Source organism: Thamnophis sirtalis, unplaced genomic scaffold (genome assembly GCF_051295495.1).
Source record: "Thamnophis sirtalis isolate CommonGarterSnake01/CBP01778 unplaced genomic scaffold, rThaSir2_p1.2 scaffold_2, whole genome shotgun sequence".
NCBI classification, from domain to species: domain Eukaryota; kingdom Metazoa; phylum Chordata; class Lepidosauria; order Squamata; family Natricidae; genus Thamnophis; species Thamnophis sirtalis.
Window position 1 is genome coordinate 48,476,697 of NW_028261382.1, and position 142,153 is coordinate 48,618,849.

General features: G+C 47.1%; 3 protein-coding genes and 1 pseudogene across 4 annotated transcripts; 3 read left to right on the forward strand and 1 right to left on the reverse strand.

The window, feature by feature from the left end:
- The first annotated feature begins 375 nt into the window (after positions 1 to 375).
- Positions 376 to 51,182, forward strand: SMG5 (SMG5 nonsense mediated mRNA decay factor). Its single transcript, XM_087705363.1, has 22 exons — positions 376 to 683; positions 5,576 to 5,674; positions 7,622 to 7,745; positions 9,464 to 9,620; positions 15,829 to 15,918; positions 16,833 to 16,922; positions 19,099 to 19,177; positions 19,895 to 20,020; positions 22,676 to 22,744; positions 24,461 to 24,669; positions 28,470 to 28,607; positions 29,819 to 30,553; positions 32,390 to 32,559; positions 33,679 to 33,754; positions 36,532 to 36,707; positions 37,098 to 37,256; positions 41,066 to 41,125; positions 43,542 to 43,701; positions 43,956 to 44,046; positions 45,650 to 45,724; positions 46,980 to 47,118; positions 48,833 to 51,182. The coding sequence occupies exons 1-22, from the start codon at positions 613 to 615 to the stop codon at positions 48,914 to 48,916; spliced, it is 3,177 nt and encodes a 1,058-aa protein (XP_087561489.1). The 5' UTR covers positions 376 to 612; the 3' UTR covers positions 48,917 to 51,182.
- Positions 21,745 to 22,564, reverse strand: LOC106551876 (large ribosomal subunit protein eL27 pseudogene; annotated as a pseudogene).
- A 3,946-nt stretch (positions 51,183 to 55,128) lies between the features above and the next one.
- PAQR6 (progestin and adipoQ receptor family member 6) lies at positions 55,129 to 68,626 on the forward strand. 2 transcript variants are annotated; one of them, XM_087705364.1, is made up of 8 exons: positions 55,129 to 55,294; positions 58,346 to 58,599; positions 59,162 to 59,289; positions 60,364 to 60,569; positions 61,682 to 61,808; positions 63,000 to 63,096; positions 64,819 to 64,963; positions 67,205 to 68,626. In XM_087705364.1, exons 2-8 carry the CDS (start codon positions 58,549 to 58,551, stop codon positions 67,474 to 67,476), a joined length of 1,026 nt encoding a protein of 341 aa, XP_087561490.1. In that variant the 5' UTR covers positions 55,129 to 55,294; positions 58,346 to 58,548; the 3' UTR covers positions 67,477 to 68,626. The 2 variants fall into 2 exon arrangements, with proteins under 2 accessions (XP_087561490.1, XP_087561491.1); XM_087705365.1 differs by lacking the exon at positions 55,129 to 55,294 and adding an exon at positions 56,870 to 57,054.
- Positions 68,627 to 84,750: 16,124 nt separating this feature from the next.
- On the forward strand, positions 84,751 to 103,555 carry TMEM79 (transmembrane protein 79). Its single transcript, XM_087705366.1, has 4 exons — positions 84,751 to 84,980; positions 94,183 to 95,048; positions 96,559 to 96,772; positions 101,885 to 103,555. The coding sequence occupies exons 2-4, from the start codon at positions 94,346 to 94,348 to the stop codon at positions 102,096 to 102,098; spliced, it is 1,131 nt and encodes a 376-aa protein (XP_087561492.1). The 5' UTR covers positions 84,751 to 84,980; positions 94,183 to 94,345; the 3' UTR covers positions 102,099 to 103,555.
- The last annotated feature ends 38,598 nt before the right edge of the window (positions 103,556 to 142,153 follow it).

Sequence of the window (142,153 nt, forward strand, 5' to 3'; positions counted from 1 at the left end):
GCATCTCCAAGGGGGAAAAAAAAGAAGGGGGGAAAAGAAGGGAAAGAAAGAAGGGAGAAAAAAAACCAGGCAATGAAAAAGACCAGAATGTTGAAAAACCTCAGAATGAATTAATGTAAAACCGTGAACGCGACCCGCCCTCGCTGCTTCAACGCCTTCCTGAGGTCGCCCCTTCCCCCCACTCTACCCTCTGAATAGCTCTACCGGCCGACAGACCCAAACCTCGCGAGAGCCGAAGAGGCTCAGCGCCCGCGGGACTCCCTTCGCGCGGGGCCGAGATTCCCTGCCTGCCCCCTCCCCACAGCCTCGGCTGCGCAGCTGTCGCGAGACTTGGGCGCCGAGCGCTCGCGAGACCGGAGGGCGCGGTCTCGCGGGACTTGGCTGAGGGGGTAGCAGCGGCGGCGGCGGGCAGCCGGAGCGCGATGGCGGCCGAGCGGGGCCGCTGGCGGCAGGAGGACCAGGACGCTCCGGGGCAGCGGCGGAGACGGCGGCAGCAGCAGCAGCACCAGCAGCAGCGCTCCAGGGCCGGGCTGAGGCGGCGGCCGAGAGGGGCGGGCCGGACCTGGCGGGGCGGCAGGGGCTGCTGAGGGGGACTCAGGCCTGCCGGGCGCCATGAGCCAAGGCAGCGGGAGCGGCGGCGGTGAGCCGGAGGCCAAGGCTCTCCACACCAAGAGGCTCTACCGGTGAGCGAACGCAAGAGCCCATCGTCCGGGGCCGGCTGGCCGGGCGCGACTCCAGGTCCCATCATCCCCCGCAGGCCAGGAAAGCCGGGGCGCATGGAGTGGGGGGCGGGGAGGGGGCAGAGAAAGGCCTCATCGCCCCCTTCTCTGCCCGCGTGTCAACCATGCGGGGACTCCAGCACCCATTATCCCCCGCGGAGCGAGAGCACGTGGGTCCCTCCCAGCCGGCAGAGGAGGATGGGTCCCCACGGGGAAGTGTATATATTGGGTGGGGGGGTGTTTGCGACTGCGGGTAGTCCTCGACTTAGCAGCGGTCCGTTTAGTGACCGAATTGAAAACGGCATTGGGGAAAAGGGGCCGTTTTTTCACACTTAACGACCGCTGGTCGTCTCTCCCTCCCCAGCCATCACGTGATCAAAAGAGGGGTGCTCATACGTATGACGGTTGCAGAGTCCCCGATGGGATCCCCTTTGGAGACCTTGGAGAAGCCCATGGGGGAAAGATTCGCTTAACAACTGCCCTCCTGGCTTCAAAATTGCAGTGATTCGCTTAACATGGCCAGCCAGGATCTAAAATGGGGCAAAACTCAGTAACATCAGTTGGGGGGGGATGAGAGAGAGAGAGATGTCCTCGACTTACAACGGTCCTTTAGTGACCATTCTTTACAACGGCATTGAAAGAGGGCTGTTTTTCACACTTAACGGCCGTTGCAGATTCGTTCCCCCTCCTCGATCACGTGATCAAAATAGGGGTACTCATATTTACGACGGTTGGGGATGTCATGGGATCCCCTTTGGAGGCCTTGGAGAAGCCTATGGGGGAAAACCCAGATTCGCTTAACGACCCCATGCTCCTGGCTTCAGAATTGCGATGATTTGCTTAATGGCTGCAGCCGGTGAGGACCTAAAATGGGGCAAAACTCATTTAGCAACATCAATTTTGTGTCTCTCTGTGTGTGATGTGTTTGGTTGCTTTTGGTTGTAAGTCGAGGACTGCTACGGAGCCAGCCAAGGTTGAGCAGTGCTTTTTGGTCATTACAGGTCCTGCTCACAAATGCAGCCGTGGAGGGTTGCAGGGACTGTCCCACCAGCGAAACACAGACCCATTTGAAACCCCCTCCCCATTGGCCCCAGCTAGCCCCCCTCCCCATTTACTCCTTGCCTATCCCCTAAATCGGCAGCTAATTTTTGTCCCTTTTCGTCACAGCTTCTGTGAAGGGAAAGGGTAAATGGAGAGTCTTGGGAGGGGGTCCTGGGTGCTTTGTGGGCTTGGCTGATTTCTTGTAAACGTTTCATGACCCAGCTAGGGAACATCATCAGTGCTAGAAGGGAGTGGGGCTGTGTAGCGAGGAGGAGGAGAACTAAGGGGTCTTTGGTGACCTCTGAGCTGGGTGGTTTTCTTGCAGACGTTTCATGACCTAACTAGGTAACATTGTCAGTGCTAGAAGGGAAAGGTGTTTGCAGAGAGGAGGAGGAAAGAGCAGGGCTAGAAGGGAGTGGGATTTGTGGAGAGGAGGAGGAAGAAGAAGAAGATGATGATGATCAGGACTAGAAGGGAGTGGGATTTGTGGAGAGGAAAAGGAGAGGAGGAGGAGAATATTGTGGGGTCCTTGGTGACCTCTGAGCTTGGTTGTTTTTTGCAGACGTTTCGTGACCCAAGTAAGTAACATCATCAGTGTTAGAAGGCAAGGAGGTTGTGGAGAGGAGGAGGAAATCTGGGGTCCTTGGGGTTCTCTGAGGAGGAAGAGGAGAAGGAGGGGGGAGGAGGAGGAGGAGAATACTGTGGGATCCTTGGTGACCTCTGAGCTTGGTTGTTTTTTGCAGACGTTTCATGACCCAAGTAAATAACATCATCAGTGTTAGAAGGGAGTGGGGGTTGTGGGGGAGGAGGAGGCTGTGGGGTTCTTAGTTGTCTCTGAGCTTGGTTGTTTTCTTGCAGGCGTTTCATGACCCAAACTAGGGAACATCATCAATACACTGACGTCATGACTTAGTTGGGAATCAAATGTCGGCAAGAAAACAAGCAAGCTCAGAGAGCACCAAGGACTCCATAGTCTCCCCCCCCCTTACAAACTCCACTCTCTTCTAGCACTGATGATGTCGTCTAGTTGGGTAATGAAACATCTGCAAGAAAACAACCAAGCTCAGAAGCCCCTCATTTCAACCCTGATCTACAAACATTCTCCTTTACTCCCTCAGGATTCCCTTGTGATCTCTGTGTCCCATGTGATGCTTCTCTTTGACTTTCCCATCTTGGACACCTAAAGAGATTTCATTCTTTTTAAAAAATATTTTATTTTTATTAAACAAAAACACACACAAAAAAAGAATCATCTTTCGTTACATCTTGTAGAAAGCCTGTCAATTGGTTACAGATACATTTCCTGCGTTTCTTCCACAATCATTACATATACTTCATTCAAATTGAGTTGTACATAGAGATTTCATTATTATTCATAGGCAGTGATGGCAGTTGTCGCCAGACACTTTTAGAGGCCCTCTCGGTTGCGGGGGGTGGGGGAGTCTGGAGGGCATGTTACGCTGGGTTAGAGGGCAGGCAACCCACAGGCCAGCAATCCTCCTTTAAGCCCACGCCACGGTTTGCCGGTTTGCCATGCTACGGCCAGCAAGAGAAATGTGCCATGTGCTCAGTGGTAATCAAGCAACTGAGCATCCCCCCCACACCCCTTTGATTCCGTGGGGATTCCCCAGACACCCTTCGCAGTAGGTAGTTCCCAAGGACTTTACCCACTTCCCTCAACTTCTTCAAGTGAATTCCTGTTCTTCTGTGTCCTCCAGTGGCATTCTCAGTTTCGGTTGAGAGGCTATTGTGCTCCTACTTTCCAGAAGTCTTAAAGCTAGAAGTATCTCCCCCCCCCCTCCCAAAATAAAACATACCATGACATGAATGTCAAGTCAAAGTTTTGACCCTTGCCTTGTAAGGACGACTTTGCAAAGGTTGCTTTTGATGCCGGTGTTTGAACAGACTGGGTGGCACAGTCTGGGTGGCTTGAGATCTGTCAGTTCTGGAGCGCTTGGATGGTGGCCATAGAGCTTGGCAGCTGGTGCCACTGTGAGGTCTTTTAATAGACCATGGCACATGGCTTGCTGTCTGCAAAGGAGCAGACCCAGCCAGTCCCTTCACATCAAGCAGTGTCGGTGCAAATCAGCAGTGTTCCTTCTTTGGGAAGGCAGAGAGCTTAGGTCCGTGATGGCACATGTGCCGGAAGTGGCACACAGAGCCATCTCTCCGAACACACCAGCTGTCGTCCGTTGCTCTTCTGGGTTCCGGCACACAGCTGGTCTTTGCGCATACGTGTGCACCATAAACTGGAAGGCCGGGTGACCAGCACACATTTGCACACCGGAAATTGGAAAGTCAGCTTCCCAGGGTGCCCATGCGCGGGGGGGAACTGCTCTTCTGGTTTCCAGTTCTCCCGCGAGTGCATGCCAGGGAGTTGGTCTTCCGGTTTCCGGCACCTTGTTCGCCAACACTGGCTTAGATTGTGCCCCCCAAAGATGTTTTTCCAAAAGGTAACTGAACTTCCTTGGAGTTTTTCCTTAAAAATGTTTTGTTTCTCATCCAAGAAGCTTCCCCAGCACTAGTTGCCTTTCAATCAGAACGGAAGAGGCTTCTCGGTTGAGAAACGAAACATTTCCAAGGGGGAAAAAAAAATCCCAAGACAATCCAGTTGCCTTTTGGAAAAACAAGTTTGGGACAACCATGAGCTGGATGATTGAAAATCTCCATAGTCAGATTGGATTGTGGCTTTTTCTTTGTCAACTGGAGCCGTTGCGGGAGGAGGAGGCTGATTTTATACATCCCTCCAGCTATGCATTCCAGAAGGGTGGCTGTATTAGATTCTGACGGTAAAACCCACAACTGCACACTAAGCTATAATGGTATACAAATTGCTATGAGTGAGTTCATGTAACACGCTGAGTAATAAAGCAAATTTTATTTCTATTGCATTGTTCTTATCTGCCCAACTTCCTCAAAGAGGAAGGACCCTTAGGAAAGAGAAACCCTCGACTCCGTTTGGGCAAAGTGATGGGTTTTGCTAAAGGTTGCTGGTTGCAGTAAAATTGGGCTAGAACTAAGATTCCCCCCACAAAAGTTACCAATTCCCCCCCCCCCCTCATCCCAACCCTCTGTCCCATGACCAGTTTGTCTTCAGCCAATGGAGAGCCATGCATTGAATTTTTTGGCTTATAAGACGCACCTAAATTTGGAAGAGGAAAACAACAACAACAAAAAAAGGTTTTTGGCCTATGCGCACCACATTTTCAGCCCTTTTGGGGGGCTTTTTTCTACCCATTTTTGAGGCTTTTTTGGCCCATTTGTGAGGCTTTTTTCAACCCATTTTCAAGGGTTTTTTGGGCCCATTTTTTCAAAAGGGGCTGAAAAAAGACCCGAAAATGGGGCGTGCAGAGGCAAAAGTAATGACTGGCAGGTGGGCGGGGCTTCGGCAATATTCGGTCTATAAGACACACAGACATTTTCACCCCCTTTGGAAGACAAAAAAGTGCATCTTACGGCCCGAAAAATACGCTGGGTGTTTAGAGAATCGCTGAGATGTTTGGGAAAACCCAAATTCCAAATTTGGCCTTGAAGACTGGCACAAACTGATTCTATGCCTCTTCATCAGGCCATCATCCCCCTTCCCTATTTCACATCCTCATGCATGTTTATTGCTCATTTGTCCCTCCCCAAGCTTTTGGTGGCAGAATGCTGGCAAGGCGCCAAGCTGAAGATGGCAGAACTGACATGTTCTGGGGGGGGCAGAGGGACTCTTGGGGTGTGTGTGTGTTATATCACAGCTTCACGTTATGCCTGAGCCCAATTTCGAATGGCAGCTTCTTCCTAACCTTGAATGCCTCCTGTGCTTTTTGTAGAGCTGTGGTTGAAGCAGTGCATCGATTGGATCTCATTCTTGGAAACAAGGCAGCTTATCAAGAAGTATTTAAGCCAGAGAACATCAGCCTGAGAAACAAGTAAGAAAGTTGGGCCTTTCTTTATTTCATGTTTTTTACCAGATGAATAACCTTGAAAGGACAGGAGGCAGCAGTCTTCACTCGAACGGAATAAGTCTGGGCAAAATATTGCTGGGGGAAATTTAGTTCCATTGAAATACAGATTATCATAAAAATGTCATATTCCTGTGTGGCAAAACTAGCTTGCTGTTCATTCCATTCCTTCCTTCCTTCCTTCCTTCCTTCCTTCCTTCCTTCCTTCATTCATTCATTCATTCAGAGCAGAGGATTCTGTCTAAGGCTCATATTCCGGAGGCTCAGCCTCAATGTAATTTCTTTGCACAGAATATGGTTTGGAAGCAGCTTCCACGGACGAGCAATTTAGTAACCTCGGGTCTAGATCCTGCTGTGCAAATTGAGTGGCCTCGATGGATGGGGAAGATATCTCCTGACCTATTAGCAGAATGCAGTTATAATTGCAGCTATCCTGCAGAGACATTGTGGCACAGTGGTTAGAAAGCAGGATGGCAGGGTAACTCTGCCCACTGCCAGCAGTTCGATCCTGACTGGCTCATGGTTGAGAGGGCTCAGAGAGGGCTGTAATGGACTGTGAAGTGGTGTATAAGTAAGCGCTATTGCTATCTTCCTTCCTTCATCCATCCATCCATCCATGGTGTGCAGTGGTTAGAATGAAGGATTGCGGGCTAATTCTACCAACTGCCAGAAGGTCGATCCTGACTGGCTCAAGGTTGACTCAGCCTTCCATCCTTCCCAGGTCGGTTAAAAGAAGACCCAGATTATTGAGGGTGAAAGGCTGACTCTGTAGAACACCCAGAGGGGGCTGTGATGGACTGTGAAGCGTATATAAGTGCTATTGTTTTGCCATTCCTGTTCTATTCTAATTCTACTCTGTTCTATTCTGAATTCTATTCTGTTTTATTCTATTCTATTGCTGTGGTGGTGCAGTGATTAGAATGCATTATTGCAGGCTAACTCTGCCCACTGCCAGCAGTTTGATTCTGACCTGCTCAAGTTTGACTGTGAAGTGGTGTATAAACCTTAAGTGCTATTGCTAGCTATTGCTATACAAGGGGCTTGTGCTTATGTGCCAAGGGATCTTGAAGTCATCCCACTAGCAGCTCATTTGTCACAGCAAAATCTGAGGAGGTGAGGTCCTTTTGGCTCAGACATACATACATACATACATACATACATACATACATACATACATATATACATATATACATATATACATAGAATGTATGTATGAATCAAGATCACGTGAAGTGTTAATACCACTTTATAATGCCTTGGTAAGGCCACGCTTGGAATACTGCATTCAGTTTTGGTCACCACGGTGTAGAAAAGATGTGGAGACTCTAGAAAGAGTGCAGAGAAGAGCAAGAAAGTGGATTAGGGGACTGGAGGCTAAAACATATGAAGAATGGTTGCAGGAACTGGGTATTTTTAATTTAATGAAAAGAAGGACTAGGGGAGACATGATAGCAGCCTTCCAATATCTCAGTGGTTGCCACAAAGAAGAGAGACTCCAGCTGTTCTCCAAAGGACCTGAGGGCGGAACAAGAAGCAATGGGTGGAAACTAATCAAGGAGAGAAGCAACTTAGAACTAAGGAGAAATTTCCTGACAGTGAGAACAATTAATCAGTGGAACAGAAATTGCCTCCAGAAGTTGCGAATGCCCCAACACTGGAAGTCTTTAAGAAGATGTTGGATAGCCATCTGTCTGGAATGGTATAGGGTTTCCTGACTAGGCAGGGGGTTGGACTAGAAGACCTCCAAGGTCCCTTCCAACTCTGCTATTGTATTGTATTGTATCATGTATGTATGTATGTATATGTATATGCGTGTGTGTATGAATATATGAATATATGATTATGACTAAAAAAAAAGTGATTTTGGGACAAATTGTAAGCAGTTTCTCTCTTCGCTCTTCCTTCCTGCCCCAGGCTCCGCGAACTGTGTGTGAAGCTGATGTTCCTGCACCCTGTTGACTATGGGAGGAAAGCGGAGGAATTGCTGTGGCGGAAAGTTTACTATGAAGTCATTCAGCTGATCAAAACAAATAAAAAGGTAGGCGATACATTCAGTCTTTATGTTGACAACGTACTTCGCTTGTGACCACAGCAATACTTCCATCCCCGGCTGTCGGCCTTCGTGGTTTGCTGTGCCCAGTCGCCATGGTCCCAGGGTTTGCACGGCTGTTTCTTTGAATACCCCTTGTTTGCTGTAGAGCAGAGTCCCAAAGCTTTCCTGCTTTGCAGAGAGGGGAGCCTTCCACAGGAGTGGCCGGCAAGCGCACATGCGCAGCTCCATCTGCACTCACGCACGCACACCACTCGTGCAGATGGAGCAGGTGGGCACTCGCTCGTACAAGCAGGGGTGCGTGCACACGTTCTTGTCCACTATTTCCAGGGGACCCGTGGCTTAAAGAACTAAAACAAGTGAGTCTCCTCCTAACCTCTTACCTGCTATGTTGGAGGCACTATTGGTCTTTTGCTTTGGGGTGAAATCTTACTTGGATTCCTTTAGAACCAAATCCTTTAGTGGCCCCTCAGTGGCTATTTTTCAGTTGCGATCTTTCCCCACAATTCAGACGCTTGGCAACTGGTTCATATTGGTGACCGTTGCTGTGTCCCAAGATTGTGCGATCCGCTTTTCCAACCTTCTGACAAGCAGAATAGCACCACAATTTTGAGAGGAGCTTCCGGTGGGGGTGGGAGGAGGAGGAGACAAGCACAGTGCTCCAGGAGAAGACTCTATGGCAAGGGGAGGGTTTTCCAGTTGTCTCCACAATTGATATGGCTTTTGGTTAGGACAGGTAGAGCAAAAAGTACGCCGTGCTAGGAGGAGACTCTATAGTGGGGGAACTGAACTTCCGGTCAGCTCCAGAATTTAACGCGGGGCTTCCGGTTAGGACCTTTGTGGCTCCCGGTGGTTTCTTTTCTGTGGGAAATGGGTCCAAATGGTTCTTTGAGTGTTTAAGTTTGCCGACCCCTGGTGTAGGTCATCTACTCCGGCCCCCACACACACACCTGCCCAAGCCGGAGACCCTACACCAGTGATGACAAACCTTTTTCTCCTCGGGTGCCAAAAGCGTGTGCGTGTGTGCCTACCCCCATAATTTAATCCCCCATCCTGTGCCCCCTGTGCATGCTTGCATGCCCCCCCCCCCACTTGCTGCCCCGTGTATGCGTGCACGGCTTTCTTGGAGCCTGAGGAGGGTGAAAACTGCCTCCTCCACTCCTCCAGAGGCCTGTTTTCCAACTTCCAGTGGGCCCGGTCGGTCTGTTTTTCGCCCTCCCCAGGCTCCAGAAGCTTTCTAGGAGCCTGGGGAGGGTGAAAAACAGCCCAACAGGCAAACCGGAAGTTCGGGAACAGACTTCCAGTTTGAGTGTTGGTGGTTTTTCACTCTCCGGAGGCTTCAGGGATGCCTCCGGAGGGTGGAAAACGGCTGAAAATCAAGGCCGAAAATCAGCTGGCTCTTAGAAATGGCTCTGCGTGCCACCTGTGGTTGCCATCACAGCCCTACACCAGTTCTGAGGGACAACAGCCCAATTCTTGAAAGCGAGGCCAATAGGGAAGCCAGGTTCCCTTAAAAACCAGCTTACTAACTTTTCTCAACTGCAGTGATTCACTTACCAACTGTGGCAAGAAAGGTTGTAAAAGGGGGCGAACTCCGTTAACGAAGGGTCTCGCTTAACGACAGACGTTTTAGGGCTCCATTGTGGTCGTAAGACGAGGGAGCTACAGCTAGGCCCTAACTTGTTCTCTCTCTCCCCCACCCGCAGCACATTCATAGCCGGAGCAGCCTCGAGTGCGCTTACCGGACTCACCTGATTGCTGGCATCGGGTTTTACCAGCACCTGCTTCTCTACATTCAGTCTCACTATCAGCTGGAGTTGCAGTGCTGCATCGACTGGACTCACGTGACGGATCCCCTGATAGGTCAGTGCTTCTCACGATTTGACCCCTCTGCAAGAACATCTCTTTGACCCCCCCACCCCAGCCTATTTATGCTTCTGCGGCCAAGACTAACAGAGTTGCAAGGGACTTTGGAGGTCCTGCAGTCCAGCCCCCTCCTCAAGCATTCCTGTACCGTTTCAGGTCTTTTTTTTAAAAAAAAAAAACCTCCAGTGATGGATGGGGCAGCCACAACCTCTGAACGCCAGGCATTCCACCTGATTCTCCTCATTGTCAGGACATTTCCCCTTGGTTCTCTCCTCGATTGGTTTCCCCATCTGTTTCTTCAAAGAGAGAAGCAACCTGTAATTAAGGAGAATCTAGGGAAGATGGAAGAGAAAGAAAAGAAGGAAAGAAAAAGAAAGAGGGAGGGAGGGAAGGAGGAAAGGAAGGAAGGAAGAAAGGAAGGAGAAGCAATCTGGAATTCAGGAGAAACTTCCTAACAGTGAGGACAATTCACCAGTGGAACAGATGGCCACCAGAAGTTGTGGGGGCTCCATCACCGGAGGTTTTCAAGAAGAGACTGGACAGTCGCTTGTCTGAGATTGTATACCGTATTTTTTGGAGTATAGGATGCACCTTCCCTCCCCCCCAAATAGCGTGGAAATGTTGGTGTGTCTTATACACCGAATACAGCCATTTTTGGCCTCCTGAAGTCCCGCCTCCACATTCCATTTTTGTGAATGAGCCATTTTTTTGCCTCCCCTCAGGCCCCAGCAGCCCTCTTCAGGCTTCAGCAAGGCTGGGGGAAGGGGAAAACGGCGATTTTGCCTTTCCCCAGCCCCTAGAAGCACTCTGTAGGCTTCAGCAGAGCTGGAGAAAGGGGAAAATGCCCCCTTTTTAGTGAAAAATGGTGTTTTTGCCTCCCCCCAGCCCTGCTGAAGGCTGCAGAGTGCTCCTGGGGGCCGGGGAGGAGAAAAAAGTTTTTTCCTTACTTACCTCTTCGAAATCTTGGTGTGTCTTATAGTCCGAAAATACGGTAGGTTCTCCTGCCTGAGCAGGGGACTGGACTAGAAGACCTCCAAGGTCCCTCCCAGCTCCCTTTCTTTTCCTTTTCCTTTCCCCTTTTTCCTTTCCTTCTTTCCTTTCCCTGCCTCCTGGTGCTTCGGAAAGTAGGTTGACCCTCATCTTTGTGGCAGCCCCTCAAACACTGGAACATTGCTATCATGTCCCTTCCCTGGAGTGACAGGATAGCAGTGAGAAGCACGCTTGAATTGTTTTTCCTGAAGGAACATTTGTGTCAGATCTGCCACCTTCTCTATGCCCTACTAAGCTTGCTGGCACATCCTGTCATAAATGTGTGTGTTTGTGTGTGTGTTTGTGTGTGTGTGTGTGTGTAGGTCGAATAGTAAAAGGGGAAGATGTACAGAAAGACAGGAGATGAATGCATATGGGGGTGGGTGGGAATGGCGCTTACAGGAACCAGACGTATTAAACAAAACATCACACCGGCATGCTATTGGACAATTATAATACAATACATTAGCAGAGATGGAAAGGACCTTGGAGGTCTTCTAGTCCAACCCCCTGCCTAGGCAGGAAATCCTATACTGTTTCACACAAATGGCTATCCAACATCTTCTTAAAGACTTCCAGTGTTGGGGCATTCACAACTTGTGGAGGCAACTTCTGTTCCACTGATTAATTGTTCTCACTGTCAGGAAATTTCTCCTCAGTTCTAAGTTGCTTCTCTCCTTGATTAGTTTCCACCCATTGCTTCTTGTTCTACCCTCAGGTGCCTTAGAGAATAATTTGACTCCCTCTTCTTTGGGGCAGCCCCTGAGATATTGGAAGGCTGCTATCATGTCTCCCCTAGTCCTTCTTTTCATTAAATTAGAAATACCCAGTTCCTGCAACCGTTCTTCATATGTTTTAGTCTCCAGTCCCCTAATCCCCTTTGTTGCTCTTCTCTGAGCTCTTTCTAGAGTCTGCACATCTTTTCTACATCGTGGCGACCAAAACTGAATACAGTATGATGATGATCAAGGAGGGGAGGGCCACGAACAAGGGAAAACTTGGTAGCTGTCTTTGTGTGGGGAACAGCTTGCAACTACTAATCCTCAGTAAGACAACCTGCCAATTCAATCCCATAACAACCGTGTCACCAAGTTACCACTGCAGTGCTTCACTGAACAGCTGCGGAAAGAAAGGTCATAAAATTAATAGAGCCTCACTTAGCAAACCAGGCTTTTGGGCTCAGTTATGGTCATAAAGTCAAGGACTACTTGTACTTTGCAGTTATACTTTTTCCTTTTATTCCCTTGAGAAAAGAAATCATTTAAAAAACATTTTGCATAGTGGAAGTTCTTGCATAGTGAATAGGCCACAGTAGTGAGCCCAGTTGAAATATTGCTTCCAGTTCTAGTTGCCACGATACAAAAAAAATGCTGAAACCCTGGAAAGAATGCAGAAAGATGGCAAAAAAAATTCTGGAGGCTGAATCGTATGATGAACGCTTGAGGGAGCCAAGTATGGCTAACTTATTAAAGTGTATTGGCCCGCCAGCAGAGCTGGCAGCAGATTCGAACAGTGAGGAGGTTGGGGAGGAACCCTGGCCAGTCCTGGAGTCTGGGGAAGGCTCTAATGAGGGCTCTGTGTTGGAGGCAGAGCTGTATGCCAGTTATCAGCTGTGTTCCGAGTCAGACATCAGTGAGGCAGAAGAACAGCTGGAGCCTGTTCCCAGTGTGCACCTGCGCAGAGCGGCCAGACGAAGGGAACAGCTAAAGAACAGGGGTCGACTTGGGAGGAAGGCCACAGGTGGACGATGAATGGCCCCTCCCAGAGGGAATAAAAGAGGAGCAAAGGGGGAGTGGAGCTTGCAGGAGACCATTAGTTCATTCCTGCATTCTTGCATCTGAAAGATATCGGCCTGGCCACTCTCCAAGCCTGATAAAAGTCAGTAAGTGTGACCTATCTTGAAAGACTGTGGGAGAGGAGAGACTTTGCTGGAGAGAAATTCACCGTCAATTAAATAAAAGGGGTTTATCGGGACGAGGACTCGGCTTCGTTCTACTGGGGAAGCCTAGGTCAGAACACAAAGGGAAGAAGTAGAAGTGACACAGTACTGGTCTTCCAGTAGAGTGCCACAGAGAAGGGGGGGGGTCAATTTATTCTCCAGAGCCCCTGAGGGCAGAACAAGAAGCAGCAGGTGGAAGGCTGCTTTCTCAGAGAGAAAGATCTCACCTGGGACTAAGGAGCAATTTCCTGACGGTGAGAACTGTTGACCAGTGGAACCGTTTGCCTCCTGGCATTGTGGGCTGAAAAGATTGGACAGCTCTATTTCTCGGGATGCAGTCAGGTCTCCTCCCTTGTGCAGGGAGTTGGACTAGAACAGGGGTGTCCAACTCAATTTCATTAGGGCCGCATCAGGGTTATGTTTAACTTTGGGGGGGGCGGGGGTGAGCGTGACCAGCTTGATGTCACTCATGCCGGGGGTGCCTGGGGTGGACCGAGTGTTCTTGCCAGCGAAAATGGGCTCCCATTTTTGGCTGCGACGGCCTCCTGCAGCCATCTACCAGTGAAAACAGAGTTTGGGGGGACACACGTGGCCCTCGCAGGCTGTGTTTCCGGCTGCGATGGCCTCCTGCAATCCTCCGCCAGTGAAAATGTAGCTCAAGAGGGGCCACATGCAGCCCTCCCGTGCTCCGTTTTCGCTGGCAAAAGCACCACAGGCCGGCCCTTCACTATTTCCAGGGTGGTGCCAGGGTGCCTTGAGTTTGACCCCTCTGGACTAGCAGCTCCATTTCAGCTCTATGATTCTATGATGTATAATGAAACAGAGTTGAAATTTCAAGGTGGACAGTTGGTAACAGCAAAAATAAATCCATGTAAATTGTGAAATATACCGAAATTATTTTCACTTGTGGTTTGTGCGGGGGGGGCACTCGGTTTTCTGTTGGGTAGATATCTTTTTTTTGAAAGACGGCTACTATTTCAGATAATTTTGATGTCAGTATTAGAACGGCATGCAATTTGATCTGTTTGTTTAATTTTTAAACAGTTTTTAAAATTTAACTTTAACATGAAGGTTATGCAGACACGGCCCTTCTTGGGATTTAATGCATATTATCTTGCTCTTGGTTTCTAACAATTGCAGTTTGGTATTGGATTGTAAGGCCTTTGTTGGACAACAAAATAATAATAATAATAATTGACAGCTTAAGCCAGTGTTTCTCAACCTTGGCGACTTTCAGTCCTGTGGACTTCAACTCCCAGAATTCCCCCAGCCAGCTATGCTGGCTGGGGGATTCTGGGAGTTGAAGTCCAAAGGACTGAAAGTCGCCAAGGTTCAGAAACACTGGCTTAAAAGTTCTCCTAAATCAAATAATTGGGAGCTGGTAACCCAAAGAAATAATTTTGCATGACAATTCTAAGGATGGCTATTTAAGCTATCTCACCGTAGCTTCTAATTTAATTGGACAGTTGTTAGGTGCAGCTTTAAAGGTGGGAGGGAATGAATTTTATCATTATGTTTCTTAATCTCAGCTTTATTGCAACGGCCCGAGTTTCCTCGACAGTTTTAAGCAAGATAGACATTTCCAGATTAAAAATTGCCTCGGTTTCGTGATTAGGTAACTGCTAATCACATTTGCGCATTTTCAGCCCTCGGCTGGTGGGAATCTGTCAGACTGTCGCCTTGCTAGATGACAAGTGTCCTTGACAACCGTTGCTGTGAGCATCTCCCTGGCATTACTGTAGAGTTGACGGGGCGCGTTTAACAATTTTCAAGCCCACGCTCGACTTCTTCGCTTCTTTGTGTCCTGGTTACACCTTATAGGGACATGGTGGTCGATCAGAAAGTTCGGCAGTTTGGCGGTTCGAATCCCTAGCGCAGTGTAACAGAGTGAGCTCACGTTCCTTGTCCCAGCTTCTGCCAACCTAGCAGTTTGAAAGCACGTAAAAAATGCAAGTAGGAAAACAGGGACCACCTTTGGTGGGAAGGGAACAGCGTTCCGTGCGCCTCCGGCGTTGAGTCCTGCCGGCCACATGACCACGGAGACGTCTTCTGATAGCACTGGCTCTTCTGCTTTGAAACGGGGATGAGATGAAATGGAGGCGCCCCCTAGAATCAGGAACGACTAGCAGATATGTGCAAGGGGAACCTTTACTTTTTCCTTACACCTTAAAATCTCATCCACATCTCCGTAAAAGCCCTTGACTGCCCCGAAAGTGAGTTTTAATCTCCCAAAAATGTGACAACACACCTCAAAGGAGCCCATTTTAAGAAAACCTTCAGGCCAGCTTTTCCCAAGCTGATTCCCCCCGCCCCCCCCCCCCCAAGATGTGTAACTCATCAGGCAGCAAACTACAAAAATAAAAATGAGAATTCTCACTCTTCAAATGAGAACAAATGAAGGCTGCTGATTTTGTGGCGTGTTCACAGCCCTGGCAGTTAAATTTATGACACCGTTATCTTCGATTATAAATGATGTCATGCAAATTTATGAAGGGCACATTGACACAACTGGCTGAACTGAAACCGAGCCACAGTTTCATGGCTGAGACTTGTGCATGAGCCATTCCTGTGTGAGTCCCGCTCTGTTCCCTTGTGTTAAGGCTTCCTTTGAGTTTGCCCTCCCCTCCCCCCCTTTTTTCTGGGCTTAAGATGCTCCTAACCATTTTTAAATCGTACATTTTGCAGGTGGAAGGCACACATGACAATAAGTAGCCTCGCTAACCTTGCTTGCATCCTGCCATAAAAATGGAGGGAGGGTGGTTACAATAATTTTGGGAACGTGTGCAGGAGGCTGAAAGGGAGTGGGTGGGAGGGAATGGCACTGATGGGAACCAGAGGTGTTAAACCGCATTGATCCAGCCACCCAAGGATGCCTGGCCTGGGAAAGAATGTGAAGCTGTTTCAAGATGCAGCACTTTCGAAAGCATCGTACCGGGTTGCTATTGGACAACGACCATGTGGTCAAAGGGGAGAGGACCATGGAAGGGGAAAACCTGTGCGCAGGAATACTCAGTTCTAAGGATAAAAGCAGGAATATCGCTTCAATTCTTAGTAAAAGAACCCATCATGCCAATCAAATGGAGTCGAGGGTCTTTCTTTCCTAGGAGCCTAGCTTGGGCAGGTCTGACAGTGAGCCATAATAAGCAAAAGTCCTTTGTGAGGGTAACTGCTAATTGTTGGCTGTCTTGAATTTTCCAGCACTTTGCTTTTAACACTATTGCCACCCTTCTCCCACAGGTTGCAAGAAGCCAGTCTCTGCATCAGAGAAGGAGATGGACTGGGCTCAGATCGCCTGCCACCGATGTCTGGTCTACCTGGGGGATTTAGGTGAGAGAGCATTTTCCTGGGATAAAGTCCTGCGGCTTGGATTTATTTGAAATCAGGTGGGGTGGGGGGGAAGCCCTATCTAAGTAGCAGACCTACTCAGGTGGCTAAGACGCTGAGGTTGTCGATCAGAAATCTTGGCGGTTCCAGTGGTTCGAATACCTAGCACGGCGTTAAGGAGTGAGCTCCCGTTGCTTGTCCCAGCTTCTGCCACCCTAGCAGTTTGAAAAATACAAGTAGAAAAATAGGAACCACCTTTGGTGGGAAGGGAGCAGCGTTCCGTGCACCTTCGGTGTTGAGTCCTGCTGGCCACATGACCCCGGAGACATCTTCGGACAGCGCTGGCTCTTCGGCTTTGGAACAGAGATGAGCAGCGCCCCCTAGAGTCAGGAACGACCAGCACAGATGTGCGAGGGGAGCCTTTACCTTAAGTAGCAGACCATATAGGTTGTGATAACCAAAGTTTGAGATGAGCCCCTTGCGAGTTCGATTTTACTTTTCAAATGCGTTTTGAGGATTAGGAATTCCCAACTGTCTGAAGCATTTCCAGATACTCCGCTACCTAAAAAGGATTAGTATATTTTCCTTTCAGTTGGGTATCGTTCTCCCGTGCTAGTTAATGACTGCCATAAAGTAATTTATTTCCTTTCAGTCAGGTGGTCTAAAGCAGTGTTTCTCAACCTTGGCAACTTGAAGATGTCCGGACTTCAACTCCCAGAATTCCCCAGCCAGCAAATGCTGGCTGGGGAATTCTGGGAGTTGAAGTCCGGACATCTTCAAGTTGCTAAGGTTGAGAAACACTGGTCTAAAGCTCCCTTGTTCCATTCTTCCCCATAAAACCGAATCAAGCACCCTCGGTTGCGTATCCTCCTAATTGTCTTCCTGAAGGCTTCTGTGTATCTTTTGTCCCTTATCAGCTCGATATCAGAATGAATTGGCAGGCGTAGACACAGAATTGCTGGCTGAAAGGTTCTACTATCAAGCGCTCTCTGTCGCCCCACAAATTGGTGAGTATTTAGCCGTCCGACAAGCACACACGCACAGCTGTGGTGGGTTACAGCCAGCATGCCCCAGTACGGGCGTACCAGTGCCTGCTGGGAGCATCAGGTACCGTTCCGGTATGGTGCTTTGGAAGGCTCACCCGCCCGCCCACCTGTGTTCCTTACCTGTATTTGACCCGGCCCCATCACAGAGTACTGGTTGCGATGGGATCTGGAACCCACCACTGACGTACCATCAAACACGCACTTGTCTATTTTATAACTAAATAGAATAGGAGTCAGCAACTTATCTAAGCTTTTTTTTTTTTTGCAAATTTTTATTTTTAAACATAAAAACAAAAAAAAAATTCTCATCCATTACATACAGCATGTCGTTTGGTTACAAGTGTTTTTGCATCCATATTCTGAATTACATTTACAATCTCAGATCTTCCATCTAATATAACTAAATACCTCCCTTTCATTATACAACATATATTCAGTTACGATTAATTTTTTTTTTCTTTTCAATAATTCCCTTACATTCTTGATTGTCTGTTTAATAACAATATACCTTTATATAATCACTTATCCCATTCTGAATATTTTTACAATATAAAAAAGATTTACCAGCTATTTATATTTGTATATCACTGTTTTCAATTATGTATAATCCCACCAATCATCTATCGAGTATGATGCTTATGTTCATTATTGTCCTTGTACATCATACATTCAAACAAAGATGTTATTCCTTCATTTTTCAACAAGGTATTCCAAATAGTCACTTCATATATCAGATCGCACAGGGTAGGCCTCCTCCGAATTCCATCCGCCAGTCAGTGCCGACTGGCGACTACGCGGAGGAGAGCCTTCTCAGTTGCAGCTCCGACGCTATGGAACAATCTCCCCGTGGAGATCCGCACCCTCACCACCGCCCAGGCCTTCCGCACAGCCCTTAAGATCTGGCTATCCCGTCAGGCCTGGGGATAAAAAATCTTAGTTCGTCCCCTCCCGAATGATGAATGAATGTTGTGCTCTATTTTTAATATTATGTATTGTCTTATGTTTTTTTGTCTTTGTATCCCCTTTCCCGTGCTTTGTAAGCCGCCCTGAGTCCCCTCAGGGAAAAGGGCGGCCTATAAATTATAATAAACATTCTAAACATATATACACCAATTTTTAATTATGTCAAAAAGGAAAACCAGGACCAATGTAGTAAACAAACGATCTCTCCAAAATTCGGCTCTGCAGGTAGTCCTCGACTTACAACAGTTCATATAGCGGCCGTTTGAAGTTACAGCGGCACTGGAAAAAGTGACTCAGGGCCGTTTTTCACACTTAACGACCATGGCAGCATCCCCATGGTCACCTGATTTATATTCAGATACTTGGCAACTGACTCATATTAATGACGGCGCGGTGTCCCGTGTGTGTGTGTGTGTGTCACGAGATCCCGTTTGGCGAACGTCTGGCGAGCCAAGTCACTGGGGAAGCCTGATTCACTTAACGACCGGGCAGTTAAGTTATAAACTGCAGCGATTCACTTAGCAACCATGGCAAGAAAAGTCATACAATGGTGGCAAAGCTCACTTAACCAATGTCTCACTTAACAACAGAAAGTTTGGGCTCAATTGTGGTCGTACGTTGAGGACTACCTGTACTTAACGGCGGTTGTAGCATCCCGGGGGGGGAGGGGTGTCCCATCATCGGCATTTGCAACCTTCTGACAAGCAAATCCAATGGGGGAAGCTGGGTTTGATTAACGACCGCATGATTCACTTAACAACTGCAGTGATTTGCTTAATAACCATGCACAGTCAATGGGGGAAGCTGGGTTTGATTAACAACTATGTAACTCGCTTAAGAACCGCAGCGATTTGCTTCCCAACCGGGGCAAAAAAAAGGTCATAAAATCAGTTGTGTTTCACTTAACAACCACATTACTGAACAATGGAAATTCGGGTCCCAATTTTGGTTGTAAGTCGAGGACGATCTGTCCTGCTTTCGTGCCATAGTAGAACGTTAGCATTGAATTGGGCATTGGGTCCTATGCACATCCTTGGCCCAGGACGCTCTGCTTTAAACGCAGAACCTCTTGTGATTGTGAAGAATAACTTTGGAAACACGCACTAGATGTTTGTGTCTTTAGGTTGTGTCATAATGGATTGTGTTTGCTTTGTTTTCTGTCTTTGGGGGGCAGGGATGCCTTTTAACCAACTTGGGACCCTGGCTGGGAGTAAATACTACAATGTGGAAGCTACTTATTGCTACTTGCGCTGGTAAGTGTAATAATTTATAAAAGGCAACTGCCCTTATTTTATTAGTCTAAAAAGAAAGAAGAATAGGGGGGGGGGACATGATAGCAGTCTTCCAGTATTTGAGGGGTCAGGTGCAGAGATGCGAAGACAAAAGATGACCTTGGCTTTCTAGAAAGGAATGTTGTTATGGCTGCATAGCATCTCACTTCGTGAAATCCCACCTCCCATTTTCCCACCATAGGAAATGCATAGTAGAATAATAGAAAGTGCCAAAGATCCAAAAGAAAAGATGGCTGCAGCCTGACGGAGGGAGGGGAAGGGGGGAGGGGGAAGGAAGAGAGGAAAGGGAAAAGAAAGAGACAGGTTTGAGGAAGGAAGGGACGGAGGGAAGGAGTAGAGGAAGGAAAGGGAGGGAGAGAGAGGGAAAGAAGGAAGAAAAGGGAGGGAAGGAAGGAAGAAAGGGGAGGGAAGGAGAGAGGAAGGAAGGGGGGAGCAAGGAAAGGAGAAAGGGATAGAGAAAGGAAGAAGGAAAGAAGAGGACAAGAGGGAATGAAGTAAAGAAGGGAGGAAGAAGATGTCTTCCTTGAATAAATTGACCGCAGCAGCTGATTTATTCTGACCTTTAATTCTGTGTTAAACATCTTGCCAGGCACAAAGTCTTTAAAAAAGAATTAAATCTGTTCTTTTGAGAGTCCAATTGAGGCAATAATTCTGCTCCCGGGGCTCCCTTCTCTTTAGCATCCAGTCGGAAGTGTCCTTTGAAGGCGCCTATGGGAACCTCAAGCGCCTCTACGACAAGGCGGCCAAAATGTATCACCAGCTGAAGAAAAGCGAGAACCGGAAGTTGTCCTCAAGCAAAAAAAGGTGAGAAGGCAGCCCCCCCCCTCCCCGGAGGCCCTCAAGGATGACTCGCCATCCTGGCAGCGTTCAGAGGCGGACGCAAACTGGATATGGCCAGTCAGTAATCAGATGGGCAGCTCCCGCTGTAGTTGGGCCCTGAAGACGGTTGATCCAGCCCAAACCTATTTAAACCTGCCATTCTTTAACTCACTTCCATGGCTGAAGACATCGCTAGAGGGTGGTGGCGGTGGGGTGGAGGGGCTTTGCAGTGGTTTTCAAGCTTGACTACTCTTAAGATGGGTGGACTTCTATTATAAAAAAGAAGAAGTATATCAAGTGGTTACAACATGCTTTGGTGCTTCTCTTCCATGGGACCTCTGGGAGTTGAAGTCCACCCATCTTAAAGTTGCCACGGATGGACGAATATTGGTGTGGGGAGGGATGGAGGTTCTCCGCCATCCAGGTCCTGGTTGTCCCGAAGGTGCTTTTTTTTTCAAGAGGCAAATGGACTTTTCTTGTTTTTCTTTTGAAGATGTTTCACTTCTCATTCAAGAAGCTTCTTCAGCTCTGAGAAGTGAAATGTCTTCAAAGAAAAACCAGGAAAGTTTCATTCCCTCTTGAAAAAAGCATCTTTGGGGCTTGGGGGGGGGGGAAATCAAATTTGAAACACACTTGCTTTAGAGCTTAAAGTGAAACCCATCCAGCTTACCCACTTGGCTTGTGCTGACAATTTGCAGAAAATTCACCTGGCTCAATGATAGTGGGAAGTGAGGAGAAGGGCTCCTTTGAACCGACTTAAAATTGTTTCTGTTTTATATCCTTGTTCTGGCTAATGCTAAACCATAAATTTATACAAGGAAGCCCTGGAGGGGGCAGTGAGATTAGACTTGCTTCGGGCAGCCGAAGTTTCGCTCCAAGAAAACCAGCTTATTTGGCAGAAAACAGTCCTCGTATGTGCAGAGATGTACAGTTAGTCCTCATAGTTCATTTAGTTACCGTTCAAAGTTACCACAGAGACTTAAAATCATTTTTTCACCCTTAACGGCCGTTGCAGCATTCCCACAGTCACCAGATGAAAATTCAGACAACTTCACAACTGGTTCATATTTATGATTGTCCCCTTCGACGATCTTCTGACAAGCAAATTCAATAGGGAAGCCAGATTCATTTAACAACCCAACCACTATTTGCATAACTGCAGGGATTCACTTAACCACTGGGTCAAGAAAGGTCATAAAATGGGGCAAAACTCGCCAAGATTTCTCTCCAGTCATTTTTTTTCCTTGCCAGAAGCAATTAAACGAATGAAAAATTCACGCAGTTGGTTTGACTCGTATCAAAACCTACTAAATGCTACCCCCCCTTTTTTTTTCCTTCCCCACCCTCCAATTTGGCAGTTGCAAAGACATTTTTTAAATGCTTTATTTATTTTATTTATATAACATTCAATCTTCATCGAACTGTGTGTGACCTGGGTACTGTTATTTTTAAACAATCACAATCCTCACATTTGCTGCAATATTCATCACAGTAATATTGATAATATAATATAACAATAATACTTAATATCTTCTTTAACAACTCCACATTAATATTTTCTCTTTTTATATCTCCTCCTTTCTTCTGTTTTTATTGCCGTTGATAAAATACATTTCATATAAAAAAATATTCAGTTTCTTCTTTATCCTTAATCTGTCCATTTCCGCACATTCTAATATTTTCTTTTCTCACTGTGTAGTCTTATATCTATTCAACACATACCATAAACATATAAAACATTCTTTTAAAAAAAACATTTATTGGTTCAGTTGAAAACAAATCAGAATCTGAGCTTCTGGAAAAACCAGTTGTTTTTGCCTGTCTTGTATCTTTTTCCAAATTTCATTTTAGCCTCTCGCCGCGATCTCTAAATACCTCCTTGTTGACAATGGTTTTGTCCAGGGGAATATCAACAGAGTACCAACAGAGTACAACAAGTGGTTGTAATTGTAAACTTTAACAAAGGACTTGATTTTGGACCTTTTAGCAATCTTCTTCTTTGCCCATACTGGCTGTTACTTTGCGTGGGTAACAATTGAGATCTGCCACCAAGGCATGGCTGTATGTTCTTAACAATAACAGCTTTGCGTCCAGAATAGCATCCAGCCAAAACAAGAACGACCTTCCCAGGTTTCATAAACTTGCCCATCTCGAAGGTATTTCGCCTAAAAGATGAAAACATTCTTATAAAGGTGACAATAATTTTCCATTTAACCTCAATAGTAGAAGGCAAGGAGTTTTTTAAGCAATAAATGCAACAAAAAAAATAACTTTTACAATCTTAACCCATTTTGCCGGCTGGAGTCATAGAAATGCGTTGTCATTTGAATTGAATCAGACACACACACATCATATGTGCGTGCATTTTTTTTAAAGCCAGAAAACCCCAAAGCACAATGGATATGCTTCAATGTTGAAACTGAAGACAACAATCAAAAGGTCTTTATGGGAAAACACATTTTCCTTTAGCAAACATAGCATAGCTCCAAAAGCAATTGGCACAATACAGAAACACTTTAGAACCAGTCACATGTTAACATTATTATACATTTGGCTTAAATTATGACTAGTCCCACTATAAAAATAACTGGGGGACTCTCTTGTAAATAACTCACATGTTTTCTTAATTACATTCTCCAGGTGCAAAGACATTAAAAGGTTACTCGTCAGCTTCATGTATTTACAGAGCCTCTTTCAGCCAAAGAGTAGGTAAGTCTCTCCTGTGAAACCCCCTATTTAAGAAAAGTTTCAATGGTGGCCTTCCTTGGTGGGAACACTAGGGCTGGTCTGCTCCGGAGGAGGCTTCTATGCCCCTGCATGGCTAACAGCTGTCACCTTAATAGCAATAGCACTTAGACTTAAATACCGTTTCACAGTGCTTCACGGCTCTCTCTAAGCAGTTTACAGCCTCTTGCCCCCAACAATCTGAGTCCTCATTTGACCCACCTCGGAAGGACGGAGGGCTGAGTCAACCTCGAGCCGGTCAGGATCGACTCCTGACTGGGCAGAGTTTGCTTGCAATTCTGTGTTCTAACCGGAAGGAAGGCGGAGGGAGGGCAATAGCAGTAGCCCTTAGACTTATATCCCGCTACACAGTGCTTTCCAACCCTCTTTAAACGGTTTATAGAGTCAGCCTCTTGCCCCCAACCATCTGGGTTCTCATTTGACCCACCTCGGAAGGATGGACGGCTGAGTCAACCTTGAGTCTGGTGAGATTTGAACTGCCAAATTGCAGGCAGCCGGCAATCAGCAGAAGTAGCCCTGCAGTACTGCACTCTAACCACTACGCCACTCAATAAATTAGATGCCATATGCTATTAATGATATCTTGTGTCAGATCTGCCCCAGTCTGATCCCTTGGGAAGAAAAACTCTTGACTTCCATTTCGTTTTAGCGAAAAATACTTTTACTAACCAACCCAACGTCGCCGAGATGTTTTGAGAAACACTGAGTCTTTAGCCTGGTGGTCTTGCGGTTGTAGGGGGTTGTGTGGGTGGATGTTCTGACCAACCTTGTTTGCTGTGGGCTCTTTGTTCAAATGCTGTAGGCCCCGTTTCAAGATTGTCTCCTCTGACAGATTCTAGACATTGGCTTATTATGACTTTGCTGTGAGGGCCCTGGTCAGCTTCTCACACCTTCCCCTGATTCTTTCCCATGCTGAGTTTCCTGTCAGGGTTCCAAATAGCACCCAAACTTAATTCAGAATCCAAGGCAAAGTATTGCTCAAAGTTCCAATTTATTAAGAGAGCCATATTGGCACATCTGGGAAAACCCGAATCTGAAAGCTTCCCTGTTTTCCCCACCTAGTTGAAAAGTTCAAGATCTTGCCCCCCCCCCCCCCCAAGTCCATCACCTGGTCCAACCTCCCACTGCCACGTTGCCCATCCAGTTCTGGTCAGGTGCAGAAGTGCCAAGTCAAAGGATGGACCTTGGCTTTCTAGAAAGAATGTTGTTATGGCTACATATCATCTAACTCCATACAATCCCCCCTCCATTTTCCCACCATAGAAAAGAGCCGAGGTGGCGCGGTGGTTAGGGTGCAGTACTGCAGGCCACTTCAGCTGACTGTGATCTGCAGTTCAGCGGTTCAAATCTCACCGGCTCAAGGTCGACTCAGCCTTCCATCCTTCCGAGGTGGGTGAAATGAGGACCCAGACTGTGGGGGCAAGTTGCTGACTCAATTTGCTAAAAAAAATGTAAACCGCTTAGAGAGGGCTGAAAGCCCTATTAAGCGGTATAGAAGTCTAATTAATAAATAAATTAATAAATAAATAAAATGCATAGCAGAATAATAGAAAGTGTGGCAGGCCAAATATCCAGCAGAAAAGATAGCTGCAGGCCTGACATTTCCTACACAATTGTGGCTGCCTCTTGATTGCAACAAAACTTCCGCGCTTTGATCCTCTGCCTTTTCTCTCTCCTCAGTTCTGCCGACTCGGAGCTGACCTCTCTCTGCCAGTCGGTCCTGGAGGAATTGAACCTCTGCCTTTTCTACCTACCCTCTTCGCCCCACCCGAGCTCCACCACGGAGGAGGAGGAGGAGTGGGAGAACAGCTGCTCCTTCCTGCCAGACCTGCTCATCTTCCGCATGATTGTCATTTGCCTGATGAGCGTCCACAGCCTCAAGAGGGCAGGTAAGGGGCACAGCTGGCAGGTTCAGAGCCAGGAAGCCCTGGGTTCCAGATCACTATCCTCTGGGTTACTGCTGTGTTTCCCGAAAGCAAGACCCTGTCTTATTTTATTTTTTTTACCACCAAAAAAAAAGCACTGTCAGGATTCCAAATAGCATCCAAAATAAAATAAGGCTCCGAGGCAAGAGGTTCTTCAAAGTTCCAATTTATGAAGAGAGCCATGTTGGCACACATCTGAGGAAACCCGAATCTGAAAGCTTCCTGGTTTTCCCCACCCAGTTGAAAGTTCAAGATCTTGCCCCTCACACCCACAAATCCATCCCATGGTCCCATCTCCCACTGCCATGCTGGCATTTCCACCCAACCAGTTCCGGTCAGGTGCAGAGACAAAGGATGACCTTGGTTTTCTAGAAGGAATTTTGTTTTGGCTACACAGCATCTAACTCCATACAATCCCCCCCTCCCATTTTCCCACAACAGAAAAGGCATAGTAGAAAAATAGAAAGCGTGGCAGGCCAAAGATCCATAAAGAATATAGCTGCAGGCCTGACAGTGTCATTTCTTCAGTGTCCTCACATGAAAAGATAGACTTAAATATTTACAAAATGTGAGGGGGGTGTACTCACTTCTGTGATATCCTCTCTATATAAAACCACATGTTATTACAGAATAAGAGAAACAATATCTGTTAAATGTGTGTGTTTGTGTGAAAGCTTCCTGGTTTTCCCCACCCAGTTGAAAGTTCAAGATCTTGCCCCCACACCCACAAATCCATCTCATGGTCCCATCTCCCACTGCCATGCTGGCAGTTCCACCCAACCAGTTCCGGTCAGGTGCAGAGACAAAGGATGACCTTGACTTTCTAAGAAGAACGTCGTTATGGTTACACATCATCCAACTCTATATAATCCCCCCTCCCATTTTCCCACAGTAGAAAGTGTGGCCGGCCTGAAGTCCAAAAGGAAAAGATGGCTTGCAGGTCTTGACAGGCACCAGGTCTTATTTTCGGGGGAGGTTGTCCACTGGGTCACCTCACTTGCGAGCGTCTTTTCGTTGTCAAGAGGCCTTCAGGAACTTCTGCAACTGGCAAGGCTTTCCTGAAGGCCTCTGCAGCCGATAACAGAGCTCCAGATCAGTGGTGGGTTGCAGGCAGTACGCTCGGTATGGTGTACCGGAGTCTGGCTGGAGCACCGGATACCGTTCCGGTACGGTGCTCTGGAGGGCCCACCCACCCGCCCGTATGAGCTTCTTACCGGTCTTTTAAGGCTTTGCGCACGGCACATACAACGCCTGCGCAATGCTCCACTGAGCAGCTGGAGCGTCGTGAAGGTGGCGAAGACGCATGCGCGCGTTCATGTGGATGCCGCCAGGCCCGTCCCAACCGTACCGGTTGGAACAGGATCCGGAACCCACCACTGCTCCGGATCGATCCAGAGCTCTGTTACCGACTGCAGAGGCCTTTAGGAAGGCCTTGCTGGCTGCAGAAGAAATGGGCCAGCAAGGCAGGTGTCGTGGTGTGGGAGGCCTGGCTGCAACTGTCCCAAGATAAGTATTAAGGCAGCTCCAAACTCCCCCCCCCCCAAAAAAAAATTTTTTTCCCACCCTATCTTAATTTTTATCCGTGTATCCCGGAGTTGGTGGGGGTCTTAATTAGGGCTCATTTTGAGTGTAAAAGTCCCACTAGGACTTATTTTGGGGGTAGGTTATGACTGTTGTTGTTTTTACTCTGTCTGTCTTTTGTCCTATCTGTATCCCCCCTTCCTTTGGTTGTTAGCCGCCCCGAGTCCCTCGGGAGTGGGGCGGCATACAAATTAAATAAACATAACAACATAAACAACAGGTCGTATTTGCAGGGAAACACGATATAAGGAAAATTTTCCTTCCACCCGCTCGGGTATTGTCAGTTTCCCCGGAGGAAACCTGCTTGTGGTGGGCTCTCCTGACTCCTCTTCCACATTTACAGGTAGTTCTTGACTAACAAGAATCCACCCAGTGACCATTCAGAGTTTCAGCGGCTATGAAAAAAGGAACCGTTTTTTCACACTTATGCCCATTGCAGCCTCCCCGGGATTGTGTGATCAAAATTCAGAAGCTTGGCAACTGGCTCGTATTTATGATGGTCTTCTGACAAGCCAAGTCAGATTCACTTGGCCACTGGTCCATATTTATGATGTGGTTGGCGATCTTCTGACAAGCAAAATCAACGGGAGGGGGAGCCAGATTCACTTAACAACGGGGCTATTATCGTAACAACCGCAGCAACTCACTTAACAAGTGGGGCAAGAAAGGACATAAAATGGAGCAAAACTCATGTAACATGACTCTCTTAACAGCAAAAATTGGGGCCCAAATTGTGGTCGTAAATCAAGGACTGCCTGTATTGCTAAAAAGTGGTCAGTGCAGCACATAATACCTGTCTTAGGAGATGCTCCATCATCCAGGTGACAGGTGTCCCAAAGGTGCTTTTCCAAAACGTCAATGGACTTCCTTGGTTTTTTTTATTTCCTTGAAATATTTTGCTTTTCATCCCAGAAACTGCTTCAGTTCTGACTTCAGTTCTTCAGAACTGAAGAAGTTTCTTGGATGAGAAGCAAAACGTTTTCAAGGGAAAAGAAAAACACCCCAAAAACTCCAGAAAGAAAGAAAACTCATCAATATTCAGTCCTTAAACCAGTGTTTCTCAACCTTAGCAACTTGAAGATGTCCGGACTTCAACTCCCAGAATTCCCCAGCCAGCATTCGCTGGCTGGGGAATTCTAGGAGTTGAAGTCCGGACATCTTCAAGTTGCCAAGGTTGAGAAACACTGCCTTAAACTTATATCTAATCTATGTAGGAATCTGTTGCTCCATCTTCCCATTTTTTGAATATAAAGGCATTTCAAAACTTGGGAATGTAAGGAATTCCATACATTCATTCCTGCTGTGGTTTAGCTAACATGGGCAGCCAACCTGTTTGCACCGGCTGTGTTCTGACTGGAGCTTCCCAAGAGCCTGAAGCCAACTCCTCAACCCGACAAAAAACCCTTTTATTAATTGACTGTGAATTCTGCTCCTTCACATCCAGCAAAGTCTTTCGAGGGAGGATTTACGGTCACAGACCTTCTCTGGCTTGGAGAGCTGCCAGGCCAATCTCTGCAAAACTTGGCCAGGAGTCTCGGAGAGTCACGAACCAAATAAGCAAACTAATTGTCTCCTGCAAACTCCACTCCCCTTTTCTCCTGTTTTATTTCCTCTGGGAGGGGCCCTTCATCGTCCCCCTGTGGCCTTCCTCCCAAGTCGACCCCTGTTCTTTAGCTGTTCCCTTTGTCTGTTCATTCTGCGCACGCGCACACTGGGAACAGGCTCCAGCTGTTCTTCTGCCCCGCTGATGTCTGACTCTGAAGGCAGCTGATAACTGTCAGACGGCCCTGGCTCCCTCCCTGCCTCCGACACAGAGCCCTCCCCAGAGCCTTCCCCAGACTCCAGGGCTGGCCAGGTTCCTCCCCAACCTCCTCACTGTCTGAGTCTGCTGCCAGCTCCACTGGCCGGCCACAACAGGCTGCTTGATAATAATAGTATGTTAATTGGTTTTAATGTTTGTTCGTTTTTAGCTGTTTTTATTGTAGCTTGTATGTAACTATAAGCCACTCAAGAGTTACCCTGTGGAAGTATGGGTGGCCAAAACATTTTATATAAATGAATCAGTGTTAAAGCAGAACGTGGATTTTTATTTTTTTTAAGTTTGGGCCTCGGTCTTTCGAACTGAGTTGTTGCCTTTCCTGAGTCCAGCTTGTAACTGTGGCTGCTTCTCATTTCCTCTTCAGGCTCCAGGCAGTACAGTGCAGCCATTGCGTTCACCCTAGCGCTCTTTTCACACCTGATTAACCACGTCAACATCCGCCTCCAGGCCGAGCTGGAAGAAGGAGAGAACCCAGTGCCAGCCTTCCAGAACGACGGCACCGGTAAGGACACGGGTTCCCTGGAGAGCTGCCCTTTGGGCGGCTCATCTCTTGATCCTGGGGGCAAAGCAGGTGGGGGGGTCAGACAAGAGCCCTCCCCTCGGCCCAGCCCTTTAGGAGCCATGCACGGAGAAGTTATCAACACATTGCCTAGTTGACCAACAGGTTGTGTTTCTCGGTGCTAAAGGCAACCCATTGGTTTCTTTTCATTAGCTGCCACCTTTATTATAATTTTTATAAATCACTCAAGGCAGAGAATGCATCTACTATATTTTTCAGAGTACAAGATGCATCTCCCCCCCCCCAAAAAAAGAGGGTGAAAATTTGGATGCGTCTTATACACCTAATGTAGCCCCACCCCCACCACAGGCCAAAAACGCCAGGCATGGATGCAGCGATGGCCTGTGGCAACCTCTGCAGCCTAGAGCAGCTGATTGAGGGGTATTCGGGCAGTCCGATCCCCCCGCCAATCAGCTGTGCTGAATCAGGCTGCCGTAAGTGCTGAAGCTGACCTGTCTGGTCAGAGTTTGCAGCAGCAATCACATTCAGAAAGCAGAGTAACTGATTCAGCAGGATTCAAAATAATAATAATATACAATACATTACCAAAAGCAGGTTTTCCAAGGTAGCAGTAAATACAAGCAAAGCACAAGCAGTTTCACTTTCAGTTCTTGGCTAAGCCAGGCTCCTTCCTGTCTCCTTGTTGCTCACACAGCAAATTTCAGAGTCCAAATAGCCCTCATTGGCTGACTTAGTTGCTACGCCTATTCCTTGGTTGATCTTATTACCATGTCCTATTGCAGCCACTCTCCAATGGCTGATCTGTTGCCATGTCCTATTCCAATTCCTGAATATTCTGACAGAGCATTCACAACTTCTGGTGGCAACTTCTGTTCCACGGGTTAATTGTTCTCACTGCCAGGAAGTTTCTCCTCAGTTCTAAGGTTGCTTCTCTCCTTGATTAGTTTCCTTTTGGGAAGGCCAAGAGGGCAGGGTGGGCCTCACTCCGAGGGACGGGATGTTCCAGAGGGAGGACACCAGGGCAGAAAAAGCTCTTCTCCCTGGAGCCCTCGAGCCGGAGTCCTTGACCAACAGGGTCCGTAGCAGGTCCCTTCCGCCAGAATGATTGATGGCTCAGTTGGTGAGGGGAGGGGGGCAAGGTCCATTGTGTCTCTGGGGTTTTGAGCTGCAGCTGCCTTTGGCTCTCCTTGCAGAGGGCCCCGAGGCCCAGGAGACAGCAAACTCAGTCGAGAGAGAAACGGAGACCGACCCGTCCGGCCACCGGGCCCCGGGGGAGCCACGGCAGAACGACAGCCAAAAGGGCAAGAAATACTCCCGCCTCTCTTGCCTGCGCCGTCGCCGCCGGGCCCAGAAGCTGGACGAGAGCGACCTGAGCGAGGGCTTTGACTCAGATTCCAGCCCGGAGTCCACCAAAGCCAGTGGCGCCTCGGAGACGGGCTCCGAGAAGAGCGACGAGGAAGCCGAGGCGGCCTTTGACATGGAGACCGATTCCGACATGAACAGCCAGGAGTCCCGCTCGGATCTGGAGGACATGGAGGAGGAGGAGGCTGAGGCAGAGACCAAAGGGGGAGGCGGGGGCGGCCAGCCTCCAGGTGTCAAGAACGGGACCAGGGGAGTCCCGGAATTTGTGGCAAGCGAAGGGGGTCGGCCGCAGGACTTGAAGACTCCAGGCCTGCCCAAGATTGACCCTCCGGAGCCTGTGGCCAATGGGCCAGGCTCCTTGGGCGGCAGCGAGGCCAGCATCGCCAGCAACCTGCAGGCCATGTCCACACAGCTCTTCCAGACCAAGCGGTGCTTCCGGCTGGCCCCCACCTTCAGCAACGTCCTTCTCAAGCCGGGCTGTGGGCCGCCCGCCCCGAAGGAGGCGGCAGGAGATGGCAAGCCGTGCGTCAATGGGGACGTGGAGAGGTCCATTGCACCTGAACCAGGTGAGCTGCAAAAAGTTGGTTGGGGAAGAGAGAGCCGGCGAGGCAGGGAAAGAAAAGGGAAAGCTGGGTGTCCTCCCCCCCTTCCAGCTTTCGAATGTTTGCAGATTGTGTCTGCACAGGGAAGTCACCTGTTATCTGCTACATTTCTCCATCTTCGCTGATATTTTACACTGTCCCGGGTCAGGTTGGTGTCGGGAGTCAGCACCCGGCCCAGCACCCCAACTGCAGGGGTAGCTGGTGAAGCATTTTAAGGGACATTCGGGGTAATGTCAGGGTTCCCCATAACATCCAAAATTAAATTAGATTCCAAGGCAAAGGATTCCTCAAAGTTCCCATTTATCAAGAGAGCCACGTTGGCACATCTGGGAAAACCCGAATCTGAAAGCTTCCCGGTTGTCCCCACCCAGTTGAAAGTTCACGATCTTGCCCCCCCCCCCCCAAGTCCATCCCATGGTCCATGTTGGCAGTTACACACATGCATTTCCGGTCAGGTGCAGAGGTGCAGAGACAAAGGATGACCTTGGACTTCTAGAAAGAATGTTGTTATGGCTACATATCATCTAACTCCATACAATCCCCCCCTCCCGTTTTCCCACCCTAGAAAAGGCATAGTAGAATAATAGAAAGTGTGGCAGGCTAAAGACCCAAAAGTAAAGATGGCTGCAGGCCTGACCCTGGGTTTATCTGCCTCTCGGGCTGAAAATTCTCAGTATCGGCCCATTATAAAATTGGGCACAAATCTCTAAGACAGTGACGGCGAACCTTTTCAGCACCGGAAAACCGGAATCTGCGGTCATGCGCCTGCCAGCTGGTCTCCGCATCGCTGGAGCACCGGAAACCCGAAGAGTAGCTGGCTGGCGTGCGTATGCCTGTTTTTGCTGTTTTCTGGCCGTTTTGGGGGGGCGTTTTGGGGCCGTTTTCCGACTCTCCAGTGCCCACAAAGAGACCAGCTGGTGACAGTGCTCATACCCATAGAGAGGGCTCTGTGTCACCTCTGGCACCCGTGCCATAGTTTTGCCATCAGGTGTCTTAAGACATCTGTAGATGGATGGGTGTCTCTGACAGGAACTAGTCCTCGATTTACAACGCTTCGTTCAGTGACGACAGCGCTGAGAAAAGTGACTTGCTGTCGTTTTTCATCCTTACCACCTTTGCAGTCTCCCCATGGTCACCTGATCCAAATTCAAATGCCTGGGGACTGACTCACATATATGACTGTTGTTACATCCCAGGTCATGTGATTTTCCCTGTTGCGACTACCTGACAAGCAACGGGGAAACCAGATCCACTTCGTGTGGCTAACATAACTGCAGCGATTCACTTAACAACCATCGTAAAATGGGGCTAAACTCTGTTAACAAATGCCTCACTTATAGCAACAGAAATTTTGGGCTTGATAACGGCCGTAAATTGAGGGCTGCCTGCATTTGGCTTCTGATCCCATAATCCAGTGAGGGTGAACCTTTTCGGCACAGTCGCATGGAAACGTCCCGTGCGCATGTGCGCAGGGCCATGCTCCAGAAAAGCCAAACTTCCAGGTTTTAGCATGTAGTTTTCGGCACTGCCCTATGCGCGGAAAGGACAGCTAATCATCACGCGCTAGAAACCTAGAAGACAAAATGGCAAGGCTGCACGCTCCGGGAGACATGGCTTCATGCGCCACTTTGGGCACGCATTCCACAGGTTCGCCATCGCAGCCATGATCCCTTGGCTGCACACTCCCCGCCATGGAAGGGGGCTGTCCCGCTCTTTTCCAGTCCTGCCGTCCTTTGCCCCTTGCTGAGTTCTCCGACCTCTTGAGGGTTTTAACGATCGGTGGTCTTTCCCTGTTCTGAGACGATGTTTCCGAGTCGGAAGAGAGCATCTCCAGCAGCCGATCCTGCCGGAACGAGCGCTCGCTCCAAGAGAAGCTGGAAATTATAAGTGGCGAAGGGTTGCTGCCGACGGTCAAGGTGTTCCTGGACTGGCTGAGGACAAACACTGACCTCATCATCATGTGCGCGCAGGTGAGTGGCTCTCGGCTCCTGCAGAAGCCTCTCTTCCCCTCTCTTTGGCCGCCTTGGGTTCTAATGTCCCTAAGGTGATTTTTCTCAAGAGGCAACTGGACTTTCTGGTTTTTCTCTGAAGACGTTTCGCTTCTCATCCAAGAAGCTTCTTCAGCTCTGACTGGATGGTGGGGAAGGGAAGGATTGATTCTCCTTGCAGATAGCTGGTCATTTGCATCCTTTTAAAATTGTCATTGAGGCCACGGAGGTTTCTCTGTGTCCTCAGAGTTTCCTGAGTAGAGTAAATGGTTCCCATAGTCTGCAGTTTTTTTCATTTTTTAAAAACATAAATATCATCCTTGCACCATTTCTACATCGCATCCATTATACTCCTTTTATCCATACATATATGCCTTTATATATCAATATTTATACGTATATATCTATTTTTATACATTTTCATCTACATATAGTTATTTATACTTATATTTCTTTTATTCCTATTCTCTTTCCATGTACATATTTCTATACAATACATCTCATATCCTTCTATGTACATACATTTTTCTTATGCTTCTTATTCAGTACTATTTTATATACAATCTATCTTACATTTCCCTCCCCCCTCTTGTTAATTCTGCGGTTTTGTGATTATTTTCTAATTTCTTAATCTCCCCCCCCCCCCTATTGCTTTCTTATTCTTTGTATCTTTCCTCTAGCCATTTGTACCATAAATTCCATACTTTTCCATACTCTTTGCCTTTTATTTCTTTTGTGAATCTGTCCATTTCCTTTGGGCTTTCTCTCTTTCAGGAGCAGCTCTGGGTTAAAAGCCACATTATTGGGGGCCATGAAGGACCTCCCAATAATTCGATGCTCTGGCCCAGGGGTCCCCAAACTTGGCAACTTTAAGACTTTTAGACTTCAGCTTGGCTGGAGAATTCTGGGAGTTGAAGTTCACAAGTCTTAAAAGTTGCCATGTTTGAAGACCTCTGCTCTAGCATTCGGAAGAAACAAACCTCGCGGTTGAAGCAAAGACTTGGAACGCCTTGCTGAGACCTCTAAAGCCCCTGGAGGGGGGGGGGGTCCTCCAATATCTAAACTTCCCTGTTTTTTGTGTCCCACCTTCTCTCCTTGCAGAGTTCCCAGAGTTTATGGAATCGGCTTTCGGTCCTCCTGAACCTGCTTCCTTCAATGGCAGATCTGCAAGATTCAGGTAACCCTTGTGTGAAATTCTCTTTTTCTTCTTTCATTATTTCTCTCCCCCACCCTCCCCTCTGAATATGTATGTGAGAAAAATATCCCAGATATATTTTCTACATATCAAAAAAATGGCCAAGGAGACTATGATCAAAAAGCATCTAGTTTATTACACTTGCGCAAGTGGATTCCCACACAAATGAGAATAACTTACAAGGTACATAGGCGCACCTTATATGTTCTGACCCCCATCTTGTTCATTCAGAAACGACAGCCACACACAGCTTACAAAGGAATGTCTTTATCAATCCCGGCTCGAGCTGGCTGCGAGCCCAAAATAAACACAGATAAAAGGCTCTGGCAAAAAGTCTTCACTCAAACTGATATCAAACAGAATTACATAAATCAAGACACTTATCCAAATGCTTCTTCTCGATGATTGCAAACAAACAGACTTGACTAGAACAGGAATGGAACGGAATGGAACGAACGAACGTTGACTTCTGCCACCAGGGCGTGGCACCATCAGTCATTTTATCTGCAGGAGGAGATCCTAACAAGCCACAGCTGCTCTTTGCATGCATCCCGAAACCACTCACAGGAGGTTTCTGCTGAGTCACAACACTTATATATTCAAAACGATGTATCAAATGTCTCATAACCTGGATACAAAAATACAGTTGCGTGCAAAAAGTACAATGTGAAAAATACATGGAAATTCCCCAAATGTTCCGAAAAAGGTACAGGTAAATTCCAGTAACACAAGTGTTCAGAAAGGCCCAAAAGACCTCGCTTTCCCAGAACTAAACAGTAAGATCCTTACCGGCTTCCTGCAAAACATCTCTTGTTCCAACCCATCAGGCTATTTCCGGTCAGATCACTGTAATTTTCTGATTTTGCTCCAAGCGGTGATTTTCTAGAGTAACTTTCTGGCTAGTCAGATATTCAAGATGGAGTGTATCGGGTTCCTCAAATAACCTCAACCAATTTACCCAAATAACTAGGATTTCATCCCTATTCTCACAATGTATTTGCCTGTGTGTGTTGTGACCTGCCCTTCTCAGAAGCAAGAGACTTCCCCCACAAAGGGGGGAAAAAAACCCTCTTTATTCACACCTTGGGAATTAACGTATTTTTCGGACTATAAGACGCACCGTTGTATAAGACGCACCAAGATTTTGAAGAGGCACCCTGCAGGCTTCAGCAGGGCTGAGGGAAGGCAAAAAAGCCTCCGTCTTTGGGAAAAATGGTCCGTTTTTCCACAAAAATGGAATGCGGTGGCGGGGCTTCGGGAGGCCAAAAATGTCTCTATTTGGTGTATAAGACACACCAACATTTCCACGCTCTTTTAGGGGGGAAACATGCGTCATACTCCAAAAAATAGGGTAATTGCCTTCCCCAACATAGAGGCAAGAGTCCCGCATGACGTTAATTGAAGCAATAGTCTTTATCAGCTCGTTATGATCAATGCAAGGCTGTGAGCTCCCGCAAATGAAGTCAGTTCAAACAGAGAAATAGACAAACCTCAGTTCTGAAAGGGAATCTTTGTCGCACAAAACACACACACACACACACAGTACAGACTTTCCAGAAATGGTGACGTGGTTGTCTGTGACAACCACACCACTCCCCTTTCCTCCTATTTATTCCCCAGTCAGTGTCAGCGTCTGTTTTTGCTTCCCGAGCTGGCTCCTTGTCCTCCATTGTTCACCTCTCCTATCTGCTCTGCGCATACACGCATCTGCAACAGGTCCCAGCTGTTCCTCCTCACTCGCTTCTGACTCCAAAGTCAGCTGCCTCTTCTCTGGTGGCTGGGAAATGCCAGACGGCTCTGCCTCTCTGTGTCCGACGCAGAATGAATGAAACTATTAAAATTCAGAATTAAAAAGGGCCCCAGAAAGGCTTCAGGTTTTTCCTCCCTCTAGGCTCTGTGGTTGATGGACTCCCTTCATATAAAAAATGTGTCAACTCATAACGTTGCCATGGTGAGGAAAAAGGTGGGGGAGCTCATTCCACGCATACTTTCGGCTAGAGTCAGAGTAGTGCACCTCTTTGGAGAATGTGATTGATGACACAGATTGAGGGGAGGGAAGGAACGGGTGAAGTTCAGCTATAATTCAAATGAAGCTCAGATGTGACTGCAATAAGGTCTTGCCAAAACGGTGCTCCTAATAAATGATTGGTTTGCTTTTGAAACTTGGCTCGATGTTCAGGAATTAATGAGGGCATCTTTCGGAAACTTGACAGAATGATTGCAGGAACTGGGCCTGGCTAGTCTAGGCAAGAGAAGGACCAGGGGAGACAGGAGAGCATCTTCCAATAATTGAGGGGCTGCCACAGAGAGGAGGAAGGGGGTCAAGCTATTCGCCAAAGCACATGGAGGCAGGATGAGGAACAACGGATGGAAACTGATCAAGGAGAGATTCAACCTAGAAATGAAACATTTTTTGACAGTGAGAACAATCAACCAAAGGAACAGAAGTTGCCTTCGGAAGTTGTGGGAGCTTCATCCCTGGAGGCTTTCAAGAAGAGATTGGACTGCCCTCTGTCAGAAATGGTGTAGGGTCTCCTGCTTGGGCAGGGGGTTGCCTAGATCAGTGTTTTTCAACCTTGGCAACTTGAAGATGTCCGGACTTCAACTCCCAGAATCCCCCAGCCAGCATTCGCTGGCTGGGGAATTCTGGGAGTTGAAGTCCGGACATCTTCAAGTTGCCAAGGTTGAAAAACACTGGCCTAGATGACCTACAAGGTCCCTTCCAACTCTGTTAATCTGTTCCTCTATTCTTGTCGCAGGGTTGTTTCTCTCCAGCGAAGTGAAGAGCATGTTGTCGGGCTGCGAACTTCCCGACTTGAACACTTGCCTGCTCCTGCCAGAAGACGTGGCTCTCCGCAACCTGCCCCCCTTGAAGAGCGCGCACAAGAGGTTTAACTTCGAGCAGGACCGGCCTGTCCTTACCGAAGTGGAGGAGGTGATGGAGATTTCTTTTTTTTAAAGAAAAAACACCCAAAGAGTTGGATGTGGGTTGAGTTGAGGACTACAATAGCAATAGCGCTTAAGACTTATATACCCCTTTGCAGCCCTCTCTAAGCAGTTTACGGAGTCAGTCTCTTGGCCCCAACAATCCTCATTTTTCCCACCTCGGAAGGATGGAAGGCTGAGTCAGCCTTGAGCTGGTCAGGATCGAACTTCTGATTGTGGGCAGGGTTAGCCTGCAATTCTGTATTCTAACCACTGCACCACCACAGCTCTTGTGGTTACTTCCACTGCCTGTCCGTCCATCCTCTCCCTCCCAGCCCAGCTTCTTCTGCAGTCTTCTCCTTGGCTTGACTCCCCCCCTACCTTCTCCTCTTCCCCACAGTCCGTAGTTCGCATCTGTTGCATCCGAAGCTTCGGCCATTTCATCACCCGTCTGCAAGGCAGCATCCTGCAGTACAACTCCGAAGTGGGGATCTTCATCAGCATCGCGCAGTCGGAGCAGGACGGCTTGGTGCAGCAGGCCCAGGCACAGTTCCGCATGGTGAGGCCAAGGGGGGGGGGGGTTGGTAGAAACCAAGGCTGGGGGCGGATACTGGTGTGGGCAGAAGGACTAGCTGACCAGTGCTCCCATCTTCCCCGTAACTAGTCACAACCATTGGCGGCCTCCTCCTCCTCCTCCTGGTATCGAGGGAGACGGTCAGTTCAATTCCCTCATCCGTTGATTTTTAAAAGGAGGCATCTCTTTGGGGTTTGTGAAAAGATTGGAAACTATGGGGTATGTGGTGAAATTGAGAGGGGTGATAGCAATAGCAATACCACATAGACTTATATCCCGCTTCACAGTGCTTTACAGTCTCTCTTTAAGCGGTTTACAGAATCAGCTTCTTGTCCCCCTTGAGCCAGTCAGGATCGAACTGCTGACAGTGGGCAGTGTTAGCCTGCAATCCTTCATTCTAACAGGAAGAAAAGAAGGAAGGAAGGAAGGAAGGAATAGCCCTTAGACTTATATACCACTTTATAGTACTTTCCAGCCCCCTCTAAGCGGTTTACAGAGTCAGCCTCTTGCCCCCAACAATCTGGGTCCTCGTTTTACCCACCTCGGAAGGACGGAAGGCTGAGTCAACCATGAGCTGGTCAGGATCAAACTGCTGGCTGTAGGCAGAGTTAGCCTGCAATACTGCATTCTAACCACTGGGAGGGAGGGAGGGAAGGAAGGAAGGAAGGAAGGAAGGAAGGAAGGAAGGAAGGAAGGGCAATAGCAAAAGCACTTAGACTTATATCCTACTTCACAGTGCTTTACAGCCTCTCTCTCTAAGCAGTTTACAGAATCAACCTCTTGCCCCCAACAATCTGGGCCCTCATTTTACCCACCTCAGAAGGACAGAAGGCTGAGTCACCCTTGAGTCACTCAGGATTGAACTGCTGGCAGTGGACAGAGTTAGCCTGCAATACTTCATTCTAACAACTGTGAAAGGAAGGAAGGAAGGAAGATAGCAATAGCGCTTAGACTTATATCCTGCTTCTCAGTGCTTCACAGCTCCTCTAAGCCAGTGGTCCCCAACCTTTTTATCGCCGCGGACCAGTCAGCCTTTGATAATTTTACCGTGGCCCGCTGAGCGCGCGCAGGGGTGGGGGGGTGTTGTTCGCGACGACACATTGATTGTTTATATATCAGATTGTTTTGATTAAACAACTTTTATTTTATTGTATTTAAACATGCCTTACAAAATAAAATACAATTACATAAATATAAAGTGCTTTAATATGCCCCCCCCCCCACCCGGACAGACTTATGTTCCTCAAAGACCATCCTGAACCCTCAACCCGGACCAACCTTTCTGCCCGCCCTCCCCCTCCCCACCACATTCGGCGGGCAAAGAACAGAGCGCGCGCGCGCGAATGCCTTGGAGAGAGAGAAAATAAATATATATATAAATATATAACTGTTTGGGAGTAAAAGCGGGGAGGCGCACCCGGCGGGGGGGGGAGGAGGAGGAAGGAGGGTGGGAAGGAAGCTGGCAAGCGAAGAACAGAAAGTAATTAGCAAGGATTAAAATGACCTGCCGGAATAAGGAGAGGGGAAAAAAAAAACCCAGATCTGACGGCTAGTGCAGCCTCCACCGGAGTGGCTGTAGAAACACACACCGCCAGTCCTGTCCTTCCTTTCCAACCAGTCTCTCTCCGCGCGCGCATACACACACACACACACACACACACACCCCACACAAACACACACCCGCCGGCAGATATGCACGCACACACACTTTTTTTTTTTTTGCAATTGGCAGAACTACGGTTTTCTTTCTTTTAAAAAAAATAATTAAATGGAGGTGGGGGGTGTGTGGAGAGAAAGGGAGAGAAGCGGACACATAAAACCGAGCCGCACTCGCGAACCACAGCATGCATCTGGGTGACAAAATTGCAGGGAGAAAGCAGGAAAAGCCGAGGAGAGAGCAAAAAAAGAAAAGAGCCAGACCAAGCGCGGCAGGGCGGGAAGGAAGGCGATGATGATTGGGGGAGGTTTGAAAAAGCAGATCCAAGCGCAAAAGTTACTCAGTCATTTCAGCGGCGGCCGGAACAGTTTTCTTGACTCCCTCCCTCTCTCCCTCTCTCTCTCCTCTCTCACTCTCTCACTCTCTCTTTCCCTGGCGATGGATCGGTGCGGGAGTGGGGGAGAGAGAAGGGAGGAGACGGCGAGGGAGGGAGGGAGAGAGAGCCGAGGGTGGGACCAAAGGGGGGGGGAGAGAAATGCATTTAAGAGGAGCGGATTTAAAAGAGCGATCATGGCCCCTGGCCGCTGCGAGGCCCGGTGCCAGGTACTCCACGGCCCGGCACCGGTCCGTGGACCGGGGGTTGGGGACCACTGCTCTAAGCGGTTTACGGAGTCAGCCTATCACCCCCAATAGCCGTCAGTCAGCAAAAGTAGCCTGCAGTACTGCATTATTAACTTATGTGCATCTTGTTTCCGGCTTCTGCGCGTTGCATTTTTGGGCAGTTCCAGGCAGTGGGGATCCCCAAAAACGGGGTGTGCGGAGGGCAAAACGCGATGCGCGGAGGCGGCAATCGGCGGCCATGTGCTCTGGCGATCCCGCAGCCTTGAACTGGTCTGAAACGGAGCGTTCAGAGGCTGAAAAGGTGACGTGCAGAGGCCAAAAATGGCTGACGGGTGGGGGTGGGCGGGGCTACATTCGGTGTATAAGATGCACCAAAAGTTTTGCCCTGTTTTAAGGGGAACAAGTGCGTCTTATACTCTGAAAAATACAGTAACCGTCTCGCTTAGCAGGATAAATTTCAGGCTCAACAGTGGTCATGAGTTGAGGACCACCTGTATTTGCACACACAAGAGGGGTGCTTGCAGCTTCAACCTCATGAGTCCAGTTGCTGGAAATACCTAATAAGGGAAGCTGCCCTTAATTGGTGGGTAATGCCAGCACAGGATCGAGGATGTTGCCAGGCAGTTTGCAGAGTGCAATAACTCCCCCCCCCCCTTTGGAAAGCTCTTTAACTGATTGATGAGAATTAGATTGATCAAGTGCTGTGCCAGCAGAAACAAAGTCTTAGGTGCTGCAGATTGCCAGCGATTTCCTTCTCCAGCACATGGATAAACACCTGGAAACATCTGCCTACCTCCCTACTCCCTCTCTCTCCCTACCTACCTATTGTATTTCTCTCTCTATCCCTTTATCTACCTACCTAACTGTCTCTCTCCCTACCTACCTACTGTATTTCTCTCTCTTTCTCTCCCTCTCTTATCCCTCTACTTACCTACCTACTTTTTTAAAAAAATTGCCTCCTCAAAACCTTGGTGCGTCTTATACTCCGAAATGAAAACAGCGAACGTGAAGCAAGATCTGAAACGAAAAAGTGCGAACGAGTACATATCAAAAGTTTGCCTCCTCCCACTTAGGGAGGGCTTATTTTAGTGCATGTGCTCAAAAGCCCAATTGGGCTTTATTATCCGGGGAGGTCTTATTTTCAGGGGACCAGGGTAGGTGAATAATAGGGCTATAGCAGGATTCAACCCAACGTTGCTTCTTTCCGGATCTTAAAATTGGTTGGGTTGGGTTTTTTTGGAGGGGTGGGGGAATCTTTAAAACGTTGAAAAGTTTTCTGGGCCTTTCCAAAGTTTTGCGTGCCAATGTTGTGTGGTCAGTACGATTAAATAAAAAAAACAACTACGGCATCTGGCATCGGTCAGAGAATGAAGTGTTATGTGGATTCACTCTTTGCCATGGGAGTTTTGGGAAGCCGTATCCTAAAAAGTATCATCCTAGCGATGCATTTGGAAAACGGAGAGGTCATAGTTTAAGAAGCAGGCTAACTTGGTCTCCCTCCTTCCCTCCCTCCTAGGCTGCCGAGGAAGCCCGGCGGAATCGCCTGATGCGGGACATGGCCCAGCTTCGGCTGCAGGTACAGGGGCGGGGCTGACTGCCGTGTGTTTTTCTGAATTGGGACCTTGCTCCAATCAGAGCCATTCTCCTGGGCAGGAAAGGAATCTGCCTTGCCGAATCATTTATTTCATTCACTTGATTTGACTTGACTTATAAGACTGTCCGTCTTGGGAAGTAATTCTGCTGGGCAAATGCAATTAAATAGAAATAGCGCTTAGACTTATATACCACTTCACAGTGCTTTACAGCCCTCCCTTAAGTGGTCTGCAGGGTCAGCCTCTTGTCCCCCCTCCCCCAAAAATCTGGGTCCTCATTTTAATGACTTCGAAAGGAGGAAAGCTGAGTCAACCTTGAGCTAGTCAGATTCAAACCTTTGGCTGAGCAGAGTTAGCCTGCAGTACTGCATTCTAATCACTGTAAAGGAAAAAATAGCAATAGCCCTTAGACTTATATGCCGCTTCTTGGTGCTGTCCAGCCCTCTCTAAGCGGTTTACAGAGCCAGCATATTTGCCCCCAACAATCTGGGTCCTCATTTTACCCACCTCGGAAGGATGGAAGGCTGAGTCAACCTTTGGTCCGGTCAGGATTGAACTCCTGACTGTAGGCAGAGTTTAGCCTGCAAAACAGGTAATTCTCGAGTTACCACAATTCATTTAGTGATGGCGGCAATAAAAAAAGGGTGACTTATGGCCCTTTTTCACACTTACAACGGTTATAGCATCCTCATGGTCATGTGATCAAAATTCAGATGCTTGGCCGCTGACTCCTATTTGTAACGGTTGCAGTGTCCAGGCTTCCCATAATCCCCTTCCAACAAGCAAAGTCAATTGGGGGAAGCCAGATTTATTTTTAACAACAACTGTATTATTACTAACTTAATAGCTGCAGTGATTCAATTAACAAACTGTGGCAAGGAAGGTCATAAAATAGGGCGAAATTCACTTAACAACTGTGATTTTGGGCTCAATTGTGGTTCTAAGTCGAGGACTACCTGTACTGCACCACCAGGCCTCAGACATCAGTATAATAATCTTAGCCAGTTGGAGTCAGCAAACCACCAGAAAGCATTTTCGCTCGCACAGTGCCATGCGCTTCAGTTGGCCGTCCTGTACGGCAAGTATAAAAGGATGCCATTGGCTGAAAGACTCTGTCCCTGTGGCTCAGGAGAGGTGGAGACTGTGGGCCACACGCTCCTTTGATGTCAGAAAAACCATACCGTATTGTTCAGAGTATAAGATGCACCTCCCCCCCCCCCCCCCAAAAAAAAGAGGGTGAAAATCTGGGTGCGTCTTATATACCCTGAATGCAGCATTTGTTTGCTCGTTTTTGGCCCCCGGGAGCACTCTACAAGCCTCCTAAAACAGTGTTTCTCAACCTTGACAACTTGAAGATGTCCGGACTTCAACTCCCAGAATTCCCCAGCCAGCATTCGGTTGAGAAACACTGTCCTAAAGGCTATGCATGCCCTTATTTTGGCAAAATAAGGATTTTATCATTGATTTTGGTTTTATGATTTTATATTGAGAGTTTTCAGTTGTACATTTACGGAGTTGTTTTTATTTGTTCTGATCTCTGGCCTTATGACTGTAATAAACTGAATTGAATCGAAGTGTAATAATAAACACCAGGGAAAAATATTAAGCACATAAGTGAAGAAGAGATGCAAAAAATCCGCTTTGCACTGAATCAAATATCGCAATATTCCAACCTCCATTCATCGCAATCTGTCTGTATTTACTACAGTAGTGGCCAAAATTGTGGAAACCTTTTGGGAAAAGTGTATTCCCAGGCCATTCCAGCAATGGAATGTGATCATCGTCATAGTTTTGGCAGCGTGATTAGTATTATGGGATACACCCAGGAGAAATAACACAGCACACAGAGCCGTAAAACAATTAACAGTGGTTTATTTACAACTATATACAGGCAAACACATGCAAAAGATAAAATCCCTTACCATTCACTACAGACACAAGGAGAGAACCGAATACAAGCCGAGAAGAAGAAAAAACACCCTCTAATAGCCACCTATATATAGACTTGTCTGGACCTCCCATCAGAGTCTTAAAAGGGATGTACCATAGCTGCAATGAATCAATCTTGTTTCATTAGCCTTGCCTTCATCTTACAAATTACATCTTATAGTCTTGCATCAGTTGGCAGCTATTAAATCCTCAGGGCCTTAACAATTATCTTGAAGCTCCATCAAACCTCAAAAATACACTTTTCCCAAAAGGTTTCCACAATTTTGGCCGCTACTTTATATTAATTCGGAGAGAGAAGCTGGTGAGTTGTGTGTATTGGCATGGAATAACGTCCTGGCTTTGTCGCTTTCTTCTGAGTGGCAAGGAGCCAATCGAGACGGTGTCTTTTTTTCCTCCGAGCTTCTTCACTAAAGATTCTTGTTTCCATTTTCCCCCTCCTTCCCCAAACAGCTGGAGGTGTCCCAGCTGGAAGGCAGTCTCCAGCAGCCCAAGGCTCAGTGTGTGATGTCCCCATATCTGGTCCCGGACACCCAGGCCCTCTGCCAGCATCTCAGCCCCATCAGGCAGCTGGCCGCCAGCGGACGGTTCATTGTCATCATCCCACGGACAGGTAAGCAGAATGCAGGTAGAGCTGAAGCCGGCACATGCCTGGTAGATTTGGCCAAGGGAAATTTCTCTGTACCTCAAGACGGCTATCTGGAAGGCAAGAGGAAGGCGCCTGGGGCTGTTGGGCCAGGGGAGGCGTGGCTTTAAGGAAGATTTCCGAGCCCCCTTGGGACTCTGGAGGTTGCAGGGGGTGGGGGCCCCCATTGTTGTTAAAAGAGGAAGCAAGAGGAACGCTTGGCTCTCATTTTCTCCTTTTAGTCATCGATGGCTTGGATTTCCTGAAGAAGGAGAACGCAGGAGCTCGGGACAGCATCCGATACTTAGAAGCAGAATTTAAAAAGGGAAACAGGTAGGTTGTCCTGTCCCTCTCCTGCTTTTTTCCTCCACATATTGATCGGGGGGGGGGGGGGGGAAGCATTGCAGAATGTCAAATTACCTACATTAAACATTTTGAATGAACTACCGTATTTTTCGGATTATAAGACTTAGAAGAGGAAAACAACAACAAAAGGGGTTTTGGGCCTCCGTGTGTCCCATTTCTGGCCCTTTCCAGCCTTTTTTTCTACCGATTTTTGAGGCTTCTTTTGGTCCCTTTTCAAGGCTTTTTTTTTTTGCCTGTTTTGGGGCCTTTTTTGGACTTTTTGAGGCTTTATGGCTCATTTTTGAGGCTTTTTTGGCCCGTTTTTGAGAGTTTTGATGGCCCGTTTTGAGGGTTTTTGCAGCCTTGTTTGTTTTAGGGGGGAAAGGGCCCAAAAAAGCCTAGAAAACGGGCTGCACAAAACCCAAGAAAATGGGCCAAAAAGGCCGAAAACGGGGGTTGCGGAGACCAAACAGTGGGCGGTGAGTAGGCGGGGCTTTGGTAATATTCGGTCTATAAGACGCACAGAAATTTCCACCCCCTTTGGGAGACAAGAAAGTCTACCTTATAGTCCGAAAAATACGGTACATTCCAAAGAAGAAAACTCAAAAGGACATTTGAAAGAAACTGCTTGTTCCATTATTTTTTCATTGATCAGAAGGTAATTTTTCCAGTTCACCGACAAAAGGGCGACCGACAAAAGCGCGGTGACAAAACCATGAGTTCTGAACTGCGCCAACGAATGAGCACTGAATCGCGCCAACAACAGCGCGCCGACAGAAAGGCGCTGTAAACCTAACCCTAAACCTAACCCTTACCTTAACTTAAATCGCCCTTCTGTCAACGCGCTGTTGTCGGCGCGTTGATGACGTCACGGTTTTAGCGACGCAGTTTTGTCGGCGCGCTTTTGTCGGGTCACGAGTTTTTCCTCTTCTTGAAACTATACGTACTCCTCAAATTGCAACAATTCATTTAGTGACCGTTCAAAGTTACAACAGCACTGAAAATATGACAGTTTTTCACACAACCATTGCCCTATTTCCATCGTCACATGATCAAAAATTAGACGCTTGGCAACTGACTCATACTTATGACGTTTGCTTTGTCACACAATCCCCTTTTGCGACCTTCTGATGAGCAGAGTCAATGGGGAAGCCAGACTCACTTAACAACTGCAGTTATTCCCTTAACACCTCAAGCAAGAAAGCTCATAAAATGGGACAAAATGCACTTAACGTCTCTCGCTTAGCAACTGAAATTTTGGGCTCAATTGCAGTCATAAGCCGAGGACTCCCTATACAGGAGAGAATGGCCATGGGAATGAGTTTTTGAAGAAAAAACGAAACAAATTAAGCTGCATTCCAAAAGCTGGAAACAGCTGTTTTACTGATCATTATTAAAAATCTGTACAAAAAAAAATCCTTTGGGCTGATATTTCTCCACCGTAGAGACAGAAACTTTCTCCACTCTCAATTCTAAAGCCAGTTGCTACATCTGTCATGGCTACTTTGTCCTTCCTTATATTTAGAGAAGGGCCATCACTGCTTAGTAATATTAGTAATATTATGATTCTCTCCTGTGATTGCTTCTCCAGGTACATTCGCTGTCAGAAAGAAGTGGGGAAAAGTTTTGAGAGGCATAAGCTGAAGAGACAAGATTTAGATGCTTGGTAAGCATGCGGGCTTCGTCCCTTAACTCAGGGGTCTCCAACCCCAGGGCCGTGGCCTATTTGGAACTGGGTTATGCAAGTGACTGGCCAGCACACGCATGTACAGTGGTGGCCAAAATTGTGGAAACCTTTGGGGAAATGTATTTTTGAAGTTTGATGGCTAGGAACACTAATTTGAGGGGGGGGGAGTTTCACAATAATCATATTCCTGGTTGCCTGGGCGAAAATCTTTGGTTACATTGTGGAATTGGCTAAATGGGAAAGACTTTGGATACTTAATTGTTAATTAACAATGGCCACAGCTTATAAGGAAAATCTGTACCAGATGTTCTACAGAGGGCATCTTCCCCCAGCACGGCTCTCCAAAATGTTTAAAAATTGGGCCCCAAATTGTTGGAAGTGCGAAAAAACCCACCAGGCACTTTTTATCATACGTGGTGGACATGCAATGAGGCAAAAAGATATTGGAAAATGATCATGGTTGAAACAAATGGTGGGAGATCAAATTCTGTTCAAACCAGAAATTTTTTCTCCTCGGCATAATACCGGAGGGGTATAAGAAAAATGGGCTCTATCTAATTATACACATAGCAATAGCAGTTAGACTTATATACCGCTTCATAGGGCTTTCAGCCCTCTCTAAGCGGTTTACAGGGCCAGCATATCGCCCCCAACAACAATCCGGGTCCTCATTTTACCCACCTCGGAAGGATGGAAGGCTGAGTCAACCCTGAGCCGGTGAGATTTGAACTGCAGAACTGCAGTCAGCTGAAGTAGCCTGCAGTGCTGCATTTAACCACTGCTCCACCTCGGCTCATAAGTCCACATATTAATTGCGGCACGAATAACCTATGTGCAGTATTGGAAAAAAGAAAATGTCCCAAAATTTTGGCCTGTGCGGAAGCAAATAGAGTCACCCTCGAATTCAAAAATAAAGGGGAGTGGGAATATTACGAAGTTTGGAACAGATTTTATTTTTGGTATTAGACAAGGCAACAAGACTGGGACAAATTGTAAATAATGTGATTGGATAGAAGAATATATGTTGTGTTAAGTAGGCTGACAGCTAATGGAGAAGATTATCTGTATATATGGTGAACTCCCTTAAGCGTCTCACTTAGCAACATAAACGTTGGGTATGGTTGAGGTCATAACTCGAGGACTAGTTGTACCTGAGGTGCTTTTGCCAACAGGTTTTTCTCTCGCTCCTCCTGTCTTTCGTTTCAACTTGTGTCCTCCCTCCTTCCTTCCCCAGGAACCTCTATAAGATCTTGGACAGCTGTAAGCAGCTGACGGCCTCTCAGGGAGGCAGCGAAGATGACACAGCTGGCATGGTGACGGTCATCACCGGCTTCCAGCTGGAGGATCCCAGCAAACTTTCTGCTCCCATGCAGGTAGGTGTCCGGCGTAGAATAGAACAGTGTTTCTCAACCTTGGCAACTTGAAGATGTCTGGACTTCAACTCCCAGAATTCCCAGCATTCGCTGGCTGGGGAATTCTGGGAGTTGAAGTCCAGACATCTTCAAGTTGCCAAGGTTGAGAAACACTGGAATAGAATGACTGAGAGCTGGAAGGGACCTTGGAGGTCTTCTAGTCCACCCCCACGCTCTGGCAGGAAACCCTAGACCAGGGATATCAAACTCAATTTCACTGAGGGCTACATCGGAGGTTGTGTTTGACCTTGGGGGAGGGGCGCAGCTCTAAGTCACTCATGTCGGAGGAGGGCGGGGGAGGCTCACCTGTTATGACCAAGTGCTAAGGCAGGACTTTCCTCAGATTCTCCCTCTCATTCTAATCTTCCTTTCCTTTCCTTCTCTTTCCTTTCCTTCAATTTCCTTTCATTCTCTTTCCTTCAATTTCCTTTCATTCTCTTTCCTTTAATTCTTTCCTTTCATTCTCTTTTCTTTCATTCTCTTTTCTTTCCTTCAATTTCCTTTCATTCTCTTTTCTTTTCTTTCCTTCCCTTTCATTTCATTCTCTTTCCTTTCCTCTCCTTTGCTTTCCTTTCCTTCTCTTTCCTTGACTTCTCTTTCCTTTCTTTTTTTCTTCCTCTTCATTCACCTTTCTTCTTCCTTCCCCTTTTGACTTCCTTGCTCTCTTTCCTTCTTTTTCTTTGCCTTTCCCTCTCTTCTTTCCTCTCCCTTCTTGCATGCTCAAAAGGAACATTTCTCCTTTTGTTTTGGTTTTAGATTGTCTTTGATAGCCCCCTGCCAGCGGAAATTGAGGCTGGGGGAGGTCACGCAGGCCACCCCCTCCCCAGGCCCCGTTTTTGCAGGCAGAGGCACTGTAGGCCAGATCTAAGCACCCCGTGGACCATTTGACAGGAGTTTGACACCCCTGACCTAGCCTTTCCTTACTAGGATAGACAAATCCAAATGAACTTCTCAAAATAATGCTGCTCTTCCCCATTGCTACAACTGCTGCCCAAGAATGCCGCATGGGAAGACAAAAGATGAGCTTTATTTATTTAAGAAAACTTACATAACAGCCCGGCTCACTCTGTGAATGTAGATAGCTTACCAGGATAAAATCCCCATACAAAAAAAACCAACAATGTTATAAAAAAAAATTAAAAGCAATAACATCCTTCTAACTAAGAACACGGGGTGCAGTGGCTACAGGATGCGGTGACTTGGGCTAAGATGCTGAGCTCATCGATCAGAAAAGTTGGCAGTTTGGCGGTTCAAATCCCTAGCACCGTGTAACGGAGTGAGCTCCCGCTGCTTGTTCCACCTTCTACCAAATTAGCAGTTCGAAAGCATGTAAGAATGAAAGTAGAAAAATAGGAACCACCTTTGGTGGGAAGGGAAGAGCGTTCCGTGCGCCTTTGGTGTTGAGTCATGCCGGTCACATGACCACAGAGACGTCTTCGGACAGCACTGGCTCTTCTGCTTTGAAACGGAGGTGAGCACCGCCTCTAGAATTGGGAACATTTAGCATATATGTGAGAGGGGAACCTTTACTTTTTAGGAAGATTGACAATTTGCGCAGGATACAACAGCAATGGATTCCTGCAGGGGGATGGACTAGGTGAGCTCTGGGGTCTTGAGCTGCAAGGCTGGGACCTTTTCTGCCCGGTCACTGGAATCCTTTCTCTCCTCTCCTCAGTCTGCGATCCAAGCAGCGGCCAGCGCCAGCATTGAGATCCAGAACGTGGTGGAGTTTTACAAGCAGTGGAAGGAGATGGGCTGAGCCTCTTGGGACCACCGGGTTGGTTGAAGCTCCGTCTGCCCGTCTCTGGACGCACCGCATTGGAACGAAAGAACGTCAAACCACAGGCGCTAACTTGGACGCGACGCAACCGCGGCGGCAACCCACCAAAAGAAAACTTGAGCAACCGGGGTGTGTGCGCCAAACACATGGGCGCGCAGGGGGGCGCGCACACAACACGCACGCAACTGCCCCGCCATCACCTCCCCTCCCCGCAGAGGAGGTGGCGCGCGTGGGGACATCGCAGCCGCTCTTGGGGGAAGAGAGGCGCACCTTGGCCGCGCCCCGGAGAGACAGCGGCAGGAGGGAGGGAGGGGGCTCCATTCTCGACGCTCGCTCGGTTTTTCGTTGTCAGAAAGGCGCCGGCGGCTAGGCTCCCGCGCTTAAACAATGAAACAAAACGGAAAATTCCCTTGATTTTTTTTGCCGCTCCCCTGTCGCCTGACTGCAGGACGAAACCTCCCCAAGGGGGCCTGTGTGATCCTGGCGGGAATTGATCAGGATCGCTGGACGAGGCTCTCTTGGAAACCGGCGGTGGGGAAAGGGGCACGCGCTCGTCTTCGTTTTTAACTTAAATGTTCCTTTCCCCCCCCCTCCTTTTACCGTGTTTCTCGGACGAAAGTGACTCATTTTCGGGGCGCCGTTCAGACTTGGAAACCTTGGAAGGATGGCCAACTGTAGCCAGGGAAGTGGGAAGGTTTTTAGGACTGTTTAGGCTATTTATTCCTCCCCCCCCCCCCGCTTTTCTCTTTCTCCACCTTTTATCCTTTTAAAAAAAATATGATTCTTTCCCCCTTTTTTCTTCCTCCTCCGCAGCCCCGGAGCCCTTTGCATGCTGTCTTCTCTCGCTCTTTCCTGAATGCTGGGAGGGGACTGCGAATCCCTGCCAAGTGAAAAACCAGCCAGGCTGTTTGCGTCACTGCCTGCAGGACGGGAAAAAACCCCATGCCCATTAACCAACCAGGGACCGACCCAGATGAACCTTCCACCCTGGCCTACTCGCCCCGTTTCCCTTTAGAAAGTGTGATGCAGGACAGGACGAAGGAACGCTTCTTAAGATGTTGGGGATTGGCTTTGCCTCACTCGGTATATAAACCAAAGCAGCAGGTAACGGTCAGCAGTCCCCCAACTCTTCCTCCAACCTGGGGTAGCCGGACCGAGCGCCGTCTTCATTCTCTAATACCACAACGCTTTGTCCTTGTGTTGCGTGCGCTTAGCTTATTCCGACAAGTTGGGGAGAAGGGGGGCGTTTGCAGGCCTGGAAATCCCGTTGTTTTTTCCCTGCCCTGCCCTGCGAGGAAGCCCTCGAGGCCTGGCCCCTGCCTTGCCCAGGCGTGGAAAAGGAAGCGTGGGGCTTCCACCAGCCACGTAGACGTCGGGCGTCTCAAAACGGTGGTCCTTCCCGCTTTTGTTCATCGGCAGAGAAAAAAATGTCATTGCTTTGATCTCTTCCCGCCTGCATTGCAGGACTTGCCGCCGGTCACCGCGACCTTTGGCTGCTTTCTCTCTCCCTCTCTCTCTCTCTTTGCTGGCTTTTCCCCTCTGTTGCCTCCCCCCCTCCAAGGCCCCTCCCAGCTCCTTCCCTTTTGGAGTGGCGGGCAGATCAGGAGTTCCCTTGGCTCTGTATCTCCGGGAGGGCTCCCCCCCCCCTTCCCGACTTGCCGTCGCAGAAACGGTGCCCGGGAAAAGAAGCCGCCTGCGGATGGGTCCTGATTTTGAATCTTGGCAACAGAATTAGCCCTCCTGACACCCCCCTCCTCCCAGGAAGGGATCAATGGGAGAAGCCCCTAGTCTGCAGAGAGACTCGGGGCGTGGCCAGCCTGTGGGGTTTAGAGGGGGGTCTGAGCACCCTCGGCTTGTAAGACCCCTGCAAAGAGAGGGAACTCTGCAAACGTCGGCCTCCGTGGAGAAGATCAGCACAATTTTGGCATTGATTTCACTTGGGATTGTGTTGGGGTTTCTTTTTTTGGGGGGGGTGGGGGTGGGAGGAGGGTGGGATCGAAGCTCGTGCGGAAGGGACATTTTAAAAATCCGAGCGTTTAAGGGTCGCCGAGGCTGGCAGTCTGGTCGGGGGCTTCTCTTCAAGTGCTCTCGGGGGTGGGGGGGAGGGGGGTGGGGTGCATCGGTCTGAGCCACGGCTGGCCTGTCTGTTGACAATGTCAAGAGCATCTTTTTTTTTTAATTTTTATCGTTTTTTGGAGCAAGGGGAATTGCATTGCCATAATAATAAACATTTGTGAAATCAAAAGAGTCTGCGTGTTTACCTTGAGCGGGGAAGAACTGTGACGGGGTTGGGGGCGAGTGCGTTTCAAGAGGTTGGTTTCTTCGACACTCAACTGGACAGGTCGAAAGAACATCTGCTGGGCACCTCGGTCTCTGGAGAAGCTTCTTTTCAGAATAACCTGGGTGTGGAAGGCTGCCCCAAAGCAAACCGTGACCCACAGGGCTTTCAAACAACCCCTTTCATCCCCTTGGGGCAGTGGTGGGTTCTGGCTCCCGTCGCAACCGGTACACTGCGCATGGGGCTGGGCTCCTCATCGGGCATGCACGTTACGCACACTTGCACACCACCCACCGCCTTGCAAAACCCAGCGGCTCAGCGGAGGTTGCACAGGCGCTGCACGTTGTGTTTGCGTGCGCGATTGGCCTGGTTGCTTCAAAAACGGGCAAGGAATCCGGGCGGGCGGGTGGGCCAAATGAGTATGGTGGCTGTTGCTCATGCTTACTACCGGTAACAGCCATACCGCCGGGAACCCGCCACTACCTTGTGGGTTTAGGACATGCAAAATTGATACTAACCCACCTGTAGGGTCCTTGGGTCCCTTAAAGGTGGCTAAGACGCTGAGCTTGTGGATCAGAAAGGTGGGCAGTTTGGCGGTTCGAATCCCCAGCACCGCGTAATGGAGTGAGCTCCCGTGACGTGTCCCAGCTTCTGCCAACCGAGCAGTTCCAAGGCACGAAAGAATGCGAGTAGAAAAATAGGCACCACCTTTGGTGGGAAGGGAACAGCGCTTCGTGCCTCTTCGGCGTTGAGTCATGCCCGCCACATGACTCCGGAGACGTATTCAGACAGCACTGGCTCTTTGGCTTTGAAACGGAGATGAGCAGCGCCCCCTAGAGTCGGGAACGACGTACGTGGGGAACCTTTACCTTTAGGATCCTTGGTGCTCTCTGAGCTTGGTGGGTTTTCTCGCAGGCGTTTCATTAACAAACTATGCAACATCATCAGTGCTAGGGGTGGTGGTGATAGCACTGATGACGTTACCTATTTACGTCATTACCTCAGCCTCAATCAGATACACATGCCATTTTCTATCACAAGCCCATCTAATCAGCCAAACCCACAATCGTGTTTCCTTTTTTCCCCCCTACCACAAGCACAAAGCCCGAAAGCGGTTTCCAAATAGAAACAAAATTGTATTTTTTCTTCCAGCCGTTGACCAACTTCACATCAGCCTCATGCCAAGGCCAGGTGAGAACCGCTGGCCAGAGGTTTGCTCCGTCAGACTGCTGTCTCTGGCCTAATGCACCCCTGGGGCCCTCCGTTTCCAGCTGTGTCTTAATTTGGCAGCCTTGGAGTTATGCCATGGGTCCCACGCAGTCCTCGGCTGCATCAGCAGAGGGCGTTGTGGTCCACCGGCAGCCTGCAGAGCTGGCAGCAGTGTCGGACAGTGAGGAGGTTGGGGAGGAAGATGGGCCAGTCCTGGAGTCTGGGGAAGGCTCGGACAAGCGGTGTGCGTTGGAGGCAGAGAGGGGGCCAAGGCCATCTGGGAGTTATGTGCGGCCCCCGGAGCCTCCAGAGTCGGACACTAGCAAGGAAGAGGAACAGGGGGAGCCTGTTCCCAGTGCACGCATGCACAGAGCTGCCAGAAGGCAAGAACAGTTAAGACAAAAGGGACGACTTGCAAATAAGGCTCGGAGGTTATTGGCCCCTCCCATAGGACATAAAAAAGGAGCAAACGGACGTGAGCCTTTACAGGAAGTTCGTTGTGGTCGGTTTAAACTCTGAAGCTCCGTTTTGACACACTGCTCTCTGTGGCCTTGCCAAGCTGATTGCCAATTAGGTCTTTGGCAGCGTTTCAAGAGAGATCAAGGTGAGTGTTTATCAGCCTTATCCCGAAAGACTGGCAGACTTCTGTCGGACTCTTTACAAACTACTTGTGACTCATTACAGGCTGTGAATGAACATAATTCACAGCAGTTGAATTAAAAAAGAGGGTTTTGGGGACTAAGCGTGAGCTTTTTACAGTCTCAGGAAGCCTAGGTCAGAACGGGGATCAAACCAAGATCACATGAAGTGTTTAATATCACTTGATAAGGCCTTGTTAGGACCCCTACTGCATCCAGTTTTGGTCACTATGATTGTAAAAATGATGTTGAGACTTTGGAAAGAGAAGAGCAACAAAGACGACTGGACAAATGGACATAACGATTGCTGGAATTGGGTACGTCTAATTTAATGAAAAGGAGGACTAGTGGGGACAAGATAGGAGTCTTCCGGTATTTGAGGGGCCGCCACAAAGAAGAGGGAATCAAGCTGTTCTCCAAAGCACCTGAAGGCAAGATAAGAAACAATCGGTGGAAACTAACCATGCCGGGCTTTTGAAAACAGCCTCTCGGTGACCTCCATGACAGATGAAAAGCAGTTTGGGAAGAGGGAAGAGAGGCAGGTTTAAAGTCTTGCTCAACTGTCAAACCGAGGGGTCAGAATGGGTTTTTTTCGGCTGGACCTGTCCTAGTTTCCAGGAGGCCACCTTGTTGGCCGGAGCCTTCGTTTCCAAGAAAGCAATCGACGGGGTCCGTTGGCATCCGAGCGTTAAGTTGTCCCCTTACAAGGGTGTCTGACGCGGCTTTGGAGGGCAGGAGAAGAAGCTGGGAGAGCCTGGGTTGCTCTCTTAGGACTAGTTAAAAGGCCTAGCACCGGCCCCTTGATGAGGTCTCTCCCCTTTTTTCCCTTTGAAGCCCAGGGGAGGTTGGGGGCGAGAGGCAGAGGAAGCGCTTTGGCTTTTGCTGAAAGCTTTTGCCTTTCTCGGCTCTGCTACTCCAGCCGCCAAAAGGGCTCCGGTGTCCTCAAATCACCCCATCGCCCTCAAGTGCCTTGCCAGGCAATGAAGCCAACAGAAGAGTCCTTTCTTTCTTTCTTTCTTTCTTTCTTTCTTTCTTTCTTTCCTTCTTTGTCTCTCTCTCTTCTTCTCTCTATCTTTATTTCTCCCTCCTTTTCTCTCTCTCATTTTCTTTTTTCTGTCTTTCTCTTCCTTTCTCTCTCTCTCTCTCTTTCTTTCTTTCTTTCTGTATTTCTCTTATTTCTTCCTTTCTCTTTCTCTTTCTTTTCTTTCCATCTTTCTTTTCTTCTTCCTTGCTTTCTCTCTCTCCTTCATTCTTCCTTTCTCTTCTTTCTCTCTCTGTGTCTTTCTTTCTCTTCTTCCTCTTTTTTCTCTTTCTCTTCCTTTCTCTCTTTCTTTTTTCTGTCTTTCTCCGTTTCTCTCTCTTTCTGTCTTTCTCTTATTTCTTCCTTTTTCTTTTCTTTCCATCTTTCTTTTCTTCCTCCTTCCTTCTTTATCTCTCTCCTTCCTTCATTCTTCCTTCCTTCCTTTCTCTTCTTTCTCTCTCTCTGTCTCTTTCTTTCTCTTCTTCCTTCCTTTCTCTTTTCTCTTTCTCTTTCTTCCTTTCTCTCTCTTTCTTTTTTCTGTCTTTCTCCCTTTCTCTCTCTCTTTCTTTCTTTCTCTTATTTCTTCCTTTCTCTTTCTTTTCTTTCCATCTTTCTTTTCTTCTTCCTTTCTTCCTCTCTCTCCCTCCTTCCTTTATTCTTCCCTCCTTCCTTTCTTTCTCCCTCTTGTCTCCCTCTCAGGGTGACTGTTTGCACCTTTCCAATATGTGGTCCCACTTCCCCCCTCCCTCCCAGAAAGAGCCTTTGGAGAAACACACACACACACACAGCTGTGCCTGGACCTCACTCTGGCCTGTCTTAAACCTGCAACCACAAAGGCAGAATTTTGCTGTTGTTTTGCCAGTCTTTGGGGGGGGGGGAAGGGGGAGGAAGAAAGAAGCCGATGGACTTTCAATGCGTTTCTTTCTTGCCTCCTGGGTTTCGGGTTGTGGCTCCTGCGACAACAGGCCCCTTTTCATTCCCTCTGGCCAGCCGGGGAGGGCAGTCTTGGCAGGCGTCCATCATCAAGGCTGGCAAGGAAACCCAGTTGGAAGGAAGGAAGGGAGGAAGGAAGGAAGGAAGGAGGGGACCAACCCAGACAGTCAAGGAACTTGCAGCCATCCGGAAGGCCCCGGGGGCACCAATGAGAGGGAAGCGGTTTTGTTGGGGGGCTGGACGGTTCCCCCCAGTAAGCCCCCTCCTCTCCACAGAAGGTATGGCTTGGTTTTCTTCCACTCTTCCAAGGAGAGCTGGACTTCCTTCCTTCCTTCCTTCCTTCCTTCCTTCCTTCCTTCCTTCTCCTTTTCTTTCATTCAGTCCTTCCTTCCTTACCTCCCTCCCTCCCCCTCCTGTCCTCCTTCCTTCCTTCTCCTTTTTTTCCATTCAGTCTTTCCTTCTTTCCTCTTTCCTTCCTTCCCCTTTTCTTTCATTCAGTCTTTCCTTCCTTCCTCCTTCCTTCTGCTTTTCTTTCATTCACTTTCCTTCCTTCTGCTTTTCTTTCATTCAGTCCTTCCTTCCTCCTTTCTTCCTTCTCCTTTTTTCATTCAGTCCTTCCTCCTCCTTTTCTTTCATTCAGTCTTTCCTTCCTTCCTTCCTCCTTTCTTCCTTCTGCTTTTCTTTCATTCATTCAGTCTTTCCTTCCTTCCTCCTTATGCTTTTCTTTCATTCAGTCCTTCCTTTCTTCCTCCTTCCTTCCTTCTCCTTTTTTCATTCAGTCTTTCCTCCTCCTTTTCTTTCATTCAGTCTTTCCTTCCTTCCTCCTTTCTTCCTTCTGCTTTTCTTTCATTCATTCAGTCTTTCCTTCCTTCCTCCTTATGCTTTTCTTTCATTCAGTCCTTCCTTCCTCCTTCCTTCCTTCTGCTTTTCATTCAGTCCTTCCTTCCTTCTTTCCTTCTCTCTTTTTAAAAAAGAGTTTCTAGCTTTCCAAGTTGCTGTTCAAAGTTTTTCAGGAGATGGAGCGGGGGAGGGGGCAGCGTGCTGTTGGAAGAAATGTCCTTCTGGGTTCGGCTCCAAGTGGGGAAAAAGACACTGGAGACATGGAGGCTGCTTGGAAAGATAGTTTATTGTTGGACAGGGCCACATGGCTTGAGTCCTGAACAGAAAAGGTGATCACATGCTTCAATGTTGGTGGAGAAGAAGAGAAGGAAGGATTGAGATGCCGAGTCCCTGGTTTTATCCCCCTCTGGCCTTTAATCTTGATCTTGTATTCTGATTGGTTGTCAGACTCCCATGGGCCCATGCAGGGGCAACTCTCTAGGCTGCGTTTTGAATCCAGGTTTAGTTGAGCTCTCAGATGCCATGTGGGGAGTTGGGTAAAGGGCCAATATTATCATGCCTTAATCCCATCCCCCTGGAGCTGAAGGGGAGAGGTCTTTATTACGTAAAATGGCTAGCTTGGCTTTCTTAATGGCCCATTGACAAGGTGGGGATGGGCAGGAAGCTACAGGGAGCTATTCTGTCTTTTAATAGCAGTAGCAATAGCAGTAGACTTATATACCGCTTCATAGGGCTTTCAGCCCTCTCTAAGCAGTTTACAGAGAGTCAGCATCTTACCCCCAACAATCTGGGTCCTCATTTTACCCACCTCGGAAGGATGGAAGGCTGAGTCAACCCTGAGTCGGTGAGATTTGAACCGCTGAACTGCTGATCTAGCAGTAGCCTGCAGTGCTGCATTTAACCACTGCGCCACCTTGGCTTTTAAAAGACGTTTCTTCCTTTTCGCATCCATAGAAATATTCTGCCTTTTCAATATTTCCTAGGATATTTCGTTTTTCTGGGAGAGGGCTGGGTGATAACTTCCTACAGTGCTACGTTTCTCACCTTTATCAGATGCCTTCAGGGTTGGAGATCTGGACCTTCCCCGCAGCTTCAATTTTAGGTGTTGCAGCCCAGGGGAAAAAACCCCACAAAACAAAACAGAGGCTGCCTGTTGAAAGCCTCGGAATTTTGCATCGTTTCCTTCCACAAACGCCTTGTGAGTCCACCTCTCAAGTAAACGTTCAGGGTTTCTTTTTAGCATTGTGGGGTAGGGAGGTATTTGAGATCAGCTGGAGGCTCTGGATTGCTCCTGGCTGCTAAATCTTTGAAGTGTTTTTATTAGTTGGAAGTGGTGCCTGGTTCCATCACCTCATTTTGGGTTGTGAATGCAAACTTTTGGTTTTCTTAGAGAAGTGATGTTGAAAGTCGTGATTGTGGTTGTGATTGAAGAATGTCAAGCAATGGGGAGAGAGGGAGGGAGGGAGAGAGAGAAATAAGAAAGAGAGAAAGAGAGGGGGAGAAGTAGAAATAAGAAAGAGGAGAGAGAGAGGGAGAGAGGGGAGAGGGAGAGAGAGAAAGAAGGAAAAATAAGAAAGAGAGATGGAGAGAAGGAGAGGGAGGGAGAGAGAGAAGGAGAATTAAGAAAGAGAAGGAGAGGGAGGGAGAAATAAGAAAGAGAGCGGGGGGAGAGAGAAATAAGAAAGGAGAGAGAGAGAGTGGGAAAGAGAGAGAAATAAGAAAGAGGAGAGAAGTAGAGGGAGGGAGGGAGAGAAGGAGAATTAAGCAAGAGAAAAGGAGAGAGAGGGAGGGAGAAATAAGAAAGAGAGAATGGGAGAGAAATAAGAAAGAGAGGAGAGAAGGAGAGGATGGGAGGGCGAGAGAGAATGAGAATTAAGAAAGAGAGGAGAGAGAGGGAGAAATAAGAAAGGAGAGAGAGTGGGAGAGAGAGAAATAAGAAAGAGGAGAGAAGGAGAGGAAGAGAAGGAGAATTAAGAAAGAGAAGGAGAGGGAGTGAGGAAGAAATAAAGAAGGAGAGAGAGAGTGGGAGAGAGAAATAAAGAGGAGAGAAGGAGAGAAGGAGAAAGAAAGAGGGAGGGAGAAGGAGAAATAAAAAGAGAGGGAGGGAGAGAGAAAGAAGGAGAAATAAGAAAGAGGGAGATGGAGGGAGGGAGATATAAGAAAGAGAGAGACAATATGATTTAACTGCTTTTATTTTAGTCTAAGAGCTGTTTCTCAACCTTGGTGACTTTCAGGTGGGGGGACTTCAATTCCCAGAATTCCCCAATCCCGGCTGAGGAATTCTGGGAGTTGAAGTCCACCCGTCTTAAAATCAACAAGATGGAGAAACCCTGAATTAGAGAAAAGACACCCTGTAGACTTGTGAAAGCACACAATCAGGCTTTGCAAGGTGATTCTTTAATCCTTTTTTTGGTTTTGGATGATTCTCCGATGTGTTGGATTAGCAGTCAGTTCTGGACATATCAAAGAAGCTGTCATTTTTAATTCAGTGGCAGAATTGGCTTCCTGTGGTGGAACCGAACCAGACCACCAATGCTGAACCTATTGTGTCCTGTCCTGGCCAAGGTGGGGATCTTCATCACCAACAACCGAGGACCACCGAGCAGCATCTCCTGAGGACAGATTATTTTGGGGATACGACGTATATATGTCTATATACCTTTAAGAAGAATCCTGCCTCTCATCTCCAGAAATGCTAACCATCAGATTGCCTCAAATCTTCAGAATCCATCAAGTCCCTCGGGTGAGTCACTCAGAATACACAATAACAGAGTTGGAAGGGACCTTGGAGGTCTTCTAGTCCAACCCCTTGGCTCAAGCAGGAGAACCTATACCATTTCAGATAAATGACAGTCCAGTCTCTTCTTAAAAACCTTCAATGATGGAGTACCCACAACTTCTGGAGGGAAGTTGTTCCATCCATCCATCCATCCATCCATCCATCCATCCATCCATCCATCCATCCATCCATGTATCTTATCTATCTCAGAATGATATGGTTGGAAGGGATCTTGGAGGTCTTCTAGTCCCAACCCCCTGCTTGGAGGAGGAGGAGGAGGAGACATCAAAGTAGAAGACTTCCAAGGTCCCTCACAACTTATTATTTTTCAGAGGAGGAGAAGGGCTTTCTACTTTAGCAGGGGGTTGGACTAGAAGACCTCTAAGGTCCCTTCCAACTCTTCCGTTATTCTCTTAAATTTGAAGAGTGTTGAGCCTCAATGGAGACGACCACTCTCAGAATTCCCAGAAACATGGGGATTGCAATCCCAACATTTTTGGGGGATTCCTCACTTTTTATCTTGTAGATTTTCTGGGAAGAAGGTATCATATCGGGGTACCGACACCCCAAAAGTTCTGCGTTGGATTGCGTCCTCAGCTCCTTCCAACTGAACAACGAAACCGTCAACATTTGGACTCACTTCCTTCCAACTTGGTAAGTCTGTGGATTTTGGCCACAGTTATAGCAATACGAATAGCAGTTAGACTTATATACCGCTTCATAGGGCTTTCAGCCCTCTCTAAGCGGTTTACAGAGTCAGCATATCGCCCCCACAATCTGGGTCCTCATTTTACCCACCTCGGAAGGATGGAAGGCTGAGTCAACCCTGAGCCGGTGAGATTTGAACAGCCGAACTGCAGAACTGCAGTCAGCTGAAGTAGCCTGCAGTGCTGCATTTAACCACCTCGGCTCCGGGGGTTGGTTGGTACCTGCTCTTCCTCTCTTCTCCTCTTTCTCTCTTCTGCTCTTCCTCTCTTCCTCTCTCCTCCTCCTCCTCCTCCTCCTCCTCCTCCTCCTCCTCCTCCTCCTCCTTCTTTTTTCTCTTTGTCCAATTGCACCACGGCCCTGCTGGTTGTCTCCCTGGAGGAATTACGGCTAATCCTCAACTTACAACATTCATTTAGTGCAGGGGTGGGTTCCTACCAGCGTTGGCACCAGTTCGCTCTGTGCGTGCTTTGCTCATTGCTCGCGCATGCGCAGTTCACTATTAATTGTTCTGCGCATGCAGAACATGGAGCCTGTTCCCGATGTGCACATGGGCAGAGCTGCCAGACGAAGGGAACAGCCAAGGAACAAGGGTCGACTCAGGAGTAAAGCCACAGGTGGACAGTGAATGGCCCCTCCCAGAGGAAATGAAAGAGGAGGAAAAGGGGAATGGAGTTTGCAGGAGAGCATTAGTTCCATTCATTCGGGTGAAGATCGGCTTCTGATTTCTTGCCAAGTAATTGTTGCTACAGCGTGGAGTTTGCAAGATATCGGCCTGGCAGCTCTCCAACTCCGATAAAGGCCTGTAGTTGTGAAATCTCTTGAAAGACTCTTGGCCGGGACTTTGCTGGAGACGAATTCTCTTTCACCTAAATAAAAGAGGTTTTATCGGGACGAGGAGTCGGCTTCATGATCTTGGGAAGCCTAGGTCAGAAATGTCTGGATACATTTCCAACATTGAGCAGACATGCTTTTAAACGCCTTTGCTAGTGCCACCTATAAAACACATTTTATACCTTCCAGGTATTTCTTATGGCGGTTTGTGATGCTCTCTTATCGCCTGGACCTATGGGCCGACACCTACAGCTGGCCATTCCTGGCCTACATGTCTCTGGTCTGCCTCTATCCCTTCACGTCCAGCTGTGCTCACACCTTCAGCACCATGTCCACTCATGCGCGACACATCTGCTATTTCTTGGACTACAATGCCCTCAGCCTCTATAGTTTGGGTAAGGGAGCTTGTGGTTTGAAGGTTGACCTTCGTCCTGTCTCCTTTCCGAGGGTTGGGTTGCTACCGGTTCGCTGTGGGAATTGGGATGCCGAACCGGTACGGACAGCAGGCTGGCCATGCCCCCAAACCGGTTCCTCGGTCGCCCATGCTGTTGCCAGCATGTTTTTTCTTTAGTCATTTTATAATATTCTGCGCATGCACAGAACAAATTACAGGCAACCACGCATGCGCAAGCAACGTGGGCCGAGTGTGTGTGTGAAGTAAATCGACAGTAATGCCGGCAGCAACCCACCCCTGGGTTGGGACTACAATTCTCCAAATCCTCAGCTGACCAAATGCCGAATTTGCTGGGGCATTCTGGAAGCTGCAGCCGAGTGGTGCGGCGGGCTAGAGGTGGAGCTCTCATCTCACAATCAGGAGTCTGTGAGTTCGATCCTAGATAGAGGCAGATATTTCTCTCTCTGGGCACAATGAGAATATATCTGCCGAACAAGACTCTGCATTAGTGACAGGAAGGGCATCTGGCCAGTAAATACTCAGTTCCATTCAGTTGCCCAGACTCCACCCTGCAAGGGATTATGGGGTCATTAGAAGATGATGATGATTCTAGAAGTTACAACCTCAACGTTTCTTGGAAGGTGCCAGGTTGCGGAAGAGAATGAACCAGAGTTTCTAAATCTTACATGGACTTCAACTCCCAGAATTCCCGAGCTGGCATGCTTTAAGTATGTGGACTTCAGCTCCCAGAATTCCCCAGCCGGCATGGTTTAAGAGGGGTGGACTTCAGCTCCCAGAATTCCCAAGACAGCTATGTTGGCTGGGGAATTCTGGGAGTTGAAGTCCACCCATCTTTAAGGGGCCAAGACTGGGAAACAGAGCGGTGAATGAAATGTGCATTTATATACTCCCTCACTCCATCCTTAACTGCTCTGTTTTTGCATGGCAACCACGAAATGCAGTGCAGTCAGAAGATGGGCTTGAGAACTCTTCCCCACCCCCCACCCCCATGGGACAGGGAGTCAAATGCAAAGTGTTGCGCAATTCTGAGCCTTGCAAAGAGGCTGGATTAGAAGCTCCACCCCTCTAACCATGTCCTTTTGCGTGTTTCAGGGTGTGCATTCACATATGGCGCCTACGCGATGCCGGATCGTTGGGTCAACAGCCTGGGGCACCACTACTTTGTCCCCATGGCTGCCATAAACTCTTTGATCTGCACCAGCCTTTCTTGCTATTCTCGGTAGGTATTGCAGAAGAACAGAGTTGGAAGGGACCTTGGAGGTCTTCTAGTCCAGCCCCCTTTGCTCAAGCAGGAGACCCTACACCATTTCTGACAGGTGGTAGTCCAGTCTCTTCTTAAAAACCTCCAGTGATGGAGCACCCACAACTTCTGGTGGCAAGCAGTTCCACTGGTGAATTGTTCTCACTGTCAGGATATTTCTTCTTCCTCCTTCTCCCCCTCCCCTCTCCTCCTCCTCCTCCTCCTCTTCTTCTTCTCCTCTTCCTTCCCCTCCTCCTGTTCTTCCTGCTCTCACTCCTTCTCCTCCTCTTTTTTCTTCTCCTCCATCCCCTCCTCCTGCCCTCTTTTCTTCTTCTCCTCCTCCTTCCCCTCCTCCTGTTCTTCCTGCTCCTCCTGTTACTTTTCCTCCTCCTCATTTTCTTCTTCTTCTCCTCCTCCTCCTGCTCCTCCTGCTCCTCCTGTTACTTCTCCTCTTCTTCCTTCTTCTCCTCCCCACTCCTCCTCATCCTGCTCCTCTTGCTACTTCTCCTTCTCCTCCTCTTCTTCCTCTTCTTCTCCTCTTCCTTCCCCTCCTCCTGTTCTTCCTGCTCCCACTCCTTCTCCTCCTCTTTTCTTCTTCTCCTCCATCCCCTCCTCCTGCTCTTCCTCCTTCTCCCTCTCCCCTCTTCTTCTTGTCCTCCTCCTTCCCCTCCTCTCCTGCTCTCTTTTCTTCTTCTTCTCCTCCTCCTCCTTCCCCTCCTCCTGTTCTTCCTGCTCCTCCTGTTACTTTTCCTCCTCCTCATTTTCTTCTTCTCCTCCTCCTCCTGCTCCTCCTGTTCTTCCTGCTCCTCCTGTTACTTCTCCTCTTCTTCCTTCTTCTCCTCCCCACTCCTCATCCTGCTCCTCTTGCTACTTCTCCTTCTCCTCTTCTTCCTCTTCTTCTCCTCTTCTTTCCCCTCCTCCTGTTCTTCCTGCTCCTCCTGCTCCTTCTCTTTTCTTCTCCTCCTCCTTCCCCTCCTCCTCCTCTTCCTCCTTCTCCCTCTCCCCTCTTCTTCTTGTCCTCCTCCTTCCCTCCCTCCTTCCTGCTCCTCTTGCTCCTTCTACTCTTTTCTTCTCCTCCTTCCCCTCCTCCTGCTACTTCTTCTTCCTCTTCTCTTCATCCTCCTGCTCTTCTCCCCCCTCCTCTTCCTCCTCCTCCTCCTCCCACTCTAGGTTCCTGGAGCTGGAGTGGCCCCGCTGGAGCAAGGCTGCACGGATGGCTGCTTTCGTCTACCCGTTCTTCTTCGACAACATCCCGCTCTTCTTCAGGGTAAGGGCCCCCCCTCCACACCCACATAAGGAGAGGAGCTTTTCCGCAGGAAGGCAGCCTGCAAGGGGAGCTGACTTTGGCAGAGGGGGAGAGATGCTTCCTTGGGAAGGGCTAGATAAGAGGACGCCCAGCCCTCAGCTGCACGATGGGTGGAGAAAAGGGGTACTCCTGTCATTATAAGGCAGTGGTTCCCAAACTTGGCAACTTTAAGACTTGTGGACTTCAACTCCCAGAATTCTCCAGCCAGCTCTGCCAAGTTTGGGAACCACTGTTATAAGGCTATCGCGGAGATTTGCACAGGCAGTCCTCGACTTACGACCACAACCGAGCCCCCAAATTCTGTGGTTAAGCAAGACCTTTGTTAAATGACTTTTGCCCGCGTTACGACCTGTCTTGCATTTGTTAAGCGAATCCTTGCAGGTGTTTAAGTGAGCAGCGTCGTTTTTAAGTGAATCGGCTTCCCCGTTGACTCTGCTTGTGAGAAGGTCGCAAAAGGGGGAGTCACATGATTTTGGGAGACTGCAACCGTCATAAATATGAACCAGTGTCCAAATTTTATTATAGTATTATAGAATTCTTTATTGACCGAGTGTGATTGGACACACAATGAATTTGTCTTTGGTGCATATAGAGTAGAGTAGAATTCAGAATAGAATAGAATAGAATTCAGAATAGAATAGAATAGAATTCAGAATAGAATAAAATTCAGAATAGAATAGAATTCAGAATAGAATTCAGAATAGAATAGAATAGAATAGAATTCAGAATAGAATAGAATAGAATTCAGAATAGAATAGAATAGAATTCAGAATAGAATTCAGAATAGAATAGAATTCAGAATAGAATTCAGAATAGAATAGAATTCAGAATAGAATAGAATTCAGAATAGAATAGAATTCAGAATAGAATAGAATAGAATTCAGAATAGAATTCAGAATAGAATAGAATAGAATTCAGAATAGAATAGAATTCAGAATAGAATAGAATAGAATTCAGAATAGAATAGAATTCAGAATAGAATAGAATTCAGAATAGAATAGAATAGAATTCAGAATAGAATAGAATAAAATTTAGAATAGAATTAAGAATAGAAATAAGAATAGAGTAGAATTAAGAATAGAATAGAATTTAGAATAGAATAGAATTCAGAATAGAATTCAGAATAGAATAGAATAGAATTCAGAATAGAATAGAATTCAGAATAGAATAGAATTCAGAATAGAATAGAATAGAATTCAGAATAGAATAGAATTCAGAATAGAATAGAATTCAGAATAGAATAGAATTCAGAATAGAATAGAATAGACTCCTTTATTGGACACACATGGAATTTGTCTTTGGTGCATACAGAATAGAATAGAAATAGGGATAGGGATTTGACAGAACAGAACAGAATAGAATAGAAAAGAAAATAATTTTTTGTTGGCCACGTGTGATTGGACAAACAAGGAATTTGTCATTGATAAATACAGAATAGAATAGAATAAGGAATGTCTGAATCGGCTGCCATCTCCACTGGCCACTGGAGGGCCACAAAAGAGTTTTGGCAATTGAGAATAAATTTACATCAATTGAAAGCGACTTAACGCGATTCCCATCTTGTCACAAGCATCCCTGTGCTCGCCTCATCATCCACGGTCTGGGCAGCTGGGGAAGATGGGCCACGTGGTATCCTGATCCCTCTTTCAAGGGCCAACTCAGGGTGGTCTCCTTTCCTTTCAGCTTTTGTTCTGTTTCGGCGAGGATTGTACGTGGAACGACTCCGTGGCCAGCTATTTCTACCACCTTTTCTTTGCTCTGCTTACCGGCTTCCTGTTCGCGTCGCATCTGCCGGAACGCCTGGCCCCTGGTCGCTTCGATTTCATCGGTAAGCGAGGATGTGTGTTTCTAAAGATTATCCAAAGCCAGAAAATGGCTGGGTTTGTGTGGTTACTACCCTATATTATATTAATTATATTATATTAATTATATTATATTATATTATATTATATTATATTGTATTGTATTGTATTGTATTGTATTGTATTGTATTGTATTGTATTGTATTTATTATATTATATTATATTATATTATATTATATTATATTATATTATATTATATTATATTATATTATATTATATTATATTATATTATATTATATTATATTATATTATATTATATTATATTATATTATATTATATTATATTATTATATTATATTATATTATATTATATTATATTATATTATATTATATTATATTATATTATATTATATTATATTATATTATATTATATTATATTATATTATATTATATTATATTATATTATATTATATTATATTATTAATTATATTATTAAATTATATTATATTATATTATATTTATATATATTATTTTTACAAATCAGCTAGTCCTCGACTTACGACCACAATGGATCCCAACATTTCTGTTGCTAAGCGAGACAGTTGTGAAGTGAGTTTGGCCCTACTTGACGACTTTTCTTGCCACAGCTGTGCGGTTGTCAAGTTAGTCACATGGTTGTTAAGTGAAACCTGGCTTCCTCAGAATTTGTTGCCAAGCAACCGAATTTTGACCAAGTGGCCATCAGGATGCTACAACAAAGTGTGAGAAATGGTCACGTCTCTTTTTTTCCAGATCCGTTGTAACTTTGGATGGACGCTAAATGAGCTGTTGTAAGTCGAGGATTACCTGTAACTCAACCATGTCCAACAAACGGGACTAAAACTCACCATCGCCTGGGGTTCGTCCCAGACTCCACAAACCTGGCTTTTAGGCCTAAAATGGGACTAGAACTCGCCATCTCCTGGTTATCGGCCCAAGGGAATTCTGGGAGTTGAAGTCCATAAGCCTTAAAGTTCCAAGGTTGGACTCCCTTGGTATAAGGCCGTGATTCATCTCCACCCCTGCCTTTTATCCCCAGAGCTAGGGTGGGGCTTTGCTAGCAGCGGTGGCTCTTCCATCCCAAGGACCTGCCCATAGATTTCCATTGCTCTCCTCTCCTCTGCCTTGTGGGATCAGGCACTGGACCCAGCTGTTCCTCCTCTTCCTCATCAGCCGCCTCCAGGCCTGCGGGCTGTTAACTCTCCATCTGAGGGCTCTCTCTCTCTCTCCCTCCCTCTCTCCCTCTCCCTCCCTCCCTCTCCCTCTCTCTCTCCCCCTCCCTCCCTCTCTCTCTCCCTCTCCCCCTCCCTCCCCTCCCTCTCCCTCTCTCTCCCTCTCCCTCCCTTCCTCCCTCCAACCTCTCTCTCTCCCCTCTCTCTCCCTCCCTCTCTCCCTCCCTCTCTCTGTCCCTCCTGCCTCTCCCTCTCTCTCTAACTCTCTCTCCCTCCCTCTCTCTCCCTCTCCCTCCCTCCCTCTATCTCTCTCTCCCTCTCCCTCCCTCTCTCTCCCTCTCCATCCCTCCCCCCTCTCCCTCTCTCCCTCCCTCCCTCTCCCTCTCCCTCCCGCTCCCTCCCTCCTTCTCTCTCCCTCCCGCTCCCTCTCTCCCCTCCCTCTCCCTCCCTCTCCCTCCCTATCTCTCTCCCTCCCACTCCCTCCCTCTCTCCCTCTCTCCCCCTCTCCCCCTCCCTCTCCCTCCCTCCCTTCCTCTCTCTCCCTCTGTCTTCCTCCCTCTCTCTCTTCCTCTCCCTCCCTCCCTCTCTCTCTCACTCTCTCTCTCATTCTCTCTCTCCCTCCCCCTCCCCCTCCCTCCCTCCCTCTCCCTCCTTCCCTCTCCCTCCCTCCCTCTCTCACTTTCTCTCTCTCATTCTCTCTCTCTGCCAGCTCCATTCCCTCTTCCCTCTCTGAGCTCTCAGGTTGCCTTGATGCTGACCCTGACTCCCACGCTTCCCCCTCCTCCAATTCGGCTGCTGGAGGGGCCGGTGACGCACATCCCACAACAGGTCCCTTCCAACTCTGCTATTATTTGGGGTCATTTCTCTCTGTATCCTTTTCTCATTCTTCATCCCTGGAGGTTTTGAAGTAGAGACTGGACTGCTCTCTGTCAGAAATGGTGTCGGGTCTCCTGCTTGGGGGGGGGGGAGAGGGTTGGGCTAGATGACCTCCAAGGTCCCTTCCAACTCTATTATTCTGTTATTCTCCCTCCCTTCCCCTCCCCTCCCCTATCTGTAGGCCACAGCCACCAGCTGTTCCACATCTGTGCCGTGGTGGGCACCCATTTCCAGTTGGAAGCCATCCTGGGTGACCTGAACTCTCGGCGGACATGGCTGAGCGCCCACACCCCGCCGGGCATGTTCACCCATACCTTCGCCATTCTGGGTGCCACCATGCTGGGCAACCTTGCCCTGTTTTCTGCTTTTGCCATGGCCCTCTTCCGCTTGCCAGCTTCCATCCGGATTCTGCAGGGCGGCCTCCCCGAGTCGGAGGGCGCCAAGGAGAAGTAGATGCCAGGGAGCACCACAGTGGCTCTTCTGGACCAGCGGGCACTGCCAGCTCACCGGTGATGCCTTCATACCTCAAGATCGCCTGGGCGTGGCGGACAATGGAACCTGGGCCCTTACTCCAATCCTGAGCACCTTAACCACGTGCTTAGCCTGCTGTCTCTCCATGCCAATGTCCTGGGTGCAAGTTTAGGCAGTTCTCCCTGTACGGGGAGCCTCGACTTACAACAGGTTCATTGAGTGACCGTTTGAACCTACGATGGCGCTGTAGAAAAAGGGCTGTTTTTCATACTTGCGACCGTCCCGGCATCCTCCAGGGTGTGACCATTTCTCACACTTCGTTGTAACATCCCGATGGTCACTTTAACTCGGACGCTTGGCCACTGACTCGTATTTATGACGGTCGAAGTGCCCCGCGATGCCCCTTCAACAACCTTCTGACATGTCAATGAGGAAGTTGGATTCACTTAACAACTGTGTTACTAACTGAACGACTGTGAGGATTTGCTTAACAACGGCGGCAAGAAAGATCATGAAACGGGGCAAAACTCCTTTAATACATGTCTCACTTAGCGACCAAAATGTTGGACTGGACACAGGATAAAAACCCAAGTGTTTGGCAGCCAGCTTTTAAGAGGTCAGGTGTTCACCATCTGATTTGCTTAATGACCGCAGAATTCACCTAAGCAGTGATTTGCTTAACAACCATGGGCAAAAAAAGGCATAAATTGAGGCACGATTCACTTAAACAAACCACCTTGCTTGGGAATGGAAATCCTGGTCCCCAATTGTGATTGTAAGTTGAGGACTACCTGTGTAAGACTTAAAACCTCTGCATTTGAAGTCTGTAAGGGACGCAGTGGCTCAGTGGCTAAGATGCTGAACTTGTCGATAAGAAAGGCTGGCGGTTCGAATCCCCAGCGCCGCGTAACGGAGTGAGCTCCCGTTCGTTGTCCCAGCTTCTGCCAGCCTAGCAGTTCGAAAGCAGGTAAAAAATGCAAGTAGAAAAATAGGAACCCCCTTTGGTGGGAAGGGAAGAGCGTTCCGTGTCCCTTCGGGGGCGTTGAGTCATGCCGGCCACATGACCACGGAGACGTCTTCGGACAGCGCTGACTCTTCGGCTTTGAAACGGAGATGAGCATCGCCCCCTAGAGTCGGGAACCTTTAGCTTAAGGCAGTGTTTCTCAACCTTGGCAACTTTAAGTCCTGTGGACTTCAACTCCCAGAATCCCCCAGCCAGCTGAGTTGAAGTCCACAGGACTTAAAGTTGCCAAGGTTAAGAAACACCGGCTTAAGGGAAGCCACCTTGGAAAGAAACGAAAGAGATAGCAGCCAACAGATGCTGGAAGCTGCCCCAACAGATGGACCAAGGATGTAGCAAATACAGCTGGAGGGTCGAGGCAGGTTGTAGAGAGAGCTGGATGGAAAAGGCATCTCCAGGTGGTCTTCACTTCGATCTTCGGATCAAGTGAGCCACCAATGTTCAGAGGAGATGATGAAATGGAGGTTTAAAGGCCAGTCTAGAGGGGGATGAGGGGGGATTTAATAGCAGGCTTCCAGTATTGGAGGGGCTGCCCCAAAGAGAAGGGCCCCCACTTATATAGCATTGCAGGTAGTCCTCGATTTACAAACCTTCGTTTGAAAAACCGTTTGACCCGCCCAACAGCCGTCATAATAAGAACAGTGGCCTGAATAATAAGAATGATGGCCTGTCCTCACACTTATGACTGTCGTGGCATCCCTAAGGTGATGTGGGTCACCCTCTGGGACTTTCCCAGCCAGCTTTTGACAAGCAAAGTCGACGGAGGAAGCCGGATTTGCTTAATGGCCGTGCGATTCACTTAACAACGGCCGTGATTTTGCTTAACAACTGTGGCCCGAAAAGGTCGTGAAATCCAACGTGGCTCCCTGTCCTTTAGCTGCTGTGAGGCAGCCCCAATGTATTTTGGAGAGTTATTTGGACAGCTCGTGCTTGCTGCTAAAAATAAATAAAATCCATCAAGTAAAACCCCAAAATAAAGTAACGAAACCATGCTGAGAAACTACACCTTTGCTGCCTTAACAAAATAAAGAGGTATTTGTTTATTTTTGTAAAAGGAGGATAATATTGATGTTTGAAATGAAACAGACTTGCTTCAAAACTGGAAAAATAAAATTTGAAACCAGTTCTTAATACATTTTCTTCTGTGCTTGTTTGTTTGGAAAGTCCATAATGAGCTCTTAAGTAGAACATAAAAAGGGACCTCAGAGGTCCTCTAGTCCAACCCTCTGTTCAAGGCCTCAAGGAGATTAAATTGTATAATTCTGTAAGTACATAAGTAGTTGGGAATATAATTTTGCGAGTTTTTACTGACGTGGCGGTTCAGACAACCCACATTTTTGCCAACTTCTCCGTATCTCAAAAGGCTTCCCATAGTAGCTAAACATTTAACCATGGCTTCTAGCAGTGGTGAATTGGACATTTTTAGCAACTGGTTCTCTGCCCAATTGCTGGATGGGTTTGATTACTTCTATTAACTGGGTTTTATTGCTGGGTCGCTTCTGACCTATAACTTTTCATTGAATACAAATATATGAACAAACTTTGTTGCATTACATTTTTGATTAAATTATCTCTCCATCGATATATAATTTTTGAAAAAAAAAAACTTTTACAAATATTACCTCCAACCCTCCCCAAACACCCCCCCAACCTCCCCCCCCCGACTTCCCAGAACCAATACAGGGTATAAATCTTTAACAAAGATATTCTAAGATAAATTTTAAAAAAAGTTAGTCTCATCTTTCATTTGAGCTTTAACTCCTCTTAGCTAGGCTAAGTCTAAACAGATTATATCATTCCTTGTTTCTTCAGTCATAAACTATCTGGAATTTCTTAGTCCCGCATTTATTTTGAATATAGTCAATCCATCTTCTCCACTCCAGTTTATATTTCTCATTGGAATGGTCCTTGAGATATGCTAGCCATCTCTGCTAAGTTTGTTACTTTTAATGTCCATTCTGGAATAGTAGGCAAATCTTCCTTCTTCCAGTATTGTGCCACCAACAGTCTTGCTGGGGTTATTACGTGCAAAATCAAGTTAGTCTCTATAACTGTACAATCAGTAATTATACCTAATAAAAATAACTGAGGGGTAAACTTTATCCTTTTTTAAAGAACATTTTGCATAATCCACCATATTTTTATCCAAAATGCTTTAACCTTTTTACAAGTCCACCATATATGATAGTATGTAGCATCAGCGCAATCACATCTCCAGCCATTGATATATAATTTTATGGTAAAGGTAAAGATTCCCCTCACACATACGTGCTAGTCGTTCTCCGACTCTAGGGGGCGCTGCTCATCTCTTTCAAAGCCGAAGAGCCAGCGCTTTCCGAAGACGTCTCTGTGGTCATGTGGCCGGCATGACTCAACGCCGTAAGTGCATGGAACGCTGTTCCCTTCCCACCAAAGGTGGTTCCTATTTGTCTACTTGCATTTTTTTAATCTGCTTTCGAACTGCTAGGTTGGCAGAAGCTGGGACAAGTCACGGGAGCTCACTCCATTACGCGGGGCTAAGGATTCGAACCGCCAAGCTGCCGACCTTTCTGATCGACAAGCTCAGCGTCTTATCCACTGCGTCCCTAATGGTACGACTCCCCCCCTCCCCCCAAAAGGGGTGTTGTTAGCCATCAAACCTCAAAAATACACTTTTCCCCGCAAAATTGTGGCCGCAATTTTGGCCACTCCTGGACCTGCAATGCGGAGTGACGGGACTAAGGAGAGGAGCTGAACGGAATCACCCCATTCCCTTGTCATTCAATCCGCGTGAGAAGGCCCCACTCCACCCAGGGCGGTTTCACTGGGCCTTTGTCCCCCTTTGAGAGAAATTTCAATAGACAATTATCTTTTATTCAGAGCAGGGAACTGGCAGAGAGGAAAAATGCAGGACACTTTCTCTTCCTGGTACAGAGGAGGGGGGGGGGGGCGACAAAGGCTGGTTTTGAAAAGGCTGCCCACGTTGTTGAACGCTGACGCACAAAGGCTCCCATTCTCCTGCCCGGGGAAAGTATGCCGGTTGGGCCAGGCGCCCTTGGAGGCTGCCACCCAGTGGGTTCGGTGGTGGAAAGCTGCAGGAACCGGTCAGGGCACCGTATGTTTTCCAGGCTGGCCTGCAGGTCTTTGAAGGGAGGAGGAGGGGAGAAGGGGAGAAATGGAGAAGGGAGGGAAGGAAGGAAAAAAGAAAGAAAGAAAGAAAGAAAGAAAGAAAGAAAGAAAGAAAGAAAGAAAGAAAGAAAGAAAGAAAAAGAAAGGAGACGGGAATGAGAAGAAGGGGAGGAGGGAAGAAATGAAGAAAGGAGGGAGGGAGGAGATGGGAAGGAGAAGAACGGAAGGAGGGGAGAAATAGAGGAGGGAGGGAGAGAGGAAGGAAGGAATGAAGGAGATGGAAAGGAGAAGAAGGGGAGAAATTGAGAAGGGAGGAAGGAAGGAAGGAAAAGAAATGAGGGGAGAAATGGAGGAGGGAGGGAGGAGATGGGAATGAGAAGGGAAGGAGGGTAGAAAAGGAGAAAGGAGGAAGGGAGGAATTAAGGAAGGAGTTGGGAATGAGAAGAAGGGAAGGAGGGGAGAAATGAAGGAGGGAGGGAGGAAGGAAGGAGATGGGAATGAGAAGAAGGGGAGAAATTGAGAAGGGAGGGAGGGTGGAAGAAAGGAAAGGAAATTAGGAGGGGAGAAATGGAGGAGGGAGGGCGGAGATGGGAATGAAAAGGGAAGGAGGGTAGAAATGGAGAAAGGAAGAAGGGTGGAATTAAGGAAGGAGTTGGGAATGAGAAGAAGGGAAGGATGGGAGAAATTAAGAAGGGAGGGAAGAGGGAAATGAAACAAGAAAAAGGGAAGGAGGGGAGAAATGGAGGGAGGGAGGAGATGGGAATGAAAAGGGAAGGAGGGGAGAAATGGAGAAAGGAGGAAGGGAGGGAGGAATTAAGGAAGGAGTTGGGAATGAGAAGAAGGGAAGGAGGGGAGAAATGGAGAGGGGGAGCGTGGGAGGGAGGGAGGAAGGAGATGGGAATGAGAAGAAGAGAGGGAGAAATTGAGAAAGGGGGAGGTGGAAGAAAGGAAAGGAAATGAGGAGGAGGGGAGAAATGGAGGAGGGAGGAGATGGGAATGAAAAAGGAAGGAGGGGAGAAATGGAGAAAGGAGGAAGGGAGGGAGGAATTAAGGAAGGAGTTGGGAATGAGAAGAAGGGAAGGAGGGGAGAAATGGAGAGGGAGGGAGGGAGGGAGGAAGGAGATGGGAATGAGAAGAAGAGAGGGAGGGGGAAACAAAGAAGGAATAATAGAATAACAGAACTGAATGGGGACTTTGGAGGTCTTCTAGTCCAACCCCCTGCTCAAGCAGGAAAATCTATCCTTTATTTGGAGTCTGCGTCAGTGGTGGGATTCAGCCGAACTGGCTGTTAACTTTTTGCGCAGGGCAGCAAACTGCCTAATCCAACCACTGGTCGGCCCCGCCCCTCACCCCTCCCCTCCAGCCACTCCTCGCCTGGCCTGAGAAGGGAAGGGCGACAGCAGGGGAGGGAAACTCACTCCAGGTAGGGCAAGGAGAAGCACAGCTCACACCCGCTGAAGCAAAGTAATGGCGCTGTTGCCATACCCGGCGGTGAGTGATGTTGGGTTGGCCACGCCCACTCAGTCACATGACACACACACCCAGCCACACCTACCCAGCCGCTCATTAGGGAGAACCAGTTGTTAAATTACGTGAATCACATCACTGGCCTGCCTACTTTCTCTGGGGTGGGGGCGCTTATGAAAATGTTCAGCCCCCAGAGGAGCTTGCTTCATCGGAGTGGGCTGGGGGAGACAGCAGAGGCCTTGCTTTAGGTCCTAATTTTCTCCTGGGAATATTATAGGGTCTCCTCCTTGGGCAGGGGGTGGACTAGAAGACCTCCAAAGTATTAGTGTCCCACTCTTTGCGGGGCTGCCCCAAAGAAGAACGGGTCAACCTATTCTCCAAAGCCCCTGAAGGCAGGACAAGAAGAAATGGATGGAAACTAAGCAAGGAGAGAAGCAGCCAGGAATTAAGGGGAAACTTCCCAACGGTGAGAACAATTAGTCAGAGGAACTACCTGCCTCCAGCGGTTGTGAATGCTCCAACACTGGTTGTTTTTGAGAAGATGTTGGATATCCATTTGTCTGAAGTGGTGCAGGGTCTCCTGCCTGAGCAGGGGGTTGGACTAGAAGACCTCCAAGGTCCCTTCCAGCCCTAGGATTCCCAGCTTACCATGAATTGCCCAAGTCTGATCTCCCAGGGAAGTAAAACCCTCGACTCCATTTGGTTGTAGCGAAAAGGAACTTTTACTAAGAGGTGCTGATTGCAGGACAGGCAAGCAGGATCTGAAGTTCCAGCGGATCAATTCAGCACTAAGTGCTTGGTTCCCACAACCCTCCCCCCGCATAGTCCATCCACGGGCAGCCAATCCGGCACCGCCGAGATGCTTTGGGAAGCGCTGAAGGGTTTAAGCGGGTGAAATTCCACTCTCAGGATATGCGGCCTTGAAGATGCCGGCGTGGACTGAGTCCCAAATATCTCTGTTCTTCCTCAACTGTCAATCACCCCCCGCCCCAATTTCCATCATAAAGACACACAGCTTTACTGCCCATTTACTCCCCCCTCCTTTCCCAGATTGCCAGCGAGGCGCCAAGTCGAAGATGGTGGATCTGACAGGGATATTGCCCTGCGTGGGGGGCGAGAGGGCCTCTGCCCAGCCTCGTGGTGGTCTTAGCCAGGACGTGATGCGCTGAGGGGGGCGGGGGGTTCCCTTCCGTCTTCGTCATCTGTTGCTCTTTTTTTTCTTCCATTCCGTCAGGTCCAATTCTCGGAGACCGTCTGAACAAGTCCTGTTTCTTTTCTTGGAGAGGTTCTTGAGAAGCCATTTCCATTTACTCCTTCCTAGGGCTGAGAAAGAATGACTGGCATAAGGTCACTGATAGGGCCTTCTGCCAGAGGGAGGAAGAAACAAGGAAGGAAGGAAGGAAGGAAGGAAGGAAGGAAGGAAGGAAGGAAGGAAGGAAGGAAGGAAGGAAGGAAGGAAGGAAGGAAGGAAGGCTTTGATATCCATTGGAGGACTGGAACTCACCATCTCCTGGGGATTGGCCCAAGGTGACAAGGCTGCCTCTCGTGAGTATTCCAGGAGCAAAACTCACCTTGCCTATGGCAGGAAGAGAAACAATCATTTCTTGATTATTGGTCCAAAGTCATTCATCTGGGCGTTGGGTCTCTGTGCTTGGATAATGGCGCAAAGACACTCAGCTGCCTGTTGCGTTTTTTGCAAGACAAGAAATCCCTCTCTCCTGGATATAGGCCCGAAGTCACGAAAATGGCCTTCTAGTCTAAATACTCACAAAGACTCATCGTCCTCTGATTATTACCCCAAAATAACTCAACCACCACTCATTGGGTATGGCTGGAGAAGAACTGCATTGCCGGATTAGAACCGGTTGCAACAGGAGAATAACCGTCTTCCATTTATTGCCCCAAAATCACACTGCTGAATCCCATTCTAAAGAACTACAAATACTCACCATCTCCTGGTTTTTCCTTCTTTTCCAAAATCATGAAGCAACATTTTGTGTACAAAGAAAATCCTACAAATCCTCACCATTTCCTGTGTTTTTCACGATCTCCTGTGTCGTTCCCCCCCCCCCCCAAAATAGCAAACGGACCTTTCCTGTGTAAAGAAAATCCTACAGATACTCACCATCTTCTTACTTTTTCAATATTTCCTGGTTTTATTTCCGACAATCACGAAGGGAACTTTCCTGTATAAAGAAAATGCTACAGATAATCACCATCTCCTGAATTTATCACAATCTCCTGTATTGTTTTTTCCAAAAATATCCAAAGGGACCTTTCCTGTATAAAGAAAATCCTTCAGATACTCACCATCTCCTGACTTTTTCAATCTCCTGATTTTACTTCCTGTATAAAGAAAATCCTACAAATACTCACCATCTCTTGACTTTTTCACAATCTCTTGGTTTTACTTCCCAAAATCACAAAGGGACCTTTCCTGTGTAAAAAAAATCCTACAACTACTCACGATCTCCTTAGTTTTTCAATACCTATTGGATTTATTTCCGACAATCACGAATGGAACTTTCCTGTATAAAGAAAATCCTACAAATACTCACCAGGGTCTCCCCAAAGTCACGAGAAGGAACTGACCACCACCCAAGAGGGATTTATACAATACACTAAGCTCACCCCCAACCCAGGAAGGGAGGGGGCTCTCTGCATTGCATAAAAGCAGCCGAGTTGGCTAAGAAACAAACGCAAAAATAATTTTTTAAAATTAGATTTATTTCTTTATTTTGGGATAAAAATGTGACAGTGAAATTAGCACGTCAACAGGGATATAACATCACCAACTGGAGAAGCACACACACATACACACACACACACACACACGCACACACACGAAGTGAAAAGTGATTTTTGTTTTTGGGACAGAGGGATAAAGTAAGAATTTTAAACTGCTTTTAATTTAATGCCACTTTCTTTCACTAGAACAGTGTTTCTCAACCTTGGCAACTTGAAGATGTCTGGACTTCAAGTCCCAGAATTCCCCAGCCAGCAAATGCTGGCTGGGGAATTCTGGGAGTTGAAGTCCAAAGATCTTCAAGTTGCCAAGGTTGAGAAACACTGCACTAGAATCATTCAATCCAGCATCCAAAAGCTCTTGAATGCATTATTGCAGTGTTTCTCCACCACAGCAACTTTAAGATGTCTGGACTTCAGCTCCCAGAATTCCCCATGATGACTAGGCAATCCTGGGACTTGCAGTCCACTCATCTTAAAGCATGTTGGCTGGGGAGTTTACGAGAGTTGAAGAAGTCCACCCATCTTAAATCATACGTCGCTAGCTGGAGTTCTGGGAATGGAAGTTCCCCCCCATGTTGAAATAGGCTGGCTGGGGGATTCTGGAAAGACCACCAAAAGTCTGGCCTTCAATATTCCTTAGTTTGGCATATTTTCGTCCACCAGCAGACTAATATCTTCCATTAAATAGAGTGTGTCATCTGGATACATCTATTTTGTGCAAATATTTTATACAAAAGCAATTACAGCCATATCTACTATTTTATCTATTCTTAATGCTGATACGAATGTATACCATACCTAACGCTATAACAATCCTCTATAACAATAATAACAATTATCACAGGAAAGGAAACCAAGAAAATAATAATTTGTAATGCAGAACAGATCACCAGGCTCCCCCCCCAAAAAAACAATTACAATCAGGTGTTTTCTGTCTAAAGAGAGAGTTCACAAAGAGTTCTGTTGCTTTGCCTGTTTTTTTTCCATTCAAGTTCCAAAAGCTGCATTATTAAAACAAAAGAAAAAAAAAGAATTTCTAAGTTCCACTCTATCTTAGTTCTTCAGACAAAACAACTTCATTATCAAATTAGTTCACAGGCCGTGAGAAACACCCTTCCCCTGATTCCCCTTTCTCTTTTATCTCTTCCAACTTTCCCTTTGGTCTCTAGATGTCACTGTTGCTCTCTTTTAAACTCTTTCTCCAAGCAATTTGTAAAATGCTATATTTATAAGAAAAATCAAGTTCGTAAGAGTCTCCTTCATTTTTACCAAAAGCGCCAACTTTAAAAATAAGGATACCCAGTCCAGATTCTTGACTTTTCTCTTCAAATAAACTCTTATAAGCCAATTTCCTTTTCTTAAAAAAATTTTTTTTTTATTAAACAGTTTTTTCAAAAACCAAAAACATTTTTTTTGCAATTTTCTCCTGTACAACATTTCCACCTCGGTGTACATCCATTGTAAATGTACTTCTCTCTCCTTATTTCAGTTTCTTTGTCTTTACATATGATACTATTATATACATTCTTTAATTTACAATCCTTCATTCCATTTTATACAGGTTTAGATTAGATTTTTAGATTTTAGATTTTATTGTCATTTATAGGCCACCCTTTTCCCTGAAGGGACTCAGGGCGGCTTACAATTCATGGGAAAGGAGTGCAAGACAAAACATGAAATAATATGTGAATAAAATAAAACAATAAAACACAACATTCATTCAACATTCGGGTGGGGCGGATGAAAATCTTATCCCCAGGCCTGACGGGATAGCCAGATCTTAAGGGCTGCGCGGAAGGTCTGGACGGTGGTGAGGGTGCGAATCTCTACGGGGAGATCGTTCCAAAGGGTCGGAGCTGCTACTGAGAAGGCTCTCCTCCGCGTAGTCGCCAGTCGGCACTGACTGGCGGATGGAACTCGGAGGAGGCCCAATCTGTGCGATCTGATGGGTCGAAGGGAGGTAATCGGCAGGTTGGTTCATCTCTACCATACATTGCTAATTTCTAGCTCCTGTGACTTCTTCATTTAGTCTTTCCTTAAGCTTTACCCCTGTCCTGTAGCCATTTGTCAATTCCATACCATATAATATTCTGCTTCTGTCAGCACCTCTTCATTGAGTAATTAGGAAAGAAGACCACGAGACTCCATAGGTAGAAATCAAGTGTTCTTTTACTAATTATAAATGATTAGAAGCATAGCAAAGCGAAGACTGATTATTTAGGCGCGAAAGCAATTGACATATAAAATAACCCATTCCCCACCCCTTGGCATCCCAGTTACAGTCCAATCATAATTCTCCTAAGTGTCAGGTGTGAGATAACTTCAAAAGGCATCACCAAGATGGAATGTCTGTGCCGTTAGCCTTGGCGGGAACCTCCTACGCATGCGTAGTCCGACAGGCAGCAGAACTCCAGAATCTTCCTCCAGCACAATTAATAACCCCTCCCAAATACCATGCCCTCCCTCCCCCCCCCCCGTTTCATGGCAGCCGAAGCAGCAGCAAAGCAGAGGCTGACAGTTTCCTCCTTTTATTTCTTTTGTAAGTTTGTTAATCTCTGCACAACGCTAATACTTTCATTATAACATTCCCCTCTGTTGGTATCAGTGACGTGTGGTGAGGTTTATGGCTGGTGAGGCAAAAAGAAAGAAAACGGCTTTTGGCCGCTGTCAAGAAAGAGGTTTTTGGCCACTCCGGCACTATGTCCAACATAGAGGCGGGACGCGTCCCGCTTCTAATGGCGGACACAGCGCCGGGGCTTTTGGATGTCCCAAAGCCCCGGCGCTGTGTCCGCCATAGAGGAAAAACTTCCTTAGACCAACGGAAGACTTTAAAAGCAGAGAGGACCTATGGAAAGCTTCAAAGAATCAATGCTGGATGGAACCAAAGCCGCCCTGCGCCCCGGCACTAGAGGCACAAGCCGCCCTGCCGCTATGTCCAAAAGCCCTGCTGCTATGTCCGACATAAAAAAAAAGTGCGCCAGCAGAGGTGGGTAAAACACACACACACACACACACACACACAAATTACTTACAATAATATAATTACTTACAAATTACATTATTTATGAATTCCTCCCTCTCCCTCCGACCCACATACCTTTTCCAGCTGCTTCACAGAGGATTTCAACTCTGCTCTTGCCTGCCATGATGAAAATGTAAAAATGTAAAAGGAAAAAGGCAAGAGCTGCTGAGGTCAGGCTGGGTTAGTTGCTGCCAGAGTCTCCAATGGACGACTCTGCTTAACTGTTTAAAAAAGCCTCTTAAAAAAGCGCCCTCTACAGGAAGAGGCGAGAGAACCACGTGCCTCATCTACATAAGGAATTTTTAGGCTTTTAACCCTTGCTTAACTCTGCTCGAGTGATCATAAAGTCAGACTAAATGAGGCAGGTGGTTCTCCCGCCTCCTCCTGTAGAGGGCGCTTTTTAGAGGCTTTTTTAAACAGTTCAGCACTAAGCAGAGTCGTCCACTGTGACTCTGGCAGCAACTAGCTCAGCCTTTTTCCTTTTTATTTTTATTTTCTTTTCATGACGACAGTGGTGAGGCCACATGTTATTCTTGTTGCCATTATGATCTGTATAATTAAATATTGTGTTTTTTTGTCATAATTCCTTGTAGGTATTCTCCATAGAAATAATTCCGGTTTCATATCTATTTACTGTTTAGTAATTTATTTGAGCCATTTTCTTATTCTATTCCAATATTGTTTAGCCTTTGAGCATAACCACATGTGTTCCCTTGGTTTCGCCTATATTTCCAACAGACCTGTGACAAATTTGGGTAGATTTTAGCCATTCTCGCTGGTGGGAGATGCCATCTATAGAGCATTTGATATATATTTTCCTTGTAGGCTACAGCCATTGTCACTTTATAATTTTCATTTCAAATTATTTCCCATTTCACCAAATCAATACTGTAGTCAAAAATTTCGGTGCAAGTTATCATAATTTCTTTACCGACCTCCTCCTCCATTCTGTAATTCAATAAGTTGTATAATTTCTTGATCAAGCCAATTTCTTCTTTTTTTTTTAACGCTTTCTTCACAACTTTTATTCCGGAGCTGGAAGGAAACCAGATACTACCTTCACATTTTTTTTTGCCAATTTTTTTTATTTTTTATTCTCTTACCATTTTAAGTATACATTCATATAATTATTCTTGTTCTTTACATTTGTCATTCTTATACATTTGTTATTCCATTTAATAGGTTATAATATACAGTTTGGGTTGCTTTCTTTACCATCCCATCCGCCTCTTTTAACACCTTTATTTTCCCTTTTCTCCCTCCCTCCCTTCTCTACTTCCTTCCTTCCTCTTCTCCTTCTTCCCTTACCTTTCTCCTACTCCTACTCTTCCTCTTCCCCTCCCTACCCTCTCTCCTTCTCTTCCTCTCCCTTCCATCCTCCTCTCCTTACCTCTTTCTTCTTTCCCCATCTTCCTCTCTCCTCCTCTCTCCCTTTTCTCCCTCCCTCCCTTCTCTACTTTCTTCCTTCCTCCTCTCCTTCCCCTTCCTTCTTGCCTTACCTTTCTCCTACTCCTGCTCTTCCTCTTCCTACCCTCTCTCCTTCATTCTCTCTCTTCCATCCTCCTCTCATCTTTCTTTTTTACCCCGTCTTCCTTTCATCCTCTCCTATCTCCCTCCCTCCCTTCTCTACTTTCTTCCTTCCTCCTCTCCTTCCCCTCCTTCTTCCCTTCCCTTCCCTTTCTCCTACTCCTGCTCTTCCTCTTCCTACCCTCTCTCCTTCTCTTTCTCTCCCTTCCATCCTCCTCTCCTTACCTCTTTCTTCTTTCCCATCTTCCTCTCATTCTCTCTTCCTCTCTCCCTTTATTACCTTTACCAAGGTGGCGCAGTGGTTAAATGCAGCACTGCAGGCTACTGCTAGATCAGCAGTTCAGCGGTTCAAATCTCACCGGCTCAGGGTTGACTCAGCCTTCCATCCTTCCGAGGTGGGTAAAATGAGGACCCAGATTGTTGGGGGCAATATGCTGACTCTCTGTAAACCGCTTAGAGAGGCCTGAAAGGCCTATGAAGCGGTATATAAGTCTACTGCTATTATTCTCCCTCCCTCCCTTCTCTACTTCCTTCCTTTCTCCTCCCCTTCCTTCTTCCCTTATCTTTCTCCTCCTCCTACTCTTACCTCCCTACCCTCTCGCCTTCTCTTCCTCTCCCTTCCATCCTCCTCTCCTTACCTCTTTCTTCTTTCCCTCCTCTTCCTCTCATTCTTTCCTCCTCGCTCCCTTTCTTTTTCTATCGTTGTAGGTGTCTCTTTCAAATCTCGGTTTATGTTTCCTTGGGATGGTATTTCCGCAAACCCAGATATAATTTGGTATCATTTCTTATTCCCTTCCCTTCGCTAATCTAATCCTATGTTTCCCCCACACTTTATGTCTCGCTCTTGAGTGTATACTTGTATATTTAGTACTTTCTTTTCTATATTCCCCCTCTTTTCCCCCTTTCTCATTTAATAGTGCATCGTCTGATACCACTTCCACTTTGGCTCTTCTAAAAAAAAAGTTTTTTAAAACTTAAAAGTCCTTTAATAATAGTTTCTTACCCAAACTGGTCACATCTTCCCCCGTCTTCTCACTCTTCCGGCGACTGCCCCAGCTTCATAGCAGCTTGCACTGGCTGCCTTCCCAGCTGTCAATTTAGGAAACTTTCTCTGGATCCATCAGGGAGTTGCGGGCTTCCTCAGACCAACAGAGCGTGCTACCCTTGTTTATCTCCCCTTCGAGATGATTTCGGGCCAAATAGGACCCACTTGGCAGCTGGGATTTTGACGACTCCACGGAGCTCTTGTGAGATGTGTCGTCAAGCTGTGAAGTCAGCCCTGCCCTCTCCAGCAGTATTCCAGGATTTGAGGGGCTGCCACAAAGAAGAGGGGAGGGTCAACTTATTCTCCAAAACACCAGATTCTATTCTATTCTACTCCTTTTATTTCCTATTCCATTCTATTTCCTCTTCTATTCTATTACATTCCATTCCTATTTCCTATTCTATTCTCTATTCTTTTCTATTCTCTATTATCTTCTCTTCTAGTCTGTATTCTATCCTTCATTATTCTATTCCATTTTATTCTATTCTTCATTATTCTATTCTATTCTACTCCATTCCTATTTCCTATTCTATTCTACTCCATTCCTATTTCTTATTCTATTCTATACTATTCTAATTTTTTATTCTGTTCCGTTCTACTCTACTCCATTCCTATTTCCTATTCTATTCTACTCCATTCCTATTTCCTATTCTATTCTATTCTACTCCATTCCTATTTCTTATTCTATTCTATACTATTCTAATTTTTTATTCTGTTCTGTTCTACTCTACTCCATTCCTATTTCCTATTCTATTCTACTCCATTCCTATTTCCTATTCTATTCTACTCCATTCCTATTTCTTATTCTATTCTATACTATTCTAATTTTTTATTCTGTTCTGTTCTACTCTACTCCATTCCTATTTCCTATTCTATTCTATTCTACTCCATTCCTATTTCCTATTCTATTCTATTCCATTCCTATTTCCTATTCTATTCTATTCCATTCCTATTTCTTATTCTATTCTATACTATTCTAATTTTTTATTCTGTTCTGTTCTACTCTACTCCATTCCTATTTCCTATTCTATTCTATTCTACTCCATTCCTATTTCCTATTCTATTCTATTCCATTCCTATTTCCTATTCTATTCATTCCTATTTCTTATTCTATTCTATACTATTCTTTTATTCTGTTCCGTTCTACTCTACTCCATTCCTATTTCCTATTCTATTCTATTCTACTCCATTCCTATTTCTTATTCTATTCTATTCTACTCCATTCCTATTTCTATTATATTCTATTCCATTCCTATTTCTTATTCTATTCTATACTATTCTAATTTTTTATTCTGTTCTGTTCTACTCTACTCCATTCCTATTTCCTATTCTATTCTACTCTATTCTACTCATTCCTATTTCCTATTCTATTCTATTCTACTCCATTCCATTCCATTCTTCAAAGAAAAACCAGAAAGTCCAGTTGCCTCTTGACAAAAATCCCCTTTGGGACAACCTGGACCTGGAGGACGGAGCATCTCCATAGACTTTTTGCTAATAAACAGGTCAGGAGAGGAGACCACCAGGAAATTCCATGGGGCTGTAAAGTGGGCAGGGCAGTTGCGGAGGGAATGTGAGAGAAAAAAAAAACACCCAAGGGAAATGTGTGACTACCAAGAAATGAGAACCGACACAGTTGTGAGATCAGCACCCCGACGTTTCTCCACTTTATCATAATATAAAATACAGATGAAGTTGAAAGATGATCAGAAAACAGAGAACTTTGATTTAACAATTTTTTTTTGATCCAGAAATGGCTAATGCAGGGGATCCTCAGGTTACAACAATTCATTTAGTGACCATTCAGAGTTATGGTACTGAAAAAAAGTGACTTATGGCCTTTTTTTCAAGCTTACAACCTCTGTACACAAGTTCATACTTATGACGGTTGCAGTGTCTGGGGGGGGGGTCACGCGATCCCCTTTTGCGACCTTCTGATAGTCAAGGGGGGGGAAGCCAGATTCACAACAACCGGGTTACTCACTTAACAACTGCCGTGATTCACTTAACAACTGTGGGGAGAAAGGTCGGAAAACGGGCAAAACTCACTCAACGACTGTCTTGCTCGGTGATGGAAACTTTGGGCTCATTCGTGGCCATAAGTCGAGGACTACCTGTCGAATCAATATTCAGCTAAACCTAACATTAAGAGTTCTTCTTTTCTTGGTCTGGAGAGTGTGTGTGTGTGTGTGTGTGTGTTTTCCAGAGTTTTAAATACACAACGTGCACACACACACATCTGAAAGTTAGGGCAACTGCCCTCTAGTGGTGAAGCTGGGCTGAGACAGGTGGGGAGCGCAGATTACAAATAAGGTGTTTGGGTCAATGTGCCTGCATGCCTTCGGGTGGGGTATGTGTATCCCCCTTCCCACATTTTTGTATTTGTCTGTATCTGTGTGTGTGGGGGGTTTCCAACTCTCTTGTGTGTCTGTGTGTCTTTCCCTCTCTCCCTCTGTGTCTGTCCCCCTCCTGGGGGCTTGTGTGTCTTTGAGTGTGTGTGTGTGGGTTCGTCTCTCCCCACATTTCTGTCTGTCTGTCTGTCTGCCTGTCCATCTCTCTCTCTCTCCCAGTGTGTGTGTGTGTGTGTCTCCCTCCCTCTGTGTGCCTGTATGTGTCTGTCTCTCTCTCTCTCTCTCACACTAAGTCTCTCTGTGTGTGTGTGTGTTTGTGTATGTGTCTCTCTTCTTGTTTGTGTGTGTGTCTCTCAGTGTCTCTTTCTCTGTGTGCGTGTGTGTGTGTCCCTCCCTCTGTGTGTCTGTGTGTGTGTCTGTATATGTGTGTCCATCCCTGTGCATGTGTGTCTCCTTTTGTGCCTGTGTGTGTGTATCTCTCTCTGTCTCTTTCTCTGTGTGTTTGTATGTGTCTCTCTCTCTGTGTCTCTTTCTTTCTCTGTGTGTGTGTCCCCTCCTTGTGTGTGTGTGTGTGTCTGTATGTGTGTGTCCTTCCCTGTCTGTATGTGTGCATGTGTCTCCCTTTGTTTGTGTGTGTGTACATCTCTCTCTCCGTCTCTCTTTTTCTGTGTGTTTGTATGTGTGTGTGTCTGTGTGTCCCCTCCCTGTGTGTATGTGTATGTGTCGTTCTTTGTGTGTGTGTCTGTGTATCTGTCTTTCTTTCTGTGTGTGTGTCTCTCTCTGTCCCCTCCCTGTGTGTCTGTGTGTATCTTTGTGTATGTGTGTGTGTGTGTGTGTATATCTCTGTCTCTCTTTTTGTCTCTCTCTCTCTCTCTCTCCCTCTCTGCGAGTGTGAATGTGTGTGTGTGTATTTCCCAACTCAGAAACTGGGCAGGGCGGGTTCAGCCCACTGGCCTCCACCTGGGCTGGTCAAACAGGTTTGGGAGTCCAAAGGACAAAAAGCCGGAAAATCCAAGTTGCGCACTTGACAAACTTGCGGAAGGGCCGCCCGGATGGGGAGTTCCTGGCATCTACAGCCGCTCTGCTTTACTCCCCCTGCCCTCCCCTCTCCCCGCACAGGGTGAGCAAGCGAGTGTGCCAGGCGTGGGAGAGGAGGACCACGTAAAGGACCCAGGATTTCTTCCCTCCGTCTCCCTGGTAGGTTCTTTTCTTTAAAACCCACAACTTTCACCTGGCTTCTCTCGCACTTTCCGTCTCTTCTTTACTCCTAAATACAGCCGGATCCTTCCTGGGGCTCAACCGGTTGGGTTTCTGCCTGCTCCCTGCTTGGATTTTTCGGCCTCTGTTGTGACACCGTTGATTCCCGTCGTTTTCGCGCGAATTGTTCAAAGCGTTGTGCCAATCCAGAAAAGTTTGTTGATCCGGTAGCCAAATGTGTAATCACTACTGAAACACAGGTAGTCCTCGACTTACGACAGTCTGTTTAGTGACGATTCAAAGTTGCCTCGCTACTGAAAAAAAGTCACAGGAAGGTGTTTTTTTTCACACTTCGCGATCTTGTGGTCCAAATTTGGCCGCTTGGCCACTGACTCATATTTATGACAGCCGCAGTGTCTCCCTGGGCCACGCGATCCGCTTTTGTGACCTTCTGACAAGCCAAGTCATTGGGGAAGCCTGATTCACTTAACAACCGTGGGACTAACTTAACACCTGCAGTGATTCACTTAAACATAGCAAGAAAAGTTGTAGAACAGGGCAAAATTTTTCGCTTAGCAACGTAAATGTTGTGATCAATTGTGGGAAGTCAAGATTATCTGTACCTTCCCTTCCCCCCCCCCACACACATACCTGATGAGGAGGGGGACTGAAATACTACACTGGTATGTAGTTTTATAGTTACTTTCTTCAAACAGTCAGTTGGGTTCGCTGCATTTTGTACACAACTTCACTTTTTGCTGTTTTTCTCTGTTCGGTTTATATATATTGGATTTTTCTGTGTGTGTTGTTTGCTATCTATCTATCTAACTATATCTATCTATCTATCTATCTATCTTTCTATCTATCTATCTTTCTATCTATCTATCTATCTATCTATCTATCTATCTATCTACCTATCTATCTAACTATATCTATCTATCTTTCTATCTTTCTATCTTTCTATCTTTCTACCTTTCTTTCTTTCTTTCTTTCTATCTATCTATCTATCTATCTATCTATCTATCTATCTATCTATCTATCTATCTATCTATCTATCTATATCTAACTATATCTATCTATCTAATCTACATAAATACATACATACATACATATCTATCTATATCTCAGTGGTGAGTTTCAAAACTTTTTAGAACCTCTTCTGTAGGTGTGACCTGCTTTATGGGAGTGGCTTGGCAGTCATGTGACTGGGTGTGTGTGGCCAACTTGTAAAATGTGGTGAAACTCATTTAACAATGCTCTTGCTTAGCAAATAAAATGTTGGCTCAGAAACTCTGACATTGAAGTGTGCAAGTCTTAAAGCTGTCAAGTTACAAGACCCTTGCACCCCTAACCCTTTAGGGGGAAAAAAAAACCCAGGGGTGTTCAAACTTGACAGCTTTAAGACTTGTGGACTTCAATTGGCTCAGGAACTCTGGCATTGAAGTGTGCAAGTCTTAAAGCTGTCAAGTTACAAGACCCTCGCACCCCTAACTCTTTAGAAAAAAAACCTCAGAGGTGTTCAAACTTGACAGCTTTAAGACTTGTGGACTTCAACTCCCAGAATTCCTCCTCCAGTCATGTTGGCTCAGGAGCCGACTAATCTACGTTTAAGACACAGTGGCTAGGTTACAACATGTTACCTAGTAAACCTTCACATTTCTGTGTCTTTGTGTATAAATACAATCAGATCCAGAATGATGAAGTCTAGCAACTTAAAGTAACACATCCACACATCTAATGAAGTAAATCCTAATTTACGGAAAACTTTGTAACCCAATTCTACCTCCGGTTAGTTGTAGGAGGAGTGGTGGGTTAGCCAACAGTAGCAGAAAATCACATTTGAGGAAGTAATGAGTGATGAATGAGGCTTATAAAACTTGGTCTGTCTGATAAAATTTTTTTACTAGGTTTGACAAAGGAGCGGTTACGTCCTTCCTGGTTTTAGAGCAGGAGGCAAATTCTGTTGGATATCAAAACGAAGATAAGGGCCAAAAATTGGCTGTTATTTGGATGTGGAAGTTGGAAAAAAAACATGCCAGAAGAAACCTATGACAAACCAAAGAGGCAACTGGAATTCCTGGTTTTTCTTTTGAAGACATTTCGCTTCTCATCCAAGAAGCTTCTTCAGCTCTGACTGGATGGAGGTCCTTTTAGAGGGCCGTTGAGGCCACTTGGAGGCTTATTTGTATCTTCTTTAAATACATTTCGCTTCTCCTCCCAGAAGCTTCTTCAGCTCTGACTGGTTGGTGGGCAAGGGAAGGATTGACCCTCCTTGCAGACAGCTGGTCATTTGCATCCTTTTAGTGGGTCATTGAGGCCACTTGGAGGCTTATCTGTGTCCTCAGGGTCACCTGAGTGGTGCACATGGTTCCTGTAGTCTGCAATTTTCCCTCTGGAAATCCATTCCTACTCCCACACCATTCCAAGGGTGTCCATCCCAAATTGTGTAGCTAAACGTCTGTAGAGATTCTCCGTCATCCAGGTCCTGGTTATCCCAAAGGGGCTTTTTTCAGGAGGTAACTGGACTTTCTTGTTTTTCTTTGAAGACATTTCCCTTCTCATCCAAGAAGCTTCTTCAGCTCTGACTGGATGGTGGGGAAGGATTGATACTCCTTGCAGACAGCTGGTCATTTGCATCCTTTTAGAGCATGGGTCGTCAACCTGGTCCCTACCACCCACTAGTGGGCGTTTCGGAATTCCAGGTGGGCGGTAGGGACTTTGGAGGTTAAAACCTCCTTTTGGGCGAGTGGGCAGGCGCGAGCTCACACATCAATAAACCAAAGTGCGCGTGCACGCAAACAAGCAAACCCGTGGGAAGAGGAAGGGGAGGAGTGGAAACTGATAGCAGGGACAGGCAGAAGCTACCACATATCTTGTAGAATCAGGCTTTAGAGCTGTTATTCATATTGTGAGCAAACAGAGAAACCGTCTGAATATCACCGAAAGAGGAGACCTTCGTTTGTTCTTTACGAAAATCGAACCAGATATCAAATATTTAGCCTCGTAGCATCAGCCTCAACAATCTCATTAATCACTAGTAAAGATAATTTCAATTTACTTTATTGTTTTCTAATTAAACTTTATAAAGTTAAAAACATTATAAGCATGCATAAAGTAGAAATGAAAAGATAAATGTACGTACATTTCTTTTTTTTAAAAAAAAAAAACACCCTCCTTTCTAAAAAATATTCCGCACTTGGGCAAAAACTGGTAAGTGGTAAGGAAATTTTTCCATCAAGAAAGATCCATTATTGGGCGGTAGGTAGAAAAAGGTTGGCTACCACTGGTTTAGAGGATCGTTGAGGCCACCTGGAGAGGTGATCTTTTAGAGGGCAACTGGACTTTCTTGTTTTCCCTTGAAGACATTTCGCTTCAAGGAGCTTCTTCAGTTCTGACTGGTTGGTGGGGAACAGAAGGATTTATACTCCTTGCAGGCAGCTGGTCATTTGCATCCTTTTAGAGCAGGGGCGTCAAACTCAAGGCCGGGGTGGGGGGCGGATCTGGCCCACGGGGTGCTTAAATCTGGCCCGTGGCTGCCCTGGTAACAGTGAAGGACGGGCTCACAGTGCCTCTGCTTGTGAAAACGGAGGGTTGTGCGCGGTCCTCCCGAGTTCTGTTTTTGCTGGCAGAGCGTTGCACCATGCCATCGCTGCAGAAAACGGAGCTTGAGAGCCCATTTTCACTGGCAGGGCGCATCATAGGGGCATCCCAACATGAATGATGTCATGCTGGCCACGCCCATCCCAGACACACCTCCCCCTGAAGTCAAACACAACCCTGATGCGGCCCTCAATGAAATCGAGTTCGACACCCTTCTTTTGGAGGGTCGTTGAGGCCACTTGGAGGTTTTTCTGTGTCCTCAGGGTCACCTGAGTGGTGCAAGTGGGGTGTAGAAGGAGCCATTTATCTGAGGACACAGACAAACCTCCAAGTGGCCTCAACGACCCTCTAAAAGGATGCAAATGACCAGCTGTCTCCAAGGAGGATAAATCCTTCCCTTCCCCACCATCCAGCCAGAGCTGAAGAAGCTTCTTGGAGGAGAAGCGAAACATCTTCGAAATAAAAACCAGAAAGTCCAGTTTCCTCCTGAAAAAGCCCCTTTGGGACAACCAGGACCTGGATGACCGAGAATCTCTACAGACGTTTAGCTATGAAATTTGGGATGGACACCCTTGGAATGGGAGTAGGAATGGATTTCCAGAGGGAGAAAATTGTAGACTACAGGAGCCATTTGCACCACTCAGGTGACCCTGAGGATATAGACAAACCTCCAAGTGGCCTCAATGACCCTCTAAAAGGATGCAAATGACCAGCTGTCTGCAAGGAGTGTAAATCCTTCCATTCCCCACCATCCAGTCAGAGCTGAAGAAGCTTCTGGGATGAGAAGCGAAACGTCTTCAGAGAAAAAACCAGAAAGTCCAGTTGCCTCTTGAAAAAAAAAGCATCCAGGATCTGGGTGACTGAGAACCTCCATGGTCATCTATGACAAACTACTTTTATATTGTTGCCAAGGAATTAACCCAACTGGTTATTAAATTAACAAGCAGCTAACCTAACATGAGGCCCAATAACAATACCCTGTAATTTATACTTGAGTGTTTTTCAACCTCAGTCATTTTAAGACGATTGGACTTCTAGCCAACACCCGAAGAAGACCAGAAGGATTTTTTGACAGACTTGAAAATGGGGCGCTACCTAACAAAATGAAATTCAATGGTGAGAAGCCTCCTGAAGGCTCCGGAGGTCGACAATTGGCCCTACGGGGAAACCCAGAGGTTCGGGAATGGTGAGGGCCGATTTTCGACCTCTGGAGCCTTCAGAGGCCTTCAGGAGGCTTCCCTGAAGGTCCGGAGGGCAAAAAACGGCCCTACGGACAAACCAGAAGTCACCATTCCCGAACTTCCGGATTCCCAGTAGGTTCGTTTTTCGCCTTCCGGAGGCTTCAGGGAAGCTCCTGAGGCCTCTGGAGGGCATCTGTGGTGGCGGGGGAGGCTGTTTTTGCCCTCCCCAGGCTCCTAGAAAGCCTCTGGAGCCTGGGGAAGGTGAACAAAATGCAGCAAAAACAGGGGGAAAGGTTGCTGATTGTGCGCATGCGCGCGCTGGTGGGGGTCATGCACATAGCATTATGGGTGTGGCACGCCAGCGCACGACCCCCCTGTGCTCTCCCCACTTTTGGCACGGCAGCCAAAAAAGGTTTGCCATCACTGGTATAGGATTTCCTGCCTGAGCAGAGGGTTGGACTAGAAGACCTCCAAGGTCCCTTCCAACTCTTCTCTTTTCTTCTGTTTTATTCCTGGTCGGGGTTCCAAGTAATAAATCCATTGCAAGCAAAACTGCAAGGCAGATGAATTCCTCAAAGAACAGCTTTGTTGGAAATATCAAATGGGCACATTACCTGGTGAAAACCAACTCTAAGGAACCCCTTGGTCTTCACCTAATTAAAAGCAAACATTTCCCCCCTCTAATCCAAGCCACCAGTCACATGGTCCAATCAATGCCGCATCCGCAGGTCTGGTGACATCACTCCTCCTTCCTCTGGCCAGGTGTGAGAACGTCCTTGGTTCTCAAGAGAAAGTATTTTGTTTTGACTCCAAAGTCTCAGCTATCTCTAATCCCACCCTCCCTATCCCTCGCTCAGCAACACTGAAGCTCCAAGATGACTTCAGCCAGGTCAGCTTCAGGGTTGACATTCCTATTCTATTATTTCTATTCTATTCTATTCTATTCTATTCTATTCTATTCTACTCTACTCTACTCTACTCTACTCTACTCTACTCTACTCTACTCTACTCTACTCCACTCCACTCCACTCCACTCCACTCCACTCCACTCCACTCCACTCCACTCCACTCCACTCCACTCCACTCCACTCCACTCCACTCCACTCCTCTCATGTTGACTGGCTAGGGATTTCTGGGAGTTGAAGTCTTCACGTCTTAAAGTGGCCAAGGAACTAACACCTAATTAAGAAATTACGCAATCCCAAACACACCCTAGAATCTCCACACTCCACACTAGGTCTCCACACTATAAAAAAGAGGTTGAGACTCTGGAAAGGGTGCAGAGAAGAGCAACCAGGATGATGAGGGGACTGGAGGCTCAAACAGACGATGAACTGTTGCAGGAACTGGGCCTGGCTAGTCTAGGGAAGAGAAGGACCAGGGGAGACAGGAGAGCAGCCTTCCAATATTTGAGGGGCTGCCCCAGAGAGGAGGGGGTCAAGCTATTCTCCAAGGCCAGAGAAGGAAGAATGGATGGAAACTGACCAAGGAGAGATTCAACCTAGAAATAAAGGAGAAATTTTCTGACAGGGAGAACAATCAACCCATGGAACAGAAGTTGCCTTTGGAGGTTGTGGAAGCTTCATCACTGGAGGCTTTCAAGAAGAGACTGGACTGCTATCTGTCAAAAATGGTGTCGGGTCTCCTGCTTGGGCAGGGGGGTTGAACTAGATGACCCATAAGGTCCCTTCCAAGTCTGCCAATTTGTATCTACAGTAGGACCTTAGAAGTTTATGCAGCTTTACAGGTGATCCTCGACATACAACTATTTTGTTTAGTCACAAATGACATTGAAAAGTCACTTAGACATTCTGGCTCACGTGGTCGCCCTCTCCAACCCCCTGACTGGCTTCCAAGAAACAAAAATCAATAGGTGAAGCCATTTTCATTTAAGGACACGATTCGCTTGACAACTGGAGAGATTTGCTTAACAACCGTGCCAGGAGGGGGGAGAAAGGTTACAAAATTGGGGACGATTCCCTTAAAAACCACGTTGCTTAGCAGGGTAAATTCTGGCCCTGATTGTGGTTCTCAACTGAGGATTATTTGCATTTTGGTGAGATTATTTGTCCCCTCTCCCGATGGCATCTTTGGGTGACGGCATCTGTACCCACACGCCATCATCTTCGTATTACTACATTTTGGTGCCAACATGGTCACGTACGTGGAGGCTGGCTCTCAGTGTGCTGCAAACCATTCGCTCAAAATTGTGCTTTGAAGTACTCTCATTAATAATATTAACAACAACAACAACAACAACAACAAACCAGCAGTGGTAATTCCAGTGGTAATTGGCACACTGGGTGCTATTCCAAAAGCACTGGAATTACATTTAAAACAGTTAAAAATTGACAAAATCACCATCAGTCAAATGCAAAAAGCCGCACTGCTTGGATCTGCACGCATATTACGAAAATACGTTACGACGTCCTAGGCCCCTGGGTGGGGCCCGACTAGTAAGCAATGCCAAATCCGGCGAGACAACTGGCCGCTGTGATACAATTGTATAATAATAATAATAATAATAATAATAATAATAATAATAATAATAATAATAATAATAATAATAATAATAATAATAATGAAAACAATAAACCATCCTTTAAATAAACCACATCTCAGCTCAGCAAACCAGTTTCACGGCGATCCAGGACCATCATTTTCTGGTCGAACTAGGTTCTGATTTCACATTTGTCAGGTGGCAAGTTAGCCCTGCCTTGGTGAAAATGCCCAGACGGTTTAGTCCTGCCCCATCTGATTTTGGATTCTGAAGACTCCATCACAATCCATCTATCCATCATCTACCCATCCATCTATCTCTATCTCCATCCATGCATGCATCATCTATCTATCCATCCATCATCTATCTATCCATCCATTATCTATCTATCTATCTATCTATCTATCTATCTATCTATCTATCTATCTATCTATCTATCTACCTACCTACCTACCTACCTACCTACGTCTATATCTCTATCCATCCATGCATCCATGCATCCATGCATCCATCCATCCATCTCCATCCATGCATCCATCATCTATCTATCCATCCATCCATCCATCCATTATCTATCTATCTATCTATCTATCTATCTATCTATCTATCTATCTATCTATCTATCTATCTATCTATCTACCTACCTACCTACCTACCTACCTACATCTATCTCTATCCATCCATCCATCCATCCATCCATCCATCCATCCATCCATCCATCCATCTATCTCCATCCATGCATCCATCATCTATCCATCCATCCATCCATCCATCCATCCATTATCTATCTATCTATCTATCTATCTATCTATCTATCTATCTATCTATCTACCTACCTACCTACCTACCTACCTACCTACCTACCTACGTCTATCTCTATCCATCCATCCATCCATCCATCCATCCATCCATCTCCATCCATGCATCCATCATCTATCCATCCATCCATCCATCCATCCATTATCTATCTATCTATCTATCTATCTATCTATCTATCTATCTATCTATCTATCTATCTATCTATCTATCTACCTACCTACCTACCTACCTACCTACCTACCTACCTACCTACCTACCTACCTACCAACCTACCTACGTCTATCTCTATCCATCCATCCATGCATGCATCCATCCATCTATCTCCATCCATGCATCCATCATCTATCTATCCATCCATTATCTGTCTGTCTGTCTGTCTGTCTGCCTGCCTACCTGCCTGCCTGCCTACCTACCTACCCACCTCTATCATCTTATCTGTCTCATACAATCATAGAGTTGGGAGGGGCTGTAGAGGTCTTCAAGTCCCGTTCAATCAGGAAGCCTTATCCTATCCTGGACAAATGTTGTCTAATCTCTTCTTAAAAGCTGCCAGTGATGGAGAACCCACAACTGCTGGAGGGAAGCTGTCCCAATGGCTAATTGTTCTCGCCAACAGTAAATTCCTCCTGAGTTCTAGGTTGCTTTTCTCCTTGATTGGTTTCCATCCATTGTTTCTTGTCCTGCCTTCTGGTGCTTTGGAGAGCAAGTTAACCACCACCCCCTTCTTCTTTGTGGCAGCCCCCACCCCCACCCCAAATATTGGAAGACTGCTCTCATGTCACCCCCTGGTCCTTTTCACTAGATTAGATATACCCAATTCCTGCCACTGTTCTTTGTAGTATGTTTTAGCCTCCAGCTCCTAATCATCTCTGTCGCTCTTCTCTGCCCTCTTTCCAGAGTCTCCACATCTTTGTTTCAAAATGGTTTTAAAATTCTTAAAATGGGTAATTCCCCTTTCAAGGTTGACGAGCGACAAAACAAAAGATTTCCTTTTTGCTGCTTCTTGCCGAATTTTGTTCAGCGGGGAAGCCTTGGAGCCATCCCCGGTATCTCTTGGCTGTCTCCAAACCAATTTATTTCCATTTTTCCATCCCTTTTACAGGGCAAGAACCGCCCACAGCACATCGCGAGATTTCCATGGTCCCTTTGCCCAGATCGTCCTCCCGTGCTGGGGAAGAAGGAATGGAGACTGCAAAGATTTAGCAGGGGTGGGGGAAAAAAAGCTCGGCAGATACAGAACAAACTTTTTCTGAAACAATTTGAAGATGTCGGCCGTTGCGCCTTCGGAAGACATGGCCATGGTGCCCCTGGGGAAGGACACGTCCCCTGCTGCCCAGCTCACCCAAACTCACACCCAGGAGCCGAGTTCAGAGGACACCGAGGCGACTTTACCCTGGGACCGAGCCCAACATGACACAGTGGGCGAGATGCCCGGGGTTTTGGAGACGGACGCGCGGCCGAGCCCTGAAGGGAGCATGAAGGCAGCCATGGACCATCAGGCTTTCCTGAAGCCTCTGGAGGACGAGGAGTGCAGTGGCATGTCTGCCATGGCGGCCCACGCCTTCGTCCCCATCGACCCGCTCTGCATCGAACGCCGCCCCAGGAGCCACAAGAAGCAGCCATGGCAGCTGGACGTGCCACTGCAGGATAGGGCACCGTACCAGGAGGAGAAGGCCGACCCTGAACAGCAGACCTTCCTCGCCCGAGACTCCTCGGCCTGTTCACACGACCTCCCCGATCCTGCCGGGGAGCCGTCGCAGACTCATTGTTGCCGGACAAAAGGTTGCTGCAACTCGGCCAACCTCAAAGCCGTGGCTTCCATGACTACGGCCCTGATCATCTTCCCGGGCTTGGTCTACAGCGCTTACGTCTTCCTGCCCTTCGACATGCCCATCATGGAGAGCATGAGCGCCCGGCTGGTGTACACGCTGCGCTGCGGGGTGTTTGCCACTTTCCCCATCATTTTAGGTGAGTGGGGTCTGCTTGCCATGGAGAAAGGTGCCAGGTGGGATATGGAATATGGAATAGGATAGGATGGGATAAAAAGAATACAATGGAATGGAATGGGATAGCATAGAACAGAATAGAATGAATAGGAATAGGATTAGAATAATAAATATGGGATAGGATAGGATAAAAAAGAATGGAATGGAATGGGATAGCATAGAACAGAATAGAATGAATAGGAATAGGATTAGAATAATAAATATGGGATAGGATAGGATAAAAAAGAATGGAATGGAATAGGAATAGAATAAGGAATAGGAATAGAATAACAAATAGGGAATAGAATAGAATAGGATAGGATAGAATAAAAAAGAATGGAATGTGCTATGGTATGGAACAGAACAGAGCAGAAATAAGAATAGGACTAGAAATAGAATAATAAATATGGAATAGGGTAGGATAGAATAAGAATAGAATAGGAATAGAATAGAATAGAATAATGACTTTATTGACACTTTGAATGTACCTAATTGGAAATGAAATTTCATTGCGTACAACTCATAATACATCTGAAGGCAGGAGAAGCAACGGATGGAAACTAATCAAGGAGAGAAGCAGCCTGGAACTAAGGAGAAACTTCCTAACAGGGAGGACAATTAACCAGTGGAACAGCTTGCCACCAGAAATTGTGGGTGCTCCATTACTGGAAGTTTTTAAGAAGAGACTGAATAGCCACTTGTTTGAAATCGTATAGGGTCTCCTGCTTGAGCAGGGGGTTGGACTAGAAGACCTCCAAGGTCCCTTCCAGCTCTTGTGATTCAATAAGGTCCCCCTTCTGTCTGTTCTGACCTAGGCTTCCTGGCAGTTACAACACCCACGCTTAGTCCCCAAATCCCTTTTTTTATTTCAACTGCTGTGAATTATGTTCATTCACAGCCCGTAATGAGCCACAAATAGTTTGCAAAGAGTCCGACAGAAGTCTGCCAAAGTCTTTCAGGATAAGTCTGATAAGCACCCACCTTTATTTCCCTTGAAACGCTGCCAAAGACCTAATTGGCAATTAGCTTTCCAAGGCCACACGGAGCAGAGTCAAAATGAAGCTTCAGAACTTAAACCGACCAGAACGAACAAAGTTGTTTCCTGCAAAGTCTCGTGTGCCTTTGTTCCTCCTTTATGCCTACGGGAGGAACCAATCATCTCCAAGCCTTACTCCCGAGTCACTCCTTTTGTCTTAACTGTTCTTGCCTTCTGGCAGCTCTGCGCATGCACACACTGGGAACAGGCTCCCCCGTTCCTCTGCCTTGCTGATGTCTGACTCTGAAGGCAGCTGATAACTGTCGGACGGCTCTGGCCCCCTCTCTGCCTCCGACACAGAGCCCTCCTCAGAGCCTTCCCCAGACACCAGGACTGGCCCAGGTTCCTCCCCAACCTCCTCACTGTCTGAATCTGCTGCCAGCTCTGCAGGCTGCTGGCAGACTACAACAGAGCCAGCCTTTCTTGACCCCTTCCTCCTGTCCCTCTTCCCCTGCAGGGATGATGGTTTACGGGGTGTCCCGCCTTTGTGCCTCCTCCCTGCAGCCTTTTGAGGAGCTGAGCCGGGAAGTGGAGATCCATCGGCATTTCGTCTCCCAGTCAGTCGACCTCTTCATTCTTTACTTCTTCAACATCGCTGTCCTTTCCACCTACCTGTCCCAGGAAGGGCTCAAGCTGATCCCGCTGCTGACGGGCCTTTTTGCCATCTCACGGTAAGAAACAGGCAGATTACCTCTCCTGTCACTTCTGGACCCTTCCTCTGGGTGGGATCCATTTGTCTGGTATAGGGTCTCCTGCTTGAGTGGCGGGTTTGTCATGTCCCCGTCGGAGCCTGAAGAGGACAAGACGGAGCTGGAGCTGATGGAGATCGACGGGGTGGCTTCGTAGGAATGTGGGGAGGAGCAGGCCGAGGTAGCCCAGGGCTCCTCATGATTAGGACAGCTTGTAGGCAGGGAGGAACTGGGGCAGGATGGCCGAGAGAGGGCAAGCAGTGGACACGAGGAGCAACGGAGCTCAGGCAATGAGCAAGGACCACCCCCTCCTGATCCCCGAGCACGGAGACTGGAGAGAAGGTGAGAACAGCGCAGACTGAGCAGGCTCCTTGGGAGGAGAGTGCCCCGCCCCTCCTCACAAGGCACACCTGGTGAGTGAGATTTAAGGAGACACTACGGGGAGGGGCGTTTGTCGGGAACAAATGTGGAATTGGTAGAGTTGGGTGTGCCTGTGGAGACATTTGGAGTTTGCAGGACTGCTTGCTTCTTCCTGACTTCCTGACTGTGACCGTGCGCCTTGTTCCTTACTTGAAATGTGTTAGTGAGACGAATCTGTCAACAGGCTCCTGTTTTTTTGTTTTAAGATGGAAAAAACAATTCTTGGGAAACCTCCATCCTGTTGACAGTACACTTGACTTTTAATATCGTTTTCCCGAACATAAGACCTGTCATGAAAATAAGCCCTAGCACAGGGGTCAGCAAACTGCGGCTCCAGAGCTGCATGTGGCTCTTTCATCTCTCTGCTGCGGCTTCCTGTCGCCGGTCAGCTCCACAGTTGATAGGGCTTTTGGTTAGGACAAGTAGAGGAAAAATGATGCACTGCTAGGAGGAGACTCTATGGCGGAGGAACCGGACTTCCTGTTGGTAAAAGGAAAAAGGATGCACTGCTAGGAGGAGACTCTATGGTGGGGGAACCGGACTTCCTGTTGGTAAAAGGAAAAAGGACACACTGCTAGGAGACTCTATGGTGGGGGAACCAGACTTCTGGTCGGCTTCAGAATTGAACAGGGGGCTTCCGGTTTGGATCTTTGTGGCTCTTTGAGTGTTTAAGGTTGCCCTAGCATGTTTTTACGCATGCACCTACTATAAGCCCTACCCCCAAAATAAGCCCTACTTAAAAACCTGCAGACAGCCTCCCACCTGTTTTGTCATGTTACTTGCAGTGCCGCAAGGCGAAGGAGGGTGGTGGAGCTGCCCCGCATGCAGGGTCCCTGTAGCCAGGCCATCCATGCCCCGACACCTGCCTCGTGGCAGAAGCACCAGCAGCCACGTGCAGCAGGAGCCCACGTGGCTGCTGGCCCACTTCTGCTTGCTCGCAGAGGCAACTGAGTGGTGTGTTGGGGCTGTGAGGCAGGGCATTGGGGCGTGGATGGCCTAAGTCAGTAATGGCTAACCTTTTTCCCATCACAGGCCAAAAGCGGGGGGAGCACAGGGGGGGTCATGCATAGGCGTGCCCACACCCATAATGCTCTGCATGTGCCCCCTCACTTTTGCCGCACGATGAACCCATTTTCTGCCCTCCCCAGGCTCCAGAGGCTTTCTAGGAGCCTGGGGAGGAAGAAAACAGCCTCCCCCCGAGGGTCTCCGGAGGGCAAAAAACACCCCTATGGGCAAACCGGAAGTTCTGGAACGGGTCATAGGGCCATTTTTCGCACTCCGGAGGCTTCAGAAAGCTTCCCTGAAGTCTCTGGAGCGTGAAAAATGGCCCAACGCACAAACCAGTAGTCCATTCCTGAACTCCTGGTTTGCTCATTGGGTTGTTTTTCGCCCTCTGGAGGCTTCAGGAATGGCGAAAAACAGCCAAGTTAGTTGGCCAATGTGTTGTTGAAAATGACAGGATACACAAGCCAGCTCTTCAGAGAAGGAACAGTTTATTTGCGCAGGTTCATAGCAATGAATAAATGGCCTGAACACTGAGTGAAGTTCAGGAACTTCCTTATATAGTTTATCACTTTCAGCTAAAGCCATCTGTTAGTTTTGGAAACACCCCTCAAGATTTGCCCTTGAGTTACAGAAAGTATGTCTACAGGATGTCATAATACATGGGTCAGCTAACAGACATGCATAGCTTGTATTTTGGGGAACTAAAAATATGTGTCTACCAAACAGATTAACAGCCAAGCCAGCAGATGGGCTAAAATAGATGTTTTACTTCAGCATACTTCATGTGCAGACTTCCTTCTAACCCGTGTCTCACCGCACTATGTCCTAAAAGCAAACCTTGCAATTTCTATGTGAACAGTTAAAGCTTAATATCATGAAACCCTAGTTTGGTTCAGGCTTGAGGCCTACTTTGGTTCAGCCTGCCACCTTAAATGAGCAGTCTTATTTTTGGGGAAACCCAGGTATATTATAAGCAGGGATGAAATTCAGCAGGTTCTGGAGAACTGATAGTGGAAATTTTGAATAGTTTGGAGAACGGCCAAATACCACCTCTGTCTGGACACCCCCCCATCTATTCTCTGCTTCCCGAGTCCCAGCTGATTGGGAGGAAATGGGGATTTTGCAGTATCCTTCCCCCACCCCACAGAACCAGTAGTAAAACATATTGAATTTCACCACTGATTTAAAAGCCTTAATATATTTTGGTGCACTGAAAGGAGACCTTCAGCTGTTTCTGGTGGCAAAAAGAATCCGATTGGAGTCTGGTGGCATTTTTTTCTAAATGGAGATTTTACAACTGGGCGTATTCCTTTGTGAGTTGCAACACCATTCATCAGATACATGTAGAGGCTGGACCAGTGTTTCCCAATTTTGGCAACTGGCAGAAGGGTGGACTTCAATTCCCAGAATTTCCCAGCCAGCTGGGAAATCTCCACTGGGATTTTACATTGAAGTTAGTGTGATGCAACTGCTGGGCAGATCTGAGGGAGGGGTGCGTGGATTTAGAGATTTAGAAAAGAGATACAGCAGATCACAGGCAATTAAGAGTTTTAATGTGTGTTAAAAAGTCATTGGGTCCTTCTGAGTTTCCAGGAGGCTGCTTTCGCTCATTAAGACAAGAGCTGGATTTCCTCAAGATAGAAGGTTAAGGTTATAAGGTTATAAGGTTTATTGCACTTGTATGCTGCCCTATTCCTGAAGGGACTCAGGGCGGCTAACAAACCAAAGGGGAAAGCGATAATACAGACAAAAGCAAAAGGCAAACGAACAAAATACAATTTAAAAGCAACCAACAGCCACACAAATTCGAGTGGGGCTGGGAACTCATCAGCCCCAGGCCTGTCGGAACAGCCAGGTTTTAACGGTTTTGCGGAAAGCCTGAAGGGTGGTGAGGGTCCGGATCTCCACGGGGAGGTCGTTCCAGAGGGCCGGTGCAGCCACAGAGAAGGCCCTCCTCTGAATGGTCGCCAATCGGCATTGGCCAGCAGATGGAATTCGGAGGAGGCCTAGTCTGTGGGATCTGATGGGTCTTTGGGAGGTAATTGGCAGCAGGCGGTCTCTCAAGTACCCAGGTCCAATACCATGAAGGGCTTTATAGGTGACGACACTTATAGAAACCCAAACCAGAGGTGGGTTCCTACCAGTTCGCACCTATTCGATAGAACCGGTTCATCAAATCTACCAAACCGGTTAGAAGAGTTTCCACCAGTGGACCCGGAAAGCAGGCCACACCTACAGAAGAGGTTCCAAATTTTTTTGAAACCCACCACTAGTCCTTGGATATGATTATTCTACACTATCATGCTCCTATTTATAAAACTCAGTGCCTCTGTGAAAGGTAAGGATGACTACTGCGTTTGTGGTGCAATCAGAACATTGCGGGTGTTGAAGTTGTTTTAACGCAAACCAAAGATGCCTTTTAAAAAACAAGTTTACATCATATTCTTATGCATGCCAGTGCTGTGTGGGAGGTAATTTAAGGTGGTTCTGACAAGTGTCGTCATATCCGGTCATATGGGCGGCAAGCCACTCCCATCCGGTCACATGGGCAGCAAGCCACTCCCACAAAGGAGGCCACACCCACAGAGTAGGTTCGAACAATTTTTGAAACCCACCACTGCCCCAAACTGACAACTGCCTCGTCTCGTGCACTGGGAGAATCTAACCCAGCCTACCTTGCAGGGTGGTCATTGCAAGCCTCAGCTGTCTTGAGCTCCAGAGTGGGGAAATCTTGCAAAAACATAACATAGATTAACAAAAAAAACAACACCATAACCCAATTAACAAGCATAAATATAAGATGTTGTGGATGCTTCATTCATAAGAGGCTTTTAAGACAAGACTGGATAGCCATCTGTCCAAAATGGTACATAGAGCAGGTGCACATGCTCACTGGAGACGCCCCTCAGTAGAGAAACTGACAAGTGGGCATGCGCGCTCAGGAAGCCAGAAGTTCATTTCCCGGCACATGTATGCTCACTTGGCAGATTCTTTCCCAGGGTGCATCCCTGATGAGCATGCGGTGCCTTTTTAGCATGCAATCATGGATGTGATGCTTGGATGCCCTAATTAATTCATGAGCCTCGAGCCAAGTTTCAAAAGAAATCCAGTCATTTATTAGGAACACCATTTCGGCAATAACCCACTGCAGTCAGATCTGACCTCATTTAAATTATGGCTGGACTTTGCTCGTTTTCCCCTCCCCTCAGTCTGTGTCATAAATCACATTCTCCAACGAGGTGCACACCTCACAAGCCTGCTGTAATAATCTGAAATCCGACTCTAGCCGAAGGTATGCATGGAATGCTCTTCCCCCCTTTCCTCACCTTGGCAACTTGATAACAGATATGCAAATGCTTTGTGAGTTGACATTCACCATCGTGAATGTCACCAAAGAGCCAAGGTGGCGTAGTGGTTAAATGCAGCACTGCAGGCTACTTCAGCTGACTGCAGTTTTGCAGTTCGGCTGTTCAAATCTCACCGGCTCAAGGTTGACTCAGCCTTCCATCCTTCCGAGGTGGGTGAAATGAGGACCCAGACTGTGGGGGCAATATGCTGCTCTGTAAACCGCTTAGAGAGGGCTGAAAGCCCTATGAAGCGGTATATAAGTCTGCTATTGCTATTGCTATTTTGACTTTTTTTGACCATTTTTCTTTCTCGCCCTTCCAGGCTTCTCTACTGGCTGGCATACGCCATGGGCCGTTCGTTCCGAGGCTTTGGATTCGGCCTGACCTTCCTCCCCCTGGTCGCCATGTTGCTCTTCAACCTGTACAGCATGTTTCTGCTGGACACGGAGAACATGTTTGCTGTGCGGAGTCCCAAGGTGGCTACCCCATTTCAGAAGAAGGAGCTGGATGTCGCCAGGTCCTGGTACTGGGGGTGAAGCTGGGCAGAGCCCCAAGCCAAGAAATGTCCCAGTCTTCTTTCTGAACCGCTGCTGGGCTCATTTCCACCCTTGTCCGACTGTTTAATTGGGAGGAGCCCCGAGTCCATGTACTCTCACCCTGCCTGTCCAAACCAGTGAAAGCAACCTAGTTGAGAAGACTGCCCAACGTCAGCTCCTCAACTCCTTGGAAAGAAGCCCATCTCTGCTCTGCATCATTGGAGCCTCGGTCAGCTTATTTAGAAGTCCTTTCTGACCTTCACCTGGGTGCCTTCCTACCACTTGAAGGCATCCTTTGTTCTTGGAAGGAACGAACCCAAGTCTGGACCTTCTTCTGCCTTTAGAAACGGAAGGTGGGCTGGCACATTCCATATCCCCTTCAATATTGTTCATGAAATTCAATACGTCCCTCAATCGAAGGTGATAATTAGGGGAGACATGATGGCTGCCTTCCAGTATTTGAGGGGTTATCACAAAGAAGAGGGGTGTTGATTTATTCTCTAGGGCAGGACAAGAAGTGGAAGCTGGTCAAAGACAGATCCAACCTAGAAGTAAGGAGAAATTTCCTGACAATTAATTAACAATTAATAACAATTATGGATGGAACAATTTACCTCCTGGGATTGTGGATGCTCCATTGCTGGAAGTTTTCAAAAATAATCTGGACAGCTGTTTGTCTGAGAAGACTCTTGGCTTGAGCAGAGGGGTGGATTAGAAGACCTCAGAGGTCCCTTCCAGCTCTATGATTCTGTCTTCTGTGTAAATTGGGTTCTCTTCATTTCCATTTCCCTGCTCATTCCCCGTGACTTTTTCTGAGCCTCTTCCAATTTCTCGGAATCCTTCCTAAACTGTTTCTACAATGGAAGAATAGTTGGGAAAACTAGCAGCTTAGCAGAGATGGCCAAATTAAATGCCTTAATCGAAGAGAAGACGACATCTAACATCGTTTTTCTCTCTGGAAACCGCTTCTGGACTTTGTGCTTGTGATAGGAAAAAAAATGAAACATTGATTTGGGGGATTTACTGCAGGTGTATTATTTTTTTGTTAGAGAAAGGTCATGAGCCGAGTGGCGCAGTGGTTAGGGTGCAGTACTGCAGGGCCACTTCAGCTGACTGTTATCTGCAGTTCAGCGGTTCTAATCTCACCGGCTCAAAGTTGACTCAGCCTTCCATCCTTCCCAGGTGGGTAAAATGAGGACCCGGATTGTTGTTGGGGGCAATATGCTGACTCTGTAAACCGCTTAGAGAGGGCTGAAAGCCCTATGAAGCGGTATATAAGTCTAACTGCTATTGCTATGTAAAGTTAAAAGGTTGGGGCTACAGCAAAGCATTATTATAATGTTCATTCTACTGTTCTGAAAGGAGTCTGAAGTTACAAGGGTTTTTCTCCTTGATTATAGTATTTTCATCGTCATCGTATTTTGTGCGCTAAGTTTAATAAAATTATATTATAGGAATCCTTCATAAACTTATTCTCCAAAGCGCCAGAGGGGACAAGAAGCAATGGGTGGAAATTCCTCAGAGATAGATCCAACCTGGAGAAATTTCCTGACTGCAAACAATTAACAAATGGAATAACTTGGTCCGAGAGCTGGGGTGCTCCATCATTGGAGGTTTCAAAGAGATTAGTCAGCCGTTGTCGTAGACAGCCGTACTCAAACAGGGGGTTGGACTAGAACATCAGGGTTGTTTGACCTTGGAGCGCCGGGTATGTGGGGGCATGGCCAAGGTGGGTGTGGTCATGGGTGGACGTGGTTATAGTGGGTGTGACATGGGACCGCACCTCTGCACACATGGCTTTACACACTTATAAAAATAGTGACGGACTTCCTGGGAGGAGCTTACTGGTGTGGGGCAGCAAAAAATCAGCTGCCTCCGAATTCCTGGCTACGTACCTGTTTAGAGGATCTTCCATCTGACGTCTTATCAGGTTTTCTTATCCTTCAGGCAAGAGGGAAAGAAGAAACTGTTTTGCTGGCAAATGCTCTTCGATTTTTGCAGCTTTTGTGCTTGCAAGGAAAGGGGGGCTAGCCCAAGGCAGAACGGCTGTCCGTGCTGGGAACTTCAAACTGCCTTGTGCAGGACAAAGTAGGTCTCTCCCACTCTGCTCTAAGTTTTGTTTGATTTAATCTTATCACGAGCTGAATCCGTTTACTGCGAGGACAATAATTGCTTATCAACATTTTAGCTTCTTCTCTTTTTCTCCTCCGAAAAATTATTTACTCAGAGGCTTTTAAAATGGCGCCGAGCAGGCTGGTTTCTCCGGTAATAACGAACACTTTTTGCTAATTCTTACAAGACTTCAAAAGAATTCAAAACAAAAGAGATAGCTTATCAAATGTTTTGGTTTCACAATAGAAGAATTTTACTCCTTTATTAACTTAGCTTATTTGGAAGTTAAATGGTGATGAATCTGTTGAACGGTCTTGTTACAATGTTTACTCACTGAAAGTTTTGCCAAGCCTTAAACTTCAAAATAAAAGCCTCTTTACTTAAAGCTGCATATTTAGGCCATAGAGTTTTATTAACTGCAGGCAGACAAATTTTGAAATGGCCTCAAAACCAAATATTAACTTGAAGTCGTCACCCTCTACTTCCAGGGGCACATCCTCAGTGCCTGGCACAAAGCTGCAGCCTCCGCCTCCTACGCCCCCTGCTGGGGATGTGTTAACGAAAGAATTTTTTCTGAGTAATCTAAGCGAGGCTCTTAATGCACAGACAATTAAAATGGAAGATAAATTTAGAGATAATAGAGAGGAGAGAAAAGAGGAAATAAAAGAAATGAAAGAAGAAATTAAAAGTGAAATTAAAAGTGAAATAAAAGGACTTAAACAGGAGTTGTATGAGAAATTTGAGGCTAAGGTTGATAAAATTAGAGACGACATGCTGAGTCTTGTAACTGTATTAACAGAACATATTTCTGGAGTGGAAGATACTCTAGAGGTTCTTAATGATGCCAATGCTAACTTGACATTGAAAACAGAGGTGGTGGAACAAAAAGTGGAAAATGCTGAAAAAGAAATTATTATGATACAGTACCGACAAATGGAGCTCGCATTAAGAGTAAGGGGGCTGCGTGAGGAGAAACAGGAGAACCTGAAACAGACCCTATCGGAAGCTTTTGACCGCCTGATGGGAAGACCAGGGACCAACCAAGGCTGGCAAATTGACAAAGCTTACCGCGTTAACTCCTGGCTGGCAAAGCAGAAGCAGCTTCCTCGAGACATCGTTATATATTTTACTACAAGAGAGTCCAGAAATATGGTACTGCAAGCGTCTTATAACACTAAGCTTCAAATTGGCGGTCAAGACCTGGCTGTTTTGAAAGAGATACCACCTCAAATGTTAAGAGCCAGAAGAGACTACGCTTTTTTGGCCGAAGAACTCAGAAACCGTCAGATACAGTATAGATGGGATGCACCATTCGGCATCATATTTACATTTGATAAGCAAAGGTACCGCCTCAACTCTGTATGGAAAGCCCGAGATTTTTATTATAATATATTGAAGGCCGGACACCCTGCACCACCTGGACCTAGAGAAAGACCACAAGAAGGACAGGATAGACAGCAAACTACACAACCACCAGACAAGATGGAGCATCTCTCTTCTCTAGAAGTGCAAGGTGCTATGGAACCAAGACCTAGCCGCATGACTGCAATTACAGGCTAGGTGGAAAATAGATCAAAAAATTGGTTTTATTCAAGTTGAGGATAATCTGTTTAAACAAATAAGAGATCAAAGCTTAATGCATATAAAGAGGATATATAATGTATTAATACAGATGGATTCGGAAACAGAATTAGTTAAAGATTGTATGATAAAATGGGCTCAAAATATTGAGGAACCAATAATGTTGGATACATGGGAAAGAATTTGGGTAAGAAATGTGAAATTTACACAAGCTCAAAATCTGAGAGAAAATTTTTACAAGATGTTCTACAGATGGCATTTAGATCCTAAAAAGTTGGCGTCTATGTATCCGAATGTACAGCCTAAATGTTGGAGGTGTGGTTCTCTCGATGCTACATATTATCATATATGGTGGACCTGCCAAAAGGTTAAGGCATTTTGGATAAAAATATGGTGGGTCATGCAAAATGTTTTTAAAAGAAGGATAAAGTTTATTCCTCAGTTATTTTTACTAGGTATATGTACTGATTTTACAGTGGTAGAGACCAATTTGATTCTGCACCTGATAACTGCAGCAAGACTGTTGGTGGCGCAATATTGGAAGAAGGAAGACTTGCCTACAATCCAAGAATGGACATTGAAAGTAACAAACTTAGCTGAAATGGCGAAAATATCGGCATATCTCAAAGATCATTCAAATGAGAGATATAAACGAGACTGGAAAAAATGGATTGACTATATACAAAATAAATACGGGACTAAGAAATTCCAGTTAGCCTATGCTTAAGATCAGAAATGATTTAAACTGTTAAAAGTCAGTTCAGTAAGAAGAAGCTAAGTTCAATCTAGAATGTCATTAATTTCTTTATTTCTTTTTTCTCAATAGATTTTAGACTGTGCTAGTTAAAAATCCATACCGTGTACGGGTTCTGGGAAGTCGGGGGGGGGAAGGAGGAGGGGGGATGGGGGGGTGGAGGGAGGGAGGGGTATACACAACAAAAAAAAATTGTACTTCAATGTCTTAATGATTGACAAATGATGACATGTTTGTGTTTTTTTTTTTTTAAAGAAAAATAAAAAAGCTCTCTTAAAAAAAAAAAAAATAGTGACGCATACTTTTGTGGTTTTTTAAAATACTTACTTGATCTACTTGATCACCCAATCAAAGAGAGTCCAGATCAAGAAACTGACTCCATTGGGAAGACTAGACACTATAAATTATTGACTTAGGCTAGAACAGCAGAATCCTGCAAGCCTGAAAGGTAAAAATATTTTACTTTTCCTCCATTTTATAACCTTCTGAGTCAAGAATGGCCTCCTGCAGCACTCTGAAGGCCAAAACAGGGCATGGGGTGTAGCATTAAGGTCCCGAGGCTGAAGATGAAAGAAATAATCCAATCCACAGATAGTTGAACCAACAGAAGTTTATTGAGCAACCAGAATTGACATGAATCAACAGCATTAAGCATTCCATGGATAACAGAATCAACAGCAGCTTATTAATCATGAGACATCATTTTTATAGTATTTGCAGCTTCTTAGTTCTCACCTACTTTACATTTTATTACATTATTGGTTAACAAGTCTCCAAGGCACAATAATTGGTTAGTCATTACATCATTGGTGTTCGTGAGAATGTGCATGTTCTCACACACTGAATGAATCAAGTGTTATACATTTAAATGAGTGAATGTTACGGGTTATACTTTGTATCATCCCGTGTCTTTGTACATTCCTGGGAAACACTGAAACAGCAAAGAATAGCTGACAAAGAAGAATTGCTGCAGATTGCTGCAGTTTGTACTTACACGTGTAACCACAGTTCTAAGGACCCTCCAGATGATTTACTGTAAAAACCCTACATTTCCTCGCTTTTTGTTTTTAATGACGAAGAAAGAGATTTTTCCAAGAGCACGCATTTGAATCACATTCAAAGTAGGTGCAGGAGACTTACGAAACATGGCAAAAAATGAAGGAACACATTGCACACAGCAACAGCGAAGTATAAGTAATGTGATTATGTTCACACCATAGAAAAACAATTGTTTTAACCAAGAAATATCAGGTAACCAATTAGTTAACCAAGCAAAAGGAGAAAATTCATCATGTACATTATTTTTTATAGAAGCTTGTAAATTAGCTAATTCATCTTCAATAGTTTTATTAAGTGAATGAAAATGCACAGCGCAAGCACGTTGACCAACTAAGGTACAAAATCCACCTTGACGAGCTAACAAATAGTCTATAGCAAAGCGTTGTTGAATTAAGTCTTGATTAAGTTCTTCAATTTCATTTTGCAAATCTCTAATAATTGCAGCAGTAGCATTCATAGATTTCTCCAATCGACATGTGAGACCCAAAATAGAATGTCTATTTTCTTGAGCTATTATTCCTGGGTATGATCCCAAAGTAATAGTTCCAGTTATGGCTCCAACTAATGCACATCCAAAAGTAGGCAATGAAGAAAATTGAGTATCAATAATAACTTCATCAGAACATTTTGATCCCAAGGCTGCATGTCTTTTTCGAGTTGATAAACTTCCAGAAACACCTACTTGTACGGGTAAAGACAAATATCCAATGGCAGCACATTGATAGTTCTGAGGGTGTATGTTAGTTGCATATTTATCAAAGAAAAACCACATTGCAGGATGTTTCAATTGCAATCCAGCACAGATTGATCCACCTATTCCAATATTAGAAGAGTCAGTTTGAAAAATAGGAAAAATTTCAGGATACATATCAGGTATAGTGTTATGACCTTGTGATGTTTTAATAGTACCCCATAACCAATATTTCTGAGTACAATAACTATAATTCCCTACTTTATCTAAAATACGTTTAGCTTTTGGGTAATCAGACCATTGATTAAACCAATTATGATGAGCATAACAATAAAAACATAACCCTCTAGTAAACTGATTAATCCGAATATAATTCCATCTAACTAAATTTAATTCATGTGGAGGAGTAGAGAATAGAAGAAATAACATGTTGAAGTTGCGAAACAATGAAAGCAGAAGAATTAGATTAGGAATAAAAGCAACTTGACCAAGAGCCATAGGAGGTTCATAATATAAACTTATATTACGACCATGAATCAAAAATATATTGAGCATAACGAATCCAAAGATAAGAGAAAAAGCAGGAGTTGTCTCAGAGTTAGTAGAAACTGGAGAAAGAAAACAAAAGAAAAACCAATACATAAGAAAAAAGAATTTTTTCAATTGAGGTTGATCTTCAATGCGATTCCAAGGCAAGATTGGAGGACGTTGCGTCCTTGGATTTTTCATTTGTTTTTCCATGATAGGGACGAACACACCGGCCTGGAATCCACACAGCTTGTTTTGTTTGCATATCTTCAACTGCAGCGTAACCACGACCAACCTGGGGTCGTGATTCATGCTTTTTAGAGGAAAAAAGACATAGGAGATCCTGAAAAACTCAGGAGATGGTGAGTATTGTAGGATTTTCTTTATACAGGAAAGGTCCCTTCGTGTTTTGGGAAAAAGACACAGGAGATATTGAAAAAGTCAGGAGATGGTTAGTATCTGTAGGATTTTCTTTATACAGAAAAGGTCCCTTCGTGATTGTGGGAAATAAAAACCAGGAGATAGTGAAAACCTCACGAGATGGTGAGTATTTGTAGGATTTTCTTTATACAGGAAAGGTCCCTTTGTGATTTTTGGGAAAAATGGCAGTTGGTCCTGAACTGCATGTTTAGAAGAAAGGTGTGGGAGGAGTAACCAATGGGACAATCTAACCGAGCAGTTCGTCTGCGGCCTTAAAGACATTTTCCTCAGGCGGCGCCTCCTCGGTAAAACAAACATCACGCTGACCATCGCAATCAAAGAGGCACGGGCCACGAAGCTCGCGGAGCTGTCAACCTTGGAGATGGCCCGCTACCTGCCTCCCGCGCCTACCCTGCCTCCAGTACCCTGCCTTCAGTACCCTGCCCCAACCCCTCCACCTCCGCCGCCTTCTTCACCTTCAACTTGCCTCATTGACGAACTGGTTCCCTTGCCTGACTCGTTCTATGAAGGCCAAGTCAATCGCCTGAGGGCCATTCCTCGGCGCCCTCAGCCTTCTCAAGCCCGCACTACTGCGGCGTCCGCCACCTGCCTCAGCTGCGGAGGCAACCACACCCGGGCGTCCTGCCCCTTCAAGACCTTGGTGTGCCGCCGCTGCGGCAAGAAAGGCCACCTGGCACAGGTCTGCCGGGCCACCCTGCCACCTCCAGCTGACCAGCCGCTGCCTGCCTACGGTCCTCCTGTGCCGCCTAGAAGTCAACAGCCCAGATGCCAGCAAGCCCGCCGAGATGACTGCTACGCCCTAGAGGAAGACCTCCCTGCCACCCCTGCAGTGTCGGTCAGCCAAGCCTCGGCTGGTACGCGGAAAATCACCATAACCATTTCCATTGAGGGCTCTCCCTGCCCCATGGAAGTCGACTCGGGCTCCTCCCGATCCCTTCTGTCCTGGGCCACTTTCTCCCGTCTGTGCCCTCAAGTCCCCAAGTCGCAGTCCCCAACTCGCCCGCGGACACTTTGCTCAGGGACTACCAGGGGACTAACATTCATACCCTGGGCTGCTATGGGGTGCGGGTGCAGTATGAGAGGAAGAGTTATTTCCTGCAGGTTCTGGTGGTGGAAAAACTCCTCCCATCTCGGGAAAGGAAGGAGAGAAGGAGAAAAGAAAGGAGGGAAGGAAGGAGGGAAGGAAGGAGAGAAGGGGAAGGAGGGAGGGAAGGAAGGAGGGAAGGAAGGGGAGTAGGAGAGAAGAAACGAGGGAAGGAAAGAGAGAGGGAGGGAAGAAGAAATAGGACCGTTGTAAGATAAGATGGATCTATGGGATGTTAAGAAAGCAATCTTCAAGTATATTGTCAACTGCAGGGAAAAATTGTTATAAATACATATTATTAATAACAGTTATGAGATCATATAATTGTGAATGTATATATGAAATTGATAAAATAAAAAAATAAAAAAATAAAAAACCCTCCCATCTCTATTGGGCCTTGACTGGTTCACCCCTCTGGGCTTATCCCTATCTGGGGTGCACTCTATGGCGGACACGCCCCCTGACATCATGGCTGTCCTCCAGGACTACGCTGATGTCTTCAATGGCGAGCTTGGGCGGTATAAGGGGACCCCTATCTCCCTCAACTTAGACCCCCAGGTTACCCCCATAAGGCTGAAGGCCCGCCGGGTACCTTTTGCCTTGAGGCCTAAGGTTGACGCCGAACTCGATAAGCTGTTGGCGCAGGGCATCCTGGAGCCCGTCGACCATTCACGCTGGGGGACCCCCCATAGTGGTCCACATGAAGGCCGACGGGTCCATCAGGATCTGCGCCGACTACAAGTCAACTATCAACCTTGGCCTCCAGGCAAACACCTATCCAGTCCCTGTCGTGCAGCACTTGTTCCACCTCCTTGGGGCAGGGCTGCATTTTCACCAAACTGGATATGGCGCAGGCCTATCACCAGCTCCCGGTGGATGACGATGCGGCGGCTGCTCAGACCATCGTTACCCACCACGGGGCTTTCCGTTGTCGCCGCCTCCAATTCGGCGTTTCCATTGCCCCGGGGATCTTCCAGAGCCTCATGGAGCGCTTGCTCCATGGGCTCCCCGGTGTTGGCCCCCACTTCGATGATGTCCTGATCGCTGCAAGCAGCCGCTCAGGGCTCATCAAAGTCCTTCGGAAGGTCCTCGACCAGGGCGCGGGTCGCAAATTAAAGCTCAGCAAATGCTCTTTTGCTGTGCCTAGGGTGGAGTTCCTGGGCTTCATGATTGATGTCCAGGGAATCCACCCCACCCCTTCTAAAATCTTGGCCATCAAGAACGCCCCTGTCCTGACCTCCAAGGTGCAGCTGCAAGCGTTCCTCGGCCTTTTAAACTTTTACGCGCCGTTCCTCCCTCACAAGGCGTCACTAGCCGAGCCGCTGCATCGGTTGCTCGACCAATCCGTGGCCTGGCAATGGGGCAGCCGCGAAGCGCATGCGTTCACGGCTGTCAAATCCTTGCTGACGTCAGAGGCAGTCTTAGTCCAGTATAGCGACAAGATGCCCCTGACTTTAGCTTGTGACGCCTCTCCTGTGGGCTTGGGGGCGGTCCTCAGCCATGTTCTGCCCAATGGCTCAGAGGCCCCCATTGCTTTTTACTCCCGGACACTATCCTCAGCCGAGAGGAACTACAGCCAGATCGACAAGGAGGCTCTGGCTACTGTGTCCGGGGTTAAAAAGTTCCACAATTACCTCTACGGTCGGCATTTTACCCTCTACACTGACCATAAGCCTCTCCTTGGGCTTTTCGCCAGTGATAGGCCGACCCCCCCCATCCTGTCTCCCAGGATGACCCGCTGGACGGAGTTCCTAGCCGCATATTCCTACGCGCTGTGCTACCGTGGGGCAGCCCTTGAAGAGCATTCGGAGACTTCAGCTCGTCCAGAATGCAGCCGCGCGAGCGATTGTGGGTGCACCTCGGTACACTCACGTTACACCTATCTTCCATGAGCTGCACTGGTTACCGATTGGTCTCCGGATACGCTTCAAGGTGCTAGTCGTCACTTATAAAGCCCTTCATGGTATTGGACCTGGGTACTTGAGAGACCGCCAGCTGTCAATTACCTCCCAAAGGCTCATTAGATCCCACAGATTAGGCCTCTCCGGGTTCCATCTACTGGCCAATGTCATCTGGCTACTACCCGGGGGAGGCTCTTCTCTGTGGCTGCTCCGGCCCTTTGGAACGAGCTCCCCACAGAGATTCGGACCCTCACCTCTCTCCAGGCTTTCCGAAAAGCCGTTAAAACCTGGCTGTGTCGGCAGGCCTGGGGTTGATGAGTTCCCTTCCCCTCTCGAATCGTGTGACTGTTGGTTGTTTTTTAAATTCCCCTGTACCTTTTCTGTTGTAGTTTCCTTGTGTTTACCTTCCCCCTCCCTTTGGGTTTGTGAGCCGCCCTGAGTCCCTCAGGGAATAGGGCGGCATATAAATAAAATGAACCTCGAACCTCGAACCGTCCGGGCAAGCAACTGGGGCATGCCGATGCCCTTAGCCGCTGCCCCCTTCCCTGCTCCGACCCCCAGCCGGTCCCTTGCCACTCGTCCTCTCCATCGCTGAGCTGGACCTCCCCCTCACAGCCTCTGACATGGCCGCCCACTCTCAAGCTGACCCTGTCCTCTCACAAATCATGGCATGGGTCTTTAGAGGGTGGCCTACAGGGGGCGTCTCGTCTGACTGCCGCCCTTTTAAAACCCGTCAGTTGGAGCTATCACTCCACAGCGGTTGCCTCCTATGGGGCGACCCGGTGGTCATCCCCTCTGCCCTCTGCCACCGGGTCCTCCAGCGGCTCCATGCCGATCACCCCGGGGTCACGCGCATAAAGGCGCTGGCCCGGAGCTACGTATGGTGGCCCTGCCTTGACAATGACATTGAGGCCTGGGTCGGCAGGTACGACCCTTGCCAGGTGTCCCGCCCCGCTCCCCCCTCCTCCTCCTCTCGGGAGTGGGAGATGCCTCGCAGACCCTGGTCCCGCCTTCACCTCGACTTCGCGGGTCCCTTCCACAGCCAGGTCTTCCTGGTCGCTGTGGATGCCCACTCGCGCTGGGTGGAGCTAGTCCTCATGCGCTCCACCACGGCGGAGAGTACAGTGCGGGTTCTGCGATGCTTGTTCGCTACCCACGAGTTGCCGGACACAGTGGTGTCCGACAATGGCCTGCAATTTGCATCCACAGTCTTCCAGGCCTTCCTGGCCGCCCAAGGGATCCGCCATGCCCCAGTCACCCCTTACCATCCCGCCAGCAATGGCCGGGCGGAAAGGGCGGTCCGATCAGCCAAGGAGGCTTTGGGCCGCATCGACCGTGGCGACTGGCAGGCAAGGGTGGATGCTTACCTGTTGGCCCAGCATTCCACTTCTTGCCCACTCACGCGGCAAAGCCCCATGGAGCTGTTGATGGGTCAGCGCCTGCGGACCACCCTGGATAGACTACACCCCCTCTATTCAGGACTTCAGCCTGGCAACCTGGGCCCCCTTCCCGTTCCTTTACGGTTGGGGATTTAGTTTGGGCCCGCAACTACCCGGGGGACCCTAGGTGGGTGCCTGCCACCGTCACCACTGTAACCGGCCCCGTTTCCTACAGGGTCCACCTACCCGATGACAGTGAGTGGCGGCGCCACCTGGATCAACTGAGGCGCCACCACCCCCCGGAGACCTCCAGTCAATCCGACACGCAGGGAAGGAGCGCAGGTGGCCTGCGGCTGCAGCTAACACCTTGGTAAATGTCCTGGGGGCTGAGGCCAGCCCAAAGGGGAGCCCTGTATTGAAAGTGGTTGCCCTCGTGAGAAAAATCTAAGGAATTTGCGGTGTTCCGGGGCGATTGTGATGTGCAGGTATGCCTCTGTGAGATCAATAGAGGCTAGGAAATCGCTCGGACGGATGTCCTCTAAGATGGACTTTAAGGAGGCCATTTTAAACTTGCGGTAGACCACCCTAGAATTGAGGAGTTAAGATCCAGGATGGCTCTCCACCCCCCTGAGCTCTTGGGGACAAGGAAGAGGTTTGAGTAGAAGCCAGACCCCTTCTCCCCCTCTGGGACCCTTTCAATGGTCCTGATGTCTAGCAGATGCTTGATGGCCTTGGCCTTAAGGACCCGTTTCGTTGGGTCTGTGGAGGAGGCGAAGGTGCAGAACCTACTAGGGGGGAGAGAGCGAAACTCCAGCTGCAGCCCAAGCCTTACAGTCTGGAGGACCCACTCATCCGAGGTGACACGTTCCCAAGCATCCGCGAAAAGGGAGAGGCGACCGCCAATAGGGTGATCTGGGGGTGGATCACTTGAACCTGCGGAAGGGGAGACCACCTCCTCCTCGAAAGGGCCGCTTGCCTGCTGCTGGCCTCTGAACCTGTCTCTATGGAATTGCCTATCCCCCTGCCTGTGGAATCTGGGGTTCTGATACCTCTGGTTCTCCACGTCAGGCGGCCTGTATGAGGTTCTCCTGGGATATGGCGCATGACGGAAGTCTGAGCGTTTGGTTGTCGTTGGAAAGACCTTCTGCTTGTTCTTATCCTCCACCAGGATAGGATCCAGCGCCATTCCAAACAGCTTCTCACTGGTGTAGTCTGCCCGTTAGGTGCCACTTCATCCGGGACTCCTTTTCAGGAAGTTTAGCCAAATTAATTTGGAGAAATGAGAAGGAGGAGGTGAGTATGTGGGGATTCCTTTTCAGGAAAGGTACCCAAATTAATTTGGAGAAATGAGAAGGAGGAGGTGAGTATGTTGGGATTCCTTTTCAGGAAGTTTAGCCAAATTAATTTGGAGAAATGAGAAGGAGGAGGTGAGTATGTGGGGATTCCTTTTCAGGAAAGGTACCCAAATTAATTTGGAGAAATGAGAAGGAGGAGGTGAGTATGTGGGGATTCCTTTTCAGGAAAGGTACCCAAATTAATTTGGAGAAATGAGAAGGAGGAGTTGAGTATGTGGGGATTCCTTTTCAGGAAATTTACCCAAATTAATTTGGAGAAATGAGAAGGAGGAGGTGAGTATGTGGGGATTCCTTTTCAGGAAGTTTAGCCAAATTAATTTGGAGAAATGAGAAGGAGGAGGTGAGTATGTTGGGATTCCTTTTCAGGAAGTTTAGCCAAATTAATTTGGAGAAATAAGAAGGAGGTGAGTATGTGGGGATTCCTTTTTAGGAAATTTACCCAAATTAATTTGGAGAAATGAGAAGGAGGAGGTGAGTATGTGGGGATTCCTTTTTAGGAAATTTACCCAAATTAATTTGGAGAAATGAGAAGGAGGAGGTGAGTATGTTGGGATTCCTTTTCAGGAAGTTTAACCAAATTAATTTGGAGAAATAAGGAGGAGGAGTTGAGTATGTGGGGATTCCTTTTCAGGAAATTTACTCAAATTAATTTGGAGAAATGAGAAGGAGGAGGTGAGTATGTGTGGATTCCTTTTCAGAAAGTTTAGCCAAATTAATTTGGAGAAATGAGAAGGAGGAGGTGAGTATGTGGGGATTCCTTTTCAGGAAGTTTAGCCAAATTAATTTGGAGAAATGAGAAGGAGGAGGTGAGTATGTGGGGATTCCTTTTCAGGAAATTTACCCAAATTAATTTGGAGAAATGAGAAAGAGGAGGTGAGTATGTGGGGATTCCTTTTCAGGAAAGGTACCCAAATTCAGGAGGTGCCTACTGGTTATGGCTGGCTAAGGATCAGCTCTGCCTTCCTTTGTTTGCCCCACGCCTGGAGCGCCAGGGTGCTCCGCCAGCCGTGGCTTCTGCTCCAGAGAACCCAGAGGCTTCCAAAGGTTCCTTTGGATTGTTGGTTCTAGAGAGGGATGGAAAACAAATCCTTTGTGATGCAGTGTGGAATGCTCTCCGTGGCCAATGCAGGAGGAGAGGCATTGTGGAGAAGGGAGGCTCCAAGGATCTCCAGCTCTGGCTTGCAAAGATGGCTCCTCCTCCCCCCAGCTGCGTCCTTCTCCCGCTGGACGGCTGCTTCGCCCTGTGCAGCACCATCACCCTGGCCCTGCTCCTCTTCCTCAGCAAGCGCAGCCCAGGAGGGCTCTTGGCCTGGGACAAGGCTCTTCCCCGGGGCTGGAAAAGAATTTGGCCTTTGGCCACGAAATCGGGAGCCCCCAGGGACCTGCCCTCCTGGAGGCGGCTGGTGAGTCCTCTGCCCCCCCCCCTTTAGGGCTGCCCCACTGAGCAGGGACTGGGAGGGGGCCTCCAGGCATCCGTCACTCTTATATTTTTTTATTTAAAAAGTTTTTTTTTATTAAACACACATTAAAACATTGGAGAGAGTGTAACCGTCCTGGCAATTTCTTTGCCTTACACACTAGAATATAAAGTTAAAATTATAACCACCATGCTTATTTACAATTGGTCTGGTCAGTATTTACAAATATAAAGATATCGTATTTCCCTCCACGTTGCTTTGACATTTTCACTATTATAATTTCATAGACAATTCTAATCTCCATTCTATAAATCTTAGTCATCGCTTATTTTGGGTCTCCCCATTTTTGTTCCAACCATTGATAAAATTTATCCCAGATCTTGTAATATTCTGATTCGTCTTTCTTCTTCAATTCCTACGTCGATTTATCCATTTCAGCACAAATCAGAATTTTCCTAATCACTTCCTCTTCTTGTGGAATTTCCCTGTTTTTCCAGTTTTGGGCAAAGACTATTCTTGCTGCCGTAATAATATGTATTATGAAGTAGATTACCCCTTGTTATGTTTATCGTTTATGATTCCCAAAAGAAATAGTTCTGGTTTGAATTCTCTTTCCTCTTTGGTTAACTCTTATCAGCCACCTTTGAATTTTCCGCCAATATTCTTTTGCTTTTTGGCACGACCACCACAGATGACAGTATGTGCCTGATTCGTAATCACGTTTCCAACAATTTGGTGCTAAATTTCTAAACATTTTGGTTCTTTCTTTCGTGTGGGAGGCAGCATCAGTCACTCTTACAGTGGCCTGGCTGTGTGAAGGAGATGCTGCAGCACGGGGTCATCCCAATTTCAAGAAATGGTACCCACCACCGGGGAGAAAGGCCCCGTCAGCTGACCTTATTTGTTAGTAGCTAATTTTAGGTAGAGGGATCCCATTTTGCTTGGATTCAGAGCAGGGGAATTGGAATTGAGGGCTCAGTAGTTCCTTCCACATGTTATGGTTTAACATTGAAAAAAAAAATACAAAAAACCAGCTTGCACTTCTCTCTCTCTCTCTCTCTCTCTCTCACACACACACACACACACAGAGTGAGTGAGTGAGTGAGTGAGAGAGAGAGAGAGAGAGAGAGAGAGAGAGAGAGAGAGACTAACAATAACAGAGTTGGAAGGGACCTTGGAGGTGTTCTAGTCCAGTGGTTCCCAAACTTGGCAACTTTTAAGACTTGTGGACTTCAACTCCCAGAGTTCTCCAGAGCTGGCTGGAGAACTCTGGGAGTTGAAGTCCACAAGTCTTAAAGTTGCCAAGTTTGGGAACCACTGTTCTAGCCCAACCCCCAGCTCATGCAGGAGACCCTATGCCATTCTAGATCAATGGCTGTCCAATATCTTTTTCAAAACTTTTAGTGCCCTTCCACTGGTTCATTGTTCCCACTGCTAGGACTTTCTTCATTCCTCGTTGCTTCTCTCCTTGATTAGTTGCTTCTCCTCCTGCCTTCTCCTGCTTAGAATAGGTCAACACCCCCCCCCCTCTTCTTTATGGCAGCCCCTCAATTATTGAAAGATGCTATCTTGTCACCCCTGCTCATTCTTTCCCTTAAACTAGACACACGCCCAATTCCTGCAACTGTTCTCCATATCTTTTAACCCCCTAATCTTTTTTGCTGCTCTTCTCTGCACTCTTTCCACAGTCTCAACATCTTATTTAATATTGTGGCAGACACACACACACACACAGACACACACAGGTTTGTATCCTGATTGCCTTTAGTTAGACTGCCAATTTGTCAGTTTTGTTCGCCAGTATACTTTGACCCCATTAAGAAGTCCTGAGGGCAGAAGTCCATTTTATTTGTGGACTCATAGGTGAAATGACCTTGCTTGCCTCCTGTTCCTGGAGAGAATCCACCTTGGTGGTCACCAAAGGTCAACCCCAACTTAGTGCATCATCATCATCACAATCGCCATTTCCTTGACCGGGATTGAGAAGGTGTTCCACACAAACCCAGCCAGGGAAAGAAGAACATCCAGCCTCTTCCCATGGAGTAACTGCCTTCTCTCCTGTCTTCTGTAGGATCATCGTCTGGAAGGCAGAGGTCCACCCCACGAGGCAGTTCTTGACCAAGGCGAAGAAGGTAAGCCTAGTCAACCCAAGTCAGTGAACCCTAAAGGTGCCAGAATTGCCCTATCTGGCAGGGACCTTCCGGTACGGCGTTTAGCTTAGAGACCCACCAGCCTTGCCAGGACTCCAGACACGACATCTTCTGCAGGGCCTTAGAGATGATGGAGGCTACAGGGACCGTTCCCTCGACTGGACCAAAGAACACGCTTCTTGCACCAAGACTGGAAGTTCTCCAGAAAGGTTCACATGTTCTTAGCTGAGTGGAGGGAAGAGCCCAGGAGGGGATGTTCCTGGAGAAGCAAAACATGGGTGGTATTTACCTACTTTGGGTCATGAAACATCTGCGAGAAAACAACTAAGCGTAGAGAGCACCAAGCACCCCACAGTCCTCCTCCTCCTCCTCCTCCTCCAATCTCCCTCCCTTCCAGCACTGATGAGCTACCTAGTCGTGTCATGAAATATTTGCAAGAAAATAACTAAGCACAGAGAGCACCAAGCACCCCACAGTCCTCCTCCTCCTCCTCCTCCTCCAATCTCCCTCCCTTCCAGCACTGATGATGCTACCTAGTCGGGTCATGAAATGTCTGCAAGAAAACAACTCAGCCCAGAGAGCACCAAGGAGCCCTCAGGTGGCATTTTCCTTGCACGTAGGCAGTTTGTGCCATTGCAGCAATGAAATCCCAGCCAGCTGTTGTGGTAGAACATCAGGCGGGACTCGGGAGCTACAGTAATTCTCCAGAGTTTCTTGATGACCGGATTCCCTAATGGGCCACTTAACCCTCTTCTTTCCTTGGGCAGGTTCCACTGGCTGGGAAGGAGAACCACAGCTTCACCAGTCGCCATGGAAAGAGAGCGGTTACTCTGCTAGCACCATCCGCAAACTTCTGTGTGACAATGCCAGCTGTGCCTTATGTGCTCACGCAGCCAGGGAGGCAGAGAAGGTGGTGCACATCCAAAGACTGAAGCCTGAGAACCTTGTACTACGTAAACCATCACTCCCCACCACCTCTTATGTGGAACGCTCCAGCCTGCCAGCCATTTCTGGTTTGCAGGACAGTCCCATCTCCTCCCGCAGCAGGAGTGAGCCCCCTGTGCCTGAGATTGGGCGTCTCAGACGCAGCCCCTTACTCAGGAAGAGGCAACGCCTTCCTAGAGATGCACCCCAGAGGAGGAAGCCCCGCCCTTCCAAATTACCAGGTGCAGACCCCTCCCCAAACCATGTCACGGACCTCAGGCGTCCTCACCTGCAGATGCCCGGTCAAAGGAAGAATAATTTCCTGACCATTGATGAGGAGGAGGAGGAGGAAGATGAGTCTAGCAGTTCTTCAAGCGTGTCTGGTCCTCCTTACACCAGCTGGGCAGGATATGGCCACTTTTCTGGTGCCTCCACTGTTCACAGCCGGAAGCACCGTACTCTTTGGAGACATCAGAAAACCTTCCATCTTCACGAAGATGATGGGTCCTCCAGTGAGAAGGAGGCCTCTTCTAGCAGTGAAGGAGAAGGCCAGTGGGGCACACATCTCCTTTCCGAAGAGGAACAGGATTTTCTGACCGCCTCTCTGACCATGTCCAGCAGCTCCAGGAAGACGGCATTTGTGACTATGGGGCTCCCGTTTGTCTCTGAAGCTGTTCTGGAGAAGTTGGAGCAACATTTGGTGGTGAAGAGGACTCAGAACGCAATTGGGCTGCCCATGATCCTCCTCAGGTCCCTCAAGGCCTTTCTGCCCTTCGCTCCGAGTCCCCTTATTTGGTGGCCCCTGAAGAGAGAAGTAGTGGTGGTGACCAGGCCTCAGGTCCTCTCATTTAAGAGTGTGGCCACCAGAAGAAGACTGGAGCAGCACTTGAGAAAGAGGGCTCACCTCAAGCGCTGGGGGCTTCCAAGGGTGATCCAAGAGGCCCTCAGGCACATGAAGACTGACTTCCACCCCATTGTTCCTGGGGTGGAAGGGCCTGATGAAGACAAGTCCCCGCGCTCAACGAAACATCCCCATTTAGCCTCCACAACTAGAGAGGCAACCTTGGACTACCTTCTCCACTCCAAGCCCAGGTTCCAGGTTCACATCGGGAAGAAGTTATTCCAAATTGCCCAGGAAGCCTTTCCTAAACGAGTGGAGAAGTCCCAGAAAATGAGCACCTCAGAGGAGAAGAAAACAGTCCTTCCAAAGCTGATCAGATTATCCCGGAGGAGCCCCCAGGCACGTGGTGGGCCGAGCCTCGGTCTTCGGAGGAAGGCGGACAGTGTGGAGATGAACATCAAGTGCAAGCACATCCAACTCTTATGGCAGCTCCCTACTTTCTACTCCCAGTCCTTGTCCAAGATGGCTCCCAAGACTTTTAATCTGCCAGTGACCCCACCTCGGGGGTTTGGCCCCTCTGAGTTTGGCCACACAGAGATCCCTTTCCTGCCCAGCTCTCAGCGGCAGCTCCTAGACTCCCATGTGCTCTGGAAGACGGCCCAGCACCAGTGGGGGCAGCTGAAGCTTGTGCAACAATCCCTCAGGCAGTTCCTCTCAGCCGCACCCTTCAGCCCTGCCACCCCAAAGGGTCCCCGAGTGGACGTCAAGGTGGCCTCAAGAAGCATGTTGCCTTTCGTCCCCTTGGAGGCCAACCGGAAGCTGGAGGACCACATCAAGAGGAAGATCATTGAGAGGCAGTGGGGTGGGTTCCCCAAAGGGTGATGAAGTCTCTCCAGATGTTCATGCCAATGCCCCCCAGTGTAGAGGAGATGGACGCAGAGAGCAAGGAAGAGAAGGTTGCAAAGAGGTCACCTTCTGTGAAGGATTCAGGTCTCCACAAGCTCCCCCAAGCCCTTCGGAAGCACGTGGCCCAAAAAGCTCTCAAGATTCACCTGGGAGAGCTAGAGTTTTAAAATTAAAAAACCTTACATTTTGTTGCTATTATTTTAATCAGAGTTTTGCCAAGTGAAATTATATAATGGTTCCTCATGTCTCTGTAATTTTCTAAATCTCATCCAGAAGTACCACAGAATCTGGCATTTTCAGCAGAATGATGCTGATGCTAATAAAACATCCTGATTTTTGGTGAAAGGATGGAAAGAGGAAGGAAGGAGGAAGAGAGATCTAAAGAGCAGAAAGACAGAAGGCAGATAGGCAAGAGGAAGGAAGGAAGGAGAAAGAATGGAAAGGAAGGAAGGCTAGAAGGAAGAAAGAGGGAGGGAGGGAGGGAAGGAAGGTGAAAGGAGGAAGGAAGGAAGGGTACGTCCACTTGTAGGCCTGGGACTGAATGCAGGAGGAGTCTCTCCATAGGATCAGCTGCTCCTCTGATCATGGTCTATGAAAATGTTACTGCCTGCCTGATGCAAATTTAGACAGATGGTGCTTTGGGCTGCCCCTCAAATCCCCCCTTTACTCCTCCCCCTGTAGAATTCAGCCCCCTGAGTTTTGCCTTTGAGGGGCATGTGTGGTTATGGCGGATGGCAGAGTCAGCTGGAGGTTGAGAGGGGATTGGGGCTTTTGTCCGCCTGTGGAGTTCTCCCCATGGACAGGATGGGATGTTGGCATGAAAGGGATCCGGGCACAATCTCACCTGTTCCAAGTAAAGTTGCCTTTTGCAATTGGCTACCGGTAATCCTCGACTTACGACCAGGATTGATCCCCCAATTTCTGTTGCTAAGGGAGACGTTTGTTAAATGAATTTTGCCTCATTTTGCGACCTTTTATTGCCACGTTAAGTGAATCATGGTGGTTGTTAAGTCAGGAACATGGCTGTTTAGTGACCAAAATTACAATGGCATTGAAAAAAGTGACTGATGACCATTTTTCACACTTAGCGACCATTTTCACACTTAGCGACCGTTGTGGCATCCTCATGGTTACGCGATCAAAATGTTGATGTTTGGCAACGGATTCGTATTTCTGATGATAGTTTGAAATGGTGACAGTATAAATTATTGCTGGTGTAATACTTAACAATGGTTTTTAAGGATTTCTTTTATTTATAGAATACCTTTTTTATTATTTTGGGGGGATTTTTACTTTTAAATTGTTTATAAAATGTATTTACTACAAGAAATGTTCCTTTTTGCAAATGTGATCTTTGCAAATCTTTGTGATGCAATATGTTCAGACCAGGTTTATGTGTCTCAAAGTGGCTGCTATTCTATGGGCAGGCCAGGTTGGTGCAAGGCAGCTTTGCCAGATTTGGTGTGTTTCACCCTCATTGAATTTTATATCGTATAAAGAATGGAAGGAGGAAGGAAGAGAAAAAAGGAGGAAGGGAGTGAGTGAGGAAAGAAGAGGATGGAAGGAGGGAGGAAGGAAGGAAGAGAGGGAAAGAGCAGAAGACAGATAAGGTGAAGGTAGATAAGCAAGAGGAATGAAGGAAGAAGTGAGGAGTCTCGAGGAGGGGGAAAACATTTAGACGGCATTTGTGACTATAGGGCTCCCGTTTGTCTCTGAAGCTGTTCTGGAGAAGTTGGAGCAACATTTGGTGGTGAAGAGGACTCAGAACGCAATTGGTGGTGACAACACGTTGTGAAAATTTTCTTCTGTGGTATTCGGGTGATCAAGACACAAACAGAATGTTCATGTTCGGCACTGCAGCAAATTTGCAATTGTTGGAGCAATATCCACACTGGTTTATGGACGGAACATTCAAGGTAGCTCCTGAAATATTTCTACAGGTATTTACGACAATCGCTCAATTCTATTAATATATGTGCTCATGAGAACAAAAACACAGGCTGACTATGAGGGTTTTCTGCAAAGTGATTGAACTGCTATCTTCTGTCGCGCCCGACATCATTCTAATTGATTTTGAAATAGGGACTATGAATGCACTGGCAACTGTATTTCCACATGCTACCGTACTCGGTTGTCTGTTTCACCTTGGTCAGTCCTTATGGCGTCGTATACAAAATGAAGGCTTATCTAATTTGTATCACGACGACGTGAACATTAAACTGTACTCAAAAATGCTAATTGCACCGAGTTTCGTTCCTCTGGAAGATGTTGGGTCCGCCTTCGACGAATTGAACGATAGTAAACCAGACAATCTTCAGAATGTTTATGATTACTGGGAAGAAAATTTTTACTGCAGAATTTTTAATTTATTTATTGACATAATAAACTTTTACTGCTGAGTTTTTAAATTATTTATTGACATAATAAATTTCTACTTCTTTTAAATGTTGTGCGGTTTTCTTTATCACGCTTTTGTCGCCATGATTATGACATCACGGTGTAATCGGCGTTATTTTGTTGATTGCTATTTTGTTGGGTCACGATCTTTATTAACAAGCTTACAGAAAATGCCTCTTCACTTAACCTTATTACATTGTAACAGCTAAGGCGAAGCGTCCATCGAGCTGAATGATGTTGAGTTGGCCATGCCCACCCAGTCACATGACCACTGAGCAACGCCAACCCAGCTGGTCATTAGGGCAGAGAACCGGTGGTTAAATTATTTGAATCCCATCACCAGATACATCGTATCGGCACAGCTGGTGAAAACCAACTCTAACAATTCCCTCGGTTTTCATGTAATTAAGAGTAAAATCCGCCTCTCCCAGTTATCATCGGTCACATTGTCCAATGAAAATGGAAGGCAGGCTCCTCTTCTCTTTCAACAGTCACAATTCAATGACCTTGGTTCCGCGCAGGAAAACCTTTTGTTTTGACTGTTAACTAGGCCTATCTGCATCCCCCCTCTCAAGGCTTCCTGGCAACTTTGAGGCAGCACAAGAGGGCTTCAGCCAGGTTCGCTTCAGAGTTGATATATGATGTTGATGCTGGGGGCCAGTGGTGCCCCTACTTGTGAAAATGGAGCGATTGTTGGGATAAATTGAGGCTGGGGTGAGGGGCCTCACATAAAGGGACACTCCAAAGATCCGGTGGGGATCCGTTGAGTGGGGATGAGTGGGCAAGCAAAGAGCTCAGCCATGCCTAAGGGCAGAGCCCTGAAAGATGCATCTTTGGGGGGGAGCCTCTATGTGAGAACCCTGCCGTCCACTCGGCCGCAATTTATGCCAAGAACCGCTGCCCATCCTCAATCCTTTGACTTCAAAACCCCACAAAAAGCATGCTGGCAAAACCACCAAGTTCAATGATCATGACCTAACCTGAGAAAAACTTCCACACACACACACACCACAATCTTTCCACAAAGAAAGCCAAGGACAGCAAAGAATTCCCCCCAGAAAAACTTTCCCAAACTTCCAGTGAGTCTAGTGATCTTTAAAGGAAGAAAGCCAAGAGCAGCAAGCACCGTACTGCACCCTTCCACAAAGACCATGGGATTCTTAGCTCCCCTGCCACAATCTCCCACCACCTCTCTCCAGTTGTCTTTCGACACCGAAAGCCGCAGCCTGGAGGCCTTGGATTCCTGCACGCTCCCCCAGAGGTTCTCCCCCTAATCCCCCTCATCGCCCCCAACAAAATCTTCTGCCAACACTAAACTCCACATTCAGAAGTGAAAAGCTTCATCTGCCTGACAGACTCTCAGAAATACCTTCAGCTGGCCACCCACTCCACCACATGCTTCACCCGCATCCCACAGCCTTTAGGCTTCAAAAGACCACAGCTTAGGGGCTGCTGAATGGAACACACCAGCCACTTGAAGCAGCCATTAGCTGGCAAACATTGGCTGGAACCACTGGCAGAGCACAGGAGTTCAGCCGTTGCCCATGGGAAGAACCCCGAATGATGCGTCTTCTGATGCCCCCCATTCGCCCGTTCATGGATCCCCACCGGATCATTGGGACATGCCTTTATGCAAGGCCCCTGACGTCCAGCTGGCATCAATTTATCCCCAAAACCACTGCTAACCATCCATCCTTCGACTTCAAAAGCCATTGCCGAAAAGAACAGTACTGCCAAAACCTCCATGACCAGAATTAACCCAGGAAAAACCACACTCCCGCTCCAGACACCAGCCAATGTTCGACTCAGAAAGCCATGGGCAGCAAGCACTGTGCTCCTGCGTCTTCCCCCACCTACTCTGCGACCCTACCCCGGACCTTTTCCCGTGGCTTTGCAAATTGCTTTTTCTGAGCAACCCAAGGAAAAACTTCTTTACCGCGAGCGGCTTCAATGGCGCAACGAGCCTCACGGCATTCGGCCCTGAGCAGCTCCCCGGTGCAACAAGCCTAACTGCTGCTATGTGAAGCAGGTTTTCCTTGCTCTCCTGCAAGTTTTCCCGTGGCTTTGCAAATTCCTTTTTCTGAGCAACCCTAAAGGGGGGGGGGAATCTTCTCTAACATGAATGGATCCACCTGTCAGGGCCACTTCACTCAGTAAACGAGAAAGGAACCACTCAATTCCATTTTGCAGAATTAAATGCACTTTTACTGCTCATGAGTAGATAGTAGCTAAGCAAAGCAAGGTCTGGGGCAAAAGCGTGCATAAGCATAGATATCAATATGTGACCCAACCCCTTCCCCCTGGTAACCTCAGCCCATAGTCCAATCAGTACACCCTCCAGGTGTCATGTGGGAGACATCTTCAAAAAGCATCATCAGGCTGGTATGCCGGACAGTTGGCCTTGGCGGCAAATCCTTTATCTGCCGCATGCGCAGTAGACAGTGAGAACACCTCCCTTTTACAGTCACTCCTGTGCTGACACTGCCCCACCCACATACAATGCCCCATACTTTTATGGCAGGGGAGACACCATGATCACATACAATGCCCCCCCTCCCCGTTTCAATGGCAGCCGAAAGCAAGCAGCAAAACAGAGGCTGACATCACCGGCGCAACGGGCTGGCAAAAGAAGGAAAGAGAAATGACGGAAGGCGCTCAGGAAGTGCACTGATTCCAGCCTGCCACAATGTGCAAGGAGGTTTCACCAGCTACGATCGGTAGATGGTTGAGGGCTGGCCCTCATCGTATCACGGCTCATTCGACATGTAGTGCTGCCATTACTGCCACCTGGGCAATTCAGGCCTCACCATCACCATTTAGGAAGCATTATCGGCTAGACTCATTTGATTCGGCGGAGGGGTTCTCACCCCTCCCCTGCCTTGCCACCTTTCCCTCCCTCCTCTTCCTTTCATCAGTGCTGCATTTTCCTACAAGTAGCCCCATGTTACCTGCAGAGAACTCTTGCAATGCAGCGACCTTCTCCGCCAGCCTCCAAAGGGAACAAAAGATGGAGGTGGCTGTTTGGTAACCGCATAGAGTCATCCCCAGGGTTGGCTGCCATTTCCCAAGACATCCTTGTTGTGGCCCAGCAGGAACCGTTGGAGCTGCTGACAGACTCCGATAGCGAGGGACCTTATGAGTCGGCTGTGGAAGATGTTGAGGACCTTGGGCAGGGTTCAGACTCCGAGCAGGGACCAGAGAGGTTGGTTGGCCACCAGGAGGCACCTGAGGCATGGAGCAGTGGTGAAGATCAAAGGGAGTTTGTCCCTGACACCAGGCAGAGGAGGGCGGAGAAGCGAAGGCAGCAATTTCGGAGACAGACTCAGAGGAGATAATCAGGCCCAGGTGGTTGTGATTTGGCTCCCCCCAAGAGAGTATATAAGAAGAGACTTTGGGAGGAGACCTTTTGCAGGACACAACCATTTATACTAAGCTGGAGAAGCTCTTGTGTATCTCTCTTATGTGTGGGAGTCTGGGTTGCTGCTAACGCCTGTGAGTAATTACTGTGAATAAAGCGTGCCTAACAGTAAGCTTGCATCGACGTTACTCACCGGACGGAGGGGGGCGGGTCAGAACACATCCTTAATGGGGGTCAAATGAGCAAGAGGAAATGTAAAGCATGGTACCTGTTATCCACCTCTGCTACCCAACTTTTCTTCATTGGGATCCAATTTGTGGCTACTGAGAGCTTGGAGGCAGCCAGAGAGATGTTTCCAGCCTCAATCCTTGACTGCACAAGGAATACCAATTCTCGACAATGTGCATATTAACAGATAAATTATATTGCTAGGAAACCAAATGGGAGGGAAATTTTCCTCCGAGTGGAATCAATGGTGAAAGTTTCTTTTTACACCTTTAGGTTATCCGTGTACTGACAATGCAAAAGTGTCTATATCACAGTAGAAATACACACTGTCATATTTTGTCTTGATTTCAGGAATCAAGAGTCAGTCCACCCGGCCAATAAACCAGTTAAAAGATACAGCCTGGATTAATGGGACCCAGTTATCCCCTTCTACGCTTAGCGTGTTGGGATGGCATATGGGTTTTACTTCCACAGCCACCGAACACTGGAGAAGATGGCATGTAGAAAATCAGGATGGCAAGGTAGAGATGGGGCACCTGGAGAGCATATTAGCTGTCCGACTCTCGTCTAGATAACCCTTATGCCCAAGGCTGCCAAACATCTGAGGACAGAAGAACAACCATAGTACAAGAGAAGCAAGCACTCCGCAAAGCCAGAGCTGCAAATACTGCCAACTCGTCTGCCCAACGTGTGGCAGAATATTTCGTGCCCGTATACCAGCCACCTGTGGATGCATAGTGGATCGCCCACAACCTGTTAGATGTCAGGGTGCTCTTCGAACACAATGGACGTACATCATCATCATGCGCACTGTGGGAAATTCACTGCAGATCTGACTAGGCTGCCAAGAGATTTTCTTAGCTCAAGATGTCATGTCACAAAGATGTTTTTCGGGAGACAAGTGGACTTTCTTTTTCTCTTTTAGCTCGGTTCATCGACAAATGTGCAAAAGACTTTTCCACGCTGACAGAACCGCGGGGGTCAAATCCGTGCCGTCTTAACCGCTAATTGTTATGTGACAGTAGCGTGCCGACATGTGCGTGCCGACACAATAGCACGCTGTGCCTTTAAAATCAAAACGCAGTCAACACTCATTAAAACGCCAACATACTCGCGCGTTGTGCCTTTAAAATCAAATCACAGTCAACACTCCTTAAAACGTTAAAACGCAGTCAACATCCCCCACCTGAATAATCAAATCTTAATCAAAATCGCGTGCTGGAAGAACGCGTCTAAGTACGTTAAAATGCAGTCAACACTCACCAACTCAATATTACTTTAAAGTAAAGTGACTCGATGGATATTATAAAGTCACAGAAAGGGAAACAAGTGCTCTATAGGTTTTACTGCTGACTTTTTAACTTATTTACTGACATAATAAACTTTTACTTCTAAATGGTGTGTGGTTTTCCTTCATCACGTTTTCGTCGGTGCGCTTATATCAATGTGAAGTTGTGGGCGCCCTTATGACGTCACATTGTTGTCGGCGCTATTTTGACGATTGCTGTTTTGTCGGATGACGTTTTAGCTCAGGATGCCCTTGTGTTGTGAGAGCACTGGTCATAATGTTCATGACTTTCGCCATCCGCAACATCGTCCAAACCATCAGAGGGAAAGGGGGAATGGAGCTGGCAGAGAGAGAGGCATAGCCTGGGCCATCCATCAGCCCTCAGATGGAGAGTCAGGTCTGGAGGTGGCTGAAGAGGAAGAACAGCTCGGTCCAGTGCCTGACAAATGGATGCACAGAAGGCAGAGGAGAGGAGAGCAGTGGAAATCGATGGGCCGGTCCTTGGGATGGAAGAGCCACCACTGCTAGCGAAGCCACATCTGAGCTCTGAGGATAAAAGGCAGGGGACAAAAAAAGCAGCAGACAAAAAGCCGGAAGCTTTGCAGAGTCAACGCCAACCCAGCAGATGGAAACAGCCCAGCAAAGATTCGAGCCCAGTGCAACATTTGAGGCCAAAGAGGCTCCCAGACAGGCCATTGGGGGAGTGGAGACCCCCGGCTAACGGAGAGAGGAGTAAGGCGGCACACCGAAGTCTGGAGTCTCTCCAGCTGGACTAGCAAAGTCCCAACCTCCCAGGTGATGTGGGAATGCAGCCCATCTGGTAAGATCCTTGGAAAGCAGCAAAACAACTGGCTCTGGTTTCTTCACGGAGCGAACAGGGGCTGAGAGGGAGGGAGAAGCCAAGAAAAGGTTTGGAGAAGCTGCTCCTTTGCATGCAAGGGGGGGTCACTCCCCCCCAAACGCCCTGATTGCCATCAGATCGGGATATAAGCCCATGGCGGGTGGGAAGGGGCGTGGTCTTGCCTATATAGAGAACGCTGGGAGGCAGTAACTGCCAGTGCTGACTTTGCAACTGTCAAACACTCATTTGCGCCAGATCTCATGTTTGAATAAAACGTTACCAACCGTTTCCAGAGCGTGTTCGTTTTTGGAGTTCATAAGGCTGAGGACTGGACACTTGAGAGGAAGTCAGCACTCCGTTTCTCATAAGCAGTCCACCATCCAGTGCCTTCCAGTCTCCATCTGGCCTCCAACCTCCAATCAATTGAGCTTCGTTTCCCCCCCTTGGGAAAATGGCAAGCCGTTCGAAGCTTGACACCCCCAACCCACAAGCTGCCTTCCCTCTTTTGCAAACCGCCACCTGTAGATGGATCATGGAGCTTCCTGCCAGGTGTTGGAGAGCACTAAGACATCCCATGGACAAGCATGGGGGCTTGTTTGGAACACTCGCCAGCACCGAACGTGGCACTTGAGAAGGGGGGGTGGTGAGACGAGGCCTAAGCCACCCTATCTAAAAGTAAAGCAAGCAAGCATGCCAGGAAGGAATCTAGTCATCAAGGAAACACAACTACAAAAGAAGTTGGAATTAAGCACATGGGAAGCGCCCCCTCCCACCAACAAAGCAAGGACTGGGGGGGGGGGGAAAGGTGTCCTGAAGCCCTCACTCTGAGTGGTTTTTGGATCCAGACTATATATATTTCCGGCTGTTCTGATTGTACTTCTGGCGCCTTCGGAAGCAAGGACTGCGAGCTCCATGGCCCCATTCTCTCTCATCGGAGGGCTCAAATTGAGCCATAGTCACCCTGGAGGGGTGGGTGAAGTAAAAGGGGGACCAGCTGGCAGGTCAAGGAGAGCCGCATCTCTCCTCCCTGACTAGGACAGCAGCAGCAAAAATGGCTGCCATGAACGCCTGTGCTGGAGCAGAGAAAGTGAGTGCTGTGTGAACTGGGTGAGAGAAAACTTATTGAAAAATGATCCCAAGGAATCCCCAAGGGGGAAGCATTCTTAGAACCATTTGCTAGCTGTGGATAAGCACATTGAAAAAATACCGGAGGAATTAAGAAGAGAAAATTTCTTTAAAAACAAAAACATTGAACTCTCAAAGTAAGAGATGTGGTATCGACAAGGCATTGTTAATGCTTTTTTAAAAAATTAATTTCCCCCCACTTATTGGATTTACAATTTAAAATAATTAAAGTCGGAATTGTCAGCAATAACATTAGAGACTATGGCAAGTTGAAGCCTAGAGCGCCATCTGCTGCTAAAAGGAGAACTGTGCAACCCTGGGAATAATCAGATTACAAGCATTTACTTTAAAATCACTGGAGATTTAAACATCAAAAAAGAAATTTAGTCGAGACCCCTGTGTTGCTATCCTATTCTGAGAATGCTTTTCCTCTCATGCCTTCGCTGTATCTTGCTGTTAGCAGGCCTTTTGCTAGGCCGCACCTGGCAGCAAACTTTCTACAGGTAGCTAGGTAGGACTTGCAGAGTCTGCACATCTAGCCACACAGGACGGATGTAGCCGACCACAAAATGTTCTTGACACCTGTCTGCTTGTTTTGTACTTGCTTGGAAAACAGCTAAAGTGGGGCACACATGAAACTTAGGAAGAGCGCAGTTATCAATTCTGTTATTGGTCCAGATGCATAATTTGTAACCAATGATATTTGCAATGTTTGAAAACCTCATTTGCGTATGAAAGTTTATATATTCAGCTTTGCTACATAATAAAGTTGTCATTTCACCCAGAGAGATCTCGTGTCCTCAAGTTCTTTCTAGGATTAGCTTCGTGGGTGACCCCGATTGTTGTGCCCAGGTGCCGCCCTGGAGCCGTTTCCTCCAGGGACGGACTGGTGAACAAGTGGTGACCCCGACGTGATTTTTCCGCCGGACCGACGCAGCCTCGCCGCCGCGTGCCTGAGACCCCATCGCTTACCCGCGTGCTCGTCGTTGTTCGTGGAAACGACTGATCTTTCATAAGTATGGGGGCGGGTCTGTCTAAGGAGCAGATTGCTCATGTTAAAGAACTTGGCCAGATTCTCAGAGCTTCTAAAAGTCAATTAACAAAGAAATTTGTCTTTCCTACCAAATCTGAATTACGCCAACTGTTAATACACATTTGGCAAAACTGCCCCTCCTATCCTCACCATGGCTCCCTTAAACCTGGACCATGGGTGAAAATAGGCACATATCTCCATCAGGAACCTCGTGCTCCTACTCCGATGCTCCTGACTTGGAAGGTCATACTTGCTGCTCTTAGACTCCATTATTCTGATCCTTCTCCTGTTTTTCCCATAAAACCCCCTGATCTTACTCCCCCACCTCCTTATTTAGATCGCCCTTCAAGTTTTGTTCCGTCTGTCTCCTCTCCCTCTGTTTCCCCCCCTCCCTCTCCTTCTGTTTCTGACACTTTGCTCACATCACCTCCCCCTCCTTCTTCTGATCCTGCCGGCGTTTATTTTGCTTCCTCTCTCTCTCTCCCTACTATGGCTGGCAGTGCTGTGGCTCGTGGTTTGGCTTCTGCCCGAGCCGATCCTTCTCTTACCCCAGATGATCTGGAACTTCTTTCTGCTTTTCCCGTTGACTTAACGGGCGCTGCTGCTCCCGTCTATGAAGCCCTCCCTTTTAGAGTGCTGAAAAATCTCAGATATGCCGTGTCTCAAAGTGGCATTACATCCTCTTATTTCCAATCTGTCCTTGAGAACCTTAGTCAGACTTATCACCTTCTCCCCTGTGATTGGGTTACTATCGCCAAATGTATCTTAACATCCACTCAATTTGTTGTCTGGCATTCCTTGTACGACCAGCAATGCGTACTAAAAAGTGCACAATTTCCTCAATATACAGCCGCCCAATTAAAAGGGGTAGACGCATTTGCCACACAGGCACGGCAAGTTACCACTCCTGTGGCTGGTCTTGACCTGATTAGTGAATGTGCTCTTCATGCCTTTTCTAAGCTTGATGAGCCATCCTCCAAATCAGCCTCCTCTTTTACTACCATTCGCCAAGGCCCCACTGAGCCCTATGATGCCTTCATCGAACGTCTCCAGAAGGCTCTCAAACGTGACATTAATAACTCTGAGGCGCTTCAGGAGATTTTGATGCGCTTGGCGTTTGAGAATGCCAATGAGGACTGTCGCAAGATTCTTGAACCCCTCCATGGCGACTCCTCTAAGACCTTGGCTGATTTCCTCCAAGTAGCATTCAAAGGAAACATGTATAAAATGTTCTATCGTTGGTATTTACCACCAATGAGATTGGCCAAAGTGTACTCAAACATGAATCTGACTTGCTGAAAGTGCAAAAAAACACATGGGACCTTCTATCATATATGGTGGACCTGCCCGGAAACTAAAAAATATTGGAAGAAAATTTGGAAATGGGTGCAACAAATTACAGAGGAACAAATAGAATATAAACCCGAACTCTTTCTGCTGGGAATAACCAAGGGGAAATATAGAAAGAAAATTAAATACATACTAATACATTGTCAGGGCAGCCTCCCTCAGTAACCAAGAAAGAAACCACTCAACTCCATTTTGCAGAATTAAGAGTACTTTTACTGGTTATGAGTAGTAACAGCTAAGCAAAGCAAGATCTGAGGCAAAAGCGCGCGTAATCATAGATATCAATGTGACCCAAACTCCCTCCCCCTGGTAACCCCATCCCATAGTCCAATCCGCACACCCCTCAGGTGTCATGTGGGTTCCATCTTCGAAATGCATCATCAGGTTGGTATGCCGGACAGTTGGCCTTGAAGCATGTGCAGTAGATGGTGAGAACAAAATTCCCTTTTCTTACAATCACTCCTGTACTTAAAACTTCCCCTCCCAAATACCATGCCTCCCCCTCCCTGTTTCAATGACAGCCGAAAGCAAAGCACGAAGCAGAGGCTGACATACATCTTCTGACTACACCTAGAATAACGTTTGCCCAATGTTGGAAACAAAGTAATACTCCCCCAGATGAATTAGTGATTCAGAAAAATGTGGATTGTGCAGAAATGGACAAGTTAACACTAAACTTAAAAGACAAAGAGGAGTCTGAATATTATGAACTATGGGATAATTGGTACAAATGGTTGCAAAACAGGAATGCAAGTAATTCAGCCAAGAAACAATAGAGAAATGTATAGAACTGTAGATAAATGTATATAAATATAGAAGCAATGTAAGATTGATCTGTACAGGTATGATGACGTAACAATGTCAATGTGATGATTCTAAGATGTTATGGAGGAAAAAACAATAAAAAATCTGCTCCCAAAAATTGTGATTTTAACAATTTCTGGACAATTGGCTCAAAAGGAGATTTGTTAAGCAAGGAATGTAATGGAAGTAAGTGGAGAGAACGGAATGGAGCTGATGTCAACTCCTAAAGTTGCCATGGTGAGGAAAGCGGGGAATGCATTCCATGCATACTTTCGGCTAGAGTTGGATCTCATTACTGCAGCAGGCTTGGGAGGGGTGCACCTCATTGGGAAATGTGATTTATGACACAGACTGAGGGGAGGGAAGGAGCGGGTAAAGTTCAGCTATAATTCAAAAAAGGCTGCAAAAAGATCTTGCAAAAAATGATCCTAATTAATGTCTAATTTTCTTGTGAAGTTTGGGCCGAGACTCATGAATCAATTAGGGCATTTTTGGAAACCCGACAGCTGATGCATCAAAACATTAAGGATCTTATAAAGGAACAACATAAGGAGATGAGGCAAATATTTGATCATAACCTATTTTTTTTACCAAAAATTGGAAAATATAATACAAGGAACAACGAATAAAGACCAGCGGCTGCGACTGGAGGGCCAAGGAGATGCCAATCTTGCTGCCATGTCTCTTTTCAAGCAGTTCACGCCTGAACTGCTATGCCAGTTGCCAGAATTTGGCACACAGAATCTCCCTAAATGAGATTCAATCCCTAAATGAGCAACTTCTATTCCTGCAACAGTGAACCCGTAGGGACCTCTTGGGATACAGGTAGTCCTGGACTGAGGATTAATGGAGCATGTTTTTAAGTTGGGACTGTTGTAAATGTCTGAAACACTTGGACACCTTTTGCAGTGGTTGTTAGGTGAGCACTGCAGCGGGAAACCCATTGTTTGCTCAGTTGCATTTTTGCCAGAAACCATAAGCAAAACTGGCAAAAAAAAAAACATTTAAATCACGGCCGCAGGATGCTGCAAACAGCCCTAAATACGGGCCAGTTGCAGAGCTCCTGAAATGTGGCCACCTAACCAGGAAACATTACTATTGGAACTTGGGAACTAGGTTATAAGCACCTTTTAGGGGGGGGGGGGTCTGCCGCATTTTGAAAGGTCTTTAAACAAGGACTACTTGTACTTGAAGGAACGGGTGTGCAAGTTAGGGAATCTCTAGTAATGTTCAAGACTTATGAGACAGATGGGAGAAGTATTGTGAACTCCAGACAGGCAAAAGCTAAATAAGATTCTTTTTGGCAACCCAACAATGACTGGAACGCAGAGACCCCCAGTTTCCAAAACAAAAACCAAGAAAACTCTTTTCAGTTTTTCAGACTTCGGAATGTGGTGTTTGGCGTTGTGGGAGATTTTGTTGGGGGGGGGGGGGGAGACAGTGAGAAGGATTGGGCGGAGGAGTCCAAGGCCTCCAGGCAGAATGTCTTGATCCTCGTTCCACTAGTGGCACAATGCCGCAACCCTCGTTCCATTGGCAGAGCCACTCAAAGGAGAACACCGGGAGGCTTGCAGAGCTGCTGGCAGAGGGCTGCAGGAGGCTGTCAAGGCCAAAAACAGTGCCCGGCCCTCCCAAGCTCCATTTTCATCAGGAAGGGTGCCCAGCTGCCCGCCCTCTAACTGCCCACCACCTCCACCCTATCTGTGACTGTGGGACCCTAAATCCGGCGCTGGGCTTGCATCTGGCTGTGCACTTCCCCCCTTCTGAGCAAACCATAGGTATTCCTATGTTGTATATTTGTAAAAAAAAAAAAAAAAAAAAGACTTCTATTTTTCCTAGTAATTGTCAGGTATCAACACAGACTCCAGGTCAATAAAGCAAAAAATGTGTTAAGTGTGTGTATGCGCACACCCTTTCCCTTCCTGCCTGCTGCTTGCTACCCTCACTGCACATCTGCATATTCTCCAGCAATGAATTGAGTTAATCCAGTGATTTGAATATATATATATATATATAGCCTCTGGGATTCATATGATTGGCCAAATCTTGTCGAGACCAGAACTGGTAATCCTTGTGCAGTTAAGGATGGAGGTTTAGCTCAGGTCTATGGTTGCATCCAAATTTCTTAAGAGTCATGAATAAGATCCCCCAAAAGAAAAACTGGGTAGCTGAGGCAGCAACATATTCCATGCTGCACACCCTCTCTTGCTCATTTGACTCCGGTTAAATTGAATCTGCATTGTAACTATTCCTCCAGTAAGTCCATCAGAACTTCACACATTCGGTAACTCAGGCGTATGTTAGGGTTAGGGTTTGGGCTTAGCAGCAAGCAAAGTTACATGGCTGCAATCTCCTGTAGCTTCTTACAGGACTTTGAGGCCTATTAAACATACTTTCGTCTGCCCTTGCATTCTTAAACCAAGTTAGACCATTACATTCGTAATTGATTAGCCTGCAGTGAATCAACTTATAACCATTCATTTAATGACCATTCAAAGTTACAAAGGCATTGAAAAAAGTGACACGAACAGCTCTCGCTTAGGACCATTGCAGCATCTTCATGATCAAGGGGGCTTGGCAACCAACATGTATTTACAATGGCTGCAGCGTCCCAGGTCATGTGATCGCCATGTGTGACCTTCCCAGCTTCCAAGTCAACGGGGGACTCCAAATCCCATCGCAGCAGCCCCCAATGGCCAGTGTCTTAGGACTCCAAATCCCATCGCAGGAATCCCCACTCGCCAAGATCGTAGGACTCCAAGTCCCATCCCATCTGCTTCTAGATCTCCCTCGCAAGCTTCAGCAGCCCCGATGACAGCTCGGCACGCTGCTTGTTTGTGTGCCTGGGATTCTTTGGAGTGTGTGTTGTGTAATTGTCTCCAGCTGAAGGAGCGGAAGCGGAAGGAACGAAGCTCGGAGAAGCCAGGGAAAAGATGCAACCCCCCCCCCAAACTTCCCGCATGGGTTAAAGTAGAGCCTCGGGATGCCTTCATATGGAATCTCCCCCCTTCCTCTCGGCTTTGACCTAGGGAGATCCCACGCGCTCCCGCCACCCAGCTGGAAAGGAGGAAAAATGCGTGGTTGGGGAGAATCAGTGAGCCGGACCGGAAGGCTGTGGCTTTCCCACTCCGCTCCTCTTTCCCAACGCAAAGATAGACGAACGGAGAGATAAGGCAGAAGGGAGGGTAGCCGATGCCTCGACTGACAAGAGGCACGTCCTCCGCACCCTTAAAATCCCCATTTCCTCCCCACTCCAGGTGAAGGATACTGCAAAATCCCCATTCCCTCCCCCCCTCCAGGGGAAGGATACTATAAAATCCCCATTCCCTCCCCCCCTCCAGGGGAAGGATACTATAAAATCCCCATTCCCTCCCCCCCTCCAGGGGAAGGATACTATAAAATCCCCATTCCCTCCCCCCCTCCAGGGGAAGGATACTATAAAATCCCCATTCCCTCCCCCCCTCCAGGGGAAGGATACTATAAAATCCCCATTTCCTCAATGTGACCACTGTCTGTGATCCGGTTCGTGATGGAAGGAGGCAGGAAAGCGGGGGGAGAGATCACCCAGCTGTATTTCTTTCGTTAATTTATCCATTTCAGCACAGTCCATAATTTTTCTGTATAATTTTTTCATATAAAATTTGTAATCAAGCCCCCCCCCCCCCCGTCAAAGGTGTCCCTCTTTACCAATCTGAAAATCTGGTCACCTTACTTTATAATGCCCTGATAAGGCCACACTTGGAATATTGCATCCAGTTTTGGTCACCACAATGTAAAAAAGATGTTGAGACTCTAGAAAGTGAGACACTGACATTGGTGGTGAAGCGCAGTTAATTGTCTTTGTGTGTATTCCTGATTTGGACAATATACTGGAAACCCATATTGTTTTGTCACCACTACCTGGCAGAACTGGGAGAGAAACATTCACAAAAACTGACCATTTTTTCAGTGAATATGGCATACTACAGACTTGGTGTGTAGCAATTTGTTCCAATGGTGCAGCAGTTATTACAGGAACAGCTTCGGGTGTGAAAGCATGAGCTAAGACAAGAAACAATTCCATTGTTTCAAATCACTGCGTCTTGCATAGACATGCACTTGCTTCTAAATGGATGAGCCCAGTGTTACATGAGATTTTGGAGGGTGCTGGAAAAATATTTTCATCAAAAGCCGACCATTGAATGGATGTTTATTCCGACAACTATGTAAGGATTTGGATTCTGAGCACAGCATTCTTCTCTTTTGTAAGTATGCCGGTTGTCCAGAGGTAAAACATTATCTGAACTACGAGATGAAACGCACCTGTTCCTGATGAATGTTTCATCCCACTCTAGCAGAAAAGTTTGAAAATGCCTTCTGGGTGTCCTGCCTTGGCTATTTGGCTGACATATTTAAAAAACTACATGAACTTAATCAGTCATCGCAGGGCCATGGTTATAACGTGTTTATCATGGAAGACGACGTTTGTGCATTCTACAAGAAAACCTCCCTGTGGATAAGTCAGGTAAAGAAAGGAACTACTTCCCAATGTGTCTGTTGTTGACATTGAAGACATTGAATCTGCCGTCAAAAATCCCTCGGAAAAATTGCAGACCAAGTTTGCGTTGTATTTTCCATTCGGGTCAAGAGGATGTGATATCGGAATTCTTAGGGTTGCATCCTTATGGACAATGTTGCGTGAACTCTGATCTTTCCTCTCAAGAGGAAAGCACTTCTGGAATTGACATCAGACCACAATTTGAAGGAATTTTTAAATGAAAAAATATTGACCGATTTCTGGAGCCAAGTTGCAAAACTATACCCGGAAGTGAGTGGGAGGAAGGTTTTGTAGCGTTACTGCCATTTGGTTCCACGCATTTCTGCAAGGCGGCATTTTCTTCATTGGCGTGTCTAGAAGCTAAAGAAAGGAATTGTCTTCAGATGAAATTTGACTTAATTCAGTCACTTAAGCACTCTCCAGCCACGAGTGCAGAGATTAATGTCAGAGAAACAGGCACAAAGTCTTGAGTGGGTGTACTTTTTTTCCACTTCCTTTTTTGGGTCAAGTTTTTGATACCTTGCTAAGGACACTGTCATGTTCTAAAAGGTACAATAAACAGTACAATATGGGAAAAGGTTGAAAAGCACTAGTTAATTCAGAAGCAGAAATAACACAGGTCTGGAGGCCAGACATCACCTTCATGCAACCTCCCCAGAAAAGAGACTTTAGGCGAATTCTGAAGTGAAAAATCACTAACTGCCAAGCTCCCCACCCCTCCCTGGGATTGGCTGGCTGGCAGTGGCCTGACTACTCTGCTTCCTCTAATTGAGCAAGGAGCCTGTCACTCTTGCAACTCCAGGCCCGCCTCACAGAAATGGTGAAGGAGTGTTTTTCCCTCAAAATGACTGCTGGGCAACTTCTGACCTTCTGCAGATTGCCTGTCTTTTTGGGATCCCATCAAGTCTCTCTCCAGGCAGGGATCTATCGTAGTAGTGGCTCCAAAGCCATGAGGAGAAAATGGAAAAAAAAAAAAAGCCCCCTACCTCAAATTACCTGGGGACCAGGGAAACTGAGTCAAGCTCTGCCTTTTTCCACCAGGACATTTAGATAGTTCTAAGAGTGTTTGAAATGGGTAACCCCAGATTTGCTAAGTAAATATAAGGAATCCCCCCCCCCCCAATAAAGCCTATTTCCTCTATAATGCCACAGAAGCTAGGAAGGTGTTCGTGTCGTGCCAGAGATATTATTTTTCCTTTCTGTCTTCAGGCTCGAGTTTTTCCCCAGCCGCTCTTGCTGCCATTTGCTCCCAAAAACCCAAATTGAAGCACAAGTTTTTAAGGGAACATTGGACAACCATTTGTCTGAAGTGGTGTAGGGTTTCCTGCGAGTAGCGGGTTGGATTAGATGACCTCCAAGGTCCCTTCCAACTCTGCTATTCTATTATATTCTATTCTATTACCTCCTTTTTTGATACCTCCTTTTTTGACCAAGGAACATTTTCCCCTCCTTGGAGAATTCCTATTTCTCCTCTCAAAAGCAAATTTAAAAAATGCACAGTAGGTACAATATAGAATCACCATTACTGACTCTTCAGACCAACATTTTATGTCAGGAGAGGCTTAAATTTTAGGTGAAGATATTGCAGAAACAAGTATCCTCTTCTTTCCATCATGGGCTCTTCATGTTTTATCAAAACCTGTTACTAATACTCCCCCCCCCCATTTTGGAGATGGGGATATTTAGTAAGAGTAATATTCCTAATGTCAGGAAAAATATCATCAACCTCAGATATGCAGATGATACGACTCCAATGGAAGAAAGTGAAGAGGAACTAAAGAGCTTCTTGATGCGGGTGAAGGAGGAGAGTGCAAAAGTTGGCTTGAAACTCAACATTAAGAAAACTAAGATCATGGCATACGGCCCTCTCAATTCCTGGCTAATAGATGGGGAAGAAATGGAGGGAGTGACCGATTTTATTTTCCTGGGCTCCAAGATCACCGCAAATGGGGACGGCAGCCAAGGAATTAAAAGAGGTTTGTTCCTGGGGAGGAAAGCGATGGCAAATCTAGACAGCATCCTAAAAAGCAGAGGCATCACCCTGCCAATCAAAAGTATGTCTACTCAAGGCTGTGGTTTTCCCAGTTGCAACGGATGGCTGCGAAGGTTGGACCACAAGGAAGGCTGAGCACCAAAGAATGGAGGCCTTTGAACTCGGGTGCTGGAGAAGACTCCTGCATTGAGTCCCTTGGACTGCAAGGACATCCAACCAGTCAGTCCTAGAGGAGATCCACCCTGGCTGCTCTTTAGAAGGCCGGATCCTGAAGAGGAAACTCAAAAGACTTTGGCCACCTAAGGAAAAGGAAGGAGGACTCCCTGGAGAAGAGCCTCATGCTGGGAACGATGGAGGGCAAAAGAAGGGACGGCAGAGGTGGTGGCTGGATGGAGTCACCGAAGCAGTTGGGATGAGCTTAAATGGACTCCAGGGGATGGGAGAGGACAGGAAGGCCTGGAGGAACATGGTCCGTGGGGTCGCGATGGGTCAGACACTACTTCGCAACTAACAACAATATTCATAACATCAATATTGATCCCATATTTGCTTATCCATTTTAATAAACCTTCCTCGTGTAATTAATCATTTGTCTTATGCTTCCAAATTTCTAACTGGTTTCTGCTAGTTAGCCATTAATCAAAAGCATTCAGTTTCTTCCTTCTCCTTCATCTTAATCTATCCATTTCTGCACATTCCAGTATTTTTTTTTACATTATTTTCCTCTGTGGGGATTAATATTTTTATTACACAATGGCAGAATCTTCTAGTGCCTCAGTTCCCTGTTTATTTTAAGATTTTGCTATAAGGGCAGGAGAAAAAGAGTTTTTCACGAGTTGCCGAAAACTAGGTATTTTTGAAAACAAAAAAACCTTCAGTCTGAGGGGTTCACATCCTTCAGGATATAAAACAGAATAACAGAGTTGGAAGGGACCTTGGAGGTCTTCTAGTCCAACCCCCTGCTCATTTTCCTCCTTGGCTTGCCTAAGAACAGTCCCCTAAGGCCAACATGCTCTTAAATTAAATCTTTATGCCAATTTCCCATATAAAAGCTGACTCTTTAAGGAGCTCTTAAATCTACACACAGCCCTCCAAGATCCAGCCGAAAATGGAGAGAAGCAGAGCTATTTTTTGTCCAATTTTATTGTCTCGATTTGGTGTTGCGATTGAGGGTTCTAGAGTAGAGAACTTCCATCCCAATTTAGACACAAAATCCAGCTCGAGGATTTTGGCCCAGTCTCCCTTTCTCTCTCTCTCTCAGCCCCAGAACGGAGGAGGCCGGGCTAAACACTTTTCCTCATCTGCCAGACTGACTCCAGGGCGTTCAAAAGGAAGGTAAGAAGTGCCTAAAGTAGAATGGAGCCTCTAGCTAATTAGAAAACAGAAATAAAACAGACATGGAGGCCAGCCAGGGACTACCTTCCCACAACTTCCCCAGATGAGAGACTACGGATTACTGAGGAGAGTCCTGAGGTGAAAAAAATCACCAACTGCCAAGATCTCCCTCCGCCCCTCCCTGGGATTGGCTGGCTGGCAGTGGCCCGACCTCTTCGCTTCCTCTGATTGAACAAAAGGCCTGTCACTCACGCAACTCCAGGCCCGCCTCACAGAAATGGTGGAGAAGGAAGAGCTGCCTCAAAATGGCGGCCGGACTATTTCTAGCCTGCAGCTTCTTTCAATTACCCCCATGAATTTTTCCCTGAACGGCCAGGGAAACTGGGTCAGCTTTGCCTTTCTTTCCCTCCACCAGGACATTTAAGGATTTCTAATAGGGTTTGAAAGGGGTATCCCCAATTTGCTAAGTAAAAATAATGAAATCCCCTCCCCACAATAAAGCCTCCCCTGTCAGGAACAGTCTATCGCATCTTGTGTCTTTTAAAGAACATTTTGTGGCAGGTCACACAAAGTCCTTTAATCTGCTGCACCTCAGGGCATGTGCAGAGTTCTTTCTCGGAGCCCTTTTTGCCTCAATTTTCT

Bases quoted from the DNA above. Each gene is read 5' to 3' on its own strand.
- SMG5 (XM_087705363.1), top strand. From the start codon at position 613: ATGAGCCAAGGCAGCGGGAGCGGCGGCGGTGAGCCGGAGGCCAAGGCT. The intron at 684-5,575 runs GTGAGCGAACGC...TGCTTTTTGTAG, and splicing joins CACACCAAGAGGCTCTACCG to AGCTGTGGTTGAAGCAGTGC. The intron at 43,702-43,955 runs GTAAGCAGAATG...TTCTCCTTTTAG, and splicing joins TGTCATCATCCCACGGACAG to TCATCGATGGCTTGGATTTC.
- PAQR6 (XM_087705364.1), top strand. From the start codon at position 58,549: ATGCTAACCATCAGATTGCCTCAAATCTTCAGAATCCATCAAGTCCCT. The intron at 60,570-61,681 runs GTAAGGGAGCTT...TGCGTGTTTCAG, and splicing joins CCTCAGCCTCTATAGTTTGG to GGTGTGCATTCACATATGGC. The intron at 63,097-64,818 runs GTAAGGGCCCCC...CTTTCCTTTCAG, and splicing joins ACATCCCGCTCTTCTTCAGG to CTTTTGTTCTGTTTCGGCGA.
- TMEM79 (XM_087705366.1), top strand. From the start codon at position 94,346: ATGTCGGCCGTTGCGCCTTCGGAAGACATGGCCATGGTGCCCCTGGGG. The intron at 95,049-96,558 runs GTGAGTGGGGTC...CTTCCCCTGCAG, and splicing joins CACTTTCCCCATCATTTTAG to GGATGATGGTTTACGGGGTG. The intron at 96,773-101,884 runs GTAAGAAACAGG...TCGCCCTTCCAG, and splicing joins GGCCTTTTTGCCATCTCACG to GCTTCTCTACTGGCTGGCAT.